Source organism: Triticum urartu, chromosome 5A (genome assembly GCF_056163025.1).
Source record: "Triticum urartu cultivar PI428250 chromosome 5A, HENAU_Tu73, whole genome shotgun sequence".
NCBI classification, from domain to species: domain Eukaryota; kingdom Viridiplantae; phylum Streptophyta; class Magnoliopsida; order Poales; family Poaceae; genus Triticum; species Triticum urartu.
Genome location: NC_141877.1, coordinates 180,508,927 through 180,653,105, shown reverse-complemented (window position 1 = coordinate 180,653,105; position 144,179 = coordinate 180,508,927).

The window sequence follows — 144,179 nt, the reverse complement described above, 5'->3', positions numbered from 1 at the left end:
CTATGGTCGTAGACGTGGACTGGTATGTGAGATTCATGAAAGATGTGAGAGTTATATTTAACTAAGGGAATTTAAGGTGGCTACTTTAATACACATCTGGGTGGATTGGTTGTGGGCACCTGGGGAATCCAGTGTTGTCCTAGGAGATCCCGAGGAACCCATGGATCATCCTATGGAATGCCACCCAGGCTCAAAGGGATCATAAGATTATTCATGCTAGAAACTTACGTGTGCAGCCACATGCCATTATGGGCTCTGGCATAGTTGAGTAAGTTGTGGGAATCCTTTCCATGATGGGCTAGCAGATGTAAGGGATTGTTGGTGTACTGGCCTATCTATCGGTTAAGGGGACCTCTTCGGAAAGACAGTGTCTCGACCATCCGTTTCTCAAACATCATGTAGTGTGAGAAATCAAACGGAGGAGATTGAGTCTTGTGGGGAAAAATGCGCAAACATCTGTAGAGTGTATAAACTAATCATGGTTAGCCGTGTCCCCGATTATGGACATCTTGAGTATCTGGTACTTGAATTATTGTTTGATCTCATCACTTTGCTTAATGAATTTATTGGGTTATTAATTATTATTTTGGGATTGACTTGGGGGTACCTTCTCATTAATGACATAAACTTTATAGTTAAATAAAATCTATTCCTTTGTTGTAGGGAAAAATTAGCTTTATGCAAATGATAACCATAGAGCCTCCACCAGCCAAATATGCATGTAGTGATAGTTGTTGTTTGTTTATTGCTCTATAGTGTTATCTTTCCAGCATATTCCATGTGCTGACCTTCACGGCTGCAACGTATCATGTTGCAGAGTTTTCAGACGAAGAGTAAGGTGTGATAGGTCGTTGTCATGCAGTCAGTTTTGCCGTGGAGTTGGATGGACTCATTTATCTTCGAAGCCTCCGCAGTTATCTTAATTTATATGGCCTTCAGCCATATTATTGTAATAAGTACTCTATTTGAGACACTCGATGTAGTAAGTATGTGATTGAACTCTGCGATAAATCCTCAAGTACTGTGTGTGTCAGCAATACCGATCCAGGGATGACACTTAAGAACAGAGACTTCGGTCCATTGTGATCGGGTTGCTACAAGATGGTATCAGAGAACACGCTGACTGTAGGACGCGACCACTAGGAAAAGCCATAGGATACTCTTCTCTACCCATTTCTAAGTCTTCTCCATTTCTACTCTATAGATGGTGGACCCAAGGAACAGGTTCACTCAACCGGATGACGACACCCCTTTCAGACGACACTTGAAGGAAGTCACTAGGTACCTGAACATCGACATACCAAGCTTCATCGGAACCTACACCACCACTTTACCAGAAGAGGAGCGCTGGACGATTCAAGTTCGTGTTCCAGGAAGTACTTTTACACCAGTTACCGAGCTCATCGAGTTTTCCTTTGATGCACCAACCTGGAGTTTAGGAAAGAGCATGGCCACCCACATTGCCATTGGACACATAGGCGAAGTGTACAACAAGGATCTTAAGGACACCATCAACCACATATGTGGACACCGAGATGAGCAATGGGAGATGATTCACACCAGGATGGATAAATCCATTGCAGCCTACATACAGGAGTTGAACCAGCACATTCGGCATTATGAGAACCAGATGTGCGCTAACATGATAGACACGAAGAAGGTGATGACCCGAAACATGGAGCTGGAGGAAGAACTCAAAGCTACACATGATGGATATGAAGAGGAAATTTCTGTACTACTGGAGAAGAATGAAGACCCGAAGAAGAAGCTAGGAATATTGATGGGGGATCCTGAACCAGGAGTGGACATTCATTCAGAAGATTACATCATACTAGACGACACAGACTCCAACCCCGACAGCGATGATGATTATGAAGACGAAGCGGGAGCAGATATTATGGAGTCTTCCACCGATCAAAATTTCTAGTCGACCACCATATTATCATGAGTGTTCTTCCATGTATATAGTAATCGTTCGTGAGATTTTGTAACCATAGCTTAGATCGATTGTATGAATCTTGTTTGATATTAAGTGGTGTGGAATGTATATGTTTGTCTCATGTGCATATGGGTAGTGAAATCTCTCTTTAGACCACACTCTATTCCGTTCTCACCCCTCTAAACCTATCATATGCCTCCAAGACGTGACCCCGCATTCGCCTTCCCGCCGGAGCTCACTCAGTTGATCCAACAACAAAATGCCTTGATGCAGTTGCTAGTCCAGAACTAAGGCAACAACAACAACAACAAAAACAACCTACCGCCACCACCCTAGTTGACAACTTAGCCTGCTTTCTAAGTTGAACCCGCCGGTGTTCTATAGTAGCACCGAGCCAATTGTTGCTGATGACTGGCTCCGCACGAATGGAAGGGAGCGGACCACCGCAGCTTGCACAGATGCTGAGAAGGCGCGCTTTGCCGCACATCAACTGGATGGACCCGCAACCTCATGGTGGGAGAACTACACAGCCAGTTTCCCCGTGCCCAATGTCACTTGGGATCAGTTTCAACAAGCCTTTTGCACTGCACAAGTCTCGGCTGGAGCTATTAGTATGAAGAAGTGTCAGTTCCGCAACAAACGCCAGGGAAATCATACTTTGGCGCAATACGTGGATGAGTTCAGCAAGTTAGGTCGCTACGCCCCAAATGATGTGTCCACAGATGCCGCAAAGTAGGAGAAGTTTATGGAGGGGCTGAATGATGAACTGAGTATGTAGTTGATGGTGGCAACATTCACCAACTAGCAGGAGCTGGTAGACATGGCTCTCATGATTGAAGGCAAGCAGCAGCAGATACAGAGCCGCAAACGGAAGTATGGACAGGGGAAGTCCAACTCTAAAGCTCAGCAGAAGCCTCATTTTACCCCGAACTCGGGAGGACATACCCATCATAACCATGGAGGCCATTCTCACAATGGAGGAAGTTCACATAACCACAGTGGCCCTAAGAATGGAAATGGGAATGGAGGAAACAGCAGTCAGAGCCATTCCAACCCAGCAACCCCTGCCAAGAAGGATCCGAGTCACGCTACCTACTCCAAGTGTGGGAAGACTGAACACTACGCCAATGATTGTTATGAGGTAAAGAATGGTAATGGAAATGGAAGCTATAGAAAGAAGCCCAACCCTTTCACCAGAGGGCAGGTGAATCACGTCAACGTGGAGGAAGTTGAAGAGCAGCCTGATGCAGTTATTGGTAAGTTTTTGATTAAGTCATTTACAGCTATTGTCCCTTTTGACACTGGTGCATCGCATTTATACATATCAAGGGGATTTGCGGATAAGTTTAAGTTGCCCACCGTAGCCCTTAAGACACCTATGTTAGTAAGAGTATATGACTAACAGAGGATGTTTTCAGTTGCCATTGACCATAGGTAGGCATGTTTTCTCCTCATACCTAATTATTTTGGAGTCACAAGGATTGGATGTGATACTACGCATGGATTGGCTATCGATGTATGGAGGAAATATCGATTTTGCTAGTAAGATAATTCTTCTCACCACCCCAAAATGGAAACGGATCAAGTATGTGTCTAGGCATGCGCCAACGAGGACCCAAGTAAATTCACTCTCGGGAGTTGTTCATGAGGAGGTGCCAGTTGTGAAGGATTATCCCGATGTAATCCCGGAGGAATTACCAGGCATGACACCAGACCGATACACAGAGTTTTTGATAGAGCTGTTACCAGGCACCAGACCAATATCGAAGAGACCGTATCGGATGCTTGCAAATGATCTGGAGGAAATTAAGAAGCAGATTAAGGAGTTATTGGAGAAAGGTTATATTCGACCAAGTTCATCACCATGGGGAGCCCTAGTGCTCTTATTTGAGAAGAAGGATGTATCCTTGAGAATGGTAGTTGATTATCGAGCATTGAATGAGGTGACTATCAAGAACAAATACCCACTATCGATGATCAATGATTTGTTTGACCAGCTGCAGGGAGATAAAGTATTCTCCAAGATCGATCTTCGATCAGGACACCACCAGCTGAAGATCCGAGAACAGGATATACCTTAGACAGCTTTTACCACAAGATACGGGCTATATGAGTACACTGTCGTGTCTTTTGGTTTGACTAACGCCCTTGCCTACTTTATGAGTATGATGAATAAGGTGTTCATGGAGTTCTTGGATAAGTTTGTTGTGGTGTTCATTGATGATATATTGGTGTACTCAAATAATGAAGAACACAAGGAACATTTGCGCTTGGTTCTCGAGAAGCTCAGGGAACATCTGTTATATGCCAAGTTTAGCAAATGTGAGTTTTGGTTGAAGGAAGTTGGATTTCTCAGACATGTTGTATCAGGACAAGGTATAGCACTAGACCCTTCCAAAGTTCAGTCTGTCACTGAGTGGTTGGCACCCACCTCAGTTGGAGAGATACGCAGTTTGCTTGGACTCGCAGGATATTATCGGAGATTCATTGAGAATTTTTCCAAGATCGCAAAGCCCATGACGGAGTTATTGAAGAAGGACACCAAGTTTAAATGGATCGAGGAATGTGAGGCCAGTTTTCAGGAGTTGAAGAAACGTTTAGTTACAGCCCCAGTGCTAATTCTTCCAGATATACGCAAGGATTTCCAAGTATATTGCAACGCTTCTCGCCAGGGACTTGGAGGCATACTCATGCAAGACGGAAGAGTTGTTTCATATGCCTCACATCAGCTTCGACCCCATAAGTTGAATTATGCCACACATGATATGGAGTTAGCAGCCGTAGTGCATGCGCTCAAGACCTGGAGACATTTCTTATTGGAAACCGTTGTGATGTATACATGGATCATAAGAGTTTGAAGTACATCTTCACGCAGAAGGAGTTGAATCTCAGGTAGAGGATATGGTTGGAGCTCATAAAGGATTATGATATGAAGCTGCATTATCATCCAGGAAAGGCCAATGTAGTAACAGACGCTTTGAGCTGCAAGAGTTATGTTAATACTCTCATAACTGGAGGATTACCTCAGGAGTTAGCCGATGATCTTAGAGAACTTTGAATGGAGATAGTTCCAAGAGGTTTTGTTGCAGCATTGGAAGTTCAGTCCACGTTGTTGGGAAAGATTTGAGAAGCCTAGAAAACTGATAAGGAGATTGCAGAGATAAAGGAGAAGATGAATAAAGGAAGTCCAAAGGTTTTCGTGAGGATGAACACGAAACTTTATGGTTTGAGGATCGTATTTATGTGCCCAATGACCCAGAGATCAGGGAGTTAATACTTCAGGAAGCTCATGAATCACAATACTAGATTCACCCAGGAAACACCAAGATGTATTTGGATTTGAAGGAACGTTTCTGGTGGACAAGTATGAAGAAGGATATTGCCGAGTATGTAGTCGTATGTGACGCATGTCAGAGACTTAAGGTAGAGCATCAGAAGCCAGCATGATTACTCCAGCCTTTACTGATACCCGAATGGAAGTGGGATACGCTTGGCATGGATTTCATCACCGGATTACCCAGGACACGATCAGGATATGACTCCATCTGGGTAGTAGTTGATCACTTGACCAAAGTGGCTCACTTTATCCCCGTGAAAACCACTTAAACGAGCGCAAAGTTGGCCAAGATATATCTGACCAGGATCGTATGTCTTCATGGAGTTCCGAGGACCATTGTATCAGATAGAGAAACACAATTTACATCGAAGTTTTGAAATCAACTACACCAGACTTTGGGTACCAGGCTGGAGTTCAGTACAGCCTTTCATCCACAGACAGATGGACAGACCGAGAGAGTCAATCAGATTCTGGAGGACATGTTGAGATCTTGTGCGCTAGATTATGGATCTAGTTGGGAAGATAATTTGCCTTACGCAGAGTTCTCATATAACAAAACTACCAGACTATTTTGAAGATGGCCCCTTTCGAAGCTTTGCATGGAAGGAGGTGCATGACACCATTAATGTGGGATGAAGTTGGAGACCGACAATTGTTCGGACTAGATTTAATCAGAGAGTTTGAAGAGAAGGTTAAGTTGATTCATGATAGACTGAAGGTAGCTCAGTCCAAGCAGAAGAGTTATGCTGACACTAAACTCAAGGAGGTAGCCTATGAAGTCGGATACAAAGCATATCTCCGTTTGTCACCACTTCGAGGAGTTAAACAATTTGGAGTCAAAGGAAAGTTAGCCCCAAGATTTGTAGGACAATATAGAGTTTTGGAACGTATGGGTGAAGTTGCCTACAAGTTGGAGTTACCCGAAGGTTTGTCAGGAGTTCATGATGTGTTTCACGTTTGCCAGTTGAAGAAGTGCCATTCAGAGATGGCCGATATTCCTCTAAGAGATATAGTGCCCCTGCAAGCAATTCAATTGGAGAGTGACCTAACCTACGAGGAGAAACCCGTCAAGATTCTCGAGTTTGCCAACCGAGTTACACGCAGCAAGGTCATCAAGTTTTGCAAAGTTCAGTGGAGGCACCATACCGAGGAAGAAGCCACCTGGGAGCGATAACAAGACCTACAGAAATACCACCCACACCTTTTTGCTAGCCAACCCGAATCTCGAGGGCGAGATTAATCATAAGGGGGGTAGGTCTATAACATCCCCATTTTCAATTTGGATGTTAATCATTAGGTCATCATATGCATCCATGATATGAGCATTTTGAACTTGATTTATTTGGAAATTTTGATCCTAGAGACCTTAAGCAACTCAAGGACCATTACAGAGAGTTGCAGGTTTTCATAAAAATCCATTTTTGAATTTTCAAAATTGGCATATTGGATCAAAGTGATTTTTATTTAAAATTATTTTTCCAATTATTTCAAAATAAATAAAATAATGAGAGAAGATAGTATGACTTCTTCAAAACAACGAGGAAATAATGGAAATTTAATTTTGAATAAAAATATATTTTGTTTGATTTTTATTTTGAAATTTTATTCGGTTAACTTAGGGAAAAATATGCATTTTTTTTAAAATTGCATTTAGCCCAGAAAAATATTCACTTTGTCCTAAATATTAGGAGAGGACGGCGAAAATTATTTCTGGAATTTTAGGGTTTTTATTTTATTTTATTTGGGATTTTCTTCACAGAGAAATTTATTTTAAAAAAAGTTCTAGACCGAACTGGGCCGAAGGCCCAGCCGGCCCATCGCGCCACCGCCTTCCCCGAGCCATGCCCGAGGCGGACTCACCGGAGTCCGGCGCCGCCACGCGCCTCGCGTCGCCCCTGCCCCAAGTCGGAGCCACCCCGGCCCCCCTTTATAAGGCCGCCCCGTCACCCCATTCCTCCATCAGCCGCCGTCGCCCCCGCCGCAGCAGTAGCGCCATCAGCCACCGCCGCCGCCGACGCCACCGCAGCCGCACCGCCCGCCGCGCCTCCACCGCCCACCGCCGCAGCTCGTCGCCCGCGCCACCCCGCCCCGCAGCCGCCGTCGCCGCACAGCCCCTTGTCGGAGCCGCGCCGCTCTCGCCGGAGCTCGATCCGATCCGCCGCCGCCGGTTTTATTTCACGAACCGGTAAAACCGCCATAAACCGCCCCTTTTTTTAGTTTTCGTTTTTTTCGTTAGATCGGTTTATTGTTTTTTAGGTTAATTAGTGAACGATCGTTCCTTTAGATCTGTTAGTGAACGTTCTCCATCGTTAGGTTCTGTTAGCGACCGTCCGTTCATTAGATTTTTCTTTTTAGTTTTATTTTCAGGCAGGGACCTATCTGTGATTAGTTTTCTTACAAATTAGTCCCTGATCTTTAAACCCTCATTACTTTTTGCTCGTTTATCCAAATCCAATGAAACCAATGCCAAATTCTTCGTCTTGTTTCCCTCTGTCCAGATAAACAACTTGAACATGATTTTGAAAATTTAAAATTTGGTTTCATGCAGATTTGAATTTGAACTTCTTTTGTTCATAGTCTGTGTTTCGTAACTCCATTTCGATTGATTCTTTTTGCAAATCGAATCTCTTCATTTGAACTTTCTATTTATATATTTTCTTTTGGTTTTACCTTTACATCTTATGCTTGAGTGCTTATGTATGCTATTGTTTGTTCATGATAGAGTTTCCGGAGTGCGAGGCTTGCTACTACGAATCTCTAGGGTTTTCGGATCGTCAGCAAGGCAAGTAACACTTTGATCTTATCCCTTTATTACCCAGTTTTATGCGTTAGTTTCAACCCTCAAACATTGCATGAGTAGGAGTTGATAACATGTGGGTGTGGGAAGTAGTTGTTGAGGTAGGAACCTATTGTCTTTTATCAACCCTGGGATTATACGTTATGCTCATACTGTTTTGCTATGCTCGTAGACGTGGATTGGTATGTGAGATTCATGAAATATGTGAGAGTTATATTTAACTAAGGGAAACTTAAGGTGGCTACTTTAATACACATTTGGGTGGATTGGTTGTGGGCACCTAGGGAATCTAGTGTTGTCCTAGGAGATCCCGAGGAACCCGTGTGATCATCGTATGGAATGCCACCCAGGCTCAAAGAGATCATAAGATTATTCATGCTAGAAATTTCCGTGTGCAGCCACATGCCATTATGGGCTTTGTCATAGTTGAGTAAGTTGTGGGAATCCTTTCCATGATGGGCTAGCAGATGTAGGGGATTGTAGGTGTACCAGCCTATCTATCGGTTAAGGGGACCTCTTCGGAAAGACAATGTCTTGATCATCCGTTTCTCAAACATCATGTGGTGTGAGAAATCCAATGGAGGAGATCGAGTCTTGTGGGGAAAAATGCGCAAACCTCGACAAAGTATATAAACTAATCATGGTTAGCCGTGTCCCCGGTTATGGACATCTTGAGTATCTGGTACTTGAATTATTGTTTGATCTCATTACTTTGCTTAATGAATTTATTGGGTTATTAATTATTATTTTTGGATTGAGTTGGTGGTACCTTCTCATTAATGACATAAACTTTGTAGTTAAATAAAATCTATTCCTTTGTTGTAGGGATAAATTGTAATAACTACTCTATTTGAGACACTCAATGTAATAAGTGTGTGTTTGAACTCTACAATAAATCCTCGAGTACTGTGTGTTAGAAATACCGATCCAGGGATGACACTTAAGCACAAAGACTTCGATCCATTAGGATCGGGTCGCTACATGTAACCCCTATACTCATAGAATACAATCAAGCAAGACATACGGTTTCACCTCCATTAAGAGGGCCCGAACTTGGGTAAACATTGTGTCCCACTTGTCCCTTGTTATCATTGATCCTAAGATGCACAGTTCGGGACCCCCTACCCGAGATCTGCCGGTGTTGACACTGGCAACCTTTATACGAGAGTCCAAAGTGTGTTGCATTCACATCATGCTGGCTCCATTCTGCTTCTCCAATTAATTCCCTCTGCATGCTAATTGGATGATGATGCATCATTGACTGTTCAATGTTTCGGGAACCGCTACCCTCTCCCTCGTTGGCATTCAAGATGTATCAACATAAATGCGTGTCAAAAAGAGACTAGTCAGTAGTAGTACCTCCGTCCTGGTTACTGGTCCCTATTGTAATCTATGCCAAACTTAGACCATAAATTTAACTAACAAAATGTTCATGTATGTCAACAAAAAATATATCATTGAAAACTATGTTCAAATACGAATCCAATGATATAATTTTTGTTGACATGCACTACATTGTGCACCGCGACCAAGGTGGAGAGGAAACGAGGGAACTTAATATTTATTTGCTAATTAATACCATTGTATCCAATGAACTGACCGCTGCATGCTGTGCTAGCTACATCTCAAGACATTAAAAATGTACATGGCCCATGTCTCTTATTGGTTGATTCCTATTCATGTCTAGAAACAAGAAACCTGGTCAGGTTTGTTTTGGTATTATTTGATTTTTGTAAGATGACTATAACTAGCAATTGCCACAATAACCATAAGATCTACATCTGATGGTGGTACCTATTGGACGCAAACAACAATAGAAAATAATTGCCACAAAAATGCCATACCACGCCCCTTCCCTACACATAAGACTACCACACGTGCGTTCGCAACTGCCATGTACGTTCGGTTTGCACTTGGCTCTTCGCCTCTTTGAGAAGTCGAATAATGTACTAGTTCTACAGTATCGGATCATCTACTTCATGTCAACCACGTGGTGGAGGGAGAGCTTGTTGTAAGCAAAAGCTTCTCCTCGTCTGCGAGCCACCACGCGCATGGGCGAGGGAGAGAGCATACTAGTAATCAAGCTTCTCCTTGTTGTATGAGTTGACGTGACACATCCTAGCACTATTTTCCCAAAAAGTTGTGTTTACCTATGCATTAATTACAATGCATGCATGCCATGAGTTTTTGGTTGATCCTTGCATCTGTTGATTTAATGCACCTTGAAGTTTGAACATGTGATGGTAAACTTGTAACTGTGGATAGCACCTCGAGTGTTTGGAGGCAACACTGCCTCTAACACGGGCCCCACATGCTTGCCTCTAAACTTTCCTAAACGACCCGTAGTGTACAATATTTGCTGCAACCTCTAACATTTACCCCAATACAAATTAAAATATATATTCCTCTCTTGACCAGATCAACGTGTAAACTAAAATCACCAGGATGACAGGTAGGGCCAGAAGATTATTTTAATCATAAAAATGCTTCGAGACGGCCTCTTAGCATGGGGGGCGACTCCAACGATTTTAAGCTTAGAGGCAAGATATACACTATCCTAGACTATGCTACCACTAGCTCCCCTACACATGAAACTGCCACGCGAGTGTTCGGGTTGCGCTTGGATCTTCGCCTCTTCGGGAAGTCGAACAATGATGGTACTATTACAGTGGAGTACTAGTAGCATGCTTCTGGCCATCTGACTGTTGGGAAAAGTAGCATGGAAAACAAAAAAAATTCTACGCACGCAAGATCTATCCATGAAGATGCATAGCAACGAGAGGGGAGAGTGTGTCTACGTACCCTCGTAGACCATAAGCGGAAGCATTTAACAATGCGGTTGATGTAGTCGTACTCTTCGTGATCCGATCACGATCCAACCGATCTAGTGCCGAACGGACGACACCTCCGAGTTTAGCACACGTGCGGCTCGATGACGTCTCCTCCTTCTTGATCCAGCAAGCAAGGGAGAAGTAGATGGGATCACAACCAACACGACGGCATGGTGGTGATGGTGGTGGTGGAGTACCGACATCCCTTCACTAAGCGTCGCCGGGACGAGGCGGTGGAACTACGGAGTAACGAGAGAGAGAGAGAGAGAGGGGTGCCAAGGGCTTGCTGTGTCTACTTAGGTCGCCCCCTTCCCTCTATGTATAGGTGGAGGGGCGTGGGAAATAGACCCTCCAAGCCCTAGGGAGTAGCTAAGGGGGAGAGGACTTGGACTCCAAGTCCAATCCTATTCCTACTAGGACTGCTTCCTTTTTTTGCCTTCCCTAGCCACATGGGCTTTTGAGGACTTGGTGTGCCTAGCCTAATAAGACCATGGCACCTCCCCGCAGCCCATGCTAGCCCTTGGGTAGTGGTGGACCCACTTGTGGACTTTCGGACCCCTCCGGAATACTCTGAAACCTTCTAGAAGCTTCCCGGTACAATACAAAAAAACTGCACTTTTTTCCGGAACCCAAATATGACTTCCCATATATAAATCTTTACCTCTCGACCATTACGAGACTCCTCATGATGTCCGGGATCCCATCCGGGACTTCGAACAACATTTGGTTACCACTCATCAAATATCCGAATACTACTCTAGCATCAGCGAACGTTAAGCGTGCGACCCTGCGGGTTCGGGAATTATGTAGTCATGACCGAGACACCTCTCCGGTCAATAACCAATAGCGGGACCTAGATACCCATATTGATTCCTACATATTCCACGAAGATCTTTTATCAGTTGAACCTTTTAGACAGCATACATAATTCCCTTTGTCTGTCGGTATGATACTTGCCCGAGATTCGATCGTCGGTATCTCCATACCTAGTTCAATCTCATTATCGGCAAGTCTCTTTACTCATTCCGTAATACATCATCTTGCAACTAAATCCTTAGTCACTTCGCTTGCAAGCTTCTTGTGATGTGTATTACTGAGAGGGCCCAAAGATACCTCTCCGATACACGGAGTGACAAATCCCAATCTCGATTCACACCAACTCAACAGACACCTTCGGAGATACCTGTAGAGCATCTTTATGATCACCCAGTTATGTTGTAACGTTTGATAGCACACAAGGTATTCCTCCGGTATCTGGGACTTCCATAATCTCATGGTCGAAGGAACATTTATTTGACATTAAGAAAGCAGTAGCAACAAAGTGAACGATCATATGGTAAGCTAACAGATGGGTCTTGCCCATCACATCATTCTCCAAATGATGTGACCCCATTATCAAATGAAAACTCATGTATATGGTTAGGAAACCTTAACCATCTTTGATCAACGAGCTAGTCTAGTAGAGGCTTACCAGGGACTGTTATTTGTTTATGTATCCACACATGTATTTAAGTTTCCGGGTCAATACAATTCTAGCATGAATAATAAACCTTTATCGTGATTTAGGAAATACAATAATAACCATTTTATTATTGCCTCTAGGGCATATTTCCATCAGTCTCCCACTTGCACTAGAGTCAATAATCTAGTTCACATTGCCATGTGATTAACACCCATAGTTCACATCGCTATCTGACCAACACCCAAAGAGTTTATTAGAGTCAATAATCTAGTTCACATCGCCATGTGATTAACACCCAAAGAGTACTAAGGTGTGATCATGTTTTTCTTGTGAGAGAAGTTTAGTCAATGGATCTCTCACATTCAGATCCGTATGCATTTTGCAAATTTCTATGTCTAGAATGCTCTGCATGGAGCTACTCTAGCTAATTGCCCCCAGTTTCAATATGTATCCAGATTGATACTCATAGTCATCTGAATCAGTGTCAAAGCTTGCATCGACAAAACTCTTTGCGGCAAACTCTTTTTCACCTCCATAACCGAGAAAATATTTCCTTAGTTCTTTAAGGATAATTTTGACCGCTGTCTAGTGATATACTCCTGGATCACTATTGTACCCCCTTGCCAAACTCATGGCAAGGCACACAATAGGTCTGGTACACATCATGGCATAATTTATAGAACCTATGGCTGAGGCATAGGGAATGACTTTCATTCTCTCTCTATCTTCTATCGTGGTCGGGCTTTGAGTCTTACTCAACTTCACATCTTGTAACATAGGCAAGAGCCCTTTCTTTGACTGATCCATTTTGAACTTCTTCAAAACTTTATCAAGGTATGTGCTTTGTGAAAGTCTTATCAAGCATCTTGATCTATCTCTATAGATCTTGATGCCTACTATGTAAGTAGCTTCACCGAGGTCTTTCACTAAAAAATTCTTATTCAAGTATCCTTTTATGTTATCCAGAAATTCTATATCATTTCCAATCAACAATATTCCATCCACATATAATATCAGAAATGCTACGGAGCTCCCACTCACTTTCTTGTAAATACAGGCTTCACCACAAGTCTATATAAAACCATATGCTTTGATCACCTCAGCAAAGCGTATATTCCAACTTCGAGATGCTTGCACCAGTCCATAGATGGATTGCTGGAGCTTGCACACTTTGTTAGCACCTTTAGGATCGACAAAACCTTCTGGTTGTATCATATACAAATCTTCTTTAATAAATCCATTAAGGAATGCAGTTTTGACATCCATTTGCCAGATTTCATAATTATAAAATGCGGCAATTGCTAACATGATTCGGACTGACTTAAACATCGTAGTCAACCCCTTGAACTTGTCGAAAACCTTTTGCGACAAGTCGAGCTTTGTAGACAGTGATATCACCATCAGCATCCGTCTTCCTCTTGAAGATCCATTTATTCTCAATGGCTTGCCGATCATCAGGCAAGTCCACCAAAGTGCACACTTTGTTCTCATACATGGATCCTATCTCAGATTTCATGGCCTCAAGCCATCTGTTGGAATCTGGGCTCATCATAGCTTCTTCATAGTTCGTAGGTTCGTCATGGTCTAATAACATGACTTCCTCTCTAGTTGGTGTAGGCATCACGGGAACAGATTTATCTGATGTGCTACTTTCCAATTCTTGATCGAGATTCTTAGCAACAAAAATCTTGCCTTTGGATCTGTGATAGAAGGTGTACCCAATTGTCTCCTTAGGGCATCCTATGAAGATGCACTTGTCCGATTTGGGTTCGAGCTTATCAGGCTGAACCTTTTGACATAAGTGTCGCAACCCCAAACTTTAAGAAACGACAGCTTAAGTTTCTTGCCAAACCATAGTTCATACGGTGTCATCTCAACGGATTTAGACGTTGCCCTATTTAATGTGAATGCAACTGTCTCTAATGCATAACCCCAAAACTATAGTGGTAAATTGGTAAGAGACATCATAGAACACACCATATCTAATAAAGTACAATTACGATGTCGGAACACACCATTACGTTGTCGTGTTCCATGTGGCGTGAATTGTGAAACAATTCCAAATTGTTTTAAATGAAGGCCAAACTCGTAACTCAAATATTCGCCTCTGCGATAAGATCGTAGAAACTTTATTTTCTTGTTACGATGATTCTCCACTTCACTCTGAAATTCTTTGAACTTTTCAAATGTTTCAGACTTGTGTTTCATTTAGTAGATATACCCATACCTATTGAAATCATCTGTGAAGGTCAGAAGATAACAATACCCGCCGCATGCTTCAACACTCATCGGACCACATACATCTGTATGTATTATATCCAATAAGTCATTAGCTCGCTCCATTGTTCCGGAGAATGGAGTTTTAGTCATCTTGCCCATGAGGCATGGTTCGCAAGTATCAAATGATTCATAATCAAGTGATTCAAAAATTCCATCTGCATGGATTTTCTTCATGCACTTTACACCAATATGACCTAAACGGTGGTGCCACAAATATGTTGCAAAATCATTATCAAGTTTGCATCTTTTGGCATCAATATTATGAATATGTGTATCACTATGATCGAGATTCAATAAATATTTCACATTGGGTGTATGACCATAGAAGGTTTTATTCATGTAAACCGAGCAACAATTATTCTATGACTTAAATGAATAAACATATTGCAATAAACATGATCCGATCATATTCATGCTCAACGCAAACACCAAATAACATTTATTTAGGTTCAACACTAATCCCGAAGGTAGAGGGAGTGTGCGATGGTGATCATATCAACCTTGGAATCATTTTCAACACACATCGTCACCTCGGTTTTAACTAGTCTTTGTTTATTTTTCAACTCCTGTTTCGAGTTACTAATCTTAGCAACTGAACTGGTATCAAATACCAAGGGGTTGCTATAAACACTAGTAAAGTACACATCAATAACATGTATAAAAATATACCTTTATTTACTTTGCCATCCTTCTTATCCTCCAAGTACCTGGGGCAATTCCACTTCCAGTGACAATTCCCTTTGCAGTAGAAGCACTCAGTTTCAGGCTTGGGTCCAGCTTTGGGCTTTTTCCTGGGAGTGGCAACTTGCTTGCCATTCTTCTTGAAGTTCTCTTGCCCTTTTTCTTGAAACGAGTGATTTTGTTAATCATAAACACTTGATGCTCTTTCTTGATTTCTACCTTCACCAATTTCAGCATTGCGAAGAGCTCGGGAATCGTTTTAATCATCCCTTTATAGTTCATCACGAAGTTCTAGTAGCTTGGTGATAGTGACTAGAGAACTTTGTCAATCACTATGTTATCTGGATGATTAACTCCCACTTGATTCAAGAGATTGTAGTACCCAGAAATTCTGAGCACATGCTCACTGGTTGAGCTATTCTCCTCCATCTTGTAGGCAAAGTACTTGTCAGAGGTCTCATACCTCTCGACATGGGCATGAGTCTAAAATACCAATTTCAGCTCTTGGAACATCCCATATGCTCCATAGAGTTCAAAATGTTTTTGAAGTCCTGGTTCTAAGCCATAAAGCATGGCACACTAAATTATTAAGTGGTCATCATATTGAGCTTGCCAAACGTTCATAACGTCTGCATCTGTTCCTACAATAGGTATGTCACCTAGCGGTGCATCAAGGACATAATTCCTCTGTGCAGCAATGAGGATAATCCTCAGATCATGGACCAGTCGCATCATTGCTACTATCATCTTCCAACTTAGTTTTCTCTAGGAACATATCAAAAATATAGGGGAGCTATATCGCAAGCTATTGATCTACACCATAGATATGCAAAACTATTATGACTAAGTTCATGATAAATTAAGTTCAATTAATCAAATTACTAATGATCTCCCTGTGGGAGTCTTGGATTAGGGGGCCTTAGGTGTCTGGTCTATTCGCTATGGGCCGGACTGATGGGTCATGAAGGTGAAGCAGAAGACCACCTCCCGTGTCCAGGTAGGACTTCTTTGTGCGTAGAATGACAAGTTTGGTGTCCGGGGTGTAATATTCCTTTCCTATGTGAACCGACTTTGTATAACCCTAGGCCCCTCCGATGTGTATGTAAACTGGAGGGGTTAGTCCATAGGGGGCATCAGAATAATCTTAAGCTAGACAGCTAGGGTTTGGCCATTACGATCTCGAGGTAGATCAACTCTTGTAACCTCTATACTCATCGAATAAAACCAAGAAGGACGTAGGGTTTTACCTCCTTTGAGAGGGCCCGAACCTGGGTAAATACCGTGTCCCTGTTGTCCCTTGTTACCATCGATCCTTATACTCACAGCTTGGGCCCCCCTACCCGAGATCTGCCGGTTTTGACACCGACAATGGTGCTTTCATTGAGAGCTCTGCTATGTGGTCACGAAAATGATCTATGGCTCGCCTTGTCATGAACGATGATATCACTTCTGGAAGGAGACTAACTTCAGGATAGGTCCTCCAGCTCGGCGGTTTCACGGTGGGTGCCCACACGGCCATCAAGCCGATAACGTCCCCTGTGATCGCCAAACACCACCCATGCATCAGTCTCGAATACTCTGAAAAGATGGATCCGACGGACGCCTCGTCCTTAAATGAGTTGCTAGATCACATCACCGCCCAGGGGCTTTCAACGTCCTATGATCAGATCGGGCTTAAAACTGACTAGAGGGAAATCAATCTCCCGCTGATCACTCTCCTGGTAGCGGTCGTCGAGGAACGGGCCAAAAACACTTCTTCTCCAAAATTGAAGACCAGCTATGTTCGGACCTCCAAATCCATTGAGTCGGATAACCTTCCTTTGGGTGGGACCCCACGCCCCGCGAACTCAGGGTCGGACATAGAGTCCCAGGAGCACTTGGATCTTCCCCGACCCGAACTGGTGACCTTAGATATTTTACAAGCTCCGGACACAATTTTGGGTCGGGATTTAAGTTTTAGCCCACCCACCCACCACAATCAATACTCTCCAAGTAATTCAGGACCTCCAGGCATATATGACTTGATGTACGTACGACAGCAACCTCAGGAAACGGTCCATCACTTTTGGGCTAGGTTCCTACTTGTCAAAAACAAGATTAAAGATTGCTGCGGCGACGATGCAGTCCTAGTCTTTCATCGCAATTGTACCGACAAGGGAATTTGGAATGCCCTCGACCGCCGTCACATACAGAGTTTCAAGGAACTATCGCACATAGTAAAAAAGTACTACGCAATGGAAAGCACATGGAAGGCCCAGCAAACCCAATTGGAATCTGCTGCCTTTAAGCAGTGTACTGCCCGGGCAAAACGGATACATCCTCACGAGGCATCCGACCATAAGCCCGTCGGCAAGAAAAAACCTTTTTCGGGATACAGGTCCGTTCTTGACGTACTCGTCATGAAGCCCTGTCCGATACATGTGATGCCAAGCATAGACTCAACTCACAGCCTTCGAGCATGTTGGGTACTCCGGCAAGTAGCTAAAAGTGGGGAGGCCATCCTCACCACCTCCACTCCAGAGAATCACCCTCCAAAAGATGATGATTTTAACGTCCTTACGGTCTTCGAGACTTTCTCTTCAAATATCCGGCGTAAGAGGGAACTTCATGAACTTATCGAAGTCCACCAAGTAGCCGCAGTGAGCCCATGGAGCGACGCGGCAATAACCTTTACCGCTGACGACGAACCAAGGGCCCGATCAGTCCGAGTGCTTGCCGCTTTAGTACTAAACCCCATTGTGGACAACTTTCGACTTACCAAAGTGCTCATGGACGGCGACAGTGGGCTAAACCTCATTTATGAGGACACGCTCGAAAAACTGCAGATCGATAGAACACGCATCGAGCAAAGCAATACCACCTTTCGAGGCATCATCCCCAGTCGAGAAGCATGATGTTTGGGGAGAATTAAACTTGATGTAGTATTCGACACGCCTAAAAATTACAGGTTAGAAGAGTTGCTCTTCCATGTTGTTCCCTTCAATAGCAGATATCACGCCCTTCTAGGATGGGACGCTTTCTCACGCTTCCATGCAATACCCCATTACGGGTACATGAAGCTTAAAATGCCAGGGCCCAATGGAATACTCATAGTCACGAGTGATCCAGATAAGGCACTCCGCGCTGAAAACATAACCACATCCTTGGCTCTTGAGTCACTATCCGAAGCCTTTGCGGCCGAAGAACTAACCACCCTACTATCCATGGTGGACAAGGAAGATGTAATACTCGACAAGAGACCTAAATCCACCTCTTTCAAGCCAGCAAATGAAATAGGTTAATTTCAAGTGCACCTGATGAAGCTATGTACCTAGGGTAGGGGCACGGACCTGTCCAAAGAGCCCTACCCAAGGACATCCCTAGAAGAAGTCACCTTTCAATCGACTTGAAGGTATCCCACTCGACGGGTTCAAGACACTCGACCAGAAGCTATCACTCGACCATGAAGCCAACCACTCGACTGCCAGGAGACCCAAAGTCACTCCGCAGGCAAACGGTCGGCTATTAAGTAGTCTTTATGGTCATTATAGCACTTTATTAGGGGCGTTACCAGAAACGCCCAACCTTAAATGTACCTTAAACCCTGCATTACTGAGGGCAGGAGAGGACCGGCAAACTCTATATAAGCCACCCCCTCCTCAGTACGAAGGGTTCGCACCCCTGTTATTCACACGCCTATAATCCAATCGACCGCCTCCGGGCACCGAGACGTAGGGCTGTTACTTCCTCCGCGAAGGGCCTGAACTCGTACATCTTGGTGTGTTTACAACTTCCCAATAGCTAAGATCTAGACTCTCCATACACCCTCCCCCCTACATCACTGTCAGAGTTAGAACCACGACAGTTGGCGCCCACCGTGGGGCAGGAATCTTAGCGCCTGATTGGAGAAGTTGCGATTTTTCCGATCCCTTTGATCATGGTTTCGTGCGGAGTTTTGGTGGAGGGCCGCGAGATCCGCCTCGGCGCGCTCACATTCATCGCCGACGACTCCGCCTGGCTTCAGGAGGCACCACTCGACATTGACGCGCTCCCCGTCCGCGGTGTGACGCACTTCCGCGCATGAGTTCGTGGCGTCCTCCTGCGGCAGTCGTCGACCCAGTATCGGTTGGCCCCCGTGTCGTCTCCCCACTCTGTCTCCCATCGGCGCAAGCGCTCCGGTCGGTCGAGACTTCAGAGGTGGGTGAGGCATGCCGTGGCTCGCCAGTCGGCCGCCCCACAAGTCGCGGCAATCGAGCCCGACGAATCCCTCTGCGGCCTGTTCGACCTGTCGACTGGCTCCGCGGAGACCGCATCCGAGTGCGACAGCAGCGACCCAGCGGCTGAGGTTCTGGCGGTCGATGGAACGCACAGTCCTCCCAGTTTCCCTCGCGCTGATGGAGGCGCGGGTGGGGGCGACCCATCGCATCCCCATGATGAGTATCTCCCCGAACCTCTCACGTCATTACAGCGAGAGGAGCTTCGCTGCCGGAACATGGACGCACTCCACACTCCTATCGTCGGAGAGACCCCCGAGGCCCGGGCCTTGGAGGACGCGCGCTTGGCTAACTTGGCCGAGCGCACTCGACTGGAGAATCTTCAGCGAGCACTCGACGAGCAAGCGTGTCAGCGGGCTCCCGAGTCTAGTCGACGTCAGCTCTTCCTGCCGATGCAGGTATACCGAACCCCAGTTCAGAATTTGGCCGCCGAGGCCCGTATAGCAGAATCGATTCAGCCCTCCCAGTCGGAGGCTGGCAGGGGCTTGTTGCAGATCAGAGCGTTGCTCCGGGCGGCGGGAAACCAGAATTCCGCTGTTTCTCAGTCACGGAATAGGATCCACAGTTGATCCGTTGCAACAGATACAGTCTAGTCGGCTCACAGCCCGAGATCGCCCCCGAGGCGTGAGGGACGCGGTGACCGGCATGATCAGTACAGAAGGAATGAGCAGTATGATCACCGATCCGATCGTGATGATCGATGTCGAGTGCCAACCCCTCCCCCGAGGAGTGGGTCATATGCGCCTCGACATCGAGATGACAGGCGCCCTCATAGTGTTGGGCAGAGGATTCCAGTCGACCCCAGGGACCCAGGCTTTGACGCGAGATCTATCCTCGTTCAAGGTTTGGTTGACAGGAACAGAGCTCATCAGGAAGGCCGCAATAGAGATGCGCCTGCCGGCAGCAGAGTACATGTTTCGGGGCCGGAGTGTTTCAGTCGAGCCATCAGAGCCGCAGTGATTCCTCCCAACTTCAGGTTGGCGACTGGAGTCAGCAAGTTCACCGGTGAGTCTAAGCCTGACACTTGGCTCGAAGATTACCGAGTGGCTGTACAGATTGGCGGTGGCAATGATGAGGTGGCCATGAAGCATTTGCCTCTCATGTTAGAGGGCTCAGCCAGAGCGTGGCTAAATCAGTTGGCACCCAGCAGCATCTACACTTGGGAGGACCTCTCCCGAGTGTTTGTCACAACCTTTGAGGAAACATGCAAGCGACCAGCGGGCCTTACAGAATTGCGTTCTTGCGTACAGAAACCGAATGAAACTCTGAGGGATTACATCCAGAGGTGGATCACGTTGCATCACACAGTTGAGAATGTGCCTGACCATCAAGCAGTTTGTGCCTTTAAAGAAGGCGTTAAATACAGAGAATTGAATCTGAAGTTCGGTCGAACTGGAGAGATGTCTCTGAACCGGATGATGGAGATTGCCACCAAATACGCTAATGGTGAAGACGAAGATCGACTTCGGAGTGGCAAGCACAAGGCAGTCGCCCAAGAAACCGGAGGAAACTCCAGTCGGAAACAGAAGCGGAAGGCCGAGCCAGCCGCCCCTGGGGAGGCCCTGGCCGTAACCCAGGGAAAGTTCAAGGGAAAACCCAAAGGCCCCTGGAAGCCCAAGAAAGTCAAGGATCAAGATGGAAATGATGTTTTGGATCTGCCATGTCACATCCACACCAAGAAAGATGAAGAGGGTAATTTTATTTACCCAAAGCATACCACTCGACAGTGCCGGCTCCTGATCCAGCAGTTTCAGGGAAAACAGTCCAAAGATAAGGAAAAAGAGTCGGACAGAGTTGAGGACAAGGAAGATAGTGACGATGGATACCCCCAAATCAATTCCACCCTGATGATTTTTGCTGATGTCGAAAGCAAAAGTCGACTGAAAGTCATTAACCGTGAGGTGAATATGGTTGCTCCGGCAACACCTAGTTATCTGAAGTGGTCCCAGACTGCCATCACATTCGACCAGTCTGATCACCCTACGCACATTGCCACCCCTGGGAGGCAAGCTTTGGTGGTCGACCCAGTTGTCGAAGGCACTCGACCGACCAAAGTCCTGATGGATGGTGGCAGTGGCCTGAACATATTGTATGCTGAAACATTGAAAGGAATGGGCATTCCGATGTCCAGGCTCAGTACCAGTAACATGAGCTTCCACGGAGTTATTCTTGGGAAGAAAGCCGAATCACTCGGCCAGATCTCTCTTGATGTGGTTTTCGGTGATTCAAAGAATTACCGCAAGGAAAAGTTGACATTCGAAGTTGTGGACTTCCAAAGTGCTTATCATGCCATTTTAGGCAGGCCAGCTTACGCACGCTTCATGGCTTGACCATGTTATGTGTATCTCAAGTTGAAGATGCCTGGTCCCAAAGGTGTGATCACTATTACAGGCAATCGGAAGAAGGCAGAAGAGTGTTTTCAGAAAGGCTCGAAGATTGCTGACGCTCAGATGGCAGTTGTTGAGCTACAAGAATACCAGAAGACTGCTGATCCGAGTGAATTGCTGCGAGCCAAGAAGCCAGCTTCAGAATCAGCTTTTCAGTCATCCGGTGAAACTAAGCCAGTTCACATTCACCCGACCGACCCCGATGCTGCTCCGACTCACATCTCAACGACGCTTAACTCCAAATAGGAAGAAGCGCTCATCCAGTTCCTCCGTGAGAACTGGGACGTCTTCGCATGGAAGCCTTCTGACATGCCTGGAGTTCCCAGGGGGCTGGCTGAGCACCGCCTACGAGTCGACCCAAAGTTCAAGCCTATGAAAGAACATCTTCGACGGTCCGCCGTCCAGAAGAGGAAAGCTATTGGCGAGGAGGTGGATCGGCTCTTAGCAGCGGAGTTCATCCGAGAGATTTACCACTCCGAGTGGCTCGCCAATGTTGTCATGGTCCCCAAAAAGGACAAGTCACTTCGCATGTGCATTGACTTTAAACACATCAATCGGGCCTGCCCGAAAGATCATTTCCCTCTCCCCCGCATCGACCAGGTAGTGGACTCGACCGCGGGGTGTGAGCGTTTGTCTTTTCTAGATGCTTATTCAGGGTACCATCAGATCCGTCTGTATGGACCCGACGAGATCAAAACGGCTTTCATCACCCCATTCGGATGCTTCTGTTATATCACCATGCCCTTCGGCCTCAAGAATGCTGGAGCCACGTTCATGAGGATGATTCAGAAGTGTTTGCTCACTCAAATCAGTCGGAACATAGAAGCATACATGGATGATATTGTGGTTAAGTCACGGAAAGGTTCCGACCTACTGACTGACCTTGCCGAAACCTTTGCTAACCTCAGGAGATATGATATCAAGCTCAATCCATCAAAGTGCACATTCGGAGTTCCAGGTGGAAAGTTACTCGGTTTCCTCGTTTCCGAACGGGGAATCGACGCCAATCCCGAGAAAGTTGGCACCATACTCCGGATGAAGCGCCCTGTGCGTGTACACGATGTCCAGAAGCTTACAGGTTGCTTGGCCGCTCTAAGTCGATTCATTTCTCGTCTCGGTGAAAAGGCGTTGCCTCTTTACCGACTGATGAAGAAGTCTGACAAGTTCGAGTGGACTCCAAAAGCTGATGCAACGTTCGCAGAGCTCAAAGCTCTGCTCTCCACCCAGCCGGTGCTTGCTACCCCAATCAGTAAAGAGCCTCTGCTGCTTTACATTGCGGCCACAGGACAAGTTGTCAGTACAGTACTTACGGTCGAGCGGGAAGAAGAAGGAAAGGCCTTCAGAGTTCAGCGCCCAGTATATTACATGTCTGAAGTTTTGACTCCTTCGAAGCAAAGATATCCCCATTACCAGAAGCTTGTATATGGGATTTACATGACCACGAAGAAGGTTGCACACTACTTCTCTAACCATTCCATTACAGTCGTCAGCGACGCTCCGCTGTCAGAGATTTTGCACAGCAGAGATGCAACTAGTCGAGTGGCGCATAGCATCATCACTGACAATGGGTCAAACTTCGATTCCGACAATGGGTCAAACTTCGATTCCGACAAGTTCAGAGCTTTTTGTGCCTCTCAAGGCACACGAGTCGACTACGCGTCGGTCGCGCATCCCCAGTCGAATGGACAAGCTGAAAGAGCAAATGGTCTAATTCTCAAAGGACTGAAGCCTCGACTGATGCGTGATCTCAAGCACGCAGCAGGCGCTTGGGTCGACGAGCTTCCGTCAGTTTTGTGGGGACTAAGGACCACCCCGAACCGGTCGACTGGAAGAACGCCATTCTTTCTGGTTTACGGAGACGAAGCCGTCCTGCCGAGCGATCTACTTCACAACGCCCCCAGAGTCGAGCTTTATAACGAAGACGAAGCAGAGCAAGCCTGGCAAGACGCAGTCGACCTCCTAGAGGAGGAGAGGGAAATGGCTATGATCAGATCGACCATCTATCAGCAAGACTTGCATCGATTCCATGCCAGAAATGTGAAGAGTCGAGCCTTCCAAGAAGGAGATTTGGTCCTCTGAGTGGATCAGCAGAAACCACACAAACTTGCTCCTACTTGGGAAGGCCCCTTCATCGTCACCAGAGTCCTCCACAATGGAGCATATCACCTCTACAATGTTGATCGCCAGATCGACGAGCCACGAGCTTGGAATGCGGAACTGCTCCGCCCCTTTTACACTTGAGTTCTCCCTTGGACGAGATGTAATAAGAAAAATTTTCTGCAGTTTATTTTTACCAAAGACAAGAGTGTTCCAATAATTTCTGTCACTTTTGTTTGCATACGAAATCCCCAGTGGGTGACTTAGCTGCGAATCCGTTCCGCCTAAGTTTGAAAAATCCTACCGAGTGGAGAGCCAGACTCCCACTCGGGGGCTTAGCTGCAACCCAATGCTTGCCTGAGTGTTCAAAAATCCTATCGAGTGGAGAGCCAGACTCCCACTCGGAGGCTTAGCTGCAGCCCAGTGCTCGCCTAAGTGTTTAAAAATCCTACCGAGTGGCGAGCCATACTCCCACTCGGGGGCTTAGCTGCAGTCCAGTACTCGCCTAAGTTCTCCCACTTAGAGACTTAGCTGCAGTCAGGCACTCGCCTAAGTTTGAAAAAATCCTACCGAGTGGAGAGCAATCCTCCCACTCGGGGGCTTAGCTGCAGTCCAGTACTCGCCTAAGTTCTCCCACCTAGAGACTTAGCTGCAGTCAGGCACTCGCCTAAGTTTGAAAAAATCCTACCGAGTGGAGAGCAATCCTCCCATTCGGGGGCTTAGCTGCAGTCCAGTACTCACCTAAGTTCTCCCACCTAGAGACTTAGCTGCAGTCAGGCACTCGCCTAAGTTTGAAAAAATCCTACCGAGTGGAGAGCAATCCTCCCACTCAGGAGCTTAGTTGCAGCCCAGTGCTCGCCTAAGTGTTTAAAAATCCTACCGAGTGGCGAGCAAACCTCCCACTCGGGGGCTTAGCTGCAGCCCAGTGCTCGCCTAAGTTTGAAAAAATCCTACCGAGTGGAGAGCAAACCTCCCACTCGGGGGCTTAGCTGTAGTCCAGTACTCGCCTAAGTTCTCCCACCTAGAGACTTAGCTGCATTCAGGCACTCGCCTAAGTTTGAAAAAATCCTACCGAGTGGAGAGCAATCCTCCCACTCGGGGGCTTAGCTGCAGCCCAGCGCTCGCCTAAGTACAGGACACAACCCAATCCACAAGGAGTTACGCCACAAATACAAAGTTATTCCGAGTGAAGATCGAGTTCCACTCGACGGATCAAACCATGAAGATATTCAACGAGAAATCAAGTTCAGATAAAGCCTAAAGGTCCCAGACCTCAGATCAAAGTACTCGAGCCCTCGGCTCGGCAGAGTTTAACGGTTACAAATCCACTTGGCATTCTGAGGCAAATTTAAAGTGAAGCATAAAAGTTTTTCATTCCTCAGGAGGAGGACTGGAAGGGGCGACAAACTCGTCCAAGTCGATCCCGTCCGCAATACGAGTGGCAGCGGCGATGAAAGTCTCCATGAAGTCTTGAAAGTTGTGCTTCCTGGTATTGGCAACTTGGATGGTGGCCAGCTTTTCCTCTCGCGCCTCCTTGCAATGGGCGCGGACCAGAGACAGAGCGACATCGGCACCACATCTAGTGGAAGATTTCTTCCATTCCGCCACTCGACCCGGGACTTCATTCAGTCGAGCCATGAGAGACTCGAGGTCGTTCTGAAGTGTCGTCCCAGGCCAGAGTGATGTGTCGATCCGCGACATCGCAACCTTCAGTCGAGCAAGGTAGTCAACAACACTGGTAACACGAGACTCCAATCGGAGCACGTCCATAGCAGCCTCATCCTTCACGAGAGAACTGTCGGGGTCCAAGCCTGGCTCCACTCGACCGGTTTCCTCTTTGAAGTTCTGGCAGAATTCTGCAAACACGATTCAAGAATCAGACAGTGGCTCTACACGGGTTTGGTAACTGCAAGACAGTCGGAGCAGAGTAATTACCTTCGAGCATGACGAACAGCTTCTTGGCGAGTCCACCGAGATAAGTCTCCAGATCGTTCCTCTTCCCCACCAGCTCACCTGCCTTGTCGTGCAGAGCCACGTTTTCGTTCTTCAGTCAATTGACCTCTTGATTGGCTACCTCGAGAGCAGTTTTCAGTCTGGAGTTCTCCTGCTCAAGAGTTACGACCGAAGCCAGTTTCTCTTCTGCAAGCCTCGCTTTGTTCAAGACCTCCTTCTATGCCTTTGCAAGATCTTGATCCTTCTTCTTCAGAGCTTCCTCCAGTTTATCTGCGCTGCATCGAGTGAAATCAACATCAAGAATGGACAAGAAAGAAAAGCCACTCGTCAAGAATGGAGAACCTCACTAGCCATACCTTTTGCTTCTTCCTGCGCCTTCTTCAAATTCTCCTGAGCAAGCTTCAAGTTAAGGTTGAGCTGGATCTGCTGATTCTCCAACTCAGTATAGCGAGCTACAAGTTCGCAGGATTTCTGTAAAAGGAAAAATCAGTCGACAGACGTCCAAAATAAGTTGCTTCCGAGTTACTAAGAGACAATGATGACGTTTCTAAGACTACAGCCGAATCAAGAACATTCGACAGTAGTCTCGGGGACTACACCCAGTGGGTGCACTCAGCATGCCCCCACTGTAAAAAAGAAGTCGACTGCCCGCAGTCGACCGGATACAGTCCCATTCGACATGGCCTGACCAGACCGAGTGAAGAAATACAGCTACAGCAACACAATATAAAGACTACAGTCGACTGCCAGCAGTCCACCGTAGTCTCGCGGACTACACCCAGTGGGTGCACTTAGTGTGCCCCCACTCGTCCAAGAATCGGCAGACACACCCAGTGGGTGTACAGATACAAAGATCTTCAGAAAAGAGATTCTTCAAACAGCATATCATAACAGACCAAGTGTTGAGTCGACTGACCTGGACGTTGCTCTGAAGAGCCGAGCTCGCATCATAAGCTGCTTGGCTGGCCTCCCGAGCCACCTTCACTTGCTCCATCATAATCCCCGCCTGGCGTATAGCCTATTTTGTGGCAGCCGCTTGGTCCTCAGGGACAGGGTACGCGGCAAAAAGCGAAGGCGGATCCGCAGTCGACGTCGAAGGCCGCACACTTGTCAGAGGAATGGCGAAAGTCACAGAAGCCCGAGCGGTGTCACCACCATCCCGAGCTACGGCCTCAGACGCCGGAGCAGATTGGGGGGTCTTGTCAGCCGACGCCCTCTTGTTCCTCCTCACTCTCAGCGGTTCGTTGTCGTCGTCATCCGGGAGGTCGATAACATGAGGAGGGGCTACAAGGGAAACATTCAATCGACCAGAGTTGCAATAAATGTTCAGTCGACTCAAAGCGGAACGTCAGTAATTGTACCAGGGTTGGAGATAACAACATCCTCCATCTCTTGGTCGTCGTCCTTGGCGGAGATCTCAGAAGTAGCAGCACTTCAAGTCTCGAAAGTCAGTCAATTTGCTCAATGAATCGACCAAGGATCTGTCCACGGTCGATAAAGGAAAACAAGTTTTATTATTACCCAGAAATGGTGGGGACGGCCATCTTCATCTTGGGCAGAGCCTTGGGCGGCTTGGACGGTGTCGCGCGTGGGTGCTTGGGAGCCTTTCCAGTCAGCGTAGGACAAGAGGTCTGAGGGCGTTTCGACGACTGCCCAATAGGAGCAGTCGCCCTACCACGCTCCCGCGATGGGTCGTGTGTGAGCTTGGATCGCCCCTCCGGGCGGGGGGGTTCAACCTCCTCCTCCTCCTCTTCGCTGGAGTCGACGTCGTCTCCTTGCTCTCCTTCACCGTCGGACTCCCACTCGCCTTGATCGTCTCCGCTCTCACCTCCGCTCGCCTCTCCTTCCTCAGTTGGCCCCTGTGCCCCGTTGGGCGTCGAGTACATCTCGGTAGTCTCCTGGAAAACAACAGACAAGACGAAAGTTAATCAACCTACTCAAAGAAGACTAATGAAGAAAACAAGATCTCAGTCAGGAGCATAAAGACATACCTAGTCCACGTCATACGAGTTGTCGAGTGGAATTACCCTCCTGGCTCCTCGGGGGTTGTCTTTGTTCCCCGTGATGCTCGACAGCCACCCCTCCAGCATCTCGTCAGTAACCTCCTCCGGGTGGACCCGAGTGGTGTCGTCGAGACCCGAGTACAGCCACATCGGGTGGTCACGAGCCTGAAGCGGTTGGATGCGCCTCCGGAGGAAGACCTCCAGCAAGTCCATACCAGTCACGCCCTCACGGACAAGCTCAACCACTCGACCAGCCAGTACTTTGACTTGGGCCTTTTCCTCCGGCGTCACTTTTAGAGAAGCAGGTTTTTCAGCTCGGTCGAGAGAGAAAGGGGGAAGTCCGGTCGACTGCCCGGGGGCCGCCTGGTCTTAACAGTAAAACCAGGTCGCCTGCCAACCGCGGACCGACTCCGGGAAAATGATAGATGGAAAACAACTCTTTCCCCTCATCTGGATCGCCAGGCCCCCGCACAGCTGAATCACCCGCGTCCTTTCGTCACTCGACTTGGCCTTCTTGACCGATTGAGAACGGCAGGTAAAGATGTGCTTGAAGAGTCCCCAATGGGGGCGGCAACCCAAGAAACCCTCACACATGGAAAGCAGCAAGATATACGATGGAGTTGGGAGTGAAGTGGTGGAGCTGCGCTCCGAAGAAGTTCAGAAAGCTCCGGAAAAAAGGATGGGGCGGCAGAGAAAACCCTCGGTCGATATGGGTGGCTAGGAGCACACACTCACCGTCGCGGGGCTGAGGTTCAATCTCTCTCCCCGGGAGACGCGCAGCTTCGTGGGGAATGACTCCCCCCTCGACCATGTCGTCGAGGTCTTCTTGCCGGATCACCGACGGCATCCAGTCGCCCTGGATCCAGCTGCGGGGCAGAGCAGACCTTGAGGAAGATCCGCGCCGAGCAGATCTCTTCCCTTTCCCCTGCGCCGCCGCCTTCTTCGCGCGCTCCAGAGCGGATTTCTAGTCCTTCGCCATCGTCGCCGGCAAATCTCGCACGGGTCTGCGGCGCTAGTGTGAGAGCGGAGGTGGCGGAGGAGCTTGCGAAGGGAGAGAGGAAGAAGAGAGCACACTGTTTGGAAACCCCGAGCCGGCTACTTATAAGAGGCCGCTCCCGAGCGGCTGACTGGTAGGCCCAGGCAATCCAGTCAAATCCCGCAGCAGACGCGCGCGCAGTACATGGCGAAAAAGGTGGCGCGAAATCGAGGAGCTTCCGCTTTATCGCTTCCGATTACTGCGGCCGCTCCCGTCCTGCGCGCTTCCCGAAATCTGAATCCCACGACATCCGCGGGCTGCAAAACAACTTGTCAAAACAGAAGACCCCGCTCGCGCCGACACTCGGTATGTCACAAGTAAAGAAATTCACTCGACGAAAGGCCTGGAATGGATCAAGGCGACTGAAAGAGGTTGATGACGTCATCCGTGGCGATTGACCCAAAACGAGGCACTCATGTAGCCCAAAGAACCAGTCGGAAGGATCTCCAACTCTTTCCCCACTCAAACCTCGATCCATTCGGGGGCTAATGATGAAGCTATGTACCTAGGGTAGGGGCGCGGACCTGTCCAAAGAGCCCTACCCAAGGACATCCCTAGAAGAAGTCACCTTTCAATCGACTTGAAGGTATCCCACTCGACGGGTTCAAGACACTCGACCAAGAAGCTATCACTCGACCATGAAGCCAACCACTCGACTGCCAGGAGACCCAAAGTCACTCCGTAGGCAAACGGTCGGCTATTAAGTAGTATTTATGGTCATTATAGCACTTTATTAGGGGCGTTACCAGAAACGCCCAACCTTAAATGTACCTTAAACCCTGCATTACTAAGGGCAGGAGAGGATCGGCGAACTCTATATAAGCCACCCCCTCCTCAGTATGAAGGGTTCGCACCCCTGTTATTCACACGCCTATAATCCAATCGACCGCCTCCGGGCACCGAGACGTAGGGCTGTTACTTCCTCCGCGAAGGGCCTGAACTCGTACATCTTGGTGTGTTTACAACTTCCCAATAGCTAAGATCTAGCCTCTCCATACACCCCCCTACATCACTGTCAGAGTTAGAACCACGACAGCACCTGATGAATCCTAATAAAATAGCGTCCATTGGAGCATAGCTGGATCCTACAGTAGACGTCGCCTTACGCGTTCTTTCGTGAAAATTTGGATATCTTTGCCTGGCACCCTTCGGACATGCCTGGGATCCCACGTAGACTCGCCGAACACAGCCTCAACATAATCAAAGGGTTCAAACCAGTCAAGCAAATGCTGCAGGGATTTTCCGAACCCAAACGACAAGCTATGGGGGAGGAGCTAGCCAAACTACTTGAGGTCGGGTTCATCAGAGAAATCAAACACCCGAATTGGCTAGCCAACTTGGTCATGGTGCCAAAGAACGATAAATCTTGGCGCTTCTGTGTCGATTTCAAAGACCTCAATAAGGCTTTCCCTAAAGACCCTTTCCCATTGCCCCGCATTGACCAGATCATGATGCAACCGTGGGACACGACTCACCATGTTTCCTCGATGCTTACTCCAGATACCATCAGATTAAAATGAAGGAGTCCAACTAGGCCGCGACGACGTTCATCACCCCGTATAGGCCTTTCTGTTTCAACACTATGACTTTTGGGCTTAAAAACGTTGGTGCCACTTACCAACGCATGATTCAAACATGCTTGGAGAAACAAATTGGCAAGACAGTTGAAACATATGTGGACGACGTAGTCATCAAAACTAAATATGTAGAATCGTTGGTGTATGATCTCCGCCTAACATTCGACAACCTCTGAACGTACGACATACGGCTCAACCTGGAAAAATGCATCTTCGGCGTTCCAGCCGAAAAGCTACTAGGGTTCATTGTCTCCCATAGAGGAATTAAAGCAAAACCAGCTAAAATCCAAGGCTTGTCGCAATTGGCTACACGAACAGACTTAAAGCATGTCCAAAAGCTAGCAGGGTGCATGGCGGCTTTGAGCCACCTCATCTCTAGATTAGGGGAAAAGCATTACCACTTTATAGACTGCTTAGATGCACCGACAACTTCGAATGGACGAAAGCGGTCACAACCATATTGGAAGAAATAGAAACCTTATTAGCAGGCAAACCAATCCTAGCCGCCCGAAGTGTTGGCGAGCCTATGTTGCTTTACATCTCAGCAACTCACCAGGTAGTGAGCGCTGTCCTCGTCATCGAATGAGAGGAAGCGGGACATAAATTCCCCATGCAAAATCCAATCTACTACATATCGGAGGTCCTTACACCATGCAAATGCTGATACCCTCACTACCAAAAGATAGCTTATGCGGTCTTTATGGCATCCCGAAAACTCCGACACTATTGATGTCGCTTGAAGCTACGTCAGTATTTCCCCAAAGAGGAAGGGATGATGCAGCACAGCAGCGTAGGTATTTCCAACGTAGTCAGAGTCGGGATTCCGAGTCGGACCGATTTTCCTTAGAAAGAATCGAGTCATAGAATCGAATCGTGGAATCGAGGATTCTACTAGATTTACTCAAATAAGATATTTTGTATCAACGCCATGAATTTATATGGTTTCTATAGAGTTTCCATACTAAATATAGAGCAAAAATTCAAAGTACGTCGACCACAATAGAAGTTTTATAATCATAGTGGTAGTAATCTAATAGAAGTCATCCCCATTATTGTTGGCCGTGTACGAGGTGGAAGGATGTGCGCTACCATCATCTCCATCTGGGACATCATCGTATTCTTTATCCTTGTTGTACCCATTGTTAGCTTCATCTTCATTGTATTCAAATACATGATTATACTCGTCGCCACCAAAGCCAAATTCATCGCCACTTGCATGTATATATGAAATTGTATGCATTACTTTATGTCCATATATTATATAATGACATCACAACTATATAATCGACATACTTACATGCATCATCTATGTTCTTTGCCATGGTCTCAACTTCATGGTCAGTATTTTCTTCTGCATCAGCACGTGCTTCCCTTCGAGTAATCCTATCAAGGGAGTGCAACCAATCTTGGTTTATACGAAGCACTGGATCCTCTTTTTCTGTGATCCATTCATCATCTGATTCAATATCCTCCAACTGAAGTGCAGCCTTGGCATCCCGTATCTTTTGTCGTTCTTTTAGTTTGAAGTTGTACATCACAAACACAAGATCATTCATCTTATCTTGGCACAACCGGTTTCTTCTCTTTGTATGTACCTTTATGATTCATAATACAATATATTATTTAATAATGAAATTAGCCCAACTGGATGGTTATTGGTTATACTCATCAGATAAAGGATAAAAAAATTACCAACTGAAAGGCGCTCTAATTCCTATCACACCCTGAAGAGCTACATGTTAAACTTAAGACTCGAATGGCAAACCTTTTCAGTTCTGGGAGTAATCTGTGAGTCACGGGGACTCAGCAATCTCACACCCTCGCGATCAAGACTATTTAAGCTTATGGGAAGGAAAAGGGTAGAGAGGTGGAGCTGCAGCAGCACTAGCATATATGGTGGCTAACTTACGCAAATGAGAGCGAGAAGAGAAGCAAAGCAAGGTCGTAAACTAGAAGTGATCAAGAAGTGATCCTGAAACTACTTACGTTCAAGCATAACTGCAACACCGTGTTCACTTCCCGGACTCCGCCGAGAAGAGACCATCACGGCTACACACGCGGTTGATGCATTTTAGTTAAGTTAAGTGTCAAGTTTTCTACAACCGTACATTAACAAATTCCCATCTGCCCATAACCGCGGGCACGGCTTTCGAAAGTTCAAAACCCTGCAGGGGTGTCCCAACTTAGCCCATCACAAGCTCTCATGGTCAACTAAGGATATTCCTTCTCCCAACAAGACCCGATCAGAGTCGGAATCCCGGTTACAAGACATTTCGACAATGGTAATACAAGACCAGCAAGACCGCCCGATGCGCCGACATCCTGATAGGAGCTGCACATATGTCGTTCTCAGGGAAACACTGTATGAACACTACGTATAGCTAAAACCAGCCCTCAAGTTTCCCTGAGGTGGCGCCGCAAGTGGCTCTGTTTTGGACCAACACTTAGACAAGCACTGGCCCGTGGGGGGGGGGGGTAAATAAAGATGACCCTTGAGTCTGCAGAACCCAAGGGAAGGTGATAGGTTTTTAGTGAAAATGTAAAACCAAGGTTGGGCCTTGCTGGAGGAGTTTTATTCAAAGTGAACTGTGAAGGGGTTCCCATTATAACCCAACCGCGCAAGGAACGCAAAATCAAGGAACATAACACCGGTATGGCGGAAACTAGGGCGGCAAGAGTGGAACAAAACACCAGGCATAAGGCCGAGCCTTCCACCCTTTACCAAGTATATAGGTGCATTAATTAAATAAGAGATATTGTGATATCCCAACAAATAGCATGTTCCAACAAGGAACAAACTCCATCTTCACCTGCAACTAACAACGCTATAAGAGGGGCTGAGCAAAGCAGTAACATAGCCAAACAACGGTTTACTAGGACAAGGTGGGTTAGAGGCTTGGCTTAGCAATATGGGAGGCATGATATAGAAAGTGGTAGGTATCGCAGCATAGGCATAGCAATAGAGCGAGAAACTAGCAAGCAAAGGTAGAAGTGATTTCGAGGGTATGGTCATCTTGCCTGCAAAGAACTCCAAGAAGACGAAAACTTGATCCTCGTAAGCGTACTCAACGGGTTCCTTGAACACAAACTCATCTCCCGGCTCTACCTAAGGCAAGAACACAAGTAAGGGAGACAACAATCAACCACGGTGCAATGCGCAAGCAACATGATGCAAAACATGGCATGATATGCGGGATGTGATATGCAATGCATATGCGAGCTCCGGAAGGAAAAGATTGATCCAGGCCTCAACTTGGCAAACCAAGTGTGCCGCTGCAAAGATGAGATGATATCAGTCGAAATCGATATAAAGATCACCGGAATCGAATGCACGGTTTTGAAATGGCAAGAAAAACAAGAATGGCACAATCCTGCGATCAACAACACGATGCCATCTAGAATGCAACAAGAAACTAAGCTATTGCACTCCAACATAGCAACAAAGCACATGGAAGTGATCTACTCAAGATGCTTGACAAAATATGAACACTGAGTTATGGCTAAATCACACAAGAGCAGGTTCGAACAAGCATGGCAAAAGTGCAAAAGATATCAGGTTCTCAGACTTGGCAGAAAACTGGACATGGCAAAAACAGAGTTACGTAGGCATGTTTGCGAGCTCGATGCACTCAACACAAGGCATTGCATGACAAACTAAACATACTAGTAGCAAGAAGACATGATCAGTAAGCTATCAATGGCAAGAACAAACTCATAGCATGCATGGATCAACTACAACAACGTTGGCAAAATTGATTAACACATAAACAATCTGCCAGGAACATTTTGTAGCAAAAGTAGAGCAAGATTGAGTCATGCTAGGGTAGTCCATAAATGCAAACAAGTGCATGGATGGATAGAGCATAACAATATCTCAAAATCATCCTTACTGAACATGCTCAAAAGAGGCATGGATCACTCTGCAGCAACATGAACACATGGCATTAAAATAACAACAGACAAAGACTTAGTGAAATTCTAAGTCCCTGAAATCAGCAACATCACGAGATCTACTTTGCATGCTTGTGCTAGTCACCACATTGATCACAAAAATACATGGCATACACCCCTGTAAATATGCCATGGCCTATATGAAAACACTTGTAGAACTCATGCTCATAGGAGGCACACAATAGTCATGGCAAAAATGACAAATGCTCATAAACTGATAACAATCAGGAACTACCATTTTATAGCACTCTTTCAATAGAAATTAGGGCATCAAGATGGACTCAAACAAGCATGGTGCAATGGAATGAAAAGAAGAGGGCATCATGATGAACATTTTGATATATTGCACGCGCAAAACGGAGCTACGATGAGGAGTTATGGCATGATCAACCAGGCCTGAAAATATCACAGATCTGGGACTTAGTGAAAAAAACAGGACCGAAAGTGAGCGTCGGATAACTATCATGCGTACAAGGCGGTGAATAGGCGGAATGCTCACCATGGGCCTGGCCCAGAATGGAGAGGAGGAGGCAGGCGGGCCTTGGAGCTGCGAAGGAGCTGGGCCTGGGATGCGGGGCCTGGCGATGGGGCCCACGAGCGGAGGGGCTCATCGTTCTCCTCCCGATCCCGCCTGGATCGGAGAGGCAGGGAGCAGCGGCGGCAGTCCACGCCGGCAAGGGGAGCTTGGGGCGCGGGGAAGGCCGCGGGGCGCTAGGGGCGACTGGATCGGTCCCTCCAGACCCGTTCCGGCCGGATTCAGCAGCAGCACGCGACGGGGCGGCGACGAGGGAGCTCCGGCGAGGAGATGCGGGCGCCGGCGACTTCGGGAGGTGGCGGCTTCGGCGTTGGATGGCGTGTGCGGGCGCGGAGCGGTGGAGAGGAGCTCGGGCGGGGCCGATCCGGCCAACAACACCGGTGGAGGTAGGGCTTGGCGGCGAGGCCGCGGTCTCCGGTGAGGTGCGGCGATGATCCGGCGAGCGGCGAGGCTGCGGGTGCGGGCACGCGCCCGCGGGCGAGCGACGACGGCGACCGGGCCCGTGCGGGCCCGCGATGGGCTCCGCAAGGCGTGCGGTGGTGGGAAGCGGCGGCGACAAGTGGCACGATGTGAGTGCGCGAGGGCGGCAGCGCGATGACGTGGCAGCTTCTGATTGGATGGAGTGAGGTGGCGGCTGGACATGTCCGGCCCGGAGGAAGAAATGTCCGGCGGCGCGAGGGGAGCGGTGCTAGGGTTTATCCGTGAAATTTCGGAGGGGTGCATATATTTATAGGTAGAGGGAGCTAGGAGAGTCCAAATGAGGTGCGGTTTTTGGCCACGCGATCATGATCGAACGACCGAGAGGATGGAGGGTTTTTTGATGGGTTTTGGGCCACTTTGGAAAGGTGTTGGGCTGCAACACACACGAGGCCTTTACGGTTCCCCGGTTAACCGTTGGAGTATCAAACGGACTCCAAATGGCACGAAACATGACAGGCTTCTACCAGTAGTAAACCAAGGCCGCTTGGCAAATCTCGGTCCAATCCGAGAAAGTTTAATACCCACACATGAAAAGAGGCAAAAGGAGGGCGCCGGATGACATAGGAGTGCCTGAATGCAAAACGGACAACGGGGAAAATGCTCGGATGCATGAGACGAACATGTATGCCAATGCGATGCACATAGTGACATGATATGAAATGCATGACATGCAAACAAAAGACAAGGAAACAACAGTGAATAACTGGAAGACACCTGGTGCAATGGTCTCGGGGCGTTACAACACTCCACCACTACGAGAGGATCTCGTCCCGAGATCTAGGATGGCACCGGAGGGAACACGGAGGAGGAAGAGAAGAGATGCAATTGAGTTGCTTCTTTGACAAACGCGTGAAACCACGAGCCTTGGGAGGTTGAACAAATTGAAAGAAAGAATAAAACGAAGATGAACAAAGTTGAAAACACTCCGTTAGAAAAAGTAACAAGGAACATTACGAGAACCTTGTAGGTTGAAAAGCATAAGAAAAGGGTTGCAAAGGACAAGAAGTACATGCAAGCACTCCGGTTGAAACGAGATGTACAAGGGACGATAAGGATCAATTACGATAAGACTCGGGTTGGAAATGAAGGCATAGAATATGAACTTCGCAAAATGAAAACACTTGGATGCGACTCCGGTTAGAAGAGGAATAATAGACACAACACTCCGGTTAAGTGAATAAGCATGAAAAGAACACGATCCTGAAAAAAAACAAGAAGGGTTGAAGAGAGCAACGTCACAATGCCTCCGGAATAAAAGAATAGAAGTTCGATCATTGGAAAGGAAAGAGTTGATAAGAAAAAGACATCTTCTACCACAATAGAATTTGAGAAGCATCCTTAGAAAGAAGTATTGAATGGATTTGTTGGAAAATCAACAACGAAAACAAAAAGCTGCTTGTGGGCTTATGAAAACATCTCAAAACTTAAGGTGAAATTCTGCCACTAACGAAAACAAGATTGGGTTGATAAGAACAAGGAGACGAGAAACTTATTTCACCGGGAGGATAAAAGAAGAACTTGGGTCATTTATAAGCACCATAGATAGCAATAATCCTTAGGGAAGGCTTTAAGTGAAATATAACTGAAGATAATTCCAATGACGAGATTGATTGGATTGAGAAGAGCTCATGCTCGAAGAAGTTGATGGGTTTAAACTATCTCATACTTGACAACTCGCGAATCATGAAACACGAAGGGAAATTGTCAAGAAATACATAACACCATCTCAATAGATAAGGGAGAACAATTGCACTCCGGATTACAAGATGAAGAAAACTTGAGCTCCTCTGAAAAGAATCTTGATGAACGCTTCGAGAAGGAATTAAACCCTTGATGAAACATCATGTAGAACCTCCATGAAGAACTCCGGTAATGAAATGATGATAAAAAGAAAGAGAAATTGAAAACACAAGGTGAATCCTTGCGATGATTTAGATGGATCTTCGTGATGATATAATGCGGAAAAACATGGAACTCCGGAAAAAGAAAGATGAACAAAAGAAATCAAGAATTTGATGAACCTCCGGAATAAGGAATTAATCACTTGGATGAAACAAGAATAAGAATTACATTATGCTTATCCTTCACCAATTAAATTGATGACAAGCAACGGATTTGGCATACTACTTATTCTCGTTGAAAGGATTAAGAGAGATATAGCATAAACTTGAGAAGGTCTTCAACGAACCACCGGTAGGATTTGAAAGAAGGAATAAATAAATATGATAACCATGGAAGAGAACTCTTGAATGGACCACTGTAAGAATTGAAAATGAAACTAGCAAAGGCACAATACACTAGGAAGAATTTGAAACCGAACAAAATGATACTTAAGGGAATTTAGATAGATAAGAACGAAGAGATCACGAGCTGATTAGAGAAACACTTGAACGATGCACCGGTAAGATTTGGAGAATGATAGCTGAAAGCTGAGAATGATGGGCTCCGGAGAAACAAACTGCAAAGACTCCTAAATTGCTCCGGAAGGATGAAAAGAATTGTCATAATCGAAACCATTATGAGAGGATGGCATCACGCTAGAACCATGAATCTTGAAGAGAATGGAGCAAGATTGCAGAGAAGCTCTTCTTCGGTCTTTAGATGTGTTGAGAAAGATGACGAGAACCACCACTAAGAATTGTTGAGACACTCCGGAAGAATCAAAAGCGACGAGGTTGAGCCACGATGGAAAGAATTTGACAGATCTTAGAGAAAGACATATGACTGATGACAATTCATACTTACATTGTACTTTGAAAAGAATTTGAGAAGCTCTGGGAAAATTAGAAGAGTCAGGTAAGATCCTGGGAAAAGACCTGTGGGTTAGGGCCCACTTAAGAGAAACACTGTTGAACGATTTAAAAGAGCGATTGCGCCAGTTGAATTAAGTGGCTTGAAAGAGATACCAATCTTGAAAGAGCTTGAACGAATGCAGAGTGGAAACGCGAATCTTCGAGATATCTTGAAAACTCCGAAACAATTGAATAGCAAGCGAGGAATGATTATGAGGTCCACCGATATGGGAAAATATTTGAAACGAGGAAAAGGGATATGATCAACACCAAAAGCTTGATTTGAATCCACCGGAGAAGATAAAAGAAACGAAGAATGATGAACTTGAAGCTTCTGAGCATCTCCACGAGAAATCACCGGATAAGAATATTGACGAAAAAGAATGGAGAGACCTTACATCAATAAGATGGATACTTAAGAAATCTCAATCCTTGAATGAAAAGGGTGGGTGGGCGGGAAAAACAAAAGCAACTTGGGGACAGATGGAACGAACAACGTTGGGAAAACCGAGAGGTGATCTTGCGGATGTTGAAATGATCGGATCCACTTGAAGGGAAACCCGCCGGTCTAAAAATGATTGACATGACAATCTCGATTATCAAGAAGGATTAGTATTCACATAGGAACATGAGAACACCGCTTAGGAAAGGTATGTAATCAACATTTGACTTCGAAGCAACTTGAATACCACAACTGAAAACAAAACAAAGGATTTGACTCGCAGAATAAGCCGGAACAAACATATGATAGAGATTTCGTCCGAAGTTTTCGTGGTGGGGCCCACACGGGCTCGATCGTACAACACCATCATGTACAAGGAAGTGCACATGACATACAAAGCATCCCCGAGTCAGCATAGCCAAGGACTCTTTAAGACACAACGAGACCACTGTAAAACCAACCGTGGATGGGCGGACCACTAGATGTCGAACCCCAATCTCATATCATGCATCTGTCGAAAAGATATCCTAGGAGCTACTTGAATTCCCACTTATAAACTCCCGAAGCTTTATGGTTATGCAATCAGGTGTTGGGGATACAGGGGAAGCATAATATCTCACCCAAAACTAGCAAATCCTACATCCAGTTGTATCCATCCTTCAACGCATAACCAAGAAACCTTCCGAAATCTTTTACCTCAACCTTCGAAAAGCATCCGTTATACGAGTTAAGGCAATACTCCCGAACTCCCACCCCAATACTGGGTGGCGTCGAGGTTATCTCACCAACAACTGCATAAAAGAGATTTTCGATGTCGGCGAAACTTAGGTATTCTAGAACTGCAACGATAAAATTGTGATGACAACACCTCGGAGCTCAACTCCCCGGGACATTGCCACAACCCCTAAATGTCAGGAGGCACCAAGAACAATGTTCTCGTCACAAAACCATCGAAATGATTCCAAGATACCCGCGTGATCCTAAATTTTTTTTGTGAAATTTGAGAAGAGAAGAGTCAAAACTCTACGTCAGGATGCCTCACCAGAGCGACGAAGGGACTGAGGAGTAAAAAGAATCCTACTCTCCGATATATATATAATCCTATAAGACTCAAAACTTTTTTTTAGACTCAACAATGCCAGTGATTCGATCAAGCAAGGGGCTCCCAAGCCGGGGAAGGCTCTGATTACCAACTTGTAACACCCACGATGCGGCTATATCTCCCACGTGGCGGAGCACGAGTTAGAGGCATAACCACATTGTAGGCATGTCGCAAGAGGGGTAATATTTACACATCCCATGTACTGAATAAGAAAGGGATAAAGAGTTGGCTGAAAATTGCCACTTCACACAACACAATAAATATATCATTACATCATCCAAAATATAATCAAGGTCCGACTACGGAACCAAATAAAGAAAGACAACCCCTCATGCGAAAGATCCCCGATCGCCCCGACTGGGCTCCACTACTGATCAACTGAAACGAAACAACACAATGAACAAGATCTTCATCGAGCTCCTCCTTGAGCTTGGCTGTGTCACCTGCATGGTATCAACGGCACCTGCAACTGGTTTTGGAAGTAATCTATGAGTCACGGGGACTCAGCAATCTCACACCCTCGCGATCAAGACTATTTAAGCTTATGGGAAGGAAAAGGTGTGACACCCGGATAATTAGGCTACAGTGAACCTCTGCTAATGATGCCACATCACCTCGGTTGTTGTTGTTAATCTCGTGTTAGTTCGAAACTGATTCAAGTTCAAATTTGATTTAAAGTGAAACGATAAAAGTTTTCAAAAAATAAAAATAAAATGTTCGCATTGTTCTATAAATTCCCCTGATCATTTGTCATGTTGAAACAAACATCATTTGACTTGCCAATTAATCCCTAGTAAAATATAAAGTGGTCCAAAACCAACACAGATAACCATTTCAAAATAAACAAATGATTATATATTTCCAACTGAGTTGAAACTTTGTGAGCATCATCATATCACTGAATTGCATTTATGTGCTAGGTTTCATATTTTAGTAAAGTCATTTAGTGCCTCAAATAAATAGAAAGCAGTGTCTAAAATAGAAAACAGTATAGGAAAAAGAGAAAAGGAATAAGAGTTGAAGTCTCCTGTGCACTTTGGCCCAGCGTGAATAGTACATGGACCAGCCCAACTGGGTCTTCCCTGACCTTTCGCCACAGTGGGAGGAGGGAGGAGCCGTGGCGGCCATCCCACGGCCATGGACATGTGCCGGCCATCCCCTACCTCCCTGACGCCTACAAAACGCCAACGCAAACCCTAGGCTGCTCTCGTCCGTTCCCCTCTCTATCCACATCATTCCCTTTCCCCTCTAGTTCGAATTTAGCTCGTCAGATCCGTGGTGACCGTTGCCTCTTCGTCATTGACGCGGCCACCTGCGTCTCCGGCGTGCGGGAGCACGTCGAGGAGGTCCGCCACGGTCGACTTCGTCCGTCTCGGGGACCGAATCAAGCCAAGGCGCCGCATAGACGTCGCCATCACCGGTCTTCTCCACCATGGCCGACACCACCAGGTCGTCATTGCCTCTGCTACGGACCGCCCCTGGCCTCCCCGACCTCGCCATCACGCTCACAGTGAGCTCCTCTGCCGGATCCCCCCTTTCACTGCCTCGATCTATCGCTGATGAGGCCGTTCCCATGCTTGACCGCTATGACCGGAGCTCGCACCGCGCGTGCTCGCCCGTGACCCTGGCCGCCCCGCGCCGCGCCCTGCGTCCACCGCCCGCCCAGCCAACGCGCCAGCGGCGCCCTGCACGTGCGTGCGCGCCCGCACAGCCCCGTGCCTGCTGCTGCGTCAAACATCGCTGCCGCTGCCGATGCATGCTTTGCTGCTGCTCCTAATTGTCGCTGCTGTGTTGTTGCTGCTTGCCGCGTACTGGTGCTGCTGCGCTACTCCTGCTGCTTGCTATGCGATGATGCTGCTCTGCTGCTCATGCCACTACCTGCTACGTGCTGCTATTTACTGCTCGTCCGATGGCTGATGCTGATGCTTGGCCATGGCCATTTTTGCCATGCGCCCGTGCGTGCTGTGTTGGCCATGGCAACACATCCACTAGATGTGAGGCCGGCCCTTGTTCAATTAGTATATAGGGTTAATTAGTAGTTAGGTTAGCTACTAGCATATGCCATGTGGACCCCATTAATTAGGTTAATATTTATTTATTTGTTTAGGTATAGCCTATGACATGCGGGATCCACTTTTACTATTCACATGTTGACAAGTCAAATGTTGACTAGGCCAACCCAGCTCCCTGGCCCCACATGTCATTGACTGTGGCTGGCCCACTACTATGTAATAATAGTATTTCTGCCAAAATTCGAATTAATATTTTTTTTTAAAATGATTAAATCTTTAAAAATTAATATAAAATAATCCAGAGTTCGGATGAAAAAGTTTTATATATGAAAGTTGCTCAGAACGACGAGAAGAATCCGAACACGCAACCCGTTCGTCTGCCACACATCCCTAACATAGCAAACACGCAACTTCCCCCCTTCAGTTCATCTGTCCGAAAACGCGAAACACCGGGAATACTTTTCCGGATGTTTTCCCCTACACCGGTACCACCTCGTACCGCGTTAGGGCACACCTAGCATCACGCTTTGTCATGTCATGCATCATCATGCATTTGTTTGCATTATATTTATTGTTTCTTCCCCCTCTTCCCTCGCTAGACACCGAGACCGACGCCGCTGCTACCCAGTACGACTACGGTGTTGACGACCCCTCTCTCTTGCCGGAGCAACCAGGCAAGCCCCCCTTGATCACCAGATATCTACTCTCCTCTATACTGCTTGCATTAGAGTAGTGTAGCATGTTACTGCTTTCCGTTAATCCTATTCTGATGCATAGCCTGTCATTGTTGCTACAGCTGTTGATACCTTACCTGCAATCCTAAATGCTTAGTATAGGATGCTAGATTATCATCAGTGGCCCTACACTCTTGTCCATATGCCATGCTATACAACTGGGCCGTGATCACTTCGGGAGGTTATCACGGGCATATGCTATATACTTTATACTGTTACATTACTTATGATACTGTTCGGAGATGGGGGCTGAAGGGGCAGGTGGCTCCATCCCGGTAGAGGTGGGCCTAGGTTCCCGACGGCCCCCGACTGTTACTTTATGGCGGAGCGATAGGGCAAGTTGAGACCACCTAGGAGAGAGTTGGGCTTGGCCCTGGTCGGCGTTCGTGGATACTTAACACGCTTAACGAGATCTTGGTATTTGATCTGAGTCTGGCTACTGGCCTATACGCACTAACCATCTACGCGGGGACAGTTATGGGCACTCGACGTCGTGGTATCAGCCGAAGCCTTCGTGACGTCAGCGACTGAGCGGCGCCCGCCGGGTTGGACCGCGTAACGCAATTTCCTTAGTAATGGAGGTTGCTAGGTCTGCTCTCCGGCCGCCCACGCAGCGTGCACGTGTGAAATGGGCGATGGGCCCAGACCCCTGCGCCATAGGATTTAGACCGGCGTGCTGACCACTCTGTTGTGCCTAGGTAGGGCTGCGACGTGTTGATCTTCTGAGGCCGGGCATGACCTAGAAAAGTGTGTCCGACCAAATGGGATCGAGCGTGTTGGGTTATGTGGTGCACCCCTGCAGGGAAGTTAATCTATTCGAATAGCCGTGATCTTCGGTAACAGGACGACTTGGAGTTGTAGCTTGACCTTATGACAACTAGAACCGGATACTTAATAAAACACACCCTTCCAAGTGCCAGATACTACCGGTGATCGCTCTCTCATAGGGCGACGAGGGGAGGATCATCGGTTAGGATTATGCTACATGATACTACTTGGTGAACTTACCATCTACTCTCTTCTCCTGATGCAAGATGGAGGTGACCAGAAGCGTAGTCTTCGATAAGGACTAGCTATCCTCCTCTTATTCCAGCATTCTGCAGTTCAGTCCACATCTGATACCCTCATTCCATTTGATACTAATGCATACACATGTAGTGTAGCTCTTGCTTGTGAGTACTTTGGATGAGTACTCACGGTTGCTTTGCTCCCTCTTTTCCCCCTTTCTATACCCGATTGCTGCAACCAGACGATGGAGCCCAGGAGCCAGACGCCACTGTCAATGATGACTACTACTACTCGGGAGGTGCCTACTACTACGTGCAGCCCGCTGACGACGACCAGGAGTAGTTTAGGAGGATCCCAGGCAGGAGGCCTGCGCCTCTTTCGATCTGTATCCCAGTTTGTGCTAGCCTTCTTAAGGCAAACTTGTTTAGCTTATGTCTATACTCAGATATTGTTGCTTCCGCTGACTCGTCTATGATCGAGCTCTTGTATTCGAGCCTTCGAGGCCCCTGGCTTGTAATATGATGCTTGTATGACTTATTTTATTTGTAGAGTTGTGTTGTGATATCTTCCCGTGAGTCCCTGATCTTGATCGTACACATTTGCGTGTATGATTAGTGTACGATTAAATTGGGGGCGTCACAAAAGGGTAGAGAGGTGGAGCTGCAGCAGCACTAGCATATATGGTGGCTAACTTACGCAAATGAGAGCGAGAAGAGAAGCAAAGCACGGTCGTAAACTAGAAGTGATCCTGAAACTACTTACGTTCAAGCATAACTCCAACACCGTGTTCACTTCCCGGACTCCGCCGAGAAGAGACCATCACGGCTACACACGCGGTTGATGCACTTTAGTTAAGTTAAGTGTCAAGTTTTCTACAACCGGACATTAACAAATTCCCATCTGCCCATAACCGTGAGCACAGCTTTCGAAAGTTCAAAACCCTACAGGGGTGTCCCAACTTAGCCCATCACAAGCTCTCACGGTCAAAGAAGGATATTCCTTCTCCCAGGAAGACCCGATCAGACTCGGAATCCCGGTTATAAGACATTTCGATAATGGTAAAACAAGACCAGCAAGACTGCCCAATGCGTCGACATCCTGATAGGAGCTGCACATATCTTGTTCTCAAGGAAACATCGGATGAACACTGCGTACAGCTAAAACCAGCCCTCAAGTTTCCCCATGGTGGCGCCGCAAGTGGCTCTGTTTCGGAGCAACACTTAGACAAGCACTGGCCCGGGGGTGTTAAAATAAAGATGACCCTTGAGTCTGCAGATCCCAAGGGAAGGTGATAGGTTGTTAGTGCAAATGTAAAACCAATGTTGGCCCTTGCTGCAGGAGTTTTATTCAAAGAGAACTGTCAAGGGGTTCCCATTATAACCCAACCGTGTAAGGAACGCAAAATCAAGGAACATAACACCGGTATGACGGAAACTAGGGCGGCAAGAGTGGATCAAAACGCCAGGCATAAGGCCGAGCCTTCCACCCTTTACCAAGTATATAGGTGCATTAATTAAATAAGAGATATTGTGATATCCCAACAAATATCATGTTCCAACAAGGAACAAACTCCATCTTCACCTGCAACTAACAACGCTATAAGAGGGGCTGAGCAAAGCGGTAACATAGCCAAACAATGGTTTGCTAGGACAAGGTGGGTTAGAGGCTTGGCTTAGCAATATGGGAGGCATGATATATCAAGTGGTAGGTATTGCAACATAGGCATAACAATAGAGCGAGCAACTAGCAAGGAAAGGTAGAAGTGATTTCGAGGGTATGGTCATCTTGCCTGCAAAGATCTCCGAGAAGATGAAAACTTGATCCTTGTAAGAGTACTCAATGGGTTCCTTGAACACGAACTCATCTCCCCGATCTACCCAAGACAATAACACAAGTAAAGGAGACAACAATCCACCACGGTGCAATGCGCAAGCAACATGATGCAAAACATGGCATGATATGCATGATGTGATATGCAATGCATATGCGAGTTCCAGAAGGAAAAGATTGATACAGGCCTCAACTTGGCAAACCAAGTGTTCCGCTGGAAAGATGATATGATTTCGGTTGAAATCGATATAAAGATCACCGGAATCGGATGCACGGTTTGGAAATGGCAAGCAAAACAAGAATGGCACAATCCTGCGATCAATAGCACGATGCCATCTAGAATGCAACAAGAAACTAATCTACTGCACTCCAACAGAGCAACAAAGCACATGGCAGTGATCTACTCAAGATGCTTGACAAAAGATGAACACTGAGCTATGGCTAAATCACACAAGAGCAGGTTCGAACAAGCATGGCAAAAGTGCAAAAGATATCAGGTTCTCAAACTTAGAGAAAACTGGACATGACATAAACAGAGTTACGTAGGCATGTTTGCGAGCTCGATGCACTCAACACAAGGCATTGCATGACAAACTAAACATACTACCAGCAAGAATACATGATCAAGAAGCTATCCATGGCAAGAACAAACTCATAGCATGCATGGATCAACTACAACAACCTTGGCAAAATTGATTAACACGTAAACAATCTGCCATGAACATTTTATAGCAAAAGTAGAGCAAGATTGAGTCATTCTAGGGCACTCCACAAATGCAAACAAGGGCATGGATGGATAGAGCATAATAATATCTCAAAATCATCCTTACTGAACATGATCAAAAGAGGCATGGATCACTCTGTAGCAGCATGAACACATGGCATTAAATAACAGCAGACAAAGACTTAGTGAAATTCTAAGTCCCTGAAATCACCAACATCACGAGAGCTACTTTGCATGCTTGTGCTAGTCACCACATTGATCACAAAAATACATGGCAGACATCCCTGTAAAGATGGCATGGCCTATAACAAAACACATGTAGAGCTCATGCTCATAGGAGGCACACAATAATCATGGCAAAAATGACAAATGCTCATAAACTGATAAGAATCAGGAACTAACATTTTATAGCACTCTTGCAATAGCAATTAGGGCATCAAGATGGACTCAAACAAGCATGGTGAAATGGAATGAAAAGAAGAGGGCATCATGATGAACATTTTGATATATTGCACGCGCAAAACGGAGCTACGGATGAGGAGTTATGGCATGATGAACAAGACCTGAAAATATGACAGATATGGGGACTTAGTGAAAAAAAACAGGACCGAAAGTGAGCGTCGGTTAACTATCATGCGCACAAGGCGGTGAATAGGGGGAATGCTCACCATGGGCCTGGCCCAGAATGGAGAGGAGGAGGCAGGCGGGCCTTGGAGCTGCGAAGGAGGTGGGCCTGGGAAGCGGGGCCTGGCGATGGGGCCCACGAGCGGAGGGGCTCGTCATTCTCCTCCTGATCCCGCCTGGACCGGAGAGGCAGGGAGCAGCGGCGGCAGTCCACGCCGGCGATGGGGAGCTTGGGGCGCGGGGCGCTAGGGGCAACTGGATCTGGTCCCTCCGGACCTGTTCCGGCCGGATTCGGCAGTAGCACGTGACAGGGCGGCGACGAGGGAGCTCCGGCGGGGAGATGCGGGCGTCGGCGACTGCGGGAGGTGGCGGCTTCGGCGTCGGATGGCGCGTGCGGGCGCAGAGCGGTGGAGAGGAGCTCGGGCGGGGCCGATCCGGCCAGCGGCGCCGGTGGAGGTGGGGCTTGGCGGCGAGGTCGCGGTCTGTGGCGAGGTGCGGTGATGATCCGGCGAGCGGCGAGGTGGCGGGTGCGGGCACGCGCCCGCGGGCGTGCGGCGGCGGCGACCGGGCCCGTGCGGGCCCGCGATTGGCTCTGGAGGCCGCGCGGTGGTGGGAAGCGGCGGCGACAAGTGGCACGATGTGAGTGGGCGAGGGCGGCGGCACGATGACGTGGCAGCTTCTAATTGGATGGAGTGAGGTGGTGGCTGGACATGTCCGGCGCGGAGGAAGAAACGTCCGGCGGCGCGAGGGGAGCGGTGCTAGGGTTTATCCGCGAAATTTCGGAGGGGTGCATGTATTTATAGGTAGAGGGAGCTAGGAGAGTCCAAATGAGGTGCGGTTTTTGGCCACGCGATCGTGATCAAACGACCGAGAGGATGGAGGGGTTTTGGATAGATTTTGGGCCACTTTGGAGAGGTGTTGGGCTGCAAAACACACGAGGCCTTTACGGTTCCCCGGTTAACCGTTGGAGTATTAAACGGACTCCAAATGGCACGAAACTTGACAGGCGGTTACCGGTAGTTAACCAAGGCCGCTTGGCAAATATCAGTCCAATCCGAGAACATTTAACACCCGCACACGAACAGAGGCAAAAGGAGAGCATTGGATGACATAGGAGTGCCGGAATGCAAAACAGACAATGGGGAAAATGCTCGGATGCATGAGACGGACATGTATGCGATGCACATAGTGACATGATATGAAATGCATGACATGCAGATAAAAGACAAGGTAACAACATCGAATAACTGGAAGACACCTGGCGCAACGGTCTCGGGGCGTTACAAATCAGCAAGGGCATTGACACATATAATTAGATAACTAAAAAAACCGAGGTATATTGAAGAGATGGTTGCTTGTGTGGAAATATTAACATAGTGATTTCTTTAATCTAGTCAAAACTACAGACTGCATTCCAAATAAACCCCTAGAATTTTTGAACAAATCAAGCTGCAAGTCTATCTTTACCCTTTCATTTACATCAGGAACCATTCTTTTCAGGCAATGATAGAGCTCTACTTTTACTTGAGAACCCTTGAAATCAGGCATATAGTGGAAATACGGATTCAAATAATATGCAGCTGAATGCAGAGGCCTCTGGAGTTGTGTTTCCCATCTTTCATTAATAATATTCCATATTCGAATATAACTGAAAATATGGGACAAAAATCAGTGAAACAAAGAAAGTAGTGATAAATAGAATAAAAGTGCGTACTCATGTTAGTCTGGTCTGAAACGTACCTTTTCTTCACTTCGTTAAAATTGTCCTTTATCCTCTCCTTTGCTTGCTCCATCTGAGCATAGATAAATGGCATGGTTGGCTTGTCATTAGAATCAACCATTCTAAGGACCTTGATTATAGGCATCGCAACTTTCAAGCATGCCACAACATTAGGCCAAAATCCTTTACTGTCCATGACAATATCTTGAACTCTTTTACCCTCTATTAAAGAAGCAAAGCGGCTAGCCTTCCATTTAACTGAACTAAACATATTGATTAGTGCACCTTTATGTTGCTCAAGACAAGACAGAGTCAAGTAAGCTGTAGCAAATCTTGTGACAGCATGCCTTATCAAATCCTTTCCTTCTGTAAGTTCTCTCAACTATGCAATAAGCATAGTCCTAGAATAGATGAAAGCAATGATTTCACGTCCCTTTGTGATTGTATTGGCATGCATCTTAATTTTCTTTTCAAAATCCTCAAGCATCAAGTCAATGCAATGTGCACCACAAGGTGTCTAGTAGAGCTCTCTCTTTTCCATTAAGAGATCACTAGCTGCTTTATACTTGGATGCATTGTCAGTAACAAGTTGGATAACATTTCCTCTCCGACCCGCTCTACTATCTGATCTAACATGTCAAATACCTTATCAGCTGTCTTGCTAATTTCTGATGTGTCAATTGATGTAAAAAAACAGTACCTTTTGGGTTGTTCACCAAGAAATTGCAAAGTGACTTTTTCTTTGTATCTGTCCAGCCATCAGACATGATAATACAACCAGTTTTTTCCACTCTTCTTTGTACTCAGAAATCACATTGATCATATTCTGAACTTATTTCTCCAGAAATACAACTCTTGCTTCATGATATGTAGGAGGCTTGAGTCCATTACCAAAGTTACCTATCATATGAATCATCTTGCTGAACTCAGGGTTCCTAACAACATTAAAAGGTATAGCACTAGTGTATAAGAAACGACAAATCTGCGCACAAACCTCCTCCCTCTCTTGCTTTTTGTAGTGTTGGTTCATGGTTCATTGAGCAGTTCTCTTCCTAGTGACAAAATGATCCATCACTTTCTTCTTGCATTTTTGTGATGCCTGCTCTTCATCCTTTGAGGCACGTGCTTCTTCTTCCTCTATGGCAATAAACTTTCTCCTTTTAGCATCATTTGTTTCTACAGTGGTTCCAAGAATCTTAATAAACTTTTCACGAACCTCAGTTGGAACTTTGGTACAAGGCTCGGCATGGAATTTAGTGCCAGCCAAATGATGCTTCAATCTGTATATGCCGCCAGATCTAGTTTCATTGCAAAACTTGCATTCAATTGTTTTAGCCTTTGCATCGATCTCCTCACTGTACTGCCAACCTGGGTCAGTCCGGTTGCCTGCTGCATTCTTTCGCTTGAGTTTACTACCACTGCTACTAGCGGTTGTTGACATCTCTGACCTGAAAATTCCAAAGCAACAACAATATCGACTTAATATGTAATAAAGTAGAAATAAAAATACTTATCAAAAATAATCAATAGTGCAATTTTCTCAGCGCCCAAAAATATGATTTGTCCATTTATGTTCTTGTTTTTCTCCTCACATTATTACAAAACTCCCGGCCATACCCACGTATATATGGGCATGCTAGTAAGCCGATTCAATATATATTCTCAAACACAACACAGTATGAAAAAGCTGCAAGTACACGTACACGTACGCACCTCACAAGTATTGCACCCATGAACCTAAGCTAACTAGAACTAGTACCAATTCTGCTTACGTGCACAACTAGTTAGGACCCAAACTTGTTTACTAACCGACTATACGCAATACCAACTGAAGATTAGCTAACACATTAGGTATCCACAGTGTGCATCTTGATTCCTTAACATATAATGGATGCTAGTAAACTCCTAACACTTCTAAAAGACACACACATCAATGCTAGCTATACTCCACTTATTTTCATCACTGGCCTACTATGTATAGCTTGCACGTAGGGAACATATAGGAGAGGAAACGTATAGAACGTATGAATCTTCAATGCACGCAATTACCTACAGGGCCGATCCTTGAAGGGTCTTGCTCTCCTCCGATCAATTTTGATGCATCCTTCTTCTCAAACCAATTCCATCTGTCGACAAACTAATCCTCATGTTCAATCTATGCGTTCAATCTAGGGTTTCTGGGAGCAAGGTGTCGGCGGCTGTGTTTGGGGTTGGGAGGGAAAAGGGTCGTGGCTCATATGGAAAGGGTGTGGAGGCTGGCCTAATATCCCACTCAAGAAAAAAGGCTACGGTATTATTATGCTAGAATTAAACGAACGACTCACATGATACATTAGTAGAATCCGTCATAGTCCATAACATATTCGGGATTCTACCGTTTTGTACAGGATTCTACGATCCGGATCCAGAGTCAACATGGATTTTACTTGAACCGGATTCATAGTGGGACTTGGATCAACATACTTCCGTAGGATCGTGAAATCGTAGGATTCTAGCAGTTGAATCGCGACTCTGACTACCTTGGGTATTTCCCTCAGATATGAAACCAATGTTATCGAACCAGTAGGAGAACCAAGTGATACGTCTCCGTCGTATCTACTTTTACAAACACTTTTGCCCTTGTTTTGGGCTCTAACTTGCATGATTTGAGTGGAACTAACCCGGATTGACGCTATTTTCAGCAGCCATGGTGTTATTTATGTGCAGAAACAAAAGTTCTCGGAATGACCTGAAACTACACGGAGTTTATTTTTGGAAATAATAAAAAATACTGGCAAAGAATCAAGGCCAGGGGCCCACACCCTAGCCATGAGGGTGGGGGCGCGCCCCTTGCCTCGTGGGCCCCCTGGAGCTTCATCGACCTCAACTCCAACTCAATATATTCGTGTTCGGGGAGAAAAAAAATCAAGGAGAAGGATTCATCACGTTTTACGATACGGAGCTGCTGCCAAGCCCTAAACTCTCTTGGTAGGGCTGATTTGGAGTCCGTTCGGGCCTCCCGAGAGGGGAATCCGTCGCCGTCGTCATCATCAACCATCCTCCATCACCAATTTCATGATGCTCACCGCCGTGCGTGAGTAATTCCATCGTAGGGTTGCTGGACGATGATGGGTTGGATGAGATTTATCATGTAATCGAGTTAGTTTTGTTAGGGTTTGATCCCTAATATCCACTATGTTCTGAGATTGATGTTGCTATGACTTTGATATGCTTAATGCTTGTCACTAGGGCCCGACTGCCATGATTTCAGGTCTGAACCTATTATGTTTTCATGAATATATGTGAGTTCTTGATCCTATCTTGCAAGTCTATAGTCACCTATTATGTGTTATGATCCGGCAACCCCGAAGTGACAATAATCGGGACCACTCCCGGTGATGCCCATAGTTTGAGGAGTTCATGTATTAACCATGTGTTAATGCTTTGGTATGGTGCTCTATGAAAAGGAGGCCTTAATATCCCTTAATTTCCGCTGGGACCCCGCTGCCATGGGAGGATAGGACAAAAGATGTCATGCAAGTTCTTTTCCATAAGCACGTATGACTATATTCGGATACATGCCTACATTACATTGATGAATTGGAGCTAGTTCTGTGTCACCCTATGTTATGACTGTTACATGATGAACCACATCCGACATAATTCTGTATCACCGATCCATTACCTACAAGCTTTCCATATATTGTTCTTCGCTTATTTACTTTTTCGTTGCTATTGTTATCATCACTACAAAATACCAAAAATATTACTTTTGCTACCATTACCTTTTACCACCGTTACCACTACTATTACTTTGATACTAAACACTTCGCTGCAGATATTAAGTTTTCGGGTGTGGTTGAATTGACAACTCAGCTGCTAATACTTGAGAATATTCTTTGGCTCCCCTTGTGTCGAATCAATAAATTTGGGTTGAATAATCTACCCTCGAAAACTGTTGCGATCCCCTATACTTGTGGGTTATCAATACTATTTTCTGGCGCCGTTGCCGGGGAGCATAGCTCTATTCTTTGAGTCACTTGGGATTTATATCTGCTTATCATTATGAAGAACATGAAAGATCCAAGAACCAAGATTTATCCCTCAACTACGAGGGGAGGTAAGGAACTGCCATCTAGCTCTGCACTTGATTCACCTTCTGTTTTGAGTAAGCCTGTGACACCTAAACCTGCTTTTGCTATTAATTTTGATATGTCGCATGTTATTGATGATGCCACTTCTGCTATGCATGATACTTATGATGAAACTACCTCTATGCTTGATACTAATGTGCCACTCAATGAATTTCTTGATGAACAACTTGCTAGGGATAGAGAGAATGAAATTATTGAAACTTATAATATTGATGAAAGTGATGATGAAGGCTCTCCTAATAAATATGAATTTCCTGTTGTGCCTGAGGGCTATGTCATGGATGAAGAAACTAAAAAAGACTTTCTTGCATGCAATGATAGAAGTGATCTTAAGAAATTATTAGCTAAGCTTAAAAAAAACTCTGAATGCTAGAATGAAATATGATCCTGCTTATGCTACTTCACCTATCTTTGTTACTGATAAGGATTATGAATTCTCTATCGATCCTGATATAGTTACTATGGTTCAATCTGATACTTTTTATGGCTATGAATCTGAAACTGTTGTGGCACATCTTACTAAATTAAATGATATAGCCACCCTTTTCACTAATGATGAGAGAACTCGCTACTTTTATATCCTTAAAATATTTCCGTTCTCATTAAAGGGTGATGCTAAGATATGGTTTAATTCTCTTGATCCTGGTTGTGTGCGTAGTCCCCAGCATATGATTTATTACTTCTCTGCTAAATATTTCCCTACTCATAAGAAACAAGCTGCCTTAAGGGATATATATAATTTTGTGCAAATTGAAGAAGCGAGTCTCCCACAAGCTTGGGGAAGGCTTCTCCAATTACTTAATGCTTTGCCTGATCATCCTCTTAAGAAAAATGAAATACTTGATATCTTTTATAATGGACTAACCGATGCTTCTAGAGACCACCTGGATAGTTGTGCTGGTTCTGTTTTCAGGGAAAGAACACCAGATGAAGCTCAAATTCTATTAAATAATATGTTAACAAATGAAAATAATTGGACACTTCCTGAGCCAGCTCCTGAGCCAACTCCTGAGCCTATTCCTAAACCAACTCCGAAGAAAAGGGGTGTTCTATTTCTCAGTCCTGAAGATATGCAAGAGGCAAAGAAATCCATGAAAGAAAAGGGTATTAAAGCTGAGGATGTTAAGAATTTACCTCCCATTGAAGAAATACATGGTCTTAATTTACCGCCTGTTGAAGAAATATATGGTTTTAATCCATCACCTATTGAAGAAACACATGGTCTTGATAACCCGACACATGTAGTAAAGGTAAATTCTCTCTATTGATATGATAAAGCTGAAATCCCTCCTACTAAGATTCCTAGCGAATGTTTGGATGAGTTTGATAACTTTATGGTTAAGCAAGAAGACTTCAATGCTTATTTTGGTAGACAATTGAAACAAAATGCTTATATGATTGAACAATTGGGTGATTATATGTCTAGAGTTAAAGGTGAACTTAAACGCATTAGTAAACATGCTTCTATGGTTACTACTCAAGTAGAACAAGTACTTAAAGCTCAGAATGATTTGCTCAATGAATTAAATAGTAAGAAAAATGATCATGCTGTTAGAGTTATGATTAGAGGTGGTAAAATGACCCAGGAACCTTTGTATACTGAGGGCCATCCTAAGAGAATTGAGCAAGATTCTCAGAGAAATAATATAGATGCACCTAGTCCTTCTAAAAGGAAGAAAAAGAAAAATGATAGGACTTTGCATGCTTCTAGTGAACCTATTGCTGAACCACTTGAGAATCCCAATGATATGTCTATTTCTGATGCTGAAACACAATCTGGTAATGAACATGAACCTAATGAAAATGTTAATGATGATGTTCATGTTAATGCTCAACCTGGTAATGATAATGATGTAGAAATTGAACCTGATGTTGATCTTGATAACCCACAATCAAAGAATCAACGTTATGATAAAAGAGACTTTGTTGCTAGGAAGCACGGTAAGTAAAGAGAGCCTTGGGTTCAGAAACCCATGCCTTTTCCTCCTAAGCCATCCAAGAAAAAGGATGGTGAGGATTTTGAGCGCTTTGCTGAAATGATTAGACCTATCTTTTTGCGTATGCGTTTGACTGATATGCTTAAAATGAATCCTTATGCTAAGTACATGAAAGATATTGTTACTAATAAAAGAAAGATACCGGAAGCTGAAATTTCCACCATGCTTGCTAATTATACTTTTAAGGGTGGAATACCTAAGAAACTAGGAGATCCATGAGTACCAACTATACCATGCTCCATTAAAAGAAACTATGTTAAAACTGCTTTATGTGATCTTGGAGCCGGTGTTAGTGTTATGCCTCTCTCTTTATATCGTAGACTTGATTTGAATAAGTTGACACCTACTAAAATATCTTTGCAAATGGCTGATAAATCAACTGCTATACCTATCGGTATTTGTGAGAATGTGCCTGTTGTGGTTGCAAACGTTACTATTTTAACGGACTGTGTTATTCTTGATATTCCCGAGGATGATAGTATGTGTATTATTCTTGGAAGACCCTTTTTGAATACTGCAGGGGCTGTTATTGATTGCACCAAAGGCAATGTCACTTTTCATGTTAATGGTAATGAGCATACGCTACACTTTCCGAGGAAACAACCTCAAGTCCACAGTATCAATTCTATTGGAAAAATTCCATCGATTATTTTTGGAGGTTTTGAATTTCCTCTTCCTACTGTCAAGAAGAAATATGATATTCTTATTGTTGGGGATGTGCATATCCCCTTGAGGTAACATAGTGTCATTCAAAATTTCTCCGGTTTCATGTTACTCGAAATGAGTTTGTTAACAAGACTTGATCAACCTTGTTAGTGGATTCCTTTTGATGAGCATGATATGGATGAAGTTAGAAAGCACAACCTTCTGTAACCTCCTTTTACTTTCTGTTATTTAGTTGAAATAAAGTAAAAATAGTATTTTCTGTCAGTTTTCTGAATTATCCATGCAATAAAAAATACCCCAAAAATAAAAGTTCTCCAAATGCCCTGAAATTTAAATATGATTTTTTCTGGAATATTTGAGAATATCTGGCACTGAGAACACAGCAGGGGGAGCAAGCACCTGGCCATGAGGGTGGAGGGCGCGCCCTACCCCCCTGGGCGCCCCCCTGCCTCATGGGCCCATGGTGGCTCCCCTCCACTTATTCCTGCACCCACACACTTCTTCTTCCTCCCAAAAAATCACCATCCAGCTCAAGCATGAGTTTTAGCTCATTTTGCTGTGATTTTTCATCTCCTTGCTCAAAGCACCTCTCACAAAACTGCTTTGGGGGATTGTTCCTTGGTATGTGACTCCTCCATTGGTCCAATTAGTTTTTGTTCTAGTGCTTTATTCATTGCAAATTTGTGTCGCCTAGGTGACCATGTTCTTGAGCTTGCATGCCAAATTTATATGGTTCCAAGTAGTTCTAATGCATGATATAGGTCCTAGGCACTTGTAGGAGTAGTTGCTATCAATATTGTTGAACTTTGTTCACTTTTATTTGAAGTTACTAAAAATTTCAGAAATTTTTCAGAAGAAGAAATATGTTTAGGAAAATGTACCAAGGTGGTCCTTCAAGGAAGCAAGGACCCAGGCTTGCAATGCGTGACACTGATGATGAACCACCAAGGGACGCCCCAGTGCGGCCTTGTGAATGGCCTTCAGAGGACTTCATGGATCGAGCAGGAATTAAGGAAGAATTTAACGCATATTTGCGTAACGCTGATCTTGTGAGCTTCGAGGAAGAAAAGTGCTGTCAGTACCACTATCTCACTAGTTCCTTTGTGAGGAGGTTTGAATTTTCATCTTCACGCAATTCTCAAACTGTCCTGTTTGATCTCTATGAAAATTCTTATACTATCTGCCTATCATGTCATATGATATTTCTTTCCTTATAGAATGGACATTTGGACTTCTATATTGTTCAAAGCAATAGTCTAGTTTTTAAATGACAATTTAGATACGCAAGCATATAAACAAGCAACCATGTCTTTCAAAATAACAATGCTAAAATAAGCTATCCCTAGCCCATCATGCTCAAACATTGATCCATTCATGAAACACACTCGAATATTAGCTACACCCAATACTTAAGTACGATCATATTGCCTCCTAGTTGGTGCTTTTATAAGAGAACATGGAGACTCAAATTCAAAAATAAAAATTTCATAAAGGAAAAGAAAGGCCCTTCGCAGAGGGAAGCAGGTATTTATAGAGGTGCCAGAGCTCAAAGAGAAAAACTTAGAGATAAAAACATTCTGAGAGGTGTATCCATCCCACCAACGAAAACGACTTAGAATTCCCAATACTTTCCATGCATAGATATATCATAGGCGGTTCCCAAACAGAAAATAAAGTTTATTCCTTTTTCCACCGTAAGTTTCACTTTCCATGGCTAGCCTATCCACGGTTGCCATCCATAAAAACACTTTCCAAGGAATTTATTATTTGACAACCTAAAGTAAATTCATTTTTTTGCATTTCGGGATTGGGCATCCCTAATACCTTTGCCTTACTCTCGTGTAATGACAAGTGGATAAACACTCATCTTGAGAATAACACACCTGGCATGGAAAATATTAGCCACCCCTCACCGCTCCACGAGCGAAACAAACACACAAAAGAGAAGTTTATTTTGAAAATTAGAGATGGCACATGCAAATTTTCTTAGAACGGAAAAAGAATACCGCATATAGGTAGATATAGTGGACTCATGTGGCAAAACTAAGTTAAATGTTTTTGGATGCACAAGTAGTGATCATACTTAGTGCAAAATGAAGGCTAGCAAAAGATTGGGAAGTGACTAACTAAGAAACAAATAATCTCATAAGCAAGCATTAAACTTAAATAACACCAAATAATGCACCACAAGTAGGAAATAATTTCATTGCATGACTATTGACTTTTGTACTTGCATAGGGAATCACAAACCTTAACACCAATATTCTTACTAAAGCATAATTACTCATCAGCATAACTCACATATCACATCATCATATCTCAAAACTATTACTAAGAATAAAGTTTATTTTGTCCAATGATCTTCATGATAGTTTTTATTTTATCCTTATTGGATATCTATCACTTTGGGACTAATTTTCATGTGTTGCTTTTGACAAGCTCCAACAAATATAAGTGAAGATCATGAGCATAATATATTTTTCTTTCTCTCAAATTAATTTAAGTGAAGCAAGAGAAAATTTCTTGAAACTTTTACTAACTCTCAAATAAATCTAAGTGAAGCAAGAGAGGATTTCTTCAAAAATACTAAAGCACACCATGCTCAAAAAAGATATAAGTGAAGCACTAGAGCAAGTCCATTGCTCATAAAAATTTAAGTGAAGCATAGAGAGAAATTTTATCAAGTCATGAAATAATTTTGGCTCTCTCAAATAGGTGTGTCCAGTAAGGATTGATGACTTAAAACACAAAATAAAACAAGCAAATACTCATATCAAACAAGACGCTCCAAGCAAAACACATATCATGTGACGAATAAAAATATAGTTTCAAGTAAAATACCAATGATCGTTGGAAGAAAGCGGGGATGTCACTCGGGGGCATCCCCAAGCTTAGTTGGTTGCTCATTTTTGCATAATAGATTGGGATGCCGGGGCATCCCCAAGCTTAGGATCTTCCATCCTTCCTCCATCAATCGTAAGATAACCCAAAACTTGAAAACTTCAATCACACAAAACACAACAAAACCTTCGTGAGATCCGTTAGTATAAGAATAATAAATCACTACTACAAGTGCTGTATCAAACCAATTAATATTTTGTTCTTGTATTATATCTAATGTATTCCAACTTTTCTATGGCAAAAACTCATCAAAGAAAACCATAGAGCCATCAAAATAAGCACACAACACAAAGAAAACAGAATCTGTTAGAACAGAACAGTCTATAGCAATCTGACTATTTCGAATACTTCTATAACTCGAAAATTCTGAAACATTAGGACGACCTGAGAAATTTGTATATTGTTATACTGAAAGTGGAATGGATATTTTATCGCTCCCTGGTAAAAAATGAAATTAATTTTGTGAGCGTAAAATTTTATGTTTTTTCAGCAAGATCAAACAACTATCACCCAAGAAGATCCTAAAGGTTTTACTTGGCACAAACACTAATTAAAACATAAAAAACACAATCATAACAGTAGCATAGTTGTGTTAACACAAAAAAAACAGGAAGGAAAAAGCAGAAACAAAATTTATTCATTGGGTTGCCTCCCAACAAGCGCTATAGTTATATGCCCTTAGCTAGGCATAAAGTAAGGATCTAAGTTTTGTCTTCCGAAGTTTTGACAACTTTTGTAAGGGTTTTCTCAAACCTGGGAGGATCTTTACACTTCCCTAAATTCTCTGGAAAAGAAACGATCTTAAGACCCAAAATATCCAATCACTTGTTACAAAGATTAATAAGGGCATTCATGCGATTGATACTACCATTGAGATGTTTGAGGGGTTCATTATATTTTTGTATTTCAAGCATATGCTTATGCAAATCACCAAGTTTTTCCAACATTTGAGCTCCCTCAGGGGTAAAAGGAAACCTCTTCTTTTGATGTGGGATTCCCAAAATTCCCTCTAAGATTTCATAGGCAACATTGGCATCAAGTTCAATGAAGTTTCCTTTAGCGGAAAAATCGAGAAGTTGTCTACGATGCAAAGCCAATCCTATGTAAATTTTTTGAAGCAAAACTTTAGTGTCTCCCTTTAAGTTGGAAATAGAATACGATTCCATAAGCCTATACCAAGCATCTTTCAAATTTTCTCCTTGTCTTTGTTTGAAGTAAAGGACTTCAAAATCGGGTGACAAAGGAGGACTAGGGACGCTAGCCATCGAGACAAGAAAGCAAGAGAACGACAAACAAAAAAGAGAGGCGAATAAAACGGCAAATTTTTGTGAAGTGGCGGAGAGGAAAACGAGAGGAAAATGGCAAATAATGTAAATTGCAAGGAGATGAGATTTGTGATTAGGAACCTGGTATATGTTGAAGATCCTCCCCGACAACGGCGCCAGAAATCCTTTTACTATAGCTTGAAGCTACGTCGGTATTTCCCTAAAGAGGAAGGGATGATGCAGCACAGCGGCGGTAGGTATTTCCCTTAGATATGAAACCAAGGTTATCGAACCAGTAGGAGAACCAAGCAACACAACGTAAATAGCACCTGCACACAGATAACAAATCCTCGCAACCCGACGTGTTAAAGGGATTGTCAATCCCTTTCGGGTAACGGTGCCAGAAATTGGAAAACAAACGTGAGAGAGTTGTAAATATTGATAGATCGAACACCAAATAAAATAAACTGCAGCAAGTTATTTTTGGATTTTTCATTTAATAGATCTGAAAATAATAGGCAAATAAAATAGATCGTGAAGGCAAATAATATGAGAAAGAGACCCGGGGGGCGTAGGTTTAACTAGTGGTTTCTCTCGAGAAAAATAGCAAAGCGGTGGGGTGAACAAATTAAAGTTGGGCAATTAATAGAACTTCAAATAATTATGACGATATCCGGGCAATGATCATTATATAGGCATCACGTCCAAGATTAGTAGACCGACTCCTGCCTGCATCTACCACTATTACTCCACACATCGACCGCTATCCAACATGCATTGTAACATCCCAAATTTTCAATTTGGAATGTTATACATAGGTCATCATATGCATACCATCGGAGAGAGTTGGGGATTTCACTATTTTCATATTTGATTTTTTCTCAAATTTGAAAAGAGGATCATTTTGTTTTTAATATTTTTCTCTCCGAAATATTTCCAATATCAAAATAAATGAGAGGAGATAAAACGACTTCTCCAAAATAAAATAAATATTGGAGAAAAAATGTTGAAATTAAATAAATATTTTATTTGGGATTTTATTGCTATTTTATTTGGATTAGAAAAATATGCATTTTTTAAAATTGCATTTTTAGGCCAGAAAAATGTTCACTATTTATAAATATTTATTTAGACGATGATTTTTTAGGCATTTTTAGAATTTTTTATTTTTATCTAGGATGTTTCCTTTTCGGAAGAATTTATTAAAAAAATAAACGCGTCGCCCGACTGGGCCAATGGCCCAACAAGCCGGCCCGGCCCAGCACCCCGCAACGCCTCCCTCTCCGACTCGGGACGGAGTCCCGAGCCGCGCAGCCGCCGCCGCCGCCGTGTCCAGCCCGGACTCCGCCGCCGCCAGCCCCTCCCCCAAGACACCCGCACCCCCTCTTTATAAACCCCGCCGCAGCCGCCCTCTCCCCCACATCGCCGGCGCCACCACCGCCATGCGCCGCCTGCCGCTGCCGCTGCGGCCGCCCACGCATCGCCGCTGTTGCTGCCCGCGCCGTTGCCCGCGCCGCGCCATGGCCCTGCCGCCCCGCGCCGACGTCGCCACCTCGCCGGAATTCTGAGCCACCGCCGTTGACTTCGCCGCCGCCGATTTTTTCGGTTTTTGGTGTAAACCGCTCGTTTTTTTCTTTAAAACCCTAGATTGGTGTCGGTGTCAAAACCGACGAATCTCGGGTAGGGGGTCCCGAACTGTGCATCTAAGGCAGATGGTAACAGGAGGCAGGGGACACAATGTTTTACCCAGGTTCGGGCCCTCTTGATGGAGGTAAAACCCTATGTCCTGCTTGATTATTCTGGATAGTATGAGTAGTACAAGAGTAGATCTACCACGAGATCAGAGAGGCTAAATCCTAGAAGCTAGCCTATGGTATGATTGTATGTTGTCCTATGGACTAAAACCCTCCGGTTTATATAGACACCGAAGGAGGCTAGGGTTACACATGGTCGGTTACAAAGGAGGAGATATGCATATCCGTATTTCCTAGCTTGCCTTCCACGCCAAGTAGAGTCCCATCCGGACACGGGACGAAGTCTTCAATCTCGTATCTTTATAGTCCAACAGTCCGCCAAAGGATATAGTTTGGCTGTCCAGAGACCCCCTAATCCAGTACTCCCTCAGTAGCCCCTGAACCAGGCTTCAATGACGATGAGTCCGGCGCGCAGTGTTGTCTTCGACATTGCAAGGCGGGTTCCTTCTCCGAATACACCACGGAAGAGTTTGAATACAAGGATAGTGTCCGACCTTGCAAAATAAGTTCCACATACAACCGTGGATAGAATAGTATTTCCACAAATCTAATCTGCTGACACGTTTTGGCAGCATGACATCACGCCACAGCCCGGTAATTATTTGAACTATTTTTCTTTAACCAGCCCCGCACACAGCGCGAGGCGGTTTCTTGACACGTCTTGTCAAAGCAGAGATCGTATTCCCCTTATCACGGGATTCTCATCAATACAAACGTGGCTAACCCAACCATGCCTATTGGTATGACTCCTAGATCTTAGGTAAGTCTCGAACAGCCACGAGGAGGACGCCTGATATTCATCCCCTTTATAAAGGGACAAGGCTTTTTCTTTTTTCCCTCCTGTGCTCAATCGAATCCTTCCCCCGCCTCGAGTTCTAACACCCAAAGCCTAGGTCAGGTGCTTCGGATCTTCAATCATGTCTGGATCCAACCTTCAAGGCCGGTGGATGCCTTCCTCCGTCACGGAGGAGGACATCAAGAAGTTGAAGGAGGCCAGATATCTGACCGCCGAAATTTCGCATAGGCTGCCCGCCCGAGGGCAGGTCGTCCCTACTCCCGAACCCAATGAGAGCGTTGTGTTCATCTCCCACTTCCTCCGAGGACTAGGCCTCGCTCTGGATCCCTTTGTTAGGGGTCTTATGTTCTATTACGGGCTGGATTTTCATGATCTGGCCCCGGATTCCCTTCTCCACATCTCGTCATTTATTGTCGTTTGTGAGGCCTTCCTCCACATTACCCCTCACTTCGGCCTGTGGCTCAAGACCTTCGATGTGAAGCCGAAGATGGTCGAGGGGCAGTACGCAGCGTGCAGAGGTGCTCTAATAAGCAAAATTGCTGGCGCTCCATGGCCAAAGGGTTCTTTTCCAGAGGTGTCCGGATTGTGGCAACGGGAGTGGTTTTACATCACAGCTCCCCGAAGTGCCAAGTGGGTAGCTTCCCCCACCTTTCGCTCGGGCCCTCCACCACAACTGATGTCATGGATCAGTAGGGGGCTGAGCTGGGGTCCAGCCAAGGGCGTGCCAATACTGCAGAGCCTCATCCAAGATCTCTTCGAGGGAGATTTCAGTCTGGTTATGGTAATGCATGTTATGCTGGTTCGTCGAGTCCATCCTTGCAAACGCAGGCCCCTCCGCATGTGGGAATTCAACCCGGAAGGACCGTGCACTATTCAGAATTTCCTCGGCGTGACGCACGAGGAGATGTACAAATCATTCTTCGGACCCCAAATAGAGTGTCCGGACACTACCGAGGACGTGGGCCTGAGCTGCAACTGCCCCGCTGCCCAAGTAAGTAATCCCATGGCTGAACACACTGTCCTTTTATTTATCATGACATCATTCTGAAGAATCGCCCTTTGACCAAGACTGGATAACAAAGGAGAAGATGATCCGGTGTTCGGCCCCCCTTCCTGAAGGCTTGGACAATCCGGTGCTGGAAAAGATGCTCGAGCCAACACCTTTTCTAGTGCCCTCAAAGGAAGATGAAGGGGGGAATAAAGAGGGCGGAAGCGGGCCTCCATCTCTACCCATTCCAATCGAGGGAATGAGCGCCTCCGCGAGGGAGGATAACCAACGGTAAGAATCTGACATTCTCTCTCCCCGGGGAAGGAAGATGGCTACCTCTGAAGATCCGGAAACTAAGGTTTCCAAACGGGAGAAGAAATCTCCGCCAGAGGATCCTGCCTCGGAGGGTATTCTTGTCGCACAATGTCTGCGCGGGGATCAGCCCTCTACCGAGCTGTAAGTAATCAAAAAGTACTTAATAGTGAAGATATCCTACCTTACTTCCGAAGACAATAACCGATGCTTGTAAATTGTAGTCCGGATCACAGCCCTTCTCGACAGAGTTCATCTTCGGGGGATCTTCTTCTGGAGATGATGGAGAGCAAAATGCCTCCCCCGGACTCCCCAGCTCAAGAAGCGGGCGACCTTGAAGTGCCGTCGCGAAGGGTATCTCCGGATCCGATATCGCCAGAGGATAACCCTTTGGCTGCCCGGCATCCCCAGTATCCGGCTCTTGAGAGTGACAACAAGGGTCCGTACTGTCTGCGGTCGGACACGCTGAAAGATCTTCTGGGGAAAGCTGCCGTCTCGGAAGCGCATCGTATGCTAATGGGTACATTAATTGAAAGGATTTCATCCGCCGAAAGCGGTTTGCACGAAGATTTTATGAGTCTGCTGAAAGGCTTCGAGGTACGTAAAATAATGTATGCCTTTAATAGTACCGCATACGTTAGGTATGCCCATGCAGATAGTAGCCCCTGAGACTCAGGTTGTCGTCGAGAACTGCAGAAAGCAGAGGATCATAGTCCCAGGTATTAACCATACCGCCTTTATGTGGAGGTGGTTGAAGCTTTGGTGGCTAGCCGGACTGATGGGTTTGCCGAACTAAAGCGGCAACTGGATGCAGCAAATGCCGACATCGTGCTTGTCAACAAGCGGCTTGACGAGGCACCGGGTGAGTGATTTTTCTGGTGATCGTCACGTAATAAGAGCAGCATGATGCCAGTATCTTTAATATGTTGTGACTGTAGATGGAGCGGCCACCGTGGAGACCCTTCGGGCGGAGCTTGCCCGAGCCAAGGAGCAAGGAAGGAGTAGCAATGCGGCCGCTTTACAGGCGGCCAAAGAGTTAAGGGCCGAACAGGCCGCACATTGCGTGAGGAAAGAAAAAATTCCCAAGATGGCCGTGGAGTTAAAAGATGCTGCTGACCGTTACCGGCTTCTTGAAGAGGAAAACCAGGTGAAGGCGACGGACCTGGAGAAGGCCCAGGTGGCTGCCAAGGAAGCCCGGTCCAAAATTAGAGCGACGAAGGAGGAGCTGAATCAAGCTACAAATATCGTGTCTGGGAAGCCCTTCTTGTTGCGGACTAAGTTCGGAGATCCGAAGTATGCTCCTCTGGACTGGCTATGGAGTTCTGCGGACGTGTACATGGATTTGGCTGCAAGTGCTGCTGATGCAGCCGAGTACTTCAAGGATCAGAAAGGTCCCGAAGTGGAAAAGTTGTTCTGGTCACAGTTTCACGCTCCAGTCCGTCCGCTGCTGTTGAATGAGCGATTGACCGGTTGGGCCGAGCTCCATAGGTTGTCCGGACTTGCCATGAGGTCCGTTGTGGATCACCTGTGGCCGGGAGGGCCAAGGCCGAGTAGCTACTTTAGCTTAGTGCAACAATTCCTTGAAGTTGTGGCACGCATCGATGCTGTAAAGATATCAGTGTGCATAGAAGGTGCGCGGATGGCCCTTGCCCGTGTCAAAACATACTGGGCAAAGATGGAGGCCACCGCTGTTGCGGCACAGGGTTCGGCCATAGGCCGAGTGGTCGTCGAGCACTACTTTGAAGAAGTCCTTGAAGGCGCTCGTTCGATAGAGGCTTAGTGCTCGAAGAGTATTATTTTCCAGTGACATGTAGTCCCATTGTACAAACAATGTTTTATTAAATTTATCAAGGCTGTATTTATACTTTTGCCCGAAAGTGCCTCCGGTGCGGCCGTTTATGTATATATGTATATAACCTGAAAGATGGCAGTCGTCGGCTTCAGCCCCCATGCATATAATGCGGGAGTGTTCGCAGAAGACGCATGTTCACACTTGATCCAACGTCTTGGTCCATTAAGGAGGTGATAGCGCAGTGAACTAGGCAACCGGACTATAATGCTTTAACACTTTCACTTAGCCAGAGGAGTTTGACAGTGGGGCTACTATATAGCCCCTGCCTGGCCGGGAAACGGCCCTTCATTAAGGCGGAGGAATCCCGAAGATTCCGCTAGGTCATCGAGTGGTTGACCAGTCTCACGCTATATCATGACAGTCAGTTTTCGCCTTTCTCTACTGAGGTGCTCGTCCGGATGAACCAGGGCACAATCGCAGTAGTTCTCCTAGTGCCGCCCTAGCCGATAGAGCGGAACGTAGGCCAGCAAAACACAAGAGCCGGGCAAACCCAACATTTGACCAAAGACATGATTCAGAGCTGATGCATATAAGGCCAAACTCGCGACGCCGAACACTTCCTAAGGTATTCGGTCTTTATGATGTAAACCGGGCCTAAACAGTGCCTTTGTAATAAGCCCCTAGTGTCCAGGTACGTGCATTATTCTGACGTGGCCACATGCCAAGACGTCAGCATCCTTCTCAACTGTACTGAGAATCCGAGGGCTGTGTATCAACAAGAGACAGTAAAAAAGATTTACGCAGGGTCTTAATCTAAAAAGAATCCTTGGAACGGGTCCCTGCTGCACGTCTGCGCCTGTGTCTCTGTTGTGCCGTATTCTGGACGAGTGTAGCACGATGGTCATCTGAAAAGGAAAGGAACTTAATCGAAAAGTTGTCGTGCAAAAGGTAGGTTATACTAAATAAACCATGTATAGTTAAAAATGAGTAAAGTTGAGCCTAATTGCCACTTGTTTGTGCGCTTTGAGCCCCTTGTATTGTAATAGGGGTATAGCCATCAAACCTGTAGTAATTACATATAGCTGCAACGGACTCGTCCAGCCGAGTCCGTGGTCTTAACGACCTGTCAGATCCTTTAGTTGGTGAGGCCGCTTAGTGTGCGGCTGCCAAGGCAGCCGCACGGTCTTCCGCGCGCAAGGAGCGCTCAATACTTCCATTTGCTGTAATGATGCCACATGGACCGGGCATCTTAAACGTGAGAGAAGCGTAACGCGGTATTGCGTTAAAGCGAGCGAAAGCTTCGCGTCCGAGTAGTGCTTGATAGCCACTTTGGAATGGAGCGATGTGGAACGTTAAATTTTCGCTGTGGAAGTTATCAGGAAAGCCGAATATAACATCTAGTAGCAGGGAGGCCGTGCAACGGGCCTCTGGGCTTGGCGTTACTCCTTTAAATGTAGTATTGCTGCAGCTAATTTTTGTTGGGTCTATCCCCATTTTGCAGACTGTGTCCTGATATATCAGGTTTAAACTGCTGCCGCCGTCCATCAGGACTTGTGTGAAGTGGTATCCGTCAATTATTGGGTCTAATACCAAGGCAGCCCATCCTGCACGCCGGATATTTGTCGAGTAGTCCCGATGGTCAAAGGTGATCGGTTGGGACGACTAGTGGCAGGACTCCGCGATGATAGGCCCTGGGCCATGTGTCACTAGGAGTGCCGCTTTGTTTCTCCCCTTTGTTACGTGTAACACGTTTACTGTTTTGACTTCTGGTGGGAATTTCTTCTGTTCCCCATAGTTTTGCTTGCGAGGCTCGTCCTCGTCTTTGCTTGGTGTATCCTGCCCCTTGTGTTCGGCGTTAAGTTTGCCGGACTGCTTGAAAACCCAGCATTCTCTATGGGTATGATTTGCAGGCTTATCGGGGGTGCTGTGGATCTGACATATTTTATCCAGAATCTTGTTTAGGCTGGACAGTTCGTCTCTGTTGCTTTTGGAGGGCAGCTTTTGTTGACCTGGCCGAGAGCTTCTGAATCGGGCGTTTACCGCCGTGCTATTCGGGCTGTCTTCTTTATTCTGGCGCTTGTTTTTGCTGCGTCGTGACTTCCCGTTTCCGTCCCTGACTTTGGATGTACTTGGGTCGCTGGTGCTGCATCGGGCTAACCAACAGTCCTCGCCCGCGCAAAAGCGGGTCATGAGGCTTGTTAATGCTGCCATTGTTCTTGGCTTTTCCTGGCCGAGGTGTCTGGCAAGCCATTCGTCTCGAATGCTGTGCTTGAAAGCTGCTAAGGCTTCGGCATCCGGACAGTCGACTATTTGGTTCTTTTTAGTGAGAAACCTATTCCAAAGCTTTCGGGCTGACTCTCCGGGTTGTTGAGTTATAAGACTCAAATTGTCTGCATTCGGTGGTCGGACATAAGTCCCTTGAAAATTTGCTCGAAAAGCGTCTTTGAGCTCTTCCTAGCTCCAGTGGTGTTTTCGGGGAGGCATTTAAGCCAGTGCCGAGCTGGCCCTTTGAGCTTGAGGGGTAAGTACTTGATGGTGTGGAGATCATCTCCTCGAGCCATATGGATATGGAGGATGTAGTCCTCAATCCAGACCCCAAGGTCTGTCGTTCCGTCGTACGCCTCTATGTTTACGGGTTTGAATCCCTCTGGAAATCCATGGTCCAGCACCTCATCGGTGAAACATAGGGGGTGTGCGGCACCCCTGTATTTGGGTGTACCGTGGTGTTGGGATGTTTGTTGTGTTGCATTGCATGCTGGAGCGTGCTTGCATGGCCCTTAGATGGATCTGGTTGCGCCGTCCTTTTGATGCGAGCCCTCACGTGGATCGCGTACTGACTTATGTGCGGCGTCGTTTGCCGCTCTATGTTGGCCATGAGGTCGTCTATCCGACCGGATGGCCATTTTATTTTTTTGGTTGCGGGGGATCTAAGCCGTCCTCATCGAATTCAGGTAGCAACTTGCGCTTCGGGTAGCTCTTGGTGTGGCGATTACTGCCGTACTTTGCTGCAGTGTTAAGTACTTCACTCCATCTGATTCTGAGTGTGTCTTGTGCAGCCCTGAGCCTTTGCTTCTGCTTTTTTAGACTCCTCGCAGTGGCAACAAGCCTTTGATGGGCATTCTGTTGCTCCGGGTGCCTGTCCGGTGTGATGTCGTCCGGACTGTTATCTTCGACGGAGTCGGGTTGTTCGATTTGATTCTCCGTGTTGCCGTGGTCGGACGATGGTTCAATGTCGTGTCTGTCGTCCGCTGGCTCGCCTTGCTCTATTGCTGGGTTTATATGATCGCTGCTTCTGCCGACGTGGGATTTGGAGCGGCGCTTACACCACTGCTTTGACTGCTTCTCGAGGGAACAACCCTTAGCTGCATCCTTTCGTTCATCGTCGTCGTTTTCTTTTGGTGTGTCCACCATGTATACATCATATGATGAAGTGAGCGTCCAGTGCCCTATGGGCAGTGGTTCCTGTTCGTCTCCTGCATCGTCGTCCATACCGTCGATGTCTCCGGAGTCGAAGTCGAGCATGTCGGTCAAATCGTCGACAGTGGCTACTAAGTGGGTGGTGGGTGGGCAGCGAATTTCTTTGTCATCTGCATCCCAATCCCGTTGAACATAGTTCGGCCCGGACTCTCCTGACAGGGAGAGAGACTTTAATGAGTTCAGTATGTCGCTGAAAGGCGAGTGCTGAAGGATATCCGCGGAGGTGAACTCCATGATCGGCGCCCAATCAGATTCGATGGGCACGGGCGCAGGCGGTTCGGAGTCCGTGACCGGGGAAGAATCCGGCAGTTTGGCGTCACGGATCTCGTGAAGGGTAAGGTCGATACTCGGCTCGATCGCCGATGAGAGTGTGGCCTCCATGGCGGGGTCTATCCACCCATCACTAGATGGCGCAATTGGCTCTGATTTGAGGGTCAGAGAGGTCGCCGGTGCGATCTCTCGAACATTGTCCTATGGTAGAGCTAAGTCGTGCTCATCGTGACCATGCGGCGCACTCGGCAAGGGCTCTAATCCGTCAAAGATCAAGTCTCCGTGGATGTCGGCTGTGTAGTTCAAGTTTCCAAATCTGACCTGCTAGCCAGGGGCGTAGCTCTCGATCTGCTCTAGATGGCCAAGCGAATTGGCCCACAGTGCGGAGCCGCCGAATACAAAGATCTGTCCGGGGAGAAAAGTCTCACCCTGGACTGCATCGCTATCGATGATCGAAGGAGCCATCAAGCCTAACGGTGACGACATAGAGGAACTCTCAATGAAAGCACCAATGTTGGTGTCAAAACCGGCAGATCTCGGGTAGGGGGTCCCGAACTGTGCGTCTAAGGCGGATGGTAACAGGAGGCAGGGGACACGATGTTTTACCCAGGTTCGGGCCCTCTTGAAGGAGGTAAAACCCTACGTCCTGCTTGATTATTCTTGATAGTATGAGTAGTACAAGAGTAGATCTACCACGAGATCAGAGAGGCTAAACCCTAGAAGCTAGCCTATGGTATGATTGTATGTTGTCCTATGGACTAAAACCCTCCGGTTTATATAGACACCGGAGGAGGCTAGGGTTACACAAGGTCGGTTACAAAGGAGGAGATATGCATATCCGTATTGCCTAGCTTCCCTTCCACGCCAAGTAGAGTCCCATCCGGACACGGGACAAAGTCTTCAATCTCGTATCTTCATAGTCCAACAGTCCGGCCAAAGGATATAGTCCGGCTGTCCGGAGACCCCCTAATCCAGGACTCCCTCAATCGGTTTTTTATTAAGGTCAGTTTTCCTAGGTTTTCGGTTAGGTTATTTTACGAACATTCGTTCGTTTGGTTCTGTTAATGAACGATTTTGTTCGTTAGCCTCTATTAGAGGACGTTCGTCCGATATATTTTTCTTTTTCTATTTATTTTTCACCAAGGACCTATCTGTGATTAATTTTATCGCAGATTAGCCCCTGATCTTCAAACCCTCGCAACTTTTTAACCGTTCGTCCAAATCCAGTGAAACCAACACCAAAATATTTTTCTCGAATCCCTCTTTCCAGTTAATCAACTTGAACATGGTTTGGACAATTTAAAATTTGGTTTCAAGCAGATTTGAATTCGAAGTTCTTTTGGCCGTAGTTTCAGTTTCGTAGCTCCGATTTGATCGATTCTTTTTGCAAATCGAAGCTCTTCAGTTGAACTTTAAGATTGGATCTTCTTATTTGAGTTTTAACCTTGCATATATATGCTTGAGTGCTTATGTATTCTATTGTTTGTTTGCGATAGAATTTTTGGACTGCGAAGCGTGCTACTACGAGTCTCTAGGGTTTGCAGATCGTCAGCAAGGTGAGTAACACTTTGATCATACTTCTTTATTACCCAATTTTTATGCATTAGCTACAATCCTCAAACATTGCATGAGTAGGATCTCTTAACATGTGGGTTTCGGAAGTAGATGATGAGGTAGAACCTATTGCCCTTTTATTATCAAACCATTGGGAGTTACTTCTACGTTATGCTCAGATTGCGATGCTATGCTCGTAGACGTGGTTTGGTTTGAGTGATCTATGACAGATGTGAGATTGTTAATTAATGGTTAACTTAAGGTGACTACTTAAATACACATATGGGTGGATTGGTTGCGGGCACCTGGGGATATACCAGTGTTGTCTTTTGGTTCGCCACCCAGGCTCAAAGGGATCATAAGATTATTCATGCTAGAAACTTCCGTGTGCAGCCACAAGCTATTATTGGCTCTAGGATGGTTGAGTATGTTGCATGACCTCTTTCAGTGGTAGGCTAGCAAATGTAGGGGCAAGTAGGTGTAACTGTCTACCCAGAGTAAAGAGTTAATGCTTCTAAAAGACTATGTCTCGGTCATCCATTTCCCAAACACCATGTAGTGCGAGAAATCCAACGGAGGAAATCGAGTCTTGTGGGGAAAAGTGCACAAACCTCTGCAGAGTGTACAAACTAATCATGATTAGCCATATCCCCGGTTATGGACATCTTGAGTATCTGGTTCTTGAATTATCATGTTGATCTCATCACTCTAAATTAATTTGTTGGGTTGTTAACTACTGTTTAATTAGGATTGAGATGGGGTTACTATTATCAATGTTTATCAACTACCATGATAGTTAAATAAAATATATTCCTTTGTTGTAGGAAAAAATTGGCTTTTCGCAAAGAAATTATAACCATAGAGCCTCCACCAGCCATATATGCATGTAGTGATGGCATTTACTTGTTCATTTCTCTATTGTGTTATCTTGCCGGCATATTCGATGTGCTGACCCGTTTCGGGCTGCAACATATCATGTTGCAGACTTTTTAGACGAAGAGTAAGGTGCGCTAGGTCGTTTGTCGTGCACTCAGCTATGCCGTTGGAGTTGGTGGACTCACTTTATCTTCCAAGCCTTCAGCTGTTATCTTATTTAGATGGCCTTAAGCCATATTATTGTATTAAGTTCTCTCTTGAGACTATCGGTGTAATAAGTGTGTGATTGCTACTCTGTTATAAATCCTTCGAAGTACTGTGTGTGTCAGCATTACCAATCCAGGGATGACACGTATGCACAAAGATTTGACTGTTCGAGGTCAGATTGCTACAAGATGGTATTAGAACACACGCTGACTATAGGACACGACCACTAAGATAAGCCATATGTCACTCTTCTGTACTCATTTATGACTTCTCTCCATTTTCCGCTCTATAGGATGGCGGACTCAAGGAACAAGTTTGCACAACCATATGAAGACACACCTTTTGGGAGACACTTGAAGGAAGTCACTAGGTATCTGAACATTGGAATACCAAGTGAGGGAGTCCTCGATTAGGGGGTGTCCGGATAGCCGGACTATAACCTTTGGCCGGACTGTTGGACTATGAAGATACAAGATTGAAGACTTCGTCTCATGTCCGGATGGGACTCTACTTGGCGTGGAAGGCAAGCTAGGCAATACGAATATGGATATCTCCTCCTTTGTAACCGACCTTGTGTAACCCTAGCCCTCTCCGGTGTCTATATAAACCGGAGGGTTTTAGTCCGTAGAACGACAACTACAACATACAATCATACCATAGGCTAGCTTGTAGGGTTTAGCCTCTCTGATCTCATGGTAGATCTACTCTTGTACTACCCATATCATCAATATTAATCAAGCAGGACGTAGGGTTTTACCTCCATCAAGAGGGCCCGAACCTGGGTAAAACATCGTGTCCCCTGCCTCCTGTTACCATCCGTCCTAGACACACAGTTCGGGACCCCCTACCCAAGATCCGCCGGTTTTGACACCGACATTGGTGCTTTTATTAAGAGTTCCGCTGTGCCGTCACCATCAGGAAGGATGCCTTATCCCGTCTTTAAAGACGACACCGTTGCTAAGGGAGCTTTGGCTGTCGGCCCAACTCTCCGGCTAGGTGGTTTCCTTATGACCGCCTGTTCGGCCGTTGCGCCGACGATGACTTCTCGGGTCATTAAAAACAATCTTCACATCGACTCAGAATTCGCTAAGCAGTTAGATCCAATGGAGCTCTTTTCCCTAAACGAGCTCTTGGATCACATCGCCGCCCTGGGAGTCGCTACAGACTACGATCAGATTGGGCCTAAACCCGATCTGAGAGAGATCAACTCTCCCCAGGTCACCCATCACGTTGCAGTGGTAGAGGAACAACGCGGCGACCCTTCATCTATCTTAAGGACTAGCTATGTCCGGACTCCCGGTCCCTCCAGGACGGATATCCACGGAGGGGAGGACGTTACTCAAGACCTGAACCTAGAGTCAGGCGGCGGGCTAGATTCAATGGAAAACATCCAAGAATCCAAACTTCCGAGTTCAAAAACTCCTTGGCCCCTGAGTCTTAGATTGGGTAAGGTTTCGGATTCAATTCCACCCACCCACCCAAACATAAGCGATCTATCCCAAATTAGGCAAGGGCCTCAAGAAACAGTACACCATTACTGGGCCAGATTCCTCCTGGTCATGAACAGGATAAAGGACTACCGTGAGGAAGACGCAATTTCATTCTTTTGTAATAATTGCACGGAGAAGGGAATCCTCAATGCCATAAGTCGCCATGAAATTACACGCTTCGCCGACTTGGCGTCCATAGTACGAAAGTACTGTGCGATGGAAAGCGCCTGGAAAACCAAAATAAAATTTTGGGACAATCCGGCCCTGAATACAAACCCAGTCCGAAATAAAAGGGTGCATTATCGCCAGACACCCGGGTTAAACACCAAAAAGAAAAAACCCTCTACAGGGCATGGAACCGTACTGGAGGGATGGCTCAATGGACCCTGTAAGATTCACAGTGTAGAGGGCGCCACACCAACCCATAGCCTTAGAGCATGTTGGATACTCCGGCAGGTGGCCAAAAGTGCCGAAGATCTTCTAACCCCAGAAGCCACAGAGCACCAGCCCAGGGATACCAGTACGGTATTAACAGTCTTCGAGACTTTCGCATCAAATAATATGCGAAAACAAACACTCCGCAGCCTTGCCGAAGTCTACCACGTGGAAACAATAAACCCATGGAGTGACACGGCTATTAATTTTAATGCCAGTGACGAACCTAAATCCCGAACAGCCCGAGCACCAGCTGCATTGGTCCTCAGTCCAATAGTGGACGGCTTTCGACTCACTAAGGTACTCATGGACGGTGGCAGCGGATTGAACCTCGTTTATGAGGAAACCCTTGGAAAAATGTAAATAGACTAGAACCGCATTGAGCGAAGCAGCACAACCTTTAGAGGAATAATCCCCAGTCGAGAAGCGCGCTGTACAGGAAAAATCACACTAGATGTGGTGTTCGGCACGCCGGACAATTACAGGTCTGAAGAAGTCACATTCCAAGTGGCCCCGTTCAGTAGCGGATACCAGGCTCTATTAGGGAGGGAGGCGTTTACAATCTTCCAAGCCATACCCCATTACGGGTACATGAAGCTCAAAATGCCTGGGCCCAACGGAATCATCACTCTTGCTAGTGATCCGGACATAGCACTCCGCGCCGAAAATAAGACAGCCGCACTGGCCCTCGAGGCACTTTCCGAAGCCCTAGCGGCCGAGGAACTGACTGCGCTGCGCTCCACGGTGAACAGGGACGATGTGATACTTGATAAAAGATCCAAGTGCACCTCCTTTAAACCGGCAGACGAAATAGTCAAATTCCAAGTCCATCCAACAGACCCTACAAAAACAGCTTCCATCGGGGCCCAATTAAACCCTGATGTAGACGCCGCACTACGAGAGTTCCTACGCGAGAACTGGGACGTTTTTGCCTGGCACCCTTTAGACATGCCAGGAATCCCACGCAGGCTGGCCGAGCACAGCCTAAATATCCTAAAAGGATTCAAGTCAGTCAAGCAGGCTCTTCGGCGTTTCTCCGAACCTAAGAGACAAGCCATGGGAGAGGAACTATCCAAGCTATTGGAGGCCGGATTCATCAGAGACATAAAACATCCGGACTAGCTAGCAAACCTGGTGATGGTACCAAAGAAGGACAAATCCTAGCGCTTGTGCGTCGATTTTAAGGACCTCAACAAGGCTTTCCCAAAGGATCCCTTCCCCCTCCCTCGCATCGACCAAATTATCGACGCTATCGCAGGACACGATTCATTGTGTTTCCTCGACGCATACTCCGACTACCATCAAATTAAGATGGCAGAGCCAGAACAAGCCGCAACGGCATTCATCACACCATACGGCCCATTCTGCTTCAACACAATGCCCTTCGGGCTCAAAAACGCCGGCGCAACATATCAGCGCATGATTCAGACATGTCTGGCAAACCAGATCGGCAAAATAGTGGAGGCATACGTAGATGACGTGGTCGTCAAAACCAAGCATGTCGAATCTCTAGTAGATGACTTGAGGCTCACATTCGATAACCTCTGAACATACGACATCAAGCTCAACCCGGAAAAATGCGTTTTTGGCGTACCAGTCGGAAAGCTCTTGGGCTTCATTGTATCCGGTAGAGGAATTGAAGCAAATCCAGCCAAGATCCGAGCTCTGTCACAATTGGACATCCCAAAGGACCTCAAACAAATACAAAAATTGACCGGATGCGTGGCGGCTCTAAGCCGCTTTATCTCCCGCTTAGGAGAAAAGGCATTACCCCTTTATCGCCTCCTCCGGCGCACCGAACACTTCGAGTGGACGGATGCCGCCACGGCCGGACTCGAAGAAATAAAAGCCATATTGGAAACAAACCCAGTCCTGGCCGCGCCAAACATTGGTGAACCAATGCTATTATACATTGCGGCAACTCATCAAGTTGTAAGCGCAGTGCTCGTCGTCGAACGGGAGACGGACAGACACAAATTCCCCCTTCAAAAGCCGGTTTACTATGTGTCCACTATCCTTACTCCATGCAAGTCACGGTACCCGCATTATCAAAAGATAGTGTACGCGGTATTTATGGCATCCCGGAAGCTGCGACACTACTTTCAAGAGTGTTCGATAACGGTAGCCTCGGAAGTACCACTTAACGATATTATAAACAACCGCGATGCGACGGGCCGGATTGCGAAATGGGCCATTGAGCTCCTCCCGTTCGACATAACTTACAACCCACGGCGAGCTATTAAGTCGCAAGTTTTGGCCGACTTCGTCGCCGAATGGACGGAAGCCGAACTCCCTAAAGAGTACGGCACATATTCCAACTAGATCATGCACTTCGACGGCTCCAAAATGTTGGCTGGTCTGGGATATGGCGTCGTTTTGACGTCCCCAATAGGAGATGCAGTTCAATACGTACTCCAGATAATGTATACGGACTCCAACAACGTAGCCGAATATGAGCCCTTCTACATGGTCTCCGGATGGCAGTCTCCATGGGCATTCAACGCCTAGAGGTGTGCGGGGATTTAAACCTCGCGATATCTCAAATAAACGGAGACTTTGATGCCAAGGATCCGAAAATGGTAGCTTATCGCAACGCCGTCCTAAAAATGTCAGCTCGGTTCGAGGGGCTCGAATTTCACCATATAGCCCGGGAAAACAATCAGGCAGTAGATGTCCTGGCACGCATCGGCGTGAAACGCGACGCCGTCCCCCCCCCCAACATCTTCTTGGAGAGGCTGTTCAAACCATCTGTAGTATGGGAAGGGGAACCCGGAAATAACAGCCCGGACCCAACCGCACTGCCTGACACCGAACATTCTAACATAATTGGAGGCTCTGCCAACGAAATAACATCTTCAGCCCACGTAATAATGGCAGTCATCGCCCCGTGGACAGAACCATTCCTAGCCTACCTAACTAGGCAGGAACTTCCAGAGGACCAAAACGAGGCACGCTGCATAGTGCGGCAATCTAAAGCCTATAAAGTCCATGAGGGAGAGGTTTATAAGAAAAGCACCACCGGAGTCCTTCAAAGGTGCATCTCCGAAGAGGAGGGGCGGAATCTTCTGGCGGAAATTCATGCCGGACTCGGCGGTCACCACGCTGCAGCCCGGGCCCTTGTAAGCAAGGCCTTCCGTACAGTATTTTATTGGCCGACGGCCCGGGCAGACGCTCAGGACATAGTCCAACGTTGTGTTGGTTGCCAGCTTTTTGCAAACCAAAGCCATATGCCACCCACCGCCCTCCATACTATCCCCATCACCTGGCCCTTCGCGGTCTGGGGGCTTGACATGGTTGGACCCCTTAAAGGAGGAACCCATAAGCAAAAATACTTACTGGTCATGGTGGATAAGTTCACCAAATGGATAGAATCCAAGCCTGTTAAGACGGTCGAATCCGGGCCGGTGATAGACTTCATATCCGGGGTCGTACACCGTTACGGCGTCCCCCACAGCATCATCACTAATAACGGCACGAACTTTACGGCCGGCGAGGTAAAACTCTGGTGCAAAAACATGGGCATCAAGCTCGATTATGCTTCAGTCTATCACCCACAAACTAACGGTCAGGTCGAGCGAGCAAATGGTCTTATCATGAGGGGCATCAAACCCAGATTAGTGCAGTCCCTCAAGGAATCTAACACGCATTGGGTAGAGGAGCTCGACTCCGTACTCTGGGGGCTGCGGACCACACCGAATCGCACTACCGGATACACACCATTCTTTATGGTGTACAACATAGAGGCGGTTCTGCCCTGCGACATAATTCATGACTCACCTCGAGTGCGCATGTACGAAGAAAGAGAAGCCGAGCTCGATCGGCAGGACAGTTTGGACGCCTTGGAGGAGGAGTGTGACGTGGCAAAATCCCGTTCGACATTCTATCAACAGCAGGCTCGAAGATACCAAAGCAGAGAAGTACGGGTCAAAACCTACAATGTTGGCGAGTTAGTTCTACGCCTGCCCGATAAGAAAAAGGACAAACTCAAGCCCAAATGGGAAGGTCCATTCATCATTGACCAAGTCCTGACTGGTGGAGCGTACCTTCTGCGGGATGCATCGGATAACCGACTCAAGCCGAACCCATGGAACACAGCCCGACTCCGAAGATTCTACGCCTAATGCCGGACTCTGTGTTCATCTCCTTCCTGTGTCCATTTTTATACACTATATGTCTTATATTTTTCTCCTTCTCCCTTTCTTTTCTCTCATAGCCTTTAGGGGCCCATTCGTGCCTTGTTTGCACGCAACTGACGCGCTATCTGCGCTCATTATACCTGGGGGCTTCTTTAACAGAAGTGTATTAATACGGGCTTTATGCCCAACACATGTGTTATCCTTCCGCATGTACCCTTTATTCATCATTATATGCACCGATATGACTTAAGTTTTGGCCAAGCTGGGTTGCTTGGCTCTTGTATTTATGCCCTACGTTCCCGTTAATTCGGCTAGGGCACAAGGGGAGCACCTCTGTGATTGTTACTGCCGGGTCAGTCGGATGTGTACCTCAGACTGGGTGAAGCCGAAAGCTAGCGTTCTTAAGGGAATATTCGGTCGGTGAACTAAAGATGATTTTTTCACTTATTTACTTTTCCGCCCCTAGATGTTTTTTCCTACGTCTCTTCTTGCAGTCCGGACATGCACTTTAAGGCATGCCTCCCAGGGAAAGGAACCCCTAACAGAACTATTCCCCCTGGAAGATGTTTCTTACTAACCATGTAATATAACATAACTAGTTGGGCACTTGTCTGTTCAAGCACTAATGACCCCTACGCCTGGTCTCCATGCATGCCCCGGTTCTTCCATGACCGAGAGGGTATTCGGATACACTCCGGACCGTCCGGTCCCGAGGTTGAAGCGAAAAGGTCTGCCACGACAAACGATCTACAATCCGGCTAGAAGGCATTATACATGTCACTTTAAATTACATAGTCAATTTGACTGGTTGAATTCCTCTTCAATACCATCCACTAGGTTGTCTAGTCTACAGTCCTGTTGGGAATACTTTGCGGCCAATTCTACTTGGCCATACACTAAGCTCATAGGGATCTCATTTCCATCGGGCCCCATAGGTCCGACCTCGGCCATGTGGTTTGGGTCAGCCTTCGTGTACCGCGTCTTCACCAAGGCCCAGGCTTCCCTGGCGCCCTGATAGCAGGCCGATATCTTCCATAATCGGAAGCGCCGCCGCGCTCCCTTCAGCTTCTCTGCAAGCTCTCCAAGGCCTTCGGGCATGGAGACGGATGGCCACAACGCCTGGGCGACGCCTTGCATCACCTGCCAAACTCGTTCGTGCAGTTGTGAGAGCTCGGGAAGAAGGTCACCCGTAGAACCGGGCATTTCCTCTGCAGGACGACCTGTTAGAATACCTACAGACATAACTCTATCAGCCAACTTCCTCGCCGAACTCTTTTTCAAACTTCGTTCAAGCACTTACTAAATATGCCGCGTCGAAGCCTCCGATTCTCATTAACGGAGTCCGACAGTTGGGCACGAACATCCTTTAGTTCCACGCCCAGCTTGGTGTTGGCATCTAGGAGATCATTCTTCTCCTGCCTCACCCTCGTAAGCACGCTCTCACCGGCCTTTAGCTGGCGTAGGAGCTGTTGCTTATCCGGATTTACTCCAGCGTCATCTGCAATTTTATCGTTAGATCTGCATATACGCCGCACTTTATATGATACTTATCATTTGACGAATATATTACCAGAGGGGGTCTCTTTGGGCTCCCCTGCTGCGGCTAGTGCGGCCTGAAGTTGGGCTTTGCACCCTTCCAGCTCCTGGGATAGTTGGATATTCTTTTCTGTAAGAACCTGTATAACAAATGATCCTTAAATCAGTTATTCTAACTGTTTCAAGTCTCAGGGGCTACTGATATATATATAATCACCAAATTTTCTCACCCGTATGTCTTTTACATACCGCTCCGTGGCTCTGGCTAGACCATTTTGAGTGGCACGGAGGTACGCATCTCCCGAGTTGAAGGCATCCAATGCCTCTTGGGAGAAACAAGCGTCACGAAGAACAGTCTGGCGACGCTTGTGGTTCATGGCACATTCCACCTCGGAATGGGTGGCGGACAGTCTATCCGCATCCTCTATCGTAGGAGCGCCCGACGCACGCCTTGTATCCGTTCCCGCCTCCGAATACTGCCTTGGAGCCTGGCTGGTGGAGGCGCGATTAGTAGCCTCTCCGGATATAGTCCGGCGAGCGCTCTTTTTCCTAAAATGAAGGCATGGGTGTTAGTATGCCTCCAGGAATAATGCCTTGGAATAAAAACGGCGCGCCGTACCGCTGCGCCGGTGTCTCAATCCGGACCGCGTGTCTCTTCAGCCTGCCTAGCCTCGTGGCCCCTTGTTGGCTAGTCGCCGCAGGCTCGACCTTCCGCCTCAAGGACCTCCCCTGCAAAACACGGTTGTTATACGGTAATCAAAAACACGCAAGGACGGATCCCTTTTCAAAGTACTGGGACTTCGGTCTCGGTTACCTGTGAGGCTGGAAGTAGTCCAGGGTAATCGGCCGTAATGGCCACCAAGGCGTTGTCATTACTCAATTGGTAAAATACCCCATCAATTAGCTTCACAGATATGTCCGGATCCTCTTGGGAGGCCGGGTCAAGGGACCGTTCCGGGTCCTCGGGTTGTGAAGGAGGGCTGTTTATCTCCCTTACAGCCTGGTGCAGCTCCTGCGTTGAAATCGCTAGACTGAATAGTTAACTATGGGAATGTGAAACGGATGGGCGAGAAAAAGTGTCTGCTGACCCATCTCGGAGGATTGTACATAGAAAATCCGCCCTGCGGGTTGACGCGGAGGAATTCCTCCTCCTCTCCTTTGTACAAAGTGGATAAGATCTTTATTAGATCAGCAACCGATTTCGGCCCTTTGCGGCCGTAGCGGGTGGCGTCATCCTCCCTGTTGAAATCTCACATGGGGTGGCCTCTATACTGAAGCAGCTGCACCCCCCGCATGATACATGTGGCCATGACCTCGATCATGGTCAATCCGGATCGAGCTAACAAACTTATCCGGCTCATCAGGTAAAGAACGTCCCTGTCATCATCCTCCTGGGGGCTCCGTGGACGCCAGCTCCGGCGCTTCTTCAAAGGGGCGTTGTCGAACTCAGGGAGGCCGATTCGAATAGGGTCCGAGAGGGGGAAGTCTTCTATATAAAACCATTCTGAAGGCCAGTCTTCGGACGTCTTCTTTGGGGTTCCGGATATATATCTGGTCCCGGCAATACACCACACTTCGTCTCCGCCCACTTGATATATTGACCCCTCCTGGCAATGGGGCACTAGGCAGAACAACTTCTTCCACAGCGCGAAATGAGCCTCACAGCCCAAAAACAGCTCACAAAGGTCTATGAAGCCCGCAATATGCAATATGGAGGCAGGCGTAAGGTTGTGCAACTGGAGGCCGTAGAACTCCAGGAGCCCCCAGAGAAACGGATGAATTGGAAATCCGAGCCCTCTTACCAAATGGGGGACAAGGCTTACCAGCTCTCCCTTGGAGGGACTGGGAAGGCTCTCCGCTTGCTGTCCACCATTATAGGTGGCGAGCCCGGCTCGAACCGGGACCATGTATGCTGGGGGAAGAAATCCCTTGGCCTGAAGCATCACTAATTTGTCGTGCGGGACGGAACATCTCTCCCAATCTCCAGGCTTGGGGCTAGGGGAGCGAGAGGAGGAGCTACGTCGAACGGCCATGTTGGAATGGATCTCTGTCGGATGCGCTCCGATGAAGGCTCGCCGAGAGAGGATGGTGTGATTTGGATCTGAATCCTCGTCTCTTTAATATGCAGCTCATTCGCACAGCTAGGGGGGTAAAAGAAAAAAACACCCTGACTCTTCACATTCGCTCGACACGTGGAAAGTGGCCATTATTGGGCGTGGAAGCCAAGGAGCGCAACATTCACAAGAAGCCGGACACTATTTAAACAGGTACACGGAATTTGGAGAGGAACCCGCCTTGCAATGCCGAAGACAATCTGCGCGCCGGACTCATCGTCATTGAAGCTTGGTTCGGGGGCTACTGAGGGAGTCCTGGATTAGGGGGTGTCCGGATAGCCGGACTATAACCTTTGGCCGGACTGTTGGACTATGAAGATACAAGATTGAAGACTTCGTCTCGTGTCCGGATGGGACTCTACTTGGTGTGGAAGGCAAGCTAGGCAATACGGATATGGATATCTCCTCCTTTGTAACCGACCTTGTGTAACCCTAGCCCTCTCCGGTGTCTATATAAACCGGAGGGTTTTAGTCCGTAGAACGACAACTACAACATACAATCATACCATAGGCTAGCTTCTAGGGTTTAGCCTCTCTTATCTCGTGGTAGATCTACTCTTGTACTACCCATATCATCAATATTAATCAAGCAGGACGTAGGGTTTTACCTCCATCAAGAGGTCCCGAACCTAGGTAAAACATCGTGTCCCCTGCCTCCTGTTACCATCTGGCCTAGACGCACAGTTCGGGACCCCCCACCCGAGATCCGCCGGTTTTGACACCGACACCAAGCTTCACTGGGACCTACACCGCCACTTTACCAGAAGAGGAGCGTTGGATGATTTGAGTTCAAGTACTAGGAAGGACATTCACGCCAGTTACTGAGCCCATAGAGTTTTCCTTTGATGCACCAACCTGGAGTTTAGGAAAGAGCATGGCAGCTCACATCGCCATGGGACGCATCGGCTAAGTTTATCAGAAGGATCTTAAGGACACCATCTACCAGATATGTGGGCACCGAGATGAGCAATGGGAGATGATCTGCACCAAGAGGGACATGTCCATTGCATCTTTCATCCAGGAGTTAAACCAGCACATTTGTCGCCAGGAGAACCAGATGTGCGCAAGCATGATAGATCCGAAGAAGTTGATGACTAGGAACATGGAGCTTGAAGAGGAACTCAAGTCTACATGCAACGAATATGAGGAGAAAATCACAATACTAGTGGAGAAGAATGATGAGCTGACGAGGAAGCTAGGAGTATTCATGGGAGACCCCGCGCCAGGAGGAGATGACTGATACATCTCCAACGTATCTATAATTTTTGATTGTTCCATGCTATTATATTATCTATTTTGGATGTTAATTGGCTTTATTTTACACATTATATTATTTTTGGGACTAAACTACTAACCCAAGGCCCAGTGCAAATTGTTGTTTTTTTGCCTATTTCAGTGTTTCGCAGAAAAGGAATATCAAATAGAATCCAAACGGAATGAAACCTTCGGGAGAGTTATTTTTGGAACAAACGTGATCCAAAGGACATGGAGTGGACGTCAAGAAACAAACAAGGAGTCCACGAGGCAGGGGGCGCTCCCTCCCCCTCATGGGCCCCTCGTGGGTCAACCGACCTACTTCTTCCTCCTATATATACTCATATACCCTAAAAACAACCAGGAGCACCACGAAACCCTATTTCCACCGCCGCAACCTTCTCTACCCAAGAGATCCCATCTTGGGGCCTTTTCTGGAGCTCCGCCGGAGGGGGAATCGATCACCAAGGGCCTCTACATCAACTCCATGGCCTCTCCGGTGATGTGTGAGTAGTTTACTTCAGACCTTCGGGTCCATAGTTATTAGCTAGATGGCTTCTTCTCTCTCTTTGGATCTGAATACAAAGTTCTCCTCGATCTTCTTGGAGACCTATTCGATGTAACTCTTTTTGCGGTGTGTTTGTCGAGATCCGATGAATTGTGGGTTTATGGTCAAGTCAATCTATGAACAATATTTGATTCTTATCTGAAATCTTTTATGTATGATTGGTTATCTTTGCAAGTCTCTTCGAATTATCTGTTTGGTTTGGCCTACTAGATTGATCTTTCTTGCAATGGGAGAAGTGCTTAGCTTTGGGTTCAATCTTGCGGTGCTCGATCCCAGTGATAGAAAGGGAAACAACACATATTGTATTGTTGCCATCGAGGATAAAAAGATGGGGTTTATATCATATTGCTTGAGTTTATCCCTCTACACCATGTCATCTTGCCTAATGTGTTACTCTGTTCTTATGATCTTAATACTCTAGATGCATGCTGGATAGCGGTCGATGTGTGGAGTAATAGTAGTAGATGAAGGCAGGAGTCGGTCTTCTTGTCACAGACGTGATGCCTATATACATGATCATGCCTATATATTCTCATAATTATTTGCTTTTCTATCAATTGCTCGATAGTAATTTGATCACCCACCGTAATACTTATGCTATCTTGAGAGAAGCCACTAGTGAAACCTATGGCCCCTGGGTCTATCTTTTATCATATAAGTCTCCAATCTATTTTATTTTGCAATCTTTAGTTTCAATCTTTATCATAAAAATACCAAAAATATTTATCTTATTATTATCTCTATCAGATCTCACTCTCGTAAGTGACCATGAAGGGATTAACAACCCCTTTATCGCGTTGGTTGCGTGGTTCTTATTTGTTTGTGTAGGTACGAGGGACTTGCATGTGGCCTCCTACTGGATTGATACCTTGGTTCTCAAAAACCGAGGGAAATACTTACGCTACTTTGCTGCATCACCCTTTCCTCTTCAAGGGAAAACCAACACAGTGCTCAAGAGGTAGCAAGAAGGATTTCTGGCGCCGTTGCCAGGGAGTTTACGCACAAGTCAGGACATACCAAGTACCCATCACAAACTCTTATCCCTCGCATTACATTATTTGCCATTTGCCTCTCGTTTTCCTCTCTCCCACTTCACCCTTGACGTTTTATTTGCCCTCTTCTTCTGTTCCCCTTCTCTTCTCTAGTTCATCTCCTTTTGCTTACTTTGGTGTGCTCGTTCTTTTTGCAATTTGTTGCTATCATGTCTGAAACTGGGGATGTTATCATTGATAAGGATAATAATATGGAAAACTTTGATGCTCTTGATGATTCTCCTGAAAATCCTACTATTTTACACACTAAAAAGTTTCAGATTGGTAGCGGTAATATTATTGGGAAGGGAGTTATTCAAGATTTCTTTACCTGTGCCGGTGCTTTACCCACCATGAGCGGGTCTATTCTTCATAAAACTAGTAGTCTCGCGGATGCTATATCTTTACTCATAGTTGAACTTGAAAGACAATTTTTACATATGCATCCTTCCATACAAAGGATTTTCCTAGAATTTTCTAATATTGAGCATTCTTCTGTTAAGCGAGCAGCGACCATCTTTTTAGCTCATGAGTTCAGTTTTATAATAAAAGAGGCCAATGAAATTTTCGTGCATTATAGGGTGGATACAGGACGTCCTCCCATAGAAGCAAATCCTTTTTTATCAAGAATACATTATGCATTTACGATCTTTAGATCATGTTGCTTTTAATGAAAACCTTAGAAAAAAGGTTCCTACCGATGTTCTTGTTAATAGGATCTCTGAACTTAATGATAATTTTGCTATCCAGAACAATGGGTTATGTTTTTCCCTTGAACAAAGGCTCATGACTTTTTGCCAAAAGAATGCTCATAATCTTTGAACCAATACCTCCCGAGCTTGATCTTCGAGACTTTTGTCCCATTAAATTTAGCCCTTTTGATTACTTTTTCTTACCACAAAGAAAGCTTGATGCTGAACATAGGGAGTATGAAATGCGTTTTCGCGATTTACCTTATCATTATCATGGCAATACCTAGATCTATCCTTGCTTTTATGCCTTGCTACAGGCGTTAAACGACAGTGCTTGTTGGGATGCAACCCAATTTTATTTTTGTTTATTGCTTTTTGATTCTGTTTAATAATAAATAATTAACCTAGCCTCTGTTTAGATGTGATTTTATGCTTTTAATTAGTGTTTGTGCCAAGTAGAACCTTTGGGAAGACTTGGGGAAAGCCTTTGCGATCTTGCTGTAAAAAACAGAAACTTTAGCGCTCACGAGAATTGCTGCCATTTTTTACTGGAGAGTCCTATTTAGTTAATTATTTTTGTAGATGATTAATAGATAAATTACTCACGCCCAGAAATTTATTTTAGTATTTTTGGGGTTCCAGAAGTATTCGAAACCTACATATTACTACAGACTGTTCTGTTTTTGACAGATTCTGTTTTTCGTGTGTTGTTTGCTTATTTTGATGAATCTATGGTTAGTAATAGAGTTTATGAACCATAGAAAAGTTGGAATTCAGTAGGTTTAACACCAATATAAATAAAGAATGAGTTCATTACAGTACCTTAAGTGGTGGTTTGTTTTCTTTTACTAACGGAGCTCACGAGATTCTCTTTTAAGTTTTGTGTTGTGAAGTTTTCAAGTTTTGGGTAAAGATTTGATGGATTATGGAACAACGAGTGGAAAGAGCCTAATATTGGGGATGCCCAAGGCACCCCAAGGTAAAATCCAAGGACAACCAAAAGCCTAAGCTTGGGGATGCCTCGGAAGGCATCCCCTCTTTCGTCTTCATCCATCGGTAACTTTACTTGGAGCTATATTTTTATTCACCACATGATATGTGTTTTGCTTGGAGCGTCTTGTATGATTTGAGTCTTTGCTTTTTAGTTTACCACAATCATCCTTGCTGTACACACCTTTTGGGAGAGACACACATGAATTGTAATTTATTAGAATACTCTATGTGCTTCACTTATATCTTTTGAGCTAGATAATTTTGCTCTAGTGCTTCGCTTATATCTTTTAGAGCACGGCGGTGGTTTTTTTATAGAAATTATTGATCTATCATGCTTAACTTACATTATTTTGAGAGTCCCTTAAAACAGCATGGTAATTTGCTTTGGTTATGAATTTAGTCCTAATATGATAGGCATCCAAGATCGGTATAATAAAAACTATCATAAAAAGTGCATTGAATACTATGAGAAGTTTGATACTTGATGATTGTCTTGAGATATGGAGATGGTGATATTAGAGTCATGCTAGTTGAGTAGTTGTGAATTTGAGAAATACTTGTTCTAAAGTTTGTGATTCTCGTAGCATGCACGTATGGTGAACCGTTATGTGATGAAGTTAGAGCATGATTTATTTATTGATTGTCTTCCTTATGAGTGGCGGTCGGGGACGAGCGATGGTATTTTCCTACCAATCTATCCCCCTAAGAGCATACGCATAGTAATTTGTTTCGATAACTAATAAATTTTTGCAATAAGTATGTGAGTTCTTTATGAATAATGTTGAGTCCATGGATTATGCACACTCTCACCCTTCCACCATTGCTAGCCTCTCTAGTACCGCGCAACTTTCGCTAGTACCATAAACCCACCATTTACCTTCCTCAAAACAGTCACCATAGCTACCTATTATGGCATTTCCATAGCCATTCTGAGATATATTGCCATGCAACTTTCCACCGTTCCGTTTGTTATGACACGCTTCATCATTGTCATATTGCTTTGCATGATCATGTAGTTGACATCGTATTTGTGGCAAAGCCACCGTTCATAATTATTTCATACATGTCACTCATGAGTCATTGCATATCCCGGTACACCGCAGGAGGCATTCACATAGGGTCATATTTTGTTCTAAGTATCGAGTTGTAATTCTTGAGTTGTAAGTAAATAAAGTGTGATGATCATCATTATTAAAGCATTATCCCAAGTGAGGAAAGGATGATGGAGACTATGATTCCCCCACAAGTCGGGATGAGACTCCGGACGAAAAAAGAGGCCATAAAAAAGGAGAAAATAAGGTCCAAATAAAAAGATGAGAGAAAAAGAGAGAAGGGACAATGTTACCATCCTTTTTCCACACTTGTGCTTCAAAGTAGCACCATGATCTTCATGATAGAGATCTCATATGTTATCAGTTTCATATACTAGTGGGAATTTTACATTATAGGCCCTAGGTCTTCGTGAGCGAGCAAGTTGGATGCACACCCACTTAGTTTCTTTTTGAGCTTTCATACACTTATAGCACTAGTGCATCCATTGCATGGCAATCCCTACTCACTCACATTGATATCTATTGATGGGCATCTCCATAGCACATTGATAAGCCTAGTTGATGTGAGACTATCTTCTCCCTTTTTGTCTTCTCCACAACCACCATTCTATTCCACACATAGTGTTATGTCCATGGCTCACGCTCATGTATTGCGTGAAGATTGAAAAAGTTTGAGAACATCAAAAGTATGAAACAATTGCTTGGCTTGTCATCGGGGTTGTGCATGATTTAAATACTTTGTGTGCTTAAGATAGAGCATAGCCAGACCATATGATTTTGTAGGGATAACTTTCTTTGGTCATGTTATTTTGAGAAGACATAATTACTTAGTTAGTATGCTTGAAGTATTATTATTTCTATGTCAATATTAGACTTTTGTATTGAATATTTCGAATCTGAATATTCATGCCACAATAAATAGAATTACATTGAGAATTATGTTAGGTAGCATTCCACATCAAAAATTCTGTTTTTTATCATTTCCCTACTCGAGGACGAGCAGGAATTAAGATTGGGGATGCTTGATACGTCTCCAACGTATCTATAATTTTTGATTGTTCCATGCTATTATATTATATGTTTTGGATGTTAATGGTCTTTATTTTACACTTTTATATTATTTTTGGAACTAACCTACGAACCCAAGGCCCAGTGCTAATTGCTGTTTTTTTTGCCTATTTCAGTGTTTTGCAGAAAAGGAATATCAAACAGAATCCAAACGGAATGAAACCTTTGGGAGAGTTATTTTTGGAACAAACGTGATCCAGAGGACTTGGAGTGCACGTCAAGAAACAAACGAGGAGTCCACAAGGCAGGGGGCGCGCCTACCCCCCTGGGCGCGCCCTCCCCCCTCGTGGCTCAACCGACCTACTTCTTCCTCCTATATATACTCATATACTATGAAAACAACCAAGAGCACCACGAAACTCTATTTCCACCTCCGCAACCTTCTGTACCCAAGAGATCCCATCTTGGGGCCTTTTCCGGAGCTCACCGGAGGCGGGATCGATCACGGAGGGCCTCTACATCAACTCCATGGCCTCTCCGGTGATGTGTGAGTAGTTTACTTCAGACCTTCGGGTCCATAGTTATTAGCTAGATGACTTCTTCTCTCTCTTTGGATCTCAATACAAAGTTCTCCTCGATCTTCTTGGAGATCTTTTCGATGTAACTCTTTTTACGGTGTTTTTGTCGAGATCCGATGAATTGTGGGTTTATGATCAAGTCTATCTATGAACAATATTTGATTCTTCTCTGAAATCTTTTATGTATGATTGGTTATCTTTACAAGTCTCTTCGAATTATCAGTTTGGTTTGGCCTACTAGATTGATTTTTCTTGGAATGGGAGAAGTGCTTAGCTTTGGGTTCAACCTTGCGGTGCTCGATCCCAGTGACAGAAAGGGCAACGACATGTATTGTATTGTGCCATCGAGGATAAAAAGATGGGGTTTATATCACATTGCTTGAGTTTATCCCTCTACGTCATGTCATCTTGCCTAATGCGTTACTCTGTTCTTATGAACTTAATAGTCTAGATGCATGCTGGATAGCGGTCGATGTGTGGAGTAATAGTAGTAGATGCAGGCAGGAGTCGGTCTACTTGTCACGGACGTGATGCCTATATACATGATCATGCCTAGATATTCTCATAATTATTCGCTTTTCTATCAATTGCTCGATAGTAATTTGTTCACCCATCGTAATACTTATGCTATCTTGAGAGAATCCACTAGTGAAACCTATAGCCCCCGGGTCTATATTTTATCATATAAGTTTTCAATCTATTTTATTTTGCAATCTTTAGTTTCAATCTTTATCATAAAAATACCAAAAATATTTATCTTATTATTATTTTCTCTATGAGATCTCACTCTCGTAAGTGACCGTGAAGGGAGTGACAACCCCTTTATCGCGTTGGTTGCGAGGTTCTTATTTGTTTGTGTAGGTATGTGGGACTTGCGTGTGGCCTCCTACTGGATTGATACCTTGGTTCTGAAAAACTGAGGGAAATACTTACACTACTTTGCTGCATCACCCTTTCCTCTTCAAGGGAAAAGCAACACAGTGCTCAATAGGTAGCAATGACGACCATCCCAAGGACTACATCATCATCGACGACACCGACTCCGACCCCGACAGTAGTGATGATGACTATGAAGATGAAGCTGGAGCGGATATCATGGAGTCTTCCACCGATCAAAATTTCTAGTCGACCACCACATTATCAGTAGTATTCCCCCATGTATATAGTAGTAGTCCGAGCACTTTTTTAATGGTAGTTAGATCGTTTGTATGCCCTTGTTTAAATTGAGTGGTGTGATATGAATGTGTTTGTCGCATGTGCATATGGGTAGTGCCTTCTCACTAGACCTCACTCTATTCTAATCTCTCCCCTCTAAACCCATCAGATGCCTCCGAGACGTGACACCGGATTTGTCTTTCCACCGGAGCTCACTCAGTTGATCCAACAGCAGAATGCCTTGATGCGGCTACTAGTCCAGAACCAAGGCAACAACAACAACAACAACAACCCACCGCCACCACCACCAGTTGACAACTTAGCCCATTTTCTGAGGTTGCAACCGCCGGTGTTTTCTAGTAGCATCGAGCCAATAGTTGCTAATGACTGGATCCATAGGATTGGAAGGGAGTTGACCACGACAGGTTGCACAGATGCAGAGAAGGTGTGTTTTGCCGCACATCAATTGGATGGACCCGCATCCTCATGGTGGGAGAATTACACATCCACTTTTCCCATAGTTAATGTCACATGGGATCAGTTTCGGCAAGCATTCCGCACAGCCCATGTCTCTACGGGAGCAATGAATATGAAGAAGCGTGAGTTTCGCAACTTACGCCAGGGAAACCGTACTGTGGGGCAGTACGTGGATGAGTTTAGCAAGTTAGCCCGTTATGCCCCAGATGATGTGGCCAGAGATGCCGCGAAGCAGGAGAAGTTTATGGAAGGGATGAATGATGAGATGAGTATGCAGTTAATGGTGGTAACATTTAACAACTATCAGGAGTTGGTAGACAAGACTCTTATGATTGAAGGGAAGCAGCAGCAGATTGAGAGCCGCAAAAGGAAGTGACAAGGGAAGTACAATTCAGGAGCTCAGCAGAAGCCTCATTTTACCCCGAACTCGGGAGGATATACCCATAACCATGGATGCCACATGCACAATAGAGGAAGTTCGCATAACCACAGTGGCCCCAAGAATGGAAATGGGAATGGAGCAGGTAGCAATCAGAACCGTTCTAACCCATCCACACCCGCCAAGAAGGACCAAAGTCACATTACTTGATTCAAGTGCGGGAAGACTGGACATTATGCCAATGAGTGTCCTGAAGCAAAGAATGGAAATGGCAACGGAAGCTCTGGGAAGAATCTCAATCCTTTCAACAGGGGACAAGTGAACCACGTGAACGTGGAGGAGGTTGAAGAGCAGCTAGATGCAGTTATAGGTAAGTTTTTGGTTAAGTCATTTATTGTAATCATTCTTTTTGCTACTGGTGCATCGCAATACATATCAAGGGGATTTGTGGATAAATATAAGTTGCCCACCAAAGTTCTTAGGACACCTATGTTAGTAAGCTCGCCAGGAGCGGAGTATATGGCAAGCCAAGGATGTTTTTAGGTGCCATTGACCATAGGTAGGCATGTTTTCCCCTCAGACTTAATAATTCTGGAGTCGCAGTGATTGGATGTGATTTTAGGAATGGATTGGCTATCGATGTATGGAGGAAACATCGATTGCGCCAGTAAGTCAATTCTGCTCACCACCCCGGAGGGAAAAAGGATTAAGTATGTATCTAGGCATCCGCCTAGGAGGACGCAAGTAAATTCCCTCTCGGGAGTTGTTCAGGAGGAAGTGCCTGTAGTGAAGGATTACCCGGATGTATTTCCAGAGGAACTACCAGGAATGCCGCCGGATCGAGACATTGAGTTTTTGATAGAGCTGTTCCGAGGCACCTGACCAATATCGAAGAGACCATACCAGATGCCCACAAATGATCTGGAGGAGATTAAGAAGCAGATGTAGGAGTTATTGGAGAAATGATACATTTGATGAAGTTCATCGCCATGGGGAGCTCCAGTGCTCTTGGTTGAGAAGAAGGATGGATCTTGGAGAATCGTTGTTGATTATCGTGCGTTGAATGAAGTAACGATCAAGAACAAGTACCCACTGCCGATGATCAATGGTTTGTTTGACCAGCTACAAGGAGCTAAATTATTCTCCAAGATCAATTTGCGATCAGGATACCACCAGGTGAAGATCCAAGAACAGGATATACCTAACACAACCTTCACCACAAGGTACAGGCTATATGAGTATATGGTTATGTAATTTGGATTGACAAATGCCCCTGCCTATTTCATGAGTATGATGAATAAGGTGTTCATGGAGTTTTTGAATAAGTTTGTAGTGGTGTTCATTGATGATATTTTGGTATACTCGTAGAATGAAGAGGAACACAAGGAGCATTTGCGTTTAGTTCTCGAGAAGCTCAGAGAACATCAGTTGTATGCTAAGTTCAGCAAATGTGAGTTTTGGTTGAAGGAAGTGGGATTTCTTGGACATGTTATATCAGGAGAAGGTATAGTAGTAGACCCTACCAAGGTTCAGTCAGTCACTAATTGGCTAGCACCCACCTCAGTAGGAGAGATCCGCAGTTTTCTGGGACTCGCGAGATACTAACAGAGATTCATTGAGAATTTTTCCAAGATTGCGAAGCCTATGACGGAGTTTTTGAAGAAGGACACCAAGTTCAAATGGACAAATGAATGTGAGGCAAGTTTTCAGGAGTTGAAGAAACGTTTGGTTACAACCCCAGTGCTGATTCCGCCGGATATACGCAAGGATTTCCAAGTGTATTGCGACGCTTCTTGCTTAGGACTTGGAGGTGTACTTATGCAAGATGGTAAATTTGTTTCATACGCCTCACGTCAGCTTCGACCGCATGAGTTGAATTATGCCACGCATGACTTGGAGTTTGCAGCTGTAGTTCATGTACTCAAGACTTGGAGACACTTTCTTATTGTAAATCGATGCGATGTGTACATGAATCACAAAAGTTTGAAGTACATTTTCACACAAAAGGAGCTGAATCTCAGGCAAAGGAGATGGTTGGAGCTTATAAAAGATTATGATATGAAGTTGCACTATCACCCAGGCAAGGCCAATGTCGTAGCAGATGCTTTGAGCTGGATGAGTTATGCCAATACCCTTGTGAGTGGAGGATTACCAAAGGAGTTAGCCGAAGATCTCAGGGAGCTTCGTTTGGAGATAGTCCCTAGAGGTTTTGTTGTAGCAATGGAGGTTCATTCAACATTATTGGGAAAGATTCGAGAAGCTCAGAAGGATGACAAGGAAATTGCTAAGGTAAGGGAGAAAATGAGCAAAGGAAAAGCCAAAGGTTTTCGTGAGGATGAGCACGACACTTTGTGGTTTGAGGACCGTGTTTATGTACCCAATATTGCATATAGATCAGGAAGTTAATACTTCAGGAAGCTCATGACTCGCCATACTCGATACACCCCGGAAACAACAAGATGTATTTGGATTTAAAGGAGCGTTTCTGATGGACTGGTATGAAGAAGGATATCGCAGAGTATGTAGCTGTATGTGATGTATGTCAGAGAGTGAAGACAGAACATCAGAAACCAGCAGGATTACTGCAGCCTATGCCGATACCCAAATGGAAGTGGGACAATCTTGGCATGGATTTCATCACTGGATTACCTAGGACCCAGTCAGGATATGATTCTATTTGGGTAGTAGTGGATCGTTTGACCAAAGTGGCTCACTTTATCCCAGTGATAACAAACTATGCAAGTGCGAAGTTGGCCAAGATATATATGACCAGGATCGTATGTCTGCATGTAGTTCCGAGGACCATCATATCAGATAGAGGAACATAGTTTACTTCAAAGTTTTGGCATCAGCTGCACCAGACTTTGGGTACCAGGTTAGAGTTCAGTACAGCCTTTCGTCCGTAGACAGATGGACAGACTAAGAGAGTCAATCAGATTCTGGAGGACATGTTGAGAGCTTGTGCTCTAGTTTATGGATCTAGCTGGGATGATAATTTGCCTTACGCGGAGTTCTCATACAACAACAGTTACCAAGCCAATTTGAAGATGGCACCTTTTGAAGCCCTGTATGGAAGGAGGTGCAGGACACCGTTGATGTGGGATGAAGTTGGAGACTATCAGTTGTTTGGACCGAATTTGATCAAAGAATCCGAAGAGAAGGTTAAGTTGATTCGCGATAGACTGAAGGTAGCTCAGTCCAGGCAGAAGAGTTATGCAGACTCAAAACGCAAGGAGGTAGTTTAAGAAATCGGAGAAAGAGCATATATTCGGGTGTCATCTCTCCGAGGAGTTAAACGTTTTGGAGTTAAGGGAAAGTTAGCCCCGAGATTTGTAGGACCATACCGAGTTTTGGAACGTATGGGAGAAGTTACCTACAAGTTGGAGTTACCCGAAGGACTGTTAGGATTTCATGATGTGTTTCACGTTTCCCAATTGAAGAAGTGGCATGCAGAGATGGCCGATATTCCTCTGAGAGATACAGTGCCCCTGGAAGAAATTCAGTTGGAAAGTGATTTGACCTACGAGGAGAAACCTGTTAAGATTCTCGAGTTTGCCAGCCGAGTTACACGCAGCAAGGTTATCAAGTTTTGCAAAGTTCAGTGGAGCCACCGTACTGAGGATGAAGCCACCTGGGAACGAGAGGATGATCTACGGAAAGACCACTCACACCTATTTTCTAGCCAACCCAAATCTCGAGGGCGAGATTCATCTTAAGGGGGGGGGGTAGGTTTGTAACATCTGAAATTTTCAATTTGGAACTTGCCCTGAGAATGAGATATGTGCAGCTCCTATCGGGATTGTCGGCGCATCGGGTGGCTTTGCTGGTTTAGTTTTACCATTGTCGAGATGTCTTGTAACCGGGATTCCGAGTCTGATCGGGTCTTCCTGGGAGAAGGAGTATCCTTCGTTGACCGTGAGAGCTTGTGATGGGCTAAGTTGGGACACCCCTGCAGGGATTTGAACTTTCGAAAGCCATGCCCGCGGTTATGGGCAGATGGGAATTTGTTAATATCCGGTTGTAGAAAAACCTAAAACTTAACTTAATTAAAATGCATCAACCGCGTGTGTAGCCGTGATGGTCTCTTTCCGGCGGAGTTCGGGAAGTGAACACAGTGTTGGAGTTATGTTTGATGTAGGTTGTTCTAGGATCACTTCTTGATCATAGATTCTCGAACGTGGTTTGCCTTCTCTTCTCGCTCTCATTTGCATATGTTAGCCACCATATATGCTAGTGCTTGCTGCAGCTCCACCTCATACCTCTTACCTACCCATAATCTTAAATAGTCTTGATCGCGAGGGTGTGAGATTGCTGAATCCCGTGACTCACAGATACTTCCAAAACCAGCTTGCAGGTGCCGTTGAACCGTGCAGATGAAGCAACCAAGCTTAAGGAGGAGCTCGATGAAGATCGTGTTCGCTATGTTGTTCCGTTTCTAGTTGATCAGTAGTGGAGCCCAGTTGGGACGATCGGGGATCTGTGTAGCATTTGGGGTAGTCTTCTTTTATTTTGGTTCCGTAGTCGGAACTTGAGTGTATTTGGATGAATGTAATGCTTTATTCATGTATTGTGTGAAGTGGGGATTGTAAGCCAACTATGTTTCTCTTTCCCTTATGTATTACATGGGTTGTGTGAACATTACCTCACTTGCGACATTGCTTTCAATGCGGTTATGCCTCTAACTTGTGCTTCGACACATGGGAGATATAGCCGCATCGAGGGCGTTACAAGTTGGTAATCAGAGCCTTCCCCGACCTTAGGAGCCCCCTGCTTGATCGAATCGTTGGCGTTATTGAGTCTAGAAAAATGTTTTGTGTCATTTAGGAATTATATATATCGGAGAGTTAGGAATTCTTTTTACTCCTCAGTCCCTTCGTTGCTTTGGTGAGGCATCCTGGCATAGAGTTTTGACTCTTCTCTTCTCAAATTTCACTAAAAAAAATTAGGATCACGCGGGTATCTTGGAATCGTTCTGATGGTTTTGTGACGAGAACATTGTTCTTGGTGCCTCCTGACATTTAGGGGTTGTGGCAATGTCCCGGGGATTTGAGCTCCGAGGTGTTGTCGTCACAATTTTATCGTTGCAATTCTGGAATACCTGAGTTTCGCCGACATCAAAAATCTCTTTTATGCATTTGTTGGTGAGATAACCTCGATGCCACCCAGTACTGGGGCGGGAGTTCGAGAGTATTGCCATAACTCGTATAACGGATTCTTTTCGAAGGTTGAGGTAAACAATTTCCGAAGGTTTCTTGGTTATGTGTTGAATGATGGATACAGCTGGATGTAGGATTTGCTAGCTTTGGGTGAGATATTATGCTTCCCCTGTATCCCCAACACCTGATTGCGTAACCGGAAATTTTCGAGAGTTTATAAGTGGGAATTCAAGTAGCTCTTAGGATATCTTTCCGACAGATGTATGATATGAAATTGGGGTTTGACGTCTAGTGGTCCGCCTATCCACAGTTGGTTTTACAGTGATCTCGTTGTGTCTTAAAGAGTCCTTGGCTATGCTGACTCGGGGACGCTTGGTATGTCATATGCACTGCCTTGTACCTGATGGTGTTGTACGATCGAGCCCGTGTAGGCCCCACCACGAAAACTTCGGACGAAATCTCTATCATATGTTTGTTCCGGCTTATTTTGCAAGCCAATCCTTTGTTTGTTTTGAGTTGTGGTGTTCGAGTTGCTTCAGTGTCAAATGTTGATTACATACCTTTCCTAAGCGGTGTTCTCATACTCCGATGTGAATTCCAATCCTTCTTGATAATCGAGATTGTCATGTCAATCCCTTTCAACCGGTGTGTTTTTCTCTTCAAGCGGATCCGTTCATTTTCAACATCCACAAGATCACCTCTTGGTTTTGCCAACGTTGTTCGTTTCATCGGTCCTCAAGTTGCCTTTCTTTTTCCCGCCCTCCCACCCTTGTTTTTCTTGAAAGATACAGATTTCTTGATTGAGTATCCATCTTATTGATGTGAAGTCTCTCCATTCTTTTCCTTCAATGTTCTTACCCGGTGATTCTCATGAAGATGTTCTACTAGTTCATCATTCTTCATTCTTTTCTTCTACGGTGGATTCAATTCAAGATTTTGGTGTTGATCATATCCCTTTTTCCTTGTTTTCAAATGCCTTCTCATGCCGGTGCACCTTATTCAGTCACTTATCGCTATTCAATTGTTCCGAAGTGCTGAAGATATCTCGACGTTGTTATCTCATTCTAGCCTTTTAATTCAACCGATGCAATCTATCTTCCAAGCATCCTCCTTAACGGTGTTTCTTTTCAGTGGGCCCTAACCCACAGGTCTTTTCCCAGGATCTTACCTGACTCTTCTATTTTTCCGGAGCTATTCTCAAATTATTTTCAAAGTGTGACGTAAGAATGAATTATCATCATTCATATGTGTTTCTCCAAGATCTTTCAAATTCTTTTCACCGTTGGCTCAACCTTTCTATTCGTCTTCCCGGAGTATCTCAACAACTCATGGTGGTGTTTCTCATCGGTATTTCCAACTTTTGAAGACCAAAGAACAAGTGTTTCCTCTAAATCTTGCTCCGTTCTCTCAGAGACTCGTGGTTCTAGCTTCATGCCATCCTCTCATAATTGTTTTCGATTGTGACAATTATTTTCACCCATCCGGAGCATTTCATGAGTTGTTTCCATTTCTTTCCTCCGAAGGTCATCTTTTCAAATATTATTCATTCCAGCTTTCAACTATCATTCTCCAAATCTTACCGGTGCATCATGCAAGTTTTTATCTATTCAACTCACGATCTCTTCGTTCACTTGTATCTAAATTCTCTCAAGCATCTTCATTCATTTGCTCATTCTTCCCGGTGTTTCGCTATCTTTCCTTTGATCGTTTTCAATTATTTCGGTGGTTTGTTCAAGATTCCTCTTTATACGTTATCATATCAATTCATTCTTTCTTTCCAATCCTACCGGTGGTTCGTTGAAGACTTTCTCAAGTTTGCGCTATATCTCTCTTAATCCTTTCTACGAGAATAAGTAGTATGCCAAATTCGTTGCTTGCCATCAATTTAATTGGTGAAGTATAAGCATAATGTAATTCGTATTCTTGTTTCATCGACTAAATTCAATTCCTTATTCTAGAGGTTCATCTAAATTCTTGATTTCTTTTGTTCATCTTTCTTTTCTGGTGTTCCAAGTTCCCACTGTATCTCGTCGCAAAGCTTCATCCAATCACTGCAAGGCTTCACCTTGTGTTTTCAACCTTCTCTTTTCTTTCGTTTGGTCATTCTTTCATTACCAGAGTTCTTCATGGAGGTTCTACATGATGGTTCATCAAGGATTTAATTCCTTCTCGAAGTGTTCATCAAGATTCTTTTCAGAAGAGCTCATGCATTCTTCATCTTGCAATCCGGAGTGCAATTCTTTCTACCGTATCATTGGAGGTGGTATTATGTCATTCTTGATAATTTGAGTTCATGTTTCATGTACACATGTTGTTAAGAATGAGGTATTTTAAATCCATCAATTCTCTTCATTGGAGTATATTGGGTTATATTTCACCTAAAGCCTTCCCTAAGGATTGTCGCTATTTATGGTGCTCATAAATGACCCAAGTTCTTCTTTTATCCTCCCGGTGATTCAGTTTCCCGTCTCCTTGTTGATATGTATCCAATATTGTTCCCGTTAGTGGTAGGTTGTCACCTCATAATTTTGAGAAGTTTATCATAAGCCCACTACGAGCTCACTCATTTGGTTGTTGTTTTTCCAACAACTCCGTTCTAGAATTTGTTGTAAGCGTGCTCTCTCAAGATCTTGTTTCCCCTCCATTCATTCCATTCCACTAATTCGTTTCTTCTGGAGCCATGGTGATGTTTCTCACTTCTCTCTTCATCTCAAGTTGTGATTATCGTGTTCTTTTCGTGCTTATCCATTTAACCGGAGTGTTGTGTCCTCTTCTCAAGTTCTTTTCATCTTGTCAAGTTATTGTTCTATACATTCCATGTTCAACCGGAGTGCTGTCCGAATTTGTTCTTCGTTGTTCCTCTTTTCCTAACGGAGGTTTTTCAATTACGTTCATCTCCGTTGTATTCTCTCTTTCAAGTTGTTCAACATCTCAAGGTTCTTTGGTTTCTCTCGTTTGTCAAAGAAGCAACTTAGTTTTACCTCTTCTCTTTCTCTTCCGTTCCCTCCGATGCCATTCTAGATCTCGGGACAAGATCCTCTCATAGTGGTGGAGTGTTGTGAAGCCCCGAGACTGATGCGCCAGGTGTCTTCCAGTTATTCGCCGACGTTGCCATGTCATTTGCTTGCATGTTGCATCTTGCCATGTCATCATGTGCATTGCATCATCATGTTTTCAAAACTTGCATCCGTCCCGGCCTCCCCGTTTCTTCCGTTGTCCGTTCTGAGTCCACACACCCTTGCACGCGCCCGCGGCATGTCCGAAATATTATTTTATAAGTGGCCGGAAAATGTTCTCGAATTGGGTTGAAAGTTGGCGTGTGGTCTTATTATAGTGTAGATAGACCGCCTGTCAAGTTTCATCGCATTAGGAATTCGTTTGATAGCCCAACCGTTAAACTATAGCGGCATTATAGCCGGGCACACGTCGGACATTTTCGGTCTCCGAAAACTGCTGCCAGGCTCTCTCTCTCTCTTCTCTCCTCTCAGCCTCACCACAGCCCACCTAGTCCATCCACCTACCCCTCTTCGCGTCCGGAGCCGTCCGATGTGATCGCACGGTCCGAAAACCCTCTCTGCTCAGTGCATCGAACCCCTCTCATGCGATTCTGAAACTTCCCCGAACCCGGCCGGGCACTCGTGATCGTTGAGTCCGGATCGTCACCCGACATCCCTAAAGCATCTCCGTTTCTTTTTTTGGACTCCCCAACCTTTTCTATCTCGACCGTCCGATCTAAATCGGAGGGTCCAAATAGCCCTTTATCTCATTGCTATATATATAGTGGCCAACCTTAACATCTAGGGAGTCTGTCCCATCATTCCTCCTCGCCGCCGCCATAATCAAATCCCACATCAGGATCCTCCCTGATCCCCTCGTCCACCTACTCCAACCGCACCGCTCTAATCGTGCAGGAGCCCAAGCTCGCCTCATCCACGAGCTCTTCAAACCCCCCTCCTGCTCTGCTTCGTCCCGCTCACCGAGCCCTGCCTCGTCACCGGAAGCCAGCGCCGTCCACCTCGAATTGCGGCCTCCTCTGCCACTCTTGACGCCCGAGCACCGGCCAGCTTGCTGGAGCGGACCACCAGCACCTCCGGCCTCCTCTTGTTCACTCCGAGAACCCCAACACCAGCCGCCCTCCTCGATCACCTAGCGTCGCCGTCGATGAGCTCCATTCAAGATGAGCACCGCCGCACCTTCTTCTTCTCCTTCCCGGTGTTCCCCCGTTCTTTTCGATCTCTCATCGCCCTTTCTCTTTTCTTCACCAGGAGCTGCCGCAAGACGCCTTGAACAAGACCCCATGCGCTGAGTCGACCAGTTCGCGCTGCCGCCCTCAGCGTTTGCCGCCCGACACCATTCTTCGCTTGGCCCCGCTGCTGCTCCACCACGTCGCAACCGGATCTGGCCTGATTCGACCTCCTCAAGCCCCAGTTCGCCCGCCGCGCCAAGTCCCTCTAGATGTTTGGCCCCATTGCTACATCGAGCAGCAGCAACTCGGACAGAGGTGGAGGACGCCTCTGCCTCCACCACTTGTGGCGCCCTTGGAGTTCGCCGTCGGTAGCCGCCTTCGCAGGACCACGCCGCCCCCTCCAGGCACCTCCTCGCGCTCCATTCTACCCGTTCCGGCCAGTTCCCTTCAACCCCGTCGCCAGGAACCCCTGCTATCAATCTCTGCATCGCCATGAGGTGTGGCTGTTTCTGTCTGCAGAAATGAGCAGGTTGCCAGCTCGCCCGTGCCTCGCGTTGACCGAGCGCCTGCCTCCAGCGCATCATGGGCCAGTGCCTCCCCAAGGCCCATGAGGCCTGGTGAGAACCCCAAGGCCCTCCTTTTTTTCGTCTTAATGTTGCGCCTGTTACCCTGTTGGGCCTCTGCTTAGTTTCAGCCCGCATGCGGTTTTTTCCAGTTCTGCGTTTTAGTTTTAATCCAGTGAGCTGCAGTTTTTACAGAAAAACCCCTCATGTTCATGCATATCCTAACTCACAAATGGTGCTTCATATTAAAACAAATTATATATGAAAACTGCTTAGAATTCTGTGTAGATTAATAATATGTCACTTTCATGCATGTTTAAAATGTTTAAAATGATGTTTGCATATATTTTCCCATATGCCATGTTAAAATGTTTTATTTGATTACTAAATAATTGTAACTCGGAATTTAATAAACTTTATATGTAAATGGGGTAGAAAAATGCCTAGTTTAACATGGTGGCTTTACTTTGCATGTTTAAAACTCTAAAATTTTTTTTAGGGCAGAACAGCACCAAATCTAAAATATTCATATGGAAATTTACCGGAATTTGTTGTTCGTTGTTTCCGGCCTCATTTAAACTTGTCTAGATAGGTAGTTTCCTTTGCTTCACCCTCTTGCCATGTTTAACAACATTTAATATTGTTGGGTACATAAACAAGATCGAACTAAATAACTTGAATGTGGTGTTCCGTCAATATGCAACTCGTTGCATATGGAGCTCCACTTAATTTGTAGGATTGTTTGTGCACTTTGCCATGCCATGTACATTAAACCGGACATGCATCATACTTTGTTGTGCATCATGCCATGATTATGTGTTGGTTGTTTACTATGTTGTTTGCTTTCTTTCCGGTGTACTTCTTCTTGTTAATCCGGTAACGTTGCGTTTGTGAGGATCCGTTGGCTACGTCCGTTTGTCTTCTTCATGGACTCGTTCTTCTTCCTTGCGGGATCTCAGGCAAGATGGCCATACCCTCGAAATCACTTCTATCTTTGCTTGCTAGATGCTCGCTCTTTTGCTATGCCTATGCTGCGATACCTACCACTTGCTTATCATGCCTCCCATATTCTTAAGCCAAGCCTCTAACCACCTTGTCCTAGCAAACCATTGTTTGGCTATGTTACCGCTTTACTCAGCCCCTCTTATAGCGTTGCTAGTTGCAGATGAAGATTGGAGTTTGTTCCATGTTGGAACATGGATATTTATTGGTATATCACAATATCTCTTATTTAATTAATGCATCTATATACTTGGTAAAGGGTGGAAGGCTCGACCTTATGCCTGGTGTTTTGTTCCACTCTTGCCGCACTAGTTTCCATCATACCGGTGTTATGTTCCTTGATTTTGCGTTCCTTACGCGGTCGGGTTATAATGGGAACCCCTTGACAGTTCGCCTTGAATAAAACTCCTCCAACAAGGCCCAACCTTGGTTTTACCATTTGCACTAACAACCTATCACCTTCCCTTGGGTTCTGCAGACTCAAGGGTCATCTTTATTTTAACCCCCCCCCCCCGGGGCCAGTGCTTCTCTAAGTGTTGGTCCGAACTGAGTAGACTGTGAGGCCACCTCGGGGAAACTTGAGGGTTGGTTTTACACGTTGGATATCTCATCCGTCGTTGCCCTGAGAACGAGATATGTGTAGCTCCTATCAGGATTGTCGGCGCATCAGGTGGCTTTGCTGGTTTAGTTTTACCATTGTCGAGATGTCTTGTGACTGGGATTCCGAGTCTGATCGGGTCTTCCTGGGAGAAGGAATATCCTTCGTTGACCGTGAGAGCTTGTGATGGGCTAAGTTTGGACACCCCTGCAGGGATTTGACCTTTCGAGAGCCGTGCCCACGGTTATGGGCAGATGGGAATTTGTTAATATCCGGTTGTAGAAAATCTGAAACTTAACTTAATTAAAATGCATCAACCGCGTGTGTAGCCGTGATGGTCTCTTTTCGAAGGAGTTCGGGAAGTGAACACGGTGTTGGAGTTATGTTTGACGTAGGTTGTTCTAGGATCACTTCTTGATCATAGATTCTCGAACGTGCTTTGCCTTCTCTTCTCGCTCTCATTTGCGTATGTTAGCCATCATATATGCTAGTGCTTGCTGCAGCTCCACCTCATACCTCTTACTTACCCAATAGCTTAAATAGTCTTGATCGCGAGGGTGTGAGATTGCTGAGTCCCCGTGACTCACAGATACTTCCAAAGCCATCTTGCAGGTGCTGTTGAATCGTGCAGATGACGCAACCAAGCTCAAGGAGGAGCTTGATGAAGATCGTGTTCGCTATGTTGTTCTGTTTCCTGTTGATCAGTAGTGGAGCCTAGTTGGGACGATCGGGGATCTGTGTAGCATTTGGGGTAGTCTTCTTTTATTTTGGTTTCGTAGTCGGAACTTGAGTGTATTTGGACGAATGTAATGCTTTATTCATGTATTGTGTGAAGTGGCGATTGTAAGCCAACTATGTTTCTCTTTCCCTTATGTATCACATGGGTTGTGTGAAGATTACCTCACTTGCGACATTGCTTTCAATGCGGTTATGCCTCTAAGTCGTGCTTTGACACGTGGGAGATATAGCCGCATCGAGGGCGTTACAAAGGGATCCTCACAAATCTGAATTTAGAGATTTTCTTGCTAGCATAACTGTGGGAGAATCTGGAGATATTACACAAGCTACTATAGGGAGCATTCACTTTCCAGCTATACATTAATTTGCTCTCTTCATAGGTAGATGTATCAATGGTAAAGATGAGGCATATCACATGTGTGTCCCCGATCTTAGTATTCTTAGGAGTGCTGTGTTAGGAGACAAATCATATAATTTGGGAGCTATTGTTGCATGTAGGTTGCATCTTAATAGATTCAATGGAGATTTCTTTGGTGGAATTTATGCAACCCGCATCGCTAATTTTCTTAGTGTAGCCATACGCGAAGATGATATTGAATTACCTCCTGCTTATCCAGATTTTAATGTTATGGTTCACCACCAGTTTGTTGAGAGGAATGAATCACCTCTCCAGTATCGACTAATCTTTGACAGACGCCGTGCTATCCATATTACTCTCCCTGCTCCTGCCTTCTTTGATTATCAGGCAAGAGGAAGATATACTATTACCAGAGAGGAGGCAGATGAGTACGAGAGGAGAGCGGAGGCCGCTCATCGCCACGCTGCAGCTCAACAGGCGATAGCCGCTGCATCTCAGTACGACCCCAACTATTATTATGGATATCCGCCAGGCTAGCCGTGGCCATAGACCAACTTAGGACAAAAGCCTAAGCTTGGGGGAATACGTATTTCCCACCGACATTACATTTATGTTCACACACTCATTGCTAGATGTCGGTGCTCATACTTTTTCATCGTATCATCCATGCTAGTTTATTTTCCTTTTTATGCTTTCTTCTTGTGTGTTTAATAAACCTTAAGAAAAACCAAAAAAAATTGTTGTAGCTTTTAATCAGTTTAATTTCCATGCTTGTAGTAGTAATTAAGAAGAAAACCCAAAAATATTTCCTGTTCTTGTTTTGCTTGTTGGGAGCTTTCCTGTGTAAATAGTTTTATTTCTTTTGGGGTCGATAGGAGAAGACCATAATTAAATTGTTGAAGTGGCTCTTATATGCATTATTGTTTATCTGACAAATGAGCCCATATTGCCTTGTCTTCTCCTGTTTATTGAATGCTTGCAGATTCAAGCTTTGTCCAATGCACATGCACTATTATTATTCACACTGTTCGGTCGTGCAAGTGAAAGGCAATTATGACGATATATGATGGACTGACTGAGATGAGAAAAGCTGGTATGAACTCGACCTCTTTTGTTTTTGTAAATATGATTAGTTCATCATTCCTGATTCAGCCTATTATGAATAAACATGTTTGCAATGACAACTAGAGATCATAGTTTCTTGTGCCATGCTTGATTAGCTATGAGTTATAATGGTTTACCTTGCATGCCAACATGCTATTGAGATAGTTATGATGTGGTATGATAGGGTGGTATCCTCCTCTGAATGATTTAAGTGACTTGACTTGGCGCATGTTCACGCATGTTGTTGAAACAAAATCAACATAGCCTTCACGATATTTATGTTCATGGTGGATTATATCCTACTCATGCTTGCATTCGGTGTTGATTAATTTTAATGCATGTTCATGACTGTTGTCGCTCTCTAGCTGGTCGCTTCCTAGTCTTTTGCTAGCCTTCACCTGTACTAAGCGGGAATACTGCTTGTGCATCCAATCCCTTAAACCCCAAAGTTATTCCATATGAGTCCACCATACCTACCTATATACGGTATCTACCTGCCGTTCCAAGTAAATTTGTATGTGCCAAACTCTAAACCTTCAAATAAATATCCTGTTTTGTATGCTCGAATAGCTCATCTATCAACTAGGGATGTCTATATCTTCCATGTTAGGCGGGTTATTCTCAAGAGGAGTGGACTCCGCTCCTCACTCACGAGATAAATGGCTGGTCACCGGGATGCCTAGTCCAATGCTTTATGCAAACTAAATCAAAGTAATTGCAAACAAAACTCCCCCTGGGACTCTTGTTAGTTGGAGGCACTTGTTGTTTCGAGCAAGCCATGGATTGATGCTTGTTGGTGGAAGGGGGAGTATAAACTTTACCATTCTATTTGGGAACCGCCTATAATGTGTGTAGCATGGAAGATATCGCCGTCTCTTGGTTGTTATGTTGACAATGAAAGTATACCGCTCAAAATATTATTCACCTCTGTTTCAAAACCAAGCTCTGGCACCTCTACAAATCCCTACTTCCCTCTGCGAAGGGCCTATCTATTTACTTTTATGCTAAGTCATCATCCTCTTATTAAAAAGCACCAGTTGGAGAGCACTGCTGTCATTTGCATTCATTATTGTTAGTTTACATTGAGTATGACTTGACTGGATCTCTTTTACCATGAATTACAATGTCTAGTCAGTCCTTGGTCTTTAAAGGTGCTCTGCATTTATTGTTTTGTGGTCTCAGAAAGGGCTAGCGAGATACCATCTTGTTATATCATATTTTGATTGTTCTGAGAAAGTGTTGTCATCCGAGATTTATTATTATGGCTCGCTAGTTGATTATGCTGTTGATATGAGTAAACTTGGGACCCATGCGTTATTGTGAACGTGGTTAGTTATAATCTTTGCTGAAAACTTGAATGCTGGCTTTACATATTTACAACAACAAGAGCAAACAGAGTTTGTAAAAGTTTTTCTTTTTCACTTTTAGTTTATCAACTGAATTGCTTGACGATAAGCAAAGATTTAAGCTTGGGGGAGTTGATACGTCTCCAACGTATCTACTTTTCCAAACAGTTTTTCCCTTGTTTTGGACTCTAACTTGCATGATTTGAATGGAACTAACCTGGACTGACGATGTTTTCAGCAGAATTACCATGGTGTTATTTATGTGCAGGAGCAAACGTTCTTAGAATGACCTGAAACTTCACGGAGCCACATTTCAAAAAATAAGAAAAATACCTGCAAAAGATGAAAGCCAGGGGGCCCACCACCTCTCCATGAGGGTGGGGGGCGCGCCCCCCTACCTCGTGGGCCCCCTGTTGCCTCTCTGACTCCAACTCCAACTCTATATATTGAGTTTCGAGGAGAAAAAATCAGAGAGAAGAAATCATCGCGTTTTACGATACGGAGCCGCCGCCAAGCCCTAAAACCTCTCGGGAGGGCTGATCTGGAGTCCGTTCGGGGCTCAGGAGAGCGGAATCCGTCGCCATCATCATCATCAACCATCCTCCATCACCAATTTCATGATGCTCACCGCCGTGCGTGATTAATTCCATAGTAGGCTTGCTGGACGGTGATGGGTTGGATGGGATCTATCATGTAATCGAGTTAGTTTTGTTAGGGTTTGATCCCTAGTGTCCACTATGTTCTGAGATTGATGTTGCTATGACTTTGCTATGCTTAATGCTTGTCACTAGGGCCCGAGTGCAATGATTTCAGATCTGAACCTATTATGTTTTCATCAATATATGAGTGTTCTTGATTCTATCTTGCAAGTCTGTAGTCACCTATTATGTGTTATGATCCGTTAACCCCGAAGTGAAAATAATCGGGATACTTACCGGTGATGACCGTAGTTTGAGGAGTTCATGTATTCACCATGTGTTAATGGTTTGTTCTGGTTCTCTATTAAAAGGAGACCTTAATATCCCTTAGTTTTCGTAAGGACCCCGCTACCACGGGAGGGTAGGACAAAAGATGTCATGCAAGTTCTTTTCCATAAGCACGTATGACTATGTTCGGAATACATGCCTACATAATATCAATGAACTGGAGCTAGTTCTGTGTCACCGTAGGTTATGACTGTTACATGATGAACCGCATCCGGCATAATTCTCCATCACTGATCCATTGCCTACGAGCTTTTCCTATATTGTTCTTCGCTTATTTACTTTTCCATTGCTATTCTATTATCACTACAAAATACCAAAAACATTACTTTTACTACTGTTACCTTTTGTTACCATTATCACTACTATCATATTACTTTGCTACTAAATACTAGTTGCAGATATTAAGTTTCCAGGTGTGGTTGAATTGACAACTCAGCTGCTAATACTTGAGAATATTCTTTGGCTCCCCTTGTGTCGAATCAATAAATTTGGGTTGAATACTCTTCCCTCGAAAACCGTTGCGATCCCCTATACTTGTGGGTTAGCAGTCAGCCGCATTGCTGAAGAGCCAGGCCGGCCTCCCCTTGTTGTGTAGTGGAGCGATGCGGCGGTGGATGAAATCTGCCTTGATCATCTCTAGGGTGAGCCCGGCAACGGCGAGGCAATGGATTCTGGTGATGGCGACCGTGAGCCTCCCATCCTGGGGGTCGGCATCGCCCCAGTCGTCCCTGCGAACCGGCGGCGTCTGGCGAACCTGGCAAAATTCCTGAGGGTCCTCCTCTTTAATCCAACACCACTGGTTCCGCCACTCCTCCCACCTCTCCTTCTAGGCGCCCTCTAGATACGTCCCCTTCTCCAGGGTCCTTGGGATCCAGGCAACGCAACCGGAGATGGCGCCTCCCCTCTGGATCCGAGGGTAGAAGTAATGGCGGAAAAGCACCGTGTTGGGATGCACTCCGGCGAAGCCCTCGCAGAGATGGGCGAAAAGGGCCGTGCACACCACGGCATTTGGAGTGAAATCCAGAAGGTGGAAGCCGTAGGTGTGCATGACATCGTTGAAGAAATCGAAGAAAGGGGGGCAGAGGCCGCAGGAAAAGTAGTCGACAAAAAATGGGTACCGATTCGGGGCGGCCTTGGCGCAATCAGCGGGGATGACATGCGTGGCTGGGTGCCCCGTCGTCTCTCCCCCCGTCTTGCACCCCCACAGGGGCCTGAAGTTGTCCCGGAGGTGGACTGCGTCGACCGTCGAGGGAAAGTAGGCGAGATGCATCTGTCGCGTCACCGACTCTCTCTCCGGCGGCTCCGCCCCCCCGGCGTCTTTGGCCACTCCTTTGCCTTTGTTGGTTTTGGGTGCCATGGCGGCTGCGAGAGGTGAAGGAGGAAGGGAGGAGAAAATGCGGCAACGTCGAGCAAGAGCAAGAGCTTGAGGAGGAAGAAGGAGGGGATGGCGGTTCCGAGATTGGGGAAAGCACAGAGGGTAAATGAGCAGTGTGCCCGCGGTTATTCCTTTTTACGGGGAAGTCGCGGGCCGCCTCTTTACCATCCGCCACGATGTGATGCATGTGTGCGGAAACCGCCCCATGCATGACCCCCCACATTGCGCATTCAACGCGCGTCGTGGGGAAGCGCAGCAGACGGAGAAGTTATTGCAGTAAAAGTCCGCCCAACTTGCCCGCGCACCGTTCTAGGCCTAGCCCAAGAACGCGTCGCGCTTAGGTGTGGCCCAGGCCCTGGGGCTCCTGTCGGTGCCCAAAAGTAGGGGCTCTCCTTTTGCGCCCCTTTACTTATGCACGGGCAGTCAGAGCCGCGCCCACGGCCACACTAAGCAGGGCAGAGGAAGGAAGCAGGAACACAAGACGACCAAAGCAACGCCAAGACTAGAGGCACGAAGAGAGCAAGAGGGCGAGGTGGACTCCCCCGGCAAGACCCTTGCCGGGGTGGCTTCCGCAGCCTCGGCAAGATCCTTGCCGGGGCGACTTGCTTCACGCCAGTGGAGCGCGCCACCCTTGAGCCTAAGTGTTTCCAATGCCATCAACTACATTGGAACCAAGGCTCAGGAGGCACCTCCATGGTGGCATGCAGATCTTTGTAGAGATCCTAAATACGCAAGATCAGGCGAGAACTAGAAGATGATGATCCTTGGCGAGATCCTTGCCAAGGAAGTCAACGAGACCCCCAACAAGATCCTTGCCGAGGACGAACGCGGTGCCACGGCAAGATGCTCGTCGGGCCCCCGGCAAGGCCCTTGCCGAAGACACCTACGGGGCCGCAGCCAGGCCCACACCTGCCAGGACTCCACCGCCGCTCCCACACAGCTGCTAGCTTGACCAGCTGAGCAGGCATCTGCGTGGCAGCGCGCGGCCTCCATACCAACTCAGCAAGCACCTGCGTCGTGGCATGCAGATCTTCATGAAAGCTCAACCACCATGCCAGCGCAGCAGCCAGCCAACGTGGCGCTACAACGCCACGTCAGCTTGGACACACGTCGGAGCCAGGCAAGGCGACGACAGCTGGGACGAGCTTCTTTGTCGTCCCCAATAAACCAAGAGGGGCACGTCGGCAACGCATTAAATGCGTTTGTCCTACAATGCCAGGGGATAGACTCAGCCCCTGTACACCTTTCCACCTCCTGTGTGCCACTGTGGTGACCCCTTTTGTCTATAAAAGGAGGCTCGAGGCGTACTAGAGAGGGATTCAGATCTTTTGGACTAGATAGACACCACAGCTAGTTCAAGAACACAAGAACACTCAAATATAAATCAAAGTAGGACTAGGGTTTTACGCGTCTGCGCGGCCCGAACCTGGGTAAACAATTTGTGTGCTACCCGCCAGACCCGCTCTTTGCACAACCCCACGCCCGCCAACCGTAGAAGGGATCCCAGTGACCCCATAGGTGTCGTTTACCACTGAAAAATACTGACTCCAAGTGCAGTAGACCAATATACAAATTATTTAGGACGTCCTAATTTCTCAGGATTTTTGGAGTTACAGAAGTATTCGAAACCTACAGATTACTACAGACTGTTCTGTTTTTGACAGATTCTCTTTTTCGTGTGTTGTTTGCTTATTTTGATGAATCTATGGCTAGTATCGAGGGGTATGAACCATAGAGAAGTTGGAATACAGTAGGTTTAACACCAGTAGAAATAAAGAATGAGTTCATTACAATACCTTAAAGTGGTGGTTTGTTTTCTTATACTAACGGAGCTCATGAGATTTTCTGTTGAGTTTTGTGTTGTGAAGTTTTCAAGGTTTTGGGTAAAGATTTGATGGATTTTGGAATAAGGAGTGGCAAGAGCGTAAGCTTGGGGATGCCCAAGACACCCCAAGGTAAAATTCAAGGACAACCAAAAGCCTAAGCTTGGGGATTCCCCGGAAGGCATCCCCTCTTTCATCTTCGTCTATCGGTAACTTTACTTGAGGCTATATTTTTATTAACCACATGATATGTGTTTTGCTTGGAGCGTCTTGTATGATTTGAGTCTTTGCTTTTTAGTTCACCACAATCATCCGTGATGTACACACCCTTTTGGGAGAGACACACATGAATCGGAATTTATTAGAATACTCTATGTGCATCACTTATATCTTTTGACCTAGATAAGTTTTGCTCTAGTGCTTCACTTATATCTTTTTAGAGCACGGTGGTGGTTTTATTTTATAGAAATTATTGATATCTCATGCTTCACTTATATTATTTTGAGAGTCTTTTAGAATAGCATGGTAATTTGCTTTGGTTATGAAATTAGTCCTAATATGATAGGCATCCAAGATGAGTATAATAAAAACTTTCATATAAAGTGCATTGAATACTATGAGAAGTTTGATACTTGATGATTGTTTGAGATATGAGGATAATGATATTAGAGTCATGCTAGTTGAGTAGTTGAGAATTTGAGAGATACTTGTGTTAAAGTTTGTGATTCCCGTAGCATGCACGTATGTAGAACCGTTATGTGATGAAGTCGGAGCATGATTTATTTATTGATTATCTTCCTTATGAGTGGCGGTCGGGGACGAGCGATGGTATTTTCCTACCAATATATCCCATAGGAGCATGCACATAGTACTTTGTTTTGATAACTAATAATTTTTTGCAATAAGTATGTGAGTTCTTTATGACTAATGTTGAGTCCATGGATTATACACACTCTCACCCTTCCACCGTTGATACGCCTAGTTGATGTGAGACTATCTTCTCCTTTTTGTCTTCTCCACAACCACCATTCTATTCCACCTATAGTGCTATGTCCATGGCTCACGCTCATGTATTGCGTAAAGATTGAAAAAGTTTGAGAACATCAAATGCATGAAACAATTGCTTGGCTTGTCATCGGGGTTGTGCATGATTTAAATATTTTGTGTGATGAAGATAGAGCATAGCCAGACTATATGATTTTGTAGGGATAACTTCCTTTGGCCATGTTATTTTGAGAAGACATGATTGCTTTATTAGTATACTTGAAGTATTATTATTCTTATGTCAATATTAAACTTTGGTCTTGAATCTTTAGGATCTGAATATTCATGCCGCAATAAAAAAATTACATTGAAAATTATGCTAGGTAGCATTCCACATCAAAAATTCTGTTTTTATCATTTACCTACTCGAGGACGAGCAGGAATTAAGCTTCGGGATGCTGATACGTCTCCAAGGTATCTATATTTTTTGATTGTTCCATGCTATTATATTATCTGTTTTGGATGTTTAATGGGATTTATTATGCACTTTTATATTATTTTTGGGACTAACCTATTAATCGGAGGCCCAGTGCCAGTTGCTGTACTTTGCCTATTTCAATGTTTCGCAGAAAAGGAATATCAAACGGAATCCAAACAGAATGAAACCTTCGCGAGGATCTTTTTTGGAACAAACTCAATACAGGAGACTTGGAGTGGAGGTCAAGGAAGCAAAGAGGCAGCCACGAGGTAGGGCGGCGCCCCCAGGGGGCAGGCGCACCCCCCACCCTCGTGGGCCCCTCGTAGCTCCACTGAACTACTTCTTTCGCCTATATATACTCTTATACCCTAAAACATCCAGGGGAGCCATGAAACCACTTTTCCACCGCCTCAACCTTCTATACCCGTGAGATCCCATCTAGGGACCTTTTTCGGCAATCTGCCAGAGGGGGATTCGATCATGGAGGGCTTCTACATCAACACCCTAGCCTCTCTGATAATGTGTGAGTAGTTTACCACAGACCTTCGGGTCCATAGTTATTAGCTAGATGGCTTCTTCTCTCTCTTTGGTTCTCAATACAAAGTTCTCCTCGATGTTCTTGGAGATCTATTCGATGCAATTCTTTTTGCGGTGTGTTTGCCGAGATCCCATGAATTGTGGGTTTATGATTGAGATTATCTATGAAAAATATCTGATTCTTCTCCGAATTCTTATATGCATGATTTGATATCTTTGCAAGTCTCTTCGAATTATCAGTTTGGTTTGGCCTACTAGATTGATCTTTCTTGCAATGTGAGAATTGCTTAGCTTTGGGTTCAATCTTGCAGTGTCCTTTGCTAGTGACGGTAGGGGCAGCAAGGCATGCATTGTATTGTTGCCATTGAGGATAAAAAAGATGGGGTTTATATCATATTGCTTGAGTTTATCCCTCTATATCTTGTCATCTTGCCCAATGCGTTACTCGGTTCTTATGAACTTAATACTCTCGATGCATGCTGGATAGCGGTCGATGTGTGGAGTAATAGTAGTAGATGCAGAATCGTTTCAGTCTACTTGACACGGGCGTGATGCCTATGGTCATGATCATGCCTAGATATCATCATAACTATGCGTTTTCTATCAATTGCTTGGCAGTAATTTGTTCACCCACCTTAATTTATGCTATCTTGAGAGAAGCCACTAGTGAAACCTATGGCCCCCGGATCTACTTTACATTATATAAGTTTACAATCTACAATTCTACTTTTATATTTATTTTGCAATCTTTACTTTTCAATCTATACAACAAAAATACAAAAAATATTTATCTTATTATCTTTATTAGATCTCACTTTCGTAAGTGACCGTGAAGGGATTGACAACCCCTTTATCGCGTTGGTTGCGAGGTACTTGTTTGTTTGTGCAGGTACTAGGCGACTTGCGTGTAGTCTCCTACTGGATTGATACCTTGGTTCGCAAAAACCGTGGGAAATACTTACGCTACTTTGCTGCATCACCCTTTCCTCTTCAAGGGAAAACTAACGCATGCTCAAGAGGTAGCAGGCTCCTTTTTTAGGATGATTTCCAATTACTTACATTGGAGAAAGGGAGAAGGCCGGGGTAGTTGGCCATAATAGCCACTATTGAGCCGTCAAGGCTCGCTTGATAAAAGACTCCATCATCAAACTCTATAAATATAGCCGGATCCTTGCGGAAGCCAGGGTCTTCGTTGCGAGCATAATCCTCTGGCTGTGGGGAGGGGCAATGATCCTTTTCGACCACCTTGCTCCATGTCTATTTTAGGACGACCAAAACAATTTGATTAGCATACCTTGATAATGAGGTAGGACAATGCTGATAATCAAGAACTTACCCATTCAATGGGGTTATACATGGAAAAACATTCTCGGCAATTTAAACGGGTGAATTCTTCTTTCTCCCCCTTATAAAGATCTGCCAGAATGGCGGCAAGAGCGGCTGGGGTATCCGGGTCCTCACGCTTATAACGAGATGCATCGTCCGCTCCGTTGTAACACCATAAAGGGTTCACTCTAGACTAAAGGGGTTGGATGCCTCGCTTTATCACGATGGCCATGACTTCGAATATCGAGAGTTTGGAATGGGCAAGTACCCTGACCTTGCTAACCAACCTCTGTACCTCCGCACTGTCTTCTTGCTTGGGGATCTAGGACGCCAATTGAATCGTTTCTTCAAAGGAGCACTAGAGAATTCGGGAAGTCCACGCCGAACTGGGTCTGGAAGGGGAACATCCTCAATATAAAACCATTCCGAAGTCCATTTTTTAGATTCCTTCTTGGGAGTTCCGACGAGGTAACCTGATCCTGCTATGCACCATACTTCAGCACCGCCCACTTCAAATATGGAACCCCCTTGGGAATGAGGACGAGGAAAAATAACTTTCTCCATAGTTCGAAATGAGTCTTGCAACCTAAAAACAGTTCGTGGAGAGCGACAAAACACAAAATATCCAGGATAGAACCTGGTGTGAGGTTGTGCAGCTGGATCCCGTAGAATTCCAATAGACCTCTGAGGAAGGGGTGGATCGGAAACCCTAAGGCCCTCAGAAGAAATGAGACAAAGCACACCCTCCTCCTTGTTTGGGTTGGGGATGTTTTCTGCTAGCACCTCATTACGAATCGAGGCCAATCCCGCCCGCACGGAGACTAGATCTGTGGGAGGAAGGTATCCCTCCATCTGAAGTCAATTAAGATGGAGGTGTGACACTGAGCAGCTTCGCCAATCACCTGCTTGAGGGCCATGAGGGCGCGGGGAAGAGCTAGGAGCGTTCGCCATGTTTTGAAGTTTATCATGGTTTGCTCTGATGCTCTTTGCGCGATGTGGGATGGCATTTGGGGATCTAACATCCTTATATAGATGCCGCCCTTGCGCGGTAAAGGGCTTATTTGTAAAAAAAATATGGACCGTTCGCATTCACCCAACGCGTGGAGATCGAGGCGACAACAGGGAGGAATTGTAAAGGTAGGGCATAAAGGTCAAAATCGGACTGTCATTAATTTGAAGTATGATGAAGAACCCGTGTTGCAAAGCCGAAGACATAAGCCGGATACAACATCGTCATTGAAGGCAAGTTCGGGGGCTATTGAGGGAGTCCTGGATTACGGGGTCCTCAGGTGTCCGGTCTATTCGATATGGGCTGGACTGATGGGTCATGAAGGAGAAGCAGAAGACCACCTCCCGTGTTCCTGTAGGACTCCTATGTGCATAGAACGACAAGTTTGGTGTCGGGGTGAAATATTCATTTCCTCTGTGAACCGACTTTGTATAACCCTAGGCCCCTCCGGTGTGTATATAAACTAGAGGGGTTAGTCCGCAGGGGGCATCCGAATAATCATAGGCTAGACAGCTAGGGTTTGGCCATTACGATCTCGAGGTAGATCAACTCTTGTAACCTCTATACTCATCAAATACAACCAAGCAGGACATAGGATTTTACCTCCTTTGAGAGGGCCCGAACCTGGGTAAATATTGTGTCCCTGTTGTCAATTGTTACCATTGATCCTTAGACTCACAGCTTGGGCCCCCTACTCGAGATATGCCGATTTTGACACCGACACTCGCACTTAAAACAACATCCCTCAAGTTGTCTAAGTGATACATGATCCAAATCAACTAACCCATGTCCGATCATCACGTGAGATGGGGTAGTCTTCAATGGTGAACATCTCCATGTTGATCATATCTAACTCATGTTTGACCTTTCGGTCTTCAATGTTCCGAGACCATGTCTGAACATTCTAGGCTCGTCAAGTTTAACCCATGTATTCCGTGTGTGTAAATCTGGCTTACAGCCGTTGTATGTGAACATAGAGTCTATAACACCTGATCATCACATGGTGTCTCGAAACGATGAACTTTCGCAATGGTGCATACTTAGGGAGAACACTTTTACCTTGAAATTTAGTAGAGGGATCATCTTATAATGCTACCGTTGTTCTAAGCAAAATAAGATGCAGAAAAGATAAACATCGCATACAATCAAAATATGTGACATGATATGGCCATCGTCATCTTGTGCTTTTGATCTCCATCTCCAAAGCAACGTCATGATCTCCATCATCACCGGCTTGACACCTTGATCTCCATCATAGCATCGTTGCGTCGAGGTCGTCACGCCAACTATTGCTTCTACAACTATCGCTAACGCGTACTGATAAAGTAAAGCAATTACGTAGCACTTGCACTTCGTACAATAAAGAGACAAACCTAAGGCTCCTGCCGGTTGTTGATATTACAAAACATGATCATCTCATACATCAACATATATCACATCATATCTTGACCATATCACATCACAACATGCCCTGCAAAAATAAGTTAGACGTCCTCTACTTTGTTGTTGCAAGTTTTACGTGGCTGCTACAGGCTTCTAGCAAGAACCGTTCTTACCTACGCAAAAACCACAATGGTGTTTCATCAAGTTTGCTGTTTTAACCTTCTTCAAGGACCGGCCATGGTCAAATTTGATTCGACTGAAGTAGGAGAAACAGACACCCACCAACCACCATTATGCAAAACTAGTTGCATGTTAGTCGGTGGAACCTGTCTCAAATGCATGGGCATGTAAGGTTGGTCCGGGCCGCTTCATCCCACAATACCGCTGAATCAAAATAAGACGTTGGTGGTAAGCAGTATGACTATCACCGCCCACAACTCTTTGTGTTCTACTCGTGCATATCATCTACGCATAGACCTGGCTCATGATGCCACTGTTGGGAAACGTTGCATGGAAAAAAAATTCTACGCACACGCAAGATCTATCCATGGAGATGCATAGCAACGAGAGGGGAGAGTGTGTCTACGTACCCTCGTAGACTGTAAGTGGAAGCGTTTAACAACGCGGTTGATGTAGTCGTACTCTTCGTGATCTGATCACGATCCAACCGATCTAGTGCCGAACGGATGGCACCTTTGAGTTTAGCACACGTGTGGCTCGATGACCTCTCCTCCTTCTTGATCCAGCAAGCGAGAGAGGAGAAGTAGATGGGATCACAACCAACATGACGACGTGGTGGTGATGGTGGTGGTGGAGTACCGACAGCGCTTCGCTAAGCGTCGTCGGGACGAGGCAGTGGAACTACAGAGTAACGGGAGAGAGAGAGAGAGGGGCGCCAAGGGCTTGGTGTGTCCTCTTGGGGCACCCCTCCCCTCTATATATAGGTGGAGGGGCGTGGGAAACAGCCCCTCCAAGCCATATTGCACAGCTAAGGCTGATAGGACTTGGACTCCGAGACCAATCCTATTCCTATTAGGACTCCTTCCTTTTTTGCCTTCCCTAGCCACATGGGCTTTTGAGGACTTGGTGCGCCTATCCCAATAAGACCAGGGCACCTCCCCGCAGCCCATGCTAGCCCTTGGGGCGTGGTGGACCCAATTGTGGACTTTCAGACCCCTCTAGAATCCTCCGAAACCTTCTAGAAGCTTCCCGGTACAATACTAAAAAAACTGCACTTTTTTCCGGAACCCAAAATATGACTTCCCATTTATAAATCTTTACCTCTCGACCATTCTGAGACTCCTCGTGACGTCCGGGATCTCATCCGGGACTCCGAACAACATTTGGTTACCACTCATCAAATATCCCGATACTACTCTAGCGTCAGCGAACGTTAAGCGTGCGACCCTGCGGGTTCGGGATTATGTAGTCATGACTGAGACACCTCTCCGGTCAACAACCTATAGCGGGACCTGGATGCCCATATTGATTCCTACATATTCCAGGAAGATCTTTTATCAATTGAACCTTTATGACAACATACATAATTCCCTTTGTCTATCGCTATGTCACTTGCCCGAGATTTGATCATCGGTATCTCTATACCTAGTTCAATCTCACTACTGGCAAGTCTCTATACTTGTTCTGTAATACATCATCTTGCAACTAACTCCTTAGTCACTTTGCTTGCAAGCTTCTTGTGATTTGTATTACCAAGAGGGATAGTATCTCTATACTTAGTTCAATCTCGTTACCGGCAAGTCACTTTACTCATTCCGTAATACATCATCTTGCAACTACCTCGTTTGTCACTTCGCTTCCAAGCTTCATGTGATGTGTATTATCGAGAGGGCCCAAAGATATCTCTCCGATACACGGAGTAAAAAATCCCAATCTTGATTCAAGCCAGCTCAACAGACACCTTCAGAGATACCTATAGAGCATATTTATGATCACCCAGTTATGTTGTGACGTTTGATAGCACACAAGGTATTCCTCCAGTATCCGGGAGTTGCATGATCTCATGCTCGAAGGAACATGTATTTGACATTCAGAAAGCAGTAATAATAAACTGAATGATCATATGCTAAGCTAACAGATGGGTCTTGTCCATCACATCATTCTCCTAATGATGTGATACCGTTATCAAATGACAACTCATGTCTATGGTTAGGAAACCTTAACCATCTTTGATCACCGAGCTAGCCTAGTAGAGGCTTACTAGGGACTGATATTTGTTTATGTATCCACACATGTATGTAAGTTTCCGGTCAATACAATTCTAGCGTGAACAATAAACCTTTATCATGATTTAGGAAATATAATATTAACCATCTTATTATTGCCTCTAGGGCATATTACCATCACTAACACTGAATGAACATCTGCATGTCCACCGCTTGCGGGAGGAAGAGCTTCTCCTAGTCCTGCGAGCCACCACGCTCATGGGTGAGGGTGAGGGCATTGTAATCAAGCTTCTCCTTATTGTACGAGTTGACGCGACACGTCAAAGCAGTGCACTCGATATATTTCAATAATTTGAGTTTAGTGATGCATTAATTACAACACATGCATGCATGCCATGACTTTCCTTTTGATACTTTCATGTGTTTATTTAGTGCACCTTGAAGTAGTATGAATATGTGATGGCAAAACATTCTAATGCCCAGGCCCTAAAGCTAGAGATGGTGTGCCCTTGCCCTCACCTTGGTCCACTGCCCCTTCTGCCTCCGCCCCTTGAAGCCTCCAGTGTACGAGGTTCAAATACACCTCGTCCGTCGGCTGATCGAGCAAGGTTTATGAGGACATCAATACCATTGTTACACCCACAACCCCTGCTGCTATACATAGTGGACCAATTACTAGAGCTCGCACACGCCAATTGAATTACCAGGTACTTTTGTTTCTTGGTAACAATTCTAATGTTCATGAGAATATGATGCTGCCTAAATTGGATACATTTGTGTTGATTACTAGTGAAGGGCCTAGCATGGACAAGAGGGATGAACACTAGAGGAAGATCAAGCATGGAGATGAATGCACACACGAAGGGAACCAGAACAACGTTTCTAGTGTAGATTGCAGTACTTTGAAGCCTCCTTGATGACATACAAGGACATGGACGAAATATACAAGATGCCTTGTCATAAAATTCGTCCATAGCTTATAATAGGTGTTGCACCACCTTATTTTTGGGCCAGGCCCATGTAATTTTGAAATACTTGAGTATAAACTGTTTTTGAAGTCCGTATGTGGAGTTAATTGCAAGGCACTACCACACTTTGGCACGTCGTAACGAATCAGTACCAATAGTCATTTTTTTTTATCATGCAGTGCCAACTCTAAGCCTAAGTGTTGCAAAACGGTCTTACAGCCATATAATAACGTATTGACGGTGTATCTGATACTCGGACCCACCTGCTAGGTGCTGACGTGGCATGTTTTTTTTTGCAGAAAACCCCCTTGCTTTACAAGTAATCACGTAAAGGCACCTTACTTTGCGAGGAAACCAAAGATGATTTTTTTCGTTCGCAAGTTTTCAACACCCAGCCGGACTTATTTGAAAGTTTCCGTCGAGTCGGACAAATAAATAAAACGAAGGAAAATTTACGCACTAGCAGGAATCGAACCTGCGACCTCTTGTTCGGAGGCTGGTCGCGCAAGCCACCACGCCATGCGACGATCCGATGATGTTTGAGGCGACTTTCTTTTTATACTAGACGACAAGCGGTGGGCCGGCTGTTGGGCCCAACGAGGCCAGCACACTGAGTTACTTTTTTTTCTCAGGGTGTAAATACATTTTTACATAAACTTATTAGTATTCGTATAAGTGTCAAGCACCCAAATTTTATGTGTCTTCACTCAGGATGACATGCATGCACACTTATTATTTATTCTCATTATATTTTTAAAATGCGCAACTATTAAAAAAATTATATGCCCAGCACACAGTTTTTTTAGTTACTTGTATATTGATTGTATTATTTTAAATGCACAGTTACTTAAAAAACTAACAACATGTCTGAAAAATTATTTTGAGAATTGCTAAACATTTTTTGCAATGCAAGAGTTTTTTTACACAATAATTTTCATTCATGCTGAACATCTTTTTGAATACACATTGTCAAAACAATTCATCATATATAAATGTTCACCATATAAATTAGAAAAATTTCACAACGCATTATTTAAAATGTTCATCATATCTTAAGAAAATTGTTCAACATATATTACAAAAATGTTCAATTTGTATTCAAAATATGTTCAACATACATTACCAAAAGTTCATTATATTTAAAAAATACCGTTTGTAAAGAAAAGTTCATCATGCATTACAAAGTGTTGACTATGCGCAGAAAAAGTCTTCAGCATACACTAAAAAAAGGTTCATACGTATTTGAAAACATATTCATCATATACTTAAGCCTACCTTAAAAAAATGTTTAGTAAGTGTGTTAAAAATCCAGTAGAAAAACCAACCCAGTGAAAGAAAACAAAAGAAAAGAAGAAAAAACTAAATATAAGCCAAAAACAGAAAAGAAAAAAAAGCGTAAGCAAGAAATCTGGGCAACGAACGAGCCAGGCATGCGGGCTAGTAAAACGTGAAACGAAAAAAATAAAGTGTTGGCCTCACTTGGCCTAACCAGACGGCCCAGCGTTGCTGTGCTGTATAAATAAAGTGGCGCCTGTCCTCTATCACCCTCGGCTGTAGTGGCTAGCACGCGAAGGCGGGGTGCATTAGGTCACATGTTCGAATCCTGCAGTTGCCTGAATTTTCGTTTGTTTTATTTATTTGCGAACTTCAACGGAAACTTTCAAACGAGTCTAGCTCGGTGCAAACTGGGGAAGGAAAAAATGTTCACCTTTTCCCCGGCAAAAAAGGGCATTTATATTATTAAGTATAGAATAAGGGTCTTTTCTACAAAAAACATGCCACGTCAGCACCTGGCAGGTGGGTCCGAGTGTCAGATACACGGTCAATACGTTATTATACGGCTGTCAGACCGTTTTGCAACACTTAGGCTTAGAGTTGGCACTTAATGGCAAAAAAATGACTATTGGTACTGATTCGTTACGACGTGCCGAAGTGTGGTAGTGCCTTGCAATTAACTCCCTTATGTGTGGGGAAACCAGAGTTAGGGTTGGTTTCGGACCCCTCCTCCAAGGGGTCACAAAATCCCCCCTCTTCGTCCATATATATAGCCCTTAGGGCATCGTTCAGACTTTGGGTTTTGTTTAGATTAAAGTTCGCCATAGCTGCAACTCACGTACTTCGTTTGTGTTCAATGACCAAACCAAGACGTCATAGAACCCCACTTTCATCAATAAAGCTTTCATCTTATATTCGCAATATCCAGATTGCAATCTCAGTTTCTTGCTTGTTTTTCGTTTGCTCGCAGGAAATAGACCCTCATGGTCAGGTTGATCGTGCCCCGGCATGGTTAATAACCACTCGAAAGTTGGTTTAGCGATTTCTAAGGCACGCCATCTTTGCATGTTTGTAGTCGGATCGTCAAGGTCGACTCCCATCGAAAACGGTAGCTATCACATTGAAACATCGGGACACCTTCACCTCTATCATGTGGTATCAAACTTCCAGGTTGCTCAATGAGATTTTCCAGTTTTTCATAGTTTAGATTGAGTTTGTTCTTCATACCTATAGTCCTCAAAAAAAGTCAAAAAATAGGGTTAGTTCATCATATCCAAACCAGTCTGAGCCATTGCATAATCTTTTCTGTATTTGCTTTGTTGAATTTGCAGTTGCATCGTCGTGTCTAGTTGCTGGTCTTAGCGTCTAGTGTTTTAGAGCTTCGAGTTCTGGTCACAGGTTGTCATGCTTCCGCCGCACCATCTTCATCACTGCCATATACCACCACCCCACCATATACATCGTCACTGCCATATACCACCACCCCCACCATATCATTCACTTCTGCCATATACAACTACCAATCTGAGTCCACATATACCATCGCCATATACCACAACCAATCCGAATCCACATACACCACCGTCATATACCATCACTAGTTCGAGTTCCCCCAGATTCATCTCCGCCACCAGTTCGAGTCTAGTATTTAATTCCTTGTTATTGATTTCAAGATCACGCCCTAGTACCAGTCGTGATAACACCAGATTCCCCAACTTTCGTGCTACCCGTACAAGAAAAGTAGTGCCAGTTAAAAAAACTAAGTCTGGAAAATTCTGGCTAGGCAGTTTTTAGACCATTTGTAGATTTTTTCGGACAAATTTTGCGGAGCAAAAAAAGAGGGAAAAAGTGAAAAAAGGAAAAAAGGATTCAGAGTGTGCTCCTCCCTGTTTACGTGAATCGCCGTGATTTTGTTAGTGTTCTAGGATCGCGTCTCTAGCACGGTCTAGCCTAGGACCAGCATAATACCGCCGTTGAGCGTTTATTCAACTTTGCATCTCTAAATTGATTATTGCTAACATTTTTTGCTACCATATCATAAGCCTTCCCAGCTCCACATACATCTACATCGTGCGTTTGACACCACCTGGCAATCGCTCTGTCCAGGCTTTGAGAGTTTTGACTACAACGGTTGCTGATCACCACCTGCTGCTAGGTAAGAACTGGTAAGAATTTGAGATTTGCTCGACAGATTTGTGACACCCCACGACTGTCGCATCACAGGTTCGGGCAAAACCCTTGAGGTTTGAACACTGGGGTGCGTGCGAAGGTTTTCTCCCTATCGATCCACGCCCTAGCTCTCTAAGATCTTGCGGACAAACTCGACGAACTCACAACACAGAAACACACAAGATTTATACTGGTTCGGGCCACCGTTGTGGTGTAATACCCTACTCCAGTGTGGTGGTGGTGGATTGCCTCTTGGGCTGATGATGAACAGTACAAGGGGGAGAACAGCCTCTTGAGGTTGAGGTGTTCCTGTGCTTTGTGAACTTGTTTGGGTGGGATGCCTCTCGATCTGATCTTGATCCCCTCCTACTGTGGTGGCTAGTTCTACTTATATAGGCCCTGGTCCTCTCCCCAAATATTGAGTGGGAAGGGAGCCAACAACGGCCAATTTGAAAGGGGACAACTAGTACAACTTATCCTGACAAAAGGTGGTCTTCGCCTGCCAAAGACTCTGGTGGTGACGCCGTCCTCGGCTCCATGGTGACCTCTGTCTTGCCGTCCTTCTAGTCTTGGTCTCTTTGCACCAATATGGAAACCTTTGCTTGATGCCTTGGTACTCTGCGCCTGTGCTTGCCCCCTTGGCACCAAAGAGGAAGCAAGGACACTGCGTGCGCTGGCTCCCGCCTGGTCTCGATCATCATGGCTCACATCATGAGGACCTCGCGAGGTTTTCCTTGCCTTGATCTCTCTGCCCCTCGTGAGGCTGCCTGGCGAGGCCGCTCCTAAGGAGGTCTTGCGTCGCCCGCCTCGCAAGGCTTGGCCCCTCGCGAGGGTCTTGAATGCCTTGTCGATGAGATGGGCTGTACAAACCTGCCAGCCTAGCCACGCCGTGGGCCACAGGCAGGCAAGTCTGGGGACCCCCGTTCCCAGAACGCCGATAGTATCCCCCGAGCCCAGGGCGCGCTCGGGCTTGGCTTCGAGGCGGAGCCAAAGGGCCAAGCACAAAGCATCGCGGGCCCCAAAAGCTTGCGGCCTCGGTTGACGCGTGGCGGTTGATTGGACATGGGCGTCTTCGCTTCCCCACGCTGCCTCGGCAACTGCCTGACTTGACAAGTCCCTGCGACATGCAAGGAAAACCATCATTACCTGTGATCGTGGGGGTGTTGGTTGGCCTTCACCTGCTATAAATGGGGAGGGGGCAGAGCCCCCGTCGCCCATCTCTTCTCATTCTGCTCGCTTCTTCTTCCTCTGCTCCACTGCTAGCAGCAACTTCAATGGCGCCTATCCATAGGTTTTCGGCTGAGGAGAAGGGGAAGGTTCCCCTCGACGTGCCGGCGCTGCTCCCGCCGAAGAAGAGGTCGGTCCACCGCCGCGACGCCGTGGATATGCAGGTGTGACGAGGCCTTGGTGCGAGCGGCCTCCTCCTGGGGCTCAGGAGGAAGGAGCGACGGGAATCGGCGTGTGCACCGCGGGCAAGGTCGACGCGCCGCGGCGACGAGCGCCGTCGCTCCTGGAGTCCATGCCGCGGACTCCTCACGCAAACTCGTGCTATGGATGGCGATGCCCCCAAGATCCTGGATCTGCTTCCCGTGCTTCTTCTCTGACGTGATGCCGCCGAGGGGGCCTCTCGAGCTCTGGTTGAGCATGCTGACTGCAAAGCTCCGGCGACCGAGGCAAAGGTTGAAGCAGTCTCCACCAGCAAGATCTTCATGACCCACGACTGGGGCGAGGTTGCACGGGTTTGTCGTGTGGAGGGCGCCCTCGCGATCCACTTCGAGTATGACGGCGCCTCCACGCTATTCTTCAAGGTCTTCGACGCGGAGGGTCGCCGCTTGGAGTGTATCCCCGAAGGGGAGCGCCGGGATGAAGCGCGCCCCGCTCGCGGCTGCTCTAGCAGCACCGGCTCTTGGGAGTCCAGCGGTTCTTCTGAGCTCTACGAGACTCAGGAGATGAGCGACGACAGCTACGTGCCCCCGAGCTCTCGTGCGCTCGGAGCAAGGCCGCAACGTCCGGCCGCCACCGTCGCTGATCTGGATGGGGTTGGCGCCAGCCTCCCGCGGCCCACTGTTGATGATGTCATCGTCTGCGCAGGGGGGGTGTAGATAGGATTCTCCAAGGTTTTCGTCTTTTGTTCCCTGCGAGGAATCTAGAAGTACCCCGTGGGGGCGTGTAAAGAGTTTGCAATGTCTTTTGTTGATGTTATCCTAATTATGGAAGCCTTGCGAGCGCAAGTCCTGTTTAGGCTCAGTCTTCCCTTTCCAATCTCGTAACAGCTTGTTGCTCTACACTGACAGGTCCCGGTCCCCAGGCAAGCTTCAGCCGTCGCTGGTATGCCAGGTCGCGTGCCATGGTCAAGGCCAGGAGGTGCATGGCCCGAGGTCCAGTAAGAGCCCCTCAGGCGCGATGCTTAGGGGGTCCCCTTTAGCGCTCAAGCCGCTGTGGTAAGATAAGAAAGGGAGGCGACATTGCCGCAATAGGTCTGCAGCGAGCGGTTCCCCTAGGTCCCAACGATTGGTCGTTCTGAGCTCGCGACTTATCTTGGCGGTCCAGGGTCGATTCTTTGTGATGCCCCAGACCGGTGCGCGAACATCCGCAGCATAGCTAGGTCAGGCCCGTACGAGCCCTCCCCTTCCTATGCTCTCCTTTGTGCTCTACGTCCTCAGGTCTAGGCCCTCGAGCGAGCTCAGCCGCCGCTGGTATGCCAGGGCACGTGCCGTGGTCAAGGCCAGGGTGAGGGCTGGAGAGCCAGTAAGAGCTCCTGAGTCGCGATGCTGAGGAGCCCCCCTTTTAACGTGCAAGAGGATTACTCGGAAGAGGTGGGAGCTCGCGGTGCCGCCTGGTGTTATCCTCGTGAGATTCCTGCGAGCCAGCACAAGGAAGAACATGATCTACCATTATGGTTGCCAGCCAACCGCTGGTTGCCCCGCGAGGGGGTGAAGGCACTGAGGGCCTGGTGAGCTGACGTGCGCGGGGCATGCCATGAGCCAGAGCTCGACCGCTCAGGTTTATCGACGTAGTAGGGACGGACCCGTGCACGAGCACCATGTCGGCATGAGGAGGCCCCATGGGAGGCAACGATTAAACATGTAGTAATCATAGGTAGATCAAACATGAGAGCAGCAGGCTTAAGTAAGTGCATGAGGGATATGTGCCACTGGGTCAGGCCCGAGCGGCTTCGGGATGATGCGGCCCAAGGGGTGCTCCCAACAAGGTAAGCTGAAGACAAAAAAGAGATACATGCCACAGGGACGGACCCACGCGGCCTGGGAAGGATGTAGCCCGAGGGGCGCTCCTAGCTAAATGAACTTGGAAAGATGTCACCTAGTCATGTTGACGAAGGAGAGTTGGGGCAACTGAAGGTGCGCGGCAAAAGGGTTGCTCCTCACGAGCCACCAGGGCTTTGAGCCTCGGGAGGCTCTAGGGGCTCAGTTGGTTCCTTGAGGACCGTCTCCATCTCCATCAGGACGGCGTGGTTCCTGGCCTCCTGAGTCGCTAGGATGCGCCGCAAGTTGCACTGGCAGGCGGACGATACACTCGACAGGCCAAAGGGCATGCGAACGTAGCTGTGCGGTGGGCCCTTGCAGCGCCCTATGCGCGAAGGCCAGAAAGGCTCCTGAGAAGCGGCCCTGTTCAGTCCTGGAACGTCGATGCAGACATGCAGCTCAGCGTCCTCCCCAGGATGGGAAGCTGCATCTCTTGAGCGGCGGTCATCGCGCATGGCCCTTGCATCTTGCAATTCCTGGGTGGTCTTGGTGATGAACTCCTGAACGGTGGGCAATCCTTGCCCTGTGCTCTCCTGAGGGAAACGTGTCGCGAAGCACACCTCCAAGTGGTGCCCAAGCGCCTCCCTCGTGATGTGGGAAAGGTCTGGGGCCTTCCAGAAGAAAGCCCCCGAGCCCTGCCCGAGAAGGGCGCCGGGCGCGCCTTCCTATGCGATGGAGGGAGGCGCCCCTGGAGCGGGCGCTGATCCTGACGAGGCTCCGGCTGTGACGCCACCCTCCTAAGGTCCTGCACGGCGCAACTGCTTCTTCTTCTTGGGGATGGCCTCAGGAGGGCCCTCGCCCTTGCTGTCAGGGTCGCTGATTGCTGCAGCTTGGAAGGCACGCTCGAGGGAGCACACCGCATCTCTTTCTTCACATGGGACCGTGATTATCCCGCCGCTTCCCGGCATCTTGAGGACATTGTAGCCATGATGGGTCACCCCCATGAACTTGGCCAGGGCTGGATACCCGAGGATGGCATTGTACGGCAGGCGGATGTGCGCGACGTCGAAGTCGATGAGCTCGGTGAAGTAGTTCTTGCGTTCCCCGAAGGTGACAGGGAGGCGGACCTGCCCTATGGGTGTGGTGGAACCATCAGTCACTCTTGAGAAAGGCTTGGTAGGCTGAAGCTGGTCATATGGCACTTGGATGCTGTCGAATGTGTCGACGGATAGGACGTTGAGCCCTGCGTCGTCGTCGATGAGGGTGATACGTCTCCAACGTATCTATAATTTTTGATTGCTCCATGCTATATTATCTACTGTTTTGGGCAATATTGGGCTTTATTATGCACTTTTATATTATTTTTGGGACTAACCTATTAACCGGAGGCCCAGCCCAGATTTGCTTTTTTTTGCCTATTTCAATGTTTTGAAGAAAAGGAATATCAGACGGAATCGAAACGGAATGAAATCAACTAGAGAAGTTATTTTTGGAAGGAAACACACCCGATGGAGTTGGACCCCACGTCAAGGAAGGAACGAGGTGCTCATGAGGGTGGGGGGCGCGCCCCCCCTAGGGCGCGCCCCCTTGTCTCATGGGACCCCGTGGCTCCTCCGACGTCCTCCCTGCACCCATATATACCCACGTGACCTAAAACTTCCAGAACGGAGATTAGATCGAGAGTTCCGCTGCTAGAAGCCTCCATAGCCACCAAAAGTCAATCGGGACCCTGTTCCGGCACCCTGCCGGAGGGGGGAACCCTCACCGGTGGCCATCTTCATCATCCCGGCGCTCTCCATGACGAGGAGGGGGTAGTTCTCCCTCGGGGCTGAGGGTATGTACCAGTAGCTATGTGTTTGATCTCTCTCTCTCGTGTTCTTGAGACGATACGATCTTGATGTATCGCGAGCTTTTCTATTATAGTTGGACCTTATGTTTCTCCTCCCCCTCTTCTCTCTTGTAATGAATTGAGTTTCCCCTTTGAAGTAATCTTATCAGATTGAGTCTTTAAAGATTTGAGAACACTTGATGTATGTCTTGCTGTGCATATCTGTAGTGACAATGGGATACCACGTGATTCACTTGATGTATGTTTTGGTGATCAACTTGCGGGTTCCGCCCATGAACCTATGCATAGGGGTTGGCACACGTTTTCGTCGTGACTCTCCGGTAGAACTTTGGGGCACTCTTTGTCGGAGTAATGGGCCACGGGTAGGCCAACCAGAGCCCCATGACCTTTCAAGACATCGGGGCAGGCTGCGCCCCTCAAGACCACAGGGCGAAGAGCCGCCTCCTGGGGAGTCTACGGCAAGGCGGCCGACTGCCCGCTCACGGCCGAGTCCCAGGGACGACTTCCAGAGAAGCCGGCTTTGGGGAGTCGGCCGGCGACTCCAACAAACCGTGACCTCATCGAGGGGGACAGGGCAGGGGCATGGCTACAATGAAGCCCACTCCCCGCCCCTTACCCAGGGCAGGCATGGCTACAACGCGCCGTACTTGGGAAGACCTCCCCACGGCGTGGCACTGTTTCCCTGCCGGCCCTGACATTAGCACCACTGTACCTGGTCCTGCGCCCACGACGGCTTGTCTGTATGGCCTGGAGGCAGCAGGGCCCACCAGCCAGCGAGACCTCGGGAGACGACGGGAGCACCGCCAGTCGGACCCAACGGGAGTCGGCCCGGGGGAGTCGGCCGAGCCCTCCCCCGGGGCCCACGCGCCATTAATCGAGAAGAGATGGGGAGTGGCCACAGTGATCGCCCGCCAGGCGGCGGGGCTGTTGCCATGACCCCATGACCAAGGTTGCATCATCAGGAGCACGGCTACAGTAATCAGCAGCCAGCAAGACCCGCCCGCGGCGGACGCGGCCTGTCGGCTCCGTACCAGACCAGTCGGTGGGGCCCACCAGCCGATGGGCCCCAGCAGTCGGCGGAGAAGTCGGAGGTCGGAGACACTGACGGCTGGGCCCGCGCGCAGTCACATTACCATTGTACCCCTGGGGGGTAGGCCTATATAAACCCCCCAGGGCACCCATGCAAAGGGTTGGATCCCAGTAGTTCTATACCTCACCAGATAGAGGGAGAGAGCTAGCCTTGCCCTCTCCTACCACCATACACAGCTCAAGGAGCAACCGTGTAAACCCTTGACTATAGTGATCATGCGGAGACCCCGCAGAGCAACAGTAGGGGTATTATCTCCCCGGAGAGCCCCGAAGCTGGGTAAGATTCGCCGGCGTGCATGACTTCGCCTCATCCCGTTTCCAGGCTCCGGCGGTGTTCTACTCGCCCCCACCATGATAAGCCAACCATTGGCATATGTCACACCAAACACCCAACATTTGGCGCCCACCGTGGGGCCTGGTGCACCGCCGTCCGGAGATCTATTTTGGACGGGAACCCTTTTCCTCCCTGGCGAGCGCAGCCAGCCAGGCACGCTAGACGAAGTTTGCGTCAACGCGCTGCGCGGCGTGGAGATCGCCTGCGTAGCTAGCTCCTTGGCTGAACTTGTCGGCGAGATCCGCCTCTCCGACGAACCTGCGTCCGACGCAGGCGTAGGCGCCCCCGAAAACCTACTCGCGGGCCTCCTTGATCAACTCCATGTTTCCGGCGAGCCTGCCATAGACTTGGAGTCCATAGGCTCCACCGACCCGATGCTGGTCGACTGCGACACCACGTCGGTCGACGCGTTCCCCTCCAACATGGTGGTCTACGACGAACCTCTCCCCACGCGGAGAGTGACGGGAGGACCGTCACTGAGGTGCTGGTCATCAGTCATGACGAGTTCCTTGGTGGAAGGGCGCCCGACTCACTCGGCGCGGCGCTGCAAGACCAAGCTGCGCCCATTCCGGAAGATGCTGACGCAGAGACGTTACAAGCGCGCCGCCTTCAGCTTGTTGAAGGCGCGATGACGCTAGCCAGCATGAGACGCTTGTTAGAAGCTTACCAGCGGGAGATGGATCGCGCTGTTGGCGGCTCGCCGGCTCCGGCAGGGCCCAGCCACCTTGGCGCGGTTCAGCAGTGCGGCGTAGCCATCGCCAGCCTATTTGGGGTTAGCTGCCTCGTGTATGCCACGCCAGCAGAGAACATCCGAGCCGCCCAGGCAGCGGCGGATGAGCTGGACAATTTCGAGTGCGAAGAGCGCCGCCTCATGATGGAGCGAGTCCAGCGGCTCCTCGACGCGACCGCTGCGCAGAATGAGGCCGGCTGCCGCACGGAGGCACCGCAGCGGCCAAACGACGACCCGCACCGAGATCAAAGCGCGACGTCTCGGACGCCGACTGGCGGTGCTCGAGGAAGGAAGGACAAGGAGCCGGCTATCAGCCACAGTCGGACTCGGATTACCATAGAGCGCGACCGAGAAGTCCACCCGAGAGCAGTGGAACGACGGGACGACTGTCCGCCTCCCCCTCCCCGCAAGGAGAGGCGAGTCTCCCCGCCGCCCGTTGACCATCCGACTCTCGGTGACCGCCTTGGCCGCCGAGAGGGAGTTGGGGAGAATGATGCCCGCCACCGGATCGACCAACTTCACCGGTCCCTGACGCTGGAAGAAGAAGACGAGCTGGGTCCACCTTGTTTCGAGCCCCGCATTCGGGACGAGCATTTTCCCAGAGGGTTCACGCTCCCAAGAGACACGCCCAAGTATACCAGCTCCGTGAAGCTGGAAGACTGGCTAGTCGACTATTCCACGGCTGTCAGCATAGCAAACGACAACAAGCGTGTCGCCGTAAAGTACGTTCCGCTCATGCTCCAGGGCACGGCCCAGACATGGCTGAACAGCCTAAAGCCCCGCAGCATCAACAGCTGGGTCGACTTCACCGAAGCATTCGTTCGCAACTTCACCAGCACGTACAAGCGTCCTCCCAAGCCGTTTCAGCTCTCCTTGTGCGTGCAAGGTCCTGACGAGTTGACTCGCGACTACCTCACGCGTTGGGCCGAGCTCCGGAACTCCTGCGAGGGCGTGCACGAAGTGCAGGCCATCGAGTACTTCACAGCCGGGTGCTGAGAAGGCACCCTCAAACACAAGCTCCTCTGCGACGAGCCAGAAACCCTCGACGAGTTGCTGATCATAGCGGACAAGTATGCTACGGCTGACTCCTCCATGAAGACCGAAATTCAAATTAGCACGACTGGCAAAGTAGCTCCTCAGGCTCCAAGAACTCCGGCAGCAGACGCCGGCCAGCGAGAACAGCAGGGCGACCACAAGCGCAAGGCCCCGCAGCCGGCTTCCAGCAGCCGGCAGGTCGCGACCGTCGAAGCCTAGCAGCGAGAAGAGCAGCCTCCGCCCAAGCGACAGAAAGGCGGCAAGCCGAACTGGTTGTCGGACATCTCCTACGAGAAGACCTTGGATGGACCTTGCAAGTTCCACAGCGGCGCGAAGCCATCGAATCACACCACCCGGAAGTGCCACTGGCTCACCAGGATCGCCAAGGGAGACGGCCTACTACCACCCCCGCCTGCTGGGTAGCCGCCTCCGCCTCCGCCTCCGCCCCAGCAGCCGGCAGTCAGGCCAGTCGGTGCAGTACAAGACGAGTACCTTGAAGAGCACGGAGCCTACATGGTGTTCACCAGTGTGGCTGATGATCGACGCAGCAGGCGGCTCCAGCGACAAGAGGTGAACGCAGACGCCAGAGTTCATGCACTGGTCAGAGAGGTCCATCAGCTGGAGCAGGGCTGACCACCCAGAAGTGATGCCGAGTCCGGGCTCCTATGCCTTGGTCCTGGGCGCCACCTTTGCCACGGACAAACGGGCAGCGCGTTTCTCGCGAGTTCTGATAGATGGGGGCAGAAGCATCAACATCCTGTACAAGGACACCATGGAGAAGTTAGGAATCAAGCAGAGACAGCTTCAGAACAGCCGGACTGTGTTCCACGACATTGTTCCTGGGCTTTCCTGTTCACCAATCGGCAAGATCCTGATTGACGTCCTCTTTGGGGACAAATATCACCTCCGAAGAGAGTCTGTTTGGTTTGACGTGGTGGACCTTGAGAGCCCATACCATGTGCTACTTGGCCAGCCCGCCTTGGCCAAGTTCATGGTGGTCCCCCGCTACGCCTACCTCAAGATGAAGATGCCCAGTTATAGGGGAATTCTGACTGTGGCCGGCGACTACCGGAAGTCGTTCGCTTGCGCGGCTGAGAGCAGTCGGCTGGCCGAGTCCCTGGTGATTGCGGCCGAGAAGCGACTCCTTGAGCGAGCTGTGGCGATGGCCGGCAAGCAGCCGGAGATATTTCCCGACCCGAAGGAGTCGGAAGCCGAAGGTTCGTTCAAGCCGGCCAAAGGGACAAAGAAAATACCCTTGGATCCGGAGCACCCAGAGAGGTACGCCGTCGTAGGTGCAAACCTCGACAACAAATAGGAAGGCGAGCTCGTCGATTTCCTCCGTGAGAATCTCCCAAAGACATGCCAGGTGTGCCGACGGAATTCGCCGAGCACAAGTTACACGTCCGATCTGATGCAAAGCGGGTTAGGCAGCCCCTGAGCCGCTTATCAGAAGAGAAGAGAAGAGTTGTCGGAGAAGAGATAGCCCGACTCCTAGCAGCCAGCTTCATTATGGAAGTTTTCTTCCCGGAGTGGCTGGCGAATCCGGTCCTAGTGCTAAAGAAGAACAAGCAATGGCGAATGTGTATTGACAACACGAGCCTCAACAAGGCCTGCCCCAAGGACCCGTTTGCTCTGCCAAGGATTGATCAGGTGATAGACTCCACAGCCGGATGCGAGCTGTTGAGTTTCTTGGATGCGTACTCAGGATATCACCAGATCAAGATGAACCCGGCTGACAGATTGAAGACCGCCTTCATCATGCCGTTTGGAGCATTCTGCTACCTCACCATGACGTTCGGCTTGAGGAATGCCGGCGCCACCTTTCAGCATTGCATGCAGAAGTGCCTCCTCAAGCAGCTCGGCAGGAACGCCCATGTCTACGTGGATGATGTGGTGGTGAAGACGGAAAAGTGTGGAACACTGCTGGAAGACCTCAAGGAGACCTTTGAGAACCTGTGTCGGTTCCAGATCAAGCTCAACCGTGAGAAGTGCGTCTTCGGAGTACTAGCCGGCCAGCTGCTAGGTTTCCTGGTCTCTGAACGCGGCATAGAATGCAACCCAGTAAAAATCAAGGCCATTGAGAGAATGGAGGTACCCAGCCGACTGCTGGATGTGCAGAAGTTCACCGGCTGCTTGGCGTCCATCAGCCGATTCATCAGTCGGCTGGGCGAGAAAGCTCTCCCCTTATACCAACTCATGAAGAAGACCACTTTTTCGAGTGGAACCATAAGGCGGACGAAGCTTTCCACCAGTTGAAGAAGATGCTGACTACTCCACCTGTCTTGATGGCTCTGACTCCCAAGGAACCTATGCTCCTGTACATCGCCGCCACCAGCCGAGTAGTCAACACAGTCATTGTAGTAGAGCGCAAGGAGGAAGGCAAGGCGCTACCTGTCCAAAGACCAGTATATTACCTGAGCGAGGTACTGTCGACCTCCAAGCAGAACTACCCCCACTACCAGAAGATGTGCTATGGCGTACACTTTGCCGCCAAGAAATTGAAGCCTTACTTCGAAGAGCATCCAATCATGGTGGTCTGCATGGCCCCGCTTGCCGCGATCATCGGTAGCCGAGATGCCTCTGGTCGAGTGGCCAAGTGAGCCATAGAGCTAGCTCCTTAAACCATCTACTACCAGCCCCGCACCGCTATCAAGTCACAAGCACTGGCCGACTTCCTCGTCGACTAGGACGACTCCGGCAAGGAGACATAGCGGCCATGGAATGCAAATCCTCTCCGGAGATTTTACAGTTGATGCAGTATGTACCATGCTACCTTTTTGTATTAAAGTACCAAGACTTCGGGCCCCCCGAGACGAGCTCGGGGACTGCCCTCTTTTGTCTGTACGATAAAAATTATGCCTACAAGTATGTTACTCTTCGTCATGCCGCTTGGCACTGGGCTCGACAAGTCGGCCCGGGGACTTGCCGCCTTGCACTATGAAATGCTTCCTGCAGTCGGACAAGTAGTGTGTAAACACCTAAGCCGTCTCCTACCAGAAGCCACAGCTTGCAGAGCGACTGTACGGTGGGCAGCAGTAAGGTAGAATGGGCATTCGCATGAAAAATGGCTAAGGACCCAAAGCATAAAACATAACTCAAGACGGCTTCCAAGCCTTTTTCGCAAAGCTGACTCTCGGACAGTCGGATTATCATTTTTTATCCAACTTGCTCAAAGAATCTTGAAATCGGCTAAGTACTTGCTTTCCCAAAGTAGCCTAGCACTTGATCCAGCGACAGTCTGCAGAGTGGCTGTCCAATTGGCAAGGCAGGCAACTAGGGGAAAGCGGCAAAGGAAAACAGGCAAAAGAACAATGAGCAAGAAAAGATAGACATATATATATATATATATAACATAGGCCCTTGGCCGAATTGTCAAGCAGAGGTTCAAAATACACCCCGTGGGTGGAATTGTGCGAATTAACAAGTTCTTCAAAATACTACTGAAGCAGATAAAACAAAAGACACAGCGGCAGCTTAGGAGGCGGCAGACGGAGTCGGGGGGTCGGAGGAGGTGCCAGCGTCAGTTGTCGGGGCGGTCGGCCAGCTAGTCTCGGCTTGATCGCCTCCAGTAGCAGTTGGATCGGTCGCACGCGGCTCGTCGCTGGAGGTGCGGTCGGGCTGAGGCTGGCCGTCTGCTCCGTCTTCTGGTGCCTCCGCCTCGTCCTCCTCCTCGACGTTGGAGCCGATCACCTCCGCCTAGTCTTCGCCGTAGTCTGGGTTCATCCCAAACCACTCCAGCGGGACCTCCTCGCCGTCTTCAGACCACTCGGGGACAAAGACGCTCGTATCGGTGTACTCGGCGATCACCGCAACACGCTTGACGAGGGCGTCTTCCGTAGCCGCCAGCTCCGGCTGGGCCTCCGACCGAAGCGTGGCCAACCGGTCTAGATCCAGACCCGGGTACCACGCCTTGACGAAGTCCAAGGCCCGGCACGCTCCAGCCCAGGCCGAAGAGCCCTTCCAGGCCTCTAGGCGACCAGCCGCGACCTCCAACTAGTTGGCCGTCAGGCTGGGGGTGCGTGGAGCCTGCATATCCGGCCAAAGGGCGGAGATCGCCTGGGCGCCGACGCGCTGAAGTCGGCGCAGCATCCGGTGAGCCGGCCGGAGGCGAGCCTCAATACTCAAGATGTGCTCATCAAGAGTTCGGGGGGCATCGGCGGCGATCTCTGCACCCTCCGCCCTCCGACTTGCACGATCGGCCTCGATGGCTTGGATAGCGGCCTGAGACTACCCAGGGAAGAAGTCTGCAAAAGACACGAAGAAACAAAAAAGCAAGTCAAAAACCAGGAGTCGGCACGACCTAGGTCGGCGGCTCAAAGAAAGAAAACAAAGAGACTCACCATCAATGATGTCTTCGATCTCGTGGAAGCCGGAGGACAGCAATGCCTCCTTGTTAGACCAGGAAGAGCGCTCGCTCGCGAACTCGGCCAGGAGGGTGGCCTCCGTCTCCTCCGCCTCCCTCTGCGACTTCGCGAGAAGCCCCTTCTGCTCTGCCAATTGAGTGGTCAGCAGATCGCGCTCCGCGGCGACCTTGTTGCACTCCTCCCCTTTGGCGAGCAGGGCGGAGTTGGCTTCGCTCATCTGCTGTTGAAGAGCAGCGTTGGCCCCTGAAGGAAAGAAATAAAGACAGTAGTCGTCAATAAAGTAGGTCGCCGGGGAGATCCGGCCTGACTGCTCAGCAGTCGGCCCGAATCTCGGGGACTACAGCCCGTGGGTGCGCTAGCGCGCCCCCGCAGAGAAGAGAAAAAGGAGAAGGACTTACTCCGGCTCTCCGCCAAGTTGGCGGTCCGCTTGCCCAACTCTTCAACATTACGGTTGAAGGCGGTGACGCGAAGGTTGTGGTAGTCCTGCAACAAGCATTTCAGACAAAGTTAGTACGCAGAAGTTCATCAAATTGGAGTTCCGGGCCGCCTGCTCAGCAGCCGACCCGGAACTCGGGGACTACACCTAGTGGGTGCACTGGCGCGCCCCCACAGAGAGGAACAAGAAAAATAAAGGCCCAAAGAAAAGACATACCCGGACGGCCGCTCGCGACGCCAGGAACGCCTTGGTGCAGCTCTGGAGGGCGTCGCCCTCAGCACGGAGCTTCGCCTGGACGTCCAGGAGTGCCCGGTTCAGCGGCCCTGTGCCGCCTCCCCGCACCCACCCAACAGGTGCGGCGCTCGTCGCCTCGGTGTCTGGAGCCGCCGAGCTGGCGGTGCCGGCTTCCAGGGGGCGGGGTGCCGAAGTCGCCTTCTCCAGACGACGGTGCGCTGGCGAGCCGACCTGGAGGAGTAGCCTCGCCACGGCCTCTTCTTCGGTCAGCGACACTGGAGGGTCCGCTGGCTGATCGCCTTGCACGCCTTCAGACGGTGGCGGAGGCGGCGGCGGAACGTTCACGCCCGGAGTAGAGGGCTCGCCGCCTTCCCTCTCCTCGACGAGATTCTCCCCGCCGGCTCCTCCAGTCTGCCCCGTGAACTCCGGCGGCGGCGGCGCAGAGTTCAGCGGGATAACAAGCAAGGCCGCCTGGCGGTGTGCAGCTTCCTCAGCCTGCTGCTTCGCCGCGGCGGCGGCTTCGGCCTCCGCTAGTTTTTTCTTGGCGGAGGCCTCCGCCCTGTCGGCCTCCGCCTTCTCCAGGCGGAGGGCCTCTTCTTCATTGCGCTTCTCCTGCGCATTCCGCTCCGTCGCCTCCCGAAGGTCGGCAGCGGGGTCTATCCGCCGAGTGGTGGCGGGCGTCTCCGCTGACCCCATGACAGAGGCGGCGGCGACCCGCTCAAGAGAGAGGGGAGCCCTGAAGAAAGAAGGGCGAGCAGAGACTCAGACAAAACACGAAGAAAGAATAAACTTTGAAGTCAGAATACTTACGCAGAGACCAACAGCGGCTTCTTCACTTCCTTACGGAAGAGGATGGCCTTCGCGGCTGCCTCGTCCCGCTGGGTCGCCGCAGCCGAGCCCTTGGGCTTCTTCGACCGGCTGCCAAACAAAGTCGGCGCAGCCCGGCGCTTCTTCCCGCCGCCTGGAGCGCTCGACGCGGCAGAAGAGCCCGCGCCCGGCTGGCTGGCTCCTGGCCGATGGTGAGGGGCGACTCCTCCCTCGGCGTCGTCTTCAGGCCAGTCGGCAAAGGTAGCCGAGGGCCTGAAGTCGCCTGTCGTCCCTCCTCCTCCCTCAGCGTCGTCTTCTAGAGCCGCCGCCCCCAGATCGGGGTCGTCGACGTCGCTCTCCGCCCGATCGGCGGCGAACTCACGGGCCGGCCCCGAGGTGCCGGCTGGTGGGTGAAGAAGGGGATTCTAACCGAAAAGCAGACTGATTAGAACAAGACTCGGCAAGAATAAGACAATCTAAAGAAAAGAAAGGCGACTCACCACGGGCGGGGGGTTGACGCGGGAGTATGGCTCCTTGCCGAATCGCCAGTCCTCCGGGAGCCTGCTGTCCGAGAGGTAGTTCACCATCAGGGCCACCTCTTCGTGAGGCATGTCCTTGGTGCACATCCGACTCGGGTCGCGGCCCCCGCTCATCTGGCATATTAGGTGAGGGCGGCCTTGGAGTGGGAGAACTCGGCACGAGACAAAGGCGGCCAGCAGGTCCGGGCCAGTCAGACCCTCCGACTGCGTCAGCACTCGGAGTCGCGTGATGGCGCCGGCTCCCGCAGGCATCGGCGACCTGGCCCGATACGACCAGTTGGGAAGTCTGCCAGCCGGCGGGCCGTCTTCGAAAGCCGGAAGATTAACCCAGTCGCCCCTCGTGGCGACGTTCCTGACGTAGAAGTAGGACCGCTGCAACATCTTCACCGACTTCAGCAGCGAGATGGAGGGGAAGTGGTTGTCGGCTCCTGTCCTTCGCACGGCGATGAAGGCGCCGCACTGAGCCAGCACGCCCGCGGCCTGGGTGCCGAGCTTGGAGAAGAAGAACTCCCCCCAGAGCTCGAGGGTGGGGAGGACTCCCAGGAAGCCCTCGCACAGAGCCACGAAGGCGGACAGCAGCACCACTTTGTTGGGGGTGAGGTGGTGCGGATGGTGTCCGTAAAACTCCATGAACGACCGGAAGAAGCTGCTCGCTGGCAGCCCCAGCCCGCGCAGGCAGTGCGAGCGGAAGATGACCCGCTCGCCCTCCCGCGGGGCGGGGGAAATCTCCCTCTCCGGCGCGAGATGCACCTGCACGCGATCCTCGCCGGGAAGCCGATGGGTCCGGTGGAGGAACTCGATATGGTCTTCGTGGACCTCGGAGCCGTCCCAGGTGCCGGAGCGCACTGGGGGAGGCACGGCAGCGGAGGAAGAGCTCATCGCGAAGCTGTCGCCGCGGTGTTCGCCGGAGCTTGGGCGTGCGGCGAGGCGAAGAAGAGAAGAGGAAGCAGGAGAGCGAGGAGCTGCGAGGAGGAAGAAGCAAGGGGTAGTGGGAAGGAGGGGCGCGCGTGCCCCCCTCTTCCCCCTACTTATAGTCCTATGGGCTGCGAAGCCGAGGGGGCAGACGTGGGGATTTACTATGCCCGCAGCCCCACGACCCCCACGATCCACGTAAAGTTACTGCGTGCAGTAACTTCGTGGGAATCTCAACCGCCCGCCAGGGCCGCAGCGGATCCGCTCGGGCGCCGAGGCGCGGCAGTGGCGGGCCCCGCCTATTGGCCTGTCCCGTCGCGTGCGTGGGATGGCAGAACGGCCTGGCCATGTGCCCTCGTGTGACAGGCCCGGAACGGGCGGCGGCCTGGAAGCTTAGCTAGCACGCCACTTGAAATCCCGCCGTGACGTTCGAACTACTGAGCAAGTCAGAATTGAGTGAGTCCGAGTTGGGCGAGTCCGACTCCTTCTAGTCAGCCCGGCGGAAGTCAATCAAGACCATGTGTTGCACCCGGAAAGAGAAACAGTTGAGGCTTCTTGGCCGATCATCCGTGGCGCCTCACCAGCTTCGGGGACTACTGTCGGAGTAATGGGCCACGGGTAGGCCAACCCGAGCCCCATGACCTTTCAAGACATCGGGGCAGGCTGCGCCCCTCAAGACCACAGGGCGAAGAGCCGCCTCCTGGGGAGTCTACGGGAAGGCGGCCGACTGCCCGCTCACGGCCGAGTCCCAGGGACGACTTCCAGAGAAGCCGGCTTTGGGGAGTCGGCCGGCGACTCCAACAAACCGTAACCTCATCGAGGGGGACGGGGCAGGGGCGTGGCTACAATGAAGCCCACTCCCCGCCCCTTACCTAGGGCTGGCATGGCTACAGCGCGCCATACTTGGGAAGATCTCCCCGCGGCGTGGCACTGTTGCCCAGCCGGCCCTGACATCAGCACCACTGTACCTGGTCCTGCGCCCACGACGGCTTGTCTGTACGGCCTGGAGGCAGCAGGGCCCACCAGCCAGCGAGACCACGGGAGACGGCGGGAGCACCGCCAGTCGGACCCAACGGGAGTCGGCCCGGGGGAGTCGGCCAAGCCCTCCCTCGGGGCCCACGCGCCATTAATCGAGAAGAGATGGGGAGTGGCCACAGTGATCGCCCGCCAGGCGGCGGGGCTGTTTCCATGACCCCATGACCAAGCTTGCATCATCAGGAGCACGGCTACAGTAATCAGCAGCCGGCAAGACCCGCCCGCGGCGGACGCGGCTTGTCGGCTCCGTACCAGACCAGTCGGCGGGGCCCACCAGCCGGCGGGCCCCAGTAGTCGGTGGAGAAGTCGGAGGTCGGAGACACTGACGACTGGGCCCGCGCCCAGTCACATTACCATTGTACCCCTGGGGGGTAGGCTTATATAAACCCCCTAGGGCACCCATGCAAAGGGTTGGATCGCAGTAGTTCTATACCTCACCAGATAGAGGGAGAGAGCTAGCCTTGCCCTCTCCTACCACCATACACAGCTCAAGGAGCAACCGTGTAAACCCTTGACTATAGTGATCATGCGGAGACCCCGCAGAGCAGCAGTAGGGGTATTATCTCCCCGGAGAGCCCCGAAGCTGGGTAAGATTCGCCGGCGTGCACGTCTTCGCCTCATCCCGTTTCCAGGCACCGGCGACGTTCTACTCGCCCCCACCATGATAAGCCATCCGTAGGCATATGTCGCACCAAACCCCCGACACTCTTTGAGGTTCTATGTGTTGGTTGAGTAGATGAATTGAGATTGTGTGATGCATATCGTATAATCATACCCACGGATACTTGAGGTGACAATGGAGTATCTAGGTGACATTAGGGTTTTGGTTGATGTGTGTCTTAAGGTGTTATTCTAGTACGAACTCTAGGTCTGTTTGTGACACTTATAGGAATAGCCCAACAGATTTATTGGAAAGAATAACTTTGAGGTGGTTTCGTACCCTACCATAATCTCTTCGTTTGTTCTCCTCTATTATTGACTTTGGAGTGACTCTTTGTTGCACATTGAGGGATAGTTATGTGATCCAATTATGTTAGTATTGTTGAGGGAACTTACACTAGCGAAAGTATGAACCCTAGGCCTTGTTTCCTAGCATTGCAGTACCGTTTACGCTCACTTTTATCACTTGCTACCTTGCTGTTTTTATTATTTCAGATTACAAATACATTTATCTACCATCCATATACCACTTGTTTCACCATCTCTTCGCCGAACTAGTGCACCTATACAATTTACCATTGTATTGGGTGTGTTGGGGACACAAGAGACTCTTTGTTATTTGGTTGCAGGGTTGCTTGAGACAGACCATCTTCATCCTACGCCTCCCACGGATTGATAAACCTTATGTCATCCACTTGAGGGAAATTTGCTACTATCCTACAAACCTCTGCACTTGGAGGCCCAACAACGTCTACAAGAAGAAGGTTGTGTAGTAGATATCAAGCTCTTTTCTGGCACCGTTGCCGGGGAGGTGAGTGCTTGAAGGTATATCTTTAGATCTTGCAATCGAGTCTTTTAGTTTCTTGTTTTATCACTAGTTTAGTCTATAAAAGAAAACTATAAAAAAATGGAATTGAGTTTGTCTCATACGCTTCACCTTTTTAATATCTTTCGTGAGTATGATGGAAATGATAATTGTGCTCAAGTGCTAGAAGAAGAAATCTATAAAATGTTTGGAACCCAATATTTGAATGATGAGCATGATTGCAATGTTGTTATTATGAATTCCTTGAATATCTATGATGCTAATGATATGCAAAGCCGCAAGCTTGGGGAAGCTATGTTTGATGAAGATGATATTTTTTGTCCCCCAAGCTTTGATGAGCAAATTTATTACGATGAAAGCATGCCTCCTATCTATGATGATTATTGTGATGACACTTATGATTTAAAGAATGATAATGAACCTTGTCAACTTGATCTTAATTTTCAATCACATGATAGTTATTTTGTTGAGTTTGCTCCCACTACTATTCATGAGAAGAATTTTGCTTATGTGGAGAGTAGTATATTTTGCATGCTTGTAGATCATGAAAAGAATGCTTTAGGTGCTGGTTATATTGTTGAATTCATTCATGATGCTACTGAAAATTATTATGAGGGAGGAATATATGCTTGTAGGAATTTCAATAATATCAAGTTTCCTCTCTATGTGCTTAAAGTTTTGAAGTTATGCTTGTTCTACCTTCCTATGCATGTTGATTCTTGTTCCCAAAAGTTGTTTGCTCACAAAATCCCTATGCATAGGAAGTATTTTAGACTTAAAATGTACTAGTCATATTCTTCATGATGCTCTCTTTATGTTACAATTCTTATCTTTTATGTGAGCATCATTGAAATCATCATGCCTAGCTAGGGGCGTTAAATGATAACGCTTGTTGGGAGGCAACCCATGTTTACTTATTTTGATGAATCTATGGCTAGTAAAACAGTTTATAAACCATAGAGAAGTTGGAATACAGTAGGTTTAACACCAATATAAATAAATAATGAGTTCATTACAGTACCTTGAAGTGGTGATTTATTTTCTTATACTAACGGAGCTTATGAGTTTTCTGTTAAGTTTTGTGTTGTGAAATTTTCAAGTTTGGGTAAAGATTCGATGGACTATGGAATAAGGAGTGGCAAGAGCCTAAGCTTGGGGATGCCCAAGGCACCCCAAGGTAATATTTAAGGACAACCAAGACCCTAAGCTTGGGGATGCCCCGGAAGGCATCCCCTCTTTCTTCTTCATTCATCGGTAACTTTACTTGGAGCTATATTTTTATTCACCACATGATATGTGTTTTTCTTGGAGCGTCAATTTATTTTGTTAGGATTTGCTTGCTGTTTGAATAAAATACCAAGATCTGAAATTATTAAATGTTAGAGAGTCTTCACATAGTTGCATAATTATTCAACTACTCGTTGATCTTCACTTATATCTTTCGGAGTAGTTTGTCGTTTGCTCTAGTGCTTCACTTATACCTTTTAGAGCATGGTGGTAGTTTATTTTGAAGAAATAGATGAACTATCATGCTTCACTTATATTATCTTGAGGGTCTTAAATAGCATGGTAATTTGCTTCAAATCCTAATATGCTAGGTATTCAAGAATAATAAAATTCTCTTATGAGTGTGTTGAATACTAAGAAAAGTTTGATACTTGATAATTGTTTTGAGATATGCAGATGGTGATATTAGAGTCATTCTAGTTGAGTAGTTGTGAATTTGATAAATACTTGTGTTGAAGTTTGTGATTCCCGTAGCATGCACGTATGGTGAACCATTATGTGATGAAGTCGGAGCATGATTTATTTATTGATTGTCTTCCTTATGAGTGGTGGTCGGGGACGAGCGATGGTCTTTTCCTACCAATCTATCCCCCTAGGAGCATGCGCGTAGTGCCGAGGTTTCTGATGACTTGTAGATTTTTGCAATAAGTATGTGAGTTCTTTATGACTAATGTTGAGTCCATGGATTATACGCACTCTCACCCTTCCATCCTTGCTAGCCTCTTCGGCACCGTGCATTGCCCTTTCTCACATTGAGAGTTGGTGCAAACTTCGCCGGTGCATCCAAACCCCGTGATATGATACGCTCTGTCACACATAAACCTCCTTATATCTTCCTCAAAAAAGCCACCATACCTACCTATTATGGCATTTCCATAGCCATTCCGAGATATATTGCCATGCAACTTTCCACCGTTCCGTTTATTTTGACACGCATCATCATTGTCATATTGCTTAGCATGATCATGTAGTCAACATAGTATTTGTGGCAAAGCCACCATTCAAAATTCTTTCATACTTGTCACTCTTGATTCATTGCATATCCTGGTACACCGCCGGAGGCATTCATATAGATTCATACTTTGTTTTAGTATCGAGTTGTAATCGTTGAGTTGTAAATAAATAGAAGTGTGATGATCATCATTCAATAGAGCATTGTCCCAAAAAATGATAAAGGCCATAAAAAAAGAGAGGCCAAATAAAATAAAGGCCAAAAAAGGGACAATGCTACTATCCTTTTTCCACACTTGTGCTTCAAAGTAGCACCATGATCTTTATGATAGAGAGTCTCTTGTTTTGTCACTTTCATATACTAGTGGGAATTTTACATTATAGAACTTGGCTTGTATATTCCAACGATGGGCCTCCTCAAGCGCCCTAGGTCTTCGTGAGCAAGCAAGTTGGATGCACACCCACTAGTTTCTTTCGTTGAGCTTTCATACATTTATAGCTCTAGTGCATCCGTTGCATGGCAATCCCTACTCCTCGCATTAACATCAATCGATGGGCATCTCCATAGCCCATTGATTAGCCTCGTTGATGTGAGACTTTCTCCTTTTTTGTCTTCTCCACATAACCCCCCTCATTATATTCTATTCCACCCATAGTGCTATATCCATGGCTCGCGCTCATGTATTGTGTGAAAGTTTATGAGTTTGAGATTACTAAAGTATGAAACAATTGCTTGGCTTGTCATCGGGGTTGTGCATGATTTAAAGATTTTGTGTGGGGAAGATGGAGCATAGCCAGACTATATGATTTTGTAGGGATAACTTTCTTTGGCCATGTTATTTTGAGAAGACATGATTGCTTAGTTAGTATGCTTGAAGTATTATTATTTTTATGTCAATATGAACTTTTTTCTTGAATCTTTCGGATCTGAATATTCATACCACAATTAAGAAGAATTACATTGAAATTATGCCAAGTAGCACTCCACATCAAAAATTATGTTTTTATCATTTACCTACTCGAGGACGAGCAGGAATTAAGCTTGGGGATGCTTGATACGTCTCCAACGTATCTATAATTTTTGATTGCTCCATGCTATATTATCTACTGTTTTGGGAAATATTGGGCTTTATTATCCACTTTTATATTATTTTTGTAACTAACCTATTAACTGGAGGTCCAGCCCAGATTTGTTGTTTTATGCCTATTTTAGTGTTTTGAAGAAAAGGAATATTAGACGGAGTCGAAACGGAACGAAATCAACTGGAGAAGTTATTTTTGGAAGGAAACACACGCGATGGACTTGGACCCCACGTCAAGGAAGGAACGAGGTGCTCACGAGACAGGGGGGCGCCCCCCCTAGGGCGCGCCCCACTGTCTCGTGGGACCCCCGTGGCTCCTCCGACGTCCTCCCTGCACCCATATATACCCACGTGACCTAAAACTTCCAGAACGGAGATTAGATCGAGAGTTCCGCCGCCAGAAGCCTCCGTAGCCACCAAAAGTCAATCTGGACCCTGTTCCGGCACCCTGCCAGAGGGGGGAACCCTCACCGGTGGCCATCTTCATCATCCCTGTGCTCTCCATGGCGAGGAGGGAGTAGTTCTCCCTCGGGGCTGAGGGTATGTACCAGTAGCTATGTGTTTGATCTCTCTCTCTCTCTCTCTCTCGTGTTCTTGAGACGATACGATCTTGATGTCTCGCGAGCTTTGCTATTATAGTTGGATCTTATGTTTCTCCTCCCCCTCTTCTCTCTTGTAATGAATTGAGTTTCCCCTTTGAAGTAATCTTATAGGATTGAGTCTTTAAAGATTTGAGAACACTTGATGTATGTCTTGCCATGCGTATCTGTGGTGACAATGGGA